Source organism: Mus musculus, chromosome 1, assembly GCF_000001635.26.
Source record: "Mus musculus strain C57BL/6J chromosome 1, GRCm38.p6 C57BL/6J".
Lineage (NCBI taxonomy): Eukaryota > Metazoa > Chordata > Mammalia > Rodentia > Muridae > Mus > Mus musculus.
The window spans coordinates 37,292,517-37,414,412 of NC_000067.6; the positions used below are offsets into that span (position 1 = coordinate 37,292,517).

The 121,896-nt window shown below is 47.7% G+C and overlaps 1 protein-coding gene and 1 long non-coding RNA gene across 24 annotated transcripts; one reads left to right on the forward strand and one right to left on the reverse strand.

Annotated features, from left to right (window-relative positions):
- The first annotated feature begins 7,310 nt into the window (after nucleotides 1–7,310).
- Nucleotides 7,311–118,224, forward strand: Inpp4a (inositol polyphosphate-4-phosphatase, type I). 20 transcript variants are annotated; one of them, NM_030266.4, is made up of 26 exons: nucleotides 7,322–7,602; nucleotides 64,827–64,888; nucleotides 65,299–65,508; nucleotides 65,992–66,036; nucleotides 71,594–71,712; nucleotides 73,647–73,763; nucleotides 74,023–74,102; nucleotides 74,354–74,465; nucleotides 75,241–75,331; nucleotides 75,761–75,908; nucleotides 76,842–76,972; nucleotides 79,186–79,290; nucleotides 79,795–79,903; nucleotides 81,756–81,773; nucleotides 85,062–85,245; nucleotides 86,325–86,543; nucleotides 87,406–87,544; nucleotides 90,823–90,855; nucleotides 95,182–95,354; nucleotides 96,271–96,394; nucleotides 97,134–97,260; nucleotides 97,533–97,673; nucleotides 100,427–100,524; nucleotides 103,554–103,666; nucleotides 106,250–106,404; nucleotides 115,611–118,224. In NM_030266.4, exons 3-26 carry the CDS (start codon nucleotides 65,403–65,405, stop codon nucleotides 115,741–115,743), a joined length of 2,820 nt encoding a protein of 939 aa, NP_084542.2. In that variant the 5' UTR covers nucleotides 7,322–7,602; nucleotides 64,827–64,888; nucleotides 65,299–65,402; the 3' UTR covers nucleotides 115,744–118,224. The 20 variants fall into 20 exon arrangements, with proteins under 20 accessions (XP_006496072.1, NP_084542.2, NP_001277726.1 ...); NM_001290797.1 differs by having other exon boundaries at nucleotides 81,759–81,773; nucleotides 87,406–87,661; XM_006496011.2 differs by having other exon boundaries at nucleotides 7,383–7,602; nucleotides 87,406–87,661; nucleotides 115,611–118,220.
- On the reverse strand, nucleotides 21,921–41,716 carry 4930439A04Rik. 4 transcript variants are annotated; one of them, XR_003947777.1, is made up of 4 exons: nucleotides 41,548–41,716; nucleotides 41,129–41,318; nucleotides 23,436–23,549; nucleotides 21,921–22,376 (listed from the first exon to the last, which is right to left on the reverse strand). It is a non-coding gene; the product is annotated as an RIKEN cDNA 4930439A04 gene (long non-coding RNA). The 4 variants fall into 4 exon arrangements; XR_003947778.1 differs by lacking the exons at nucleotides 21,921–22,376; nucleotides 23,436–23,549 and adding exons at nucleotides 35,407–37,606; nucleotides 39,051–39,261; XR_865354.3 differs by lacking the exons at nucleotides 21,921–22,376; nucleotides 23,436–23,549 and adding an exon at nucleotides 35,407–37,606.
- Nucleotides 118,225–121,896: the final 3,672 nt, after the last annotated feature.

Here is a 121,896-nt window from a genome sequence, read left to right on the forward strand (position 1 = left end):
GCTCTGCCTCACTGTTCTTCACTAACAATTTACCTGTACTGGTTCACCTTACATAGCATTGTTGAGCTCCACTTGTGGCAATGTTGTCATTGAGAGAAACCAAAGAGTTGCTTCTGAGGTTCCTACAGCTTTTTTTCCAATTCAGTGGCCTTGATCAATTGGGGAGCTTTGCAGTTTCTTCAGAATTGAACTACAGCTGCTGGTTCGTGCCTGGTGTCTGCCTGCCGAGAGGACTCGACTTGTAGCTGCTGAGTCGTATTTGGTGTTTGCTATGAGACTGAACTGCTGATAAAGAAGATCAAGCTTGGCCCCAAAGAACTATTGCTAAACAGGTCCACTTCCCCCATATCCTTATAACTTTTCTCTTCTACTACCTCTGCTGGGTGGTGGGCAAGAGAGGTTGAATGCTTATTAAAAGTAGGTTGCAAAAAAGTTATGCCAACACTAATTTTAATGACTCCTGTGATGACTGCTTTGGTTGTCAACTTAAGTACATCTGAAATTAGCTAAAACCCCCAAAATGGTTGAGCACACCTGTGAGGGAATTTCTGCTTAGCTGAATCATTCATGGTGGGAACACACACCTTTAGCCAGATCTTGTGAGGTAGAAGACACACCAGTCTGGGCCACACCTTCTGCAGGCAGTCTATTAAAGGACATGGAAGGAAGAATCTCTCTGATTGCTTATTCTTGCCCTCACTAGCAAGCCCACTCCTTCACTGGCATCAGAGCCTGTTCTGACTGGTTTTGTGTGTCAACTTGACACAAACTGGAGTTATCACAAAGAAAGGAGCCTCAGTTGAGGAGATGCCTCCATGAAATCTAGGTATTTTCTCAATTAATGATCAATGGGGGAGGGCCCAGCCCATTGTGAGTGGTGCCATCCCTGGGCTGGTGGTCCTGGGTTCTATAAGAAAGCAAGCTGAGCAAGCCAGGGGAAGCAAGCCAATAAGGAACATCCCTCCATGGCCTCTGCATCAGCTCCTGCCTCCAGGTTATTGCCCTGAGTGAGTTCCTGTCCTTTGTTTGGTGATAAACAGCAGTGTGGAAGTGTAAGCTGAATAAACCATTTCCTCCCCAATTTGCTTCTTGGTCATGATGTCTTGTGCAGGAATAGAAACCCTGACTAAGACAAATTGGTACCAGCATAGTGGGGTATTCCTGTGACAACCTGACCATGTTTTGGGGAGGACTGTGGAAGGACTTTGGAACTTTGGGTTTGAAGAGCCATTGGGTGTTAAGAGCTCTGTGAGATGTTGTGTAGGAGCTTGGAAGATAATGTTGAGAACAGTGCAAACAATGGAGGCCTGGCTTGCGAAATTTCTGAGGGAAGATTAAAGACTCTTATCAGGGCCATTGCTGTTTTGATTGTGAAGATTCTGTGGCTTTGGTTAGCTGGGGCTGAAGAATCAGCTGTGATTAACAAGATACTAGAACTACTAAAGTAAAAACTTTGCATTACTGGGATGATTGATACTGGTTATTTGGAGCTAAGAAATTAGCAGTGATTAAGAAGAGACCAGCATCACTAAGGTGAAATCTTCTGGAAAGTGTTTCCCAAGAGCATAGAGAAGCTGTGTTCTAGAGGCAGCCACTGTTGTACCTCGTGTTGGCAGCCAGATTTGGTAACATGTAAGAGTCACCCAGATGGTACTGGTTTGGAAACATGAAAGGGTAGCAGCTGATGCTTTGCACTGTGAGAGGCCAGGAGAGGCCATTGGTGAAGGTGCAGGCTCATTGGTAGTTGAAGGCCCAGGACGGAAGGGGTCATGCAGAGAAGTTGGGGCTTAGCTCCATGAAAAGAGCCTATGAGAAACTATTTGTGGAAGTGCAGTCCAGTTGCAATGGAAGACAGCAGTGTTTTGGAGATGCCAGTACTGTGAGATAACCACCAAGAACCGCAGCAGCAGTGGAGTATAGGCAGCTGGAGCCTAGAAGACAAGATGTGTGCTACAAAGGGCAGAGCTGAAAAGTGACCCAAGCCCTTGGAGGAGCCCAGAAGTTCATGAGTGAATCACAGACATTGGACAGTTTGATTTTTGAGTTTGATTTTGCTTTTGATTGTGACTGTGCCCTGATATTTTTCCCTCTTGAAGGAAGAAAGTATTTTAGTGGAGCCCACAGTTAAGAGACTTTAAATTGTAAAAAGACTCTGAATTTTAAAAGATATTGGATATTTTAAAGGGATTAAAATTTTAATATGTAAAGACTGTGGAACTTTTAAAGTTATTTAGGTCTTGGAGATCAATAAGAAAGTAAGGATTGAGGCTTAATAGTGATGTGTTTGTGTGTCAAGTTGACAAGGGGTCAGTTGTACTGGCTGGTTTTGTGTGTCAACTTGACACAAGCTGGAGTTATTATAAAGAAAGAATCGTCTCTTGAGGAAATGCCTCCATGAGATCCAGCTATAAGGCATTTTCTTGAATAGTGATCAATGGGGGAGGGCGCAGCCCACTGTGAGTGGTACCATTCCTGGTTGGTAGTTTTGGGTTCTATAAGAAAGCAAGTTGAGCAAGCCAGGGGAAGAAAGTCAGTAAGCAGCACCCATCCATGGCCTTTGTATCAGCTCCTGCTTCCTGCCCTGTGTGAGTTCCTGTCCTGACTTTCTTTGGTGATGAACAACAATGTGGAAGTATAAGTTGAATAAACCCTTTCTTCTCCAACTTGCTTCTTGGTCATGATGTTTTGTGCAGGATTACAAAAGCTGACTAAGAGAGAGCCTACTTATTTGTGATTCTGGAAAATACTGAAGACCAGCTGAGACATCTAGTCCTGTGAACTACTGGATTCTTGGACCTTCTGTTCATAGGTAGCCATTGTTGGGTTAACTGGACCACAGCTTGCAAGTCATTATATATATACATATGTGTGTGTGTGTGTGTTTTCATTTTATAAATTCAGTTAGAGAATCCTGATTAACAACCTGTGTTGCTTATCATTCTGTCAACATAATTACAATCACCCAAGAAGAGGGAACCAAACTGAGGAAATGCCTCCATCAGATTAGGCTATAAATACATCTATAAGACATTTTTCTTTTAACTAATGATTGATGTGGGAGGGTCTGGACCTTTGGTTGGCTGTACCACCCCTGCGCAGGTAGTGAATTGAGCAAGACAGTAAGCAGTGTCTCTCTGTACCCTCTGCTTCCACTTCTTCCTCCAGGTTCCTGCCTAGAGTTCCTGCTGTGCAGCCTGTCAGTGAAGAATCAGGATTTGACCACGTAAGCCAAATAAACCAAGTTCCTTTTCATTGTGGTGTTTATCACAGCAACAGAAAGCAAACCAGGAAAAGCCCTTCCCCTGGCCTTTGAGTTCCTGTCCACTCAGGTTTGATTTCTCTCACCTTTTAACCCTTTGTAGCCATTCCACACTTATATATGTACATCAGATACATCTATTGCTGGAGAATATGTGATCAGAGAGTTAATACCAGTCATGAAGACTAGAGTATATGAACAAGTGTTTGCCTCTGCTAGGGCTAGGAAGGAAAACAGGACCATATGGCAAATTGCTGTCCACAAAAACACTACACCCTGTGAATTTGTTTTACAATGCGTTCTGACATTGTAGACAGACATAAGCACAGCCGTCCCTTTCTGCAGCCGTCCCTTTCTGACAAAGCACATGCATGACAGCTACATAGCAATATCCTCTTGTAATAAGAATAAGAACGATGACAAGCAAGCAGAACAAGAGTGAGTCTGTGTCAGTGCTGGAGCCATGTCACATCCAAACCACAAGGACATCGACAACTTCCTTAAGCTTACACCCTGCTTGCTCTAAGGCTTAAGATTGGCTGGAGGTGGAAAACTGGGAACTATTTTAACTCTTGCCTGGGCATGAGCTCTGTTATGTGAATAGGAAAATCCATTCAGAATTTCAGAACTATTTCTGATCCTTCCATTCTCTTCTGCTAATGGACATCTCATTTCTCATGTATTTTTATTATTACCATTAATTTTTTTAATGTGCATGGATATTTTGCCTGCATGTATATTTCTATGCCACATGGATTTCTGGTGACTGTGGAGGCCAGAAGAGGTCATTGGCTCCCTTGTAGTGTGAGTTACAAATGGTTGTGAGCTGCCATGTGTGTTCTTGGAATAGGTCCCTGGTGCTCTGGAAGAGCAGCTGGTGTTCCTAACTGCTGAGCCATCTCTCCAGCACCCTCCTTTAAAGTTTTTTAAACAAGTATTTTTTTTTTTAGAGTTTTACCCATGCATATGTGTTTTGATCAACCCTCCAGACACCCCCCCCCCCCCCAGTTTCCTCACTGTCCCTTCCCACCGCTCCAACTTGCCCCGCCCCCTTACGTTTTTAAGTAAGCCTCTGTTTAGCTCCAACCAGCTCAGGCAGCTGCAATGTTAAACATCTGTGGCTGGGTTGTTTGTTTGTTTGTTTGTTTGTTTTTAGATCAGGTAAATAGCTCCATCTTCTAAGATAAAGTTCTTAGACATGTTAGAGACAAGCCCTACCAGGATGTTATCAGACAACTCCAATTGATGGGGAATAGATCCCTTTGGTCCCTTCGGTGAACATGGGTGCTTCTTTTTACAGTTCTTCAGTGCTTCAGAACCCACAGTGCTTGAGTCTGCATATATTTTCTGACAAAACTACTCGTCCATATGAACATCACATTTAATGATCTAAAGAGAAAGTCCCATTTAGGATGGTTCTAGTCCTAATGCTAATGCTGCCTGGCCCTTAATTCTTGTATTGTACATAGATGGTTTGAATTGATATATATGCTCCTCATTATCCAACATAGGGCTTGTTACAAACAGCTTGCCTCATTTTCAGGGTCTGAAGTGGGCCTTGGGAATTTATATTTGTAGTGTTTTCTTTTTAATTGTGCATATGTACTGCAGGTATGCATGCACCCGTGTGAGTGTGTGTGTGCACACGTGTGTGCCACAAAGCATTCATGAGTAGGTGGTGGAACTTAAGACAATTTGCAGAAATTGGTTCTCTCTGTCCAGCACATGGGAGTTGAACTCAAGTCCTCAGGCTTGATGGTAAGTTCCATTAGTCATTACCTGCTAAGCCTACCTGGCACCCTTGTATATGTTGGAGAAAAGAATGAAGCTGTTTCGAGAGTTATTAGGATCAGAGCCTGTGCTCAGGGAACCCTGGTAGGCTAGACTCAGCCACATGTTAATAGGCCAATTCAACAAACAATAGTGAAAAACCATTTCTCCAGTGTGACGTTACCGGGGAAAAGGACAAGAAGATCCAATGATATCCTATATATAGCATGCTTCAGGCGTCCAGTTCATCTTTCCCAGGTCCTAACATGAGGATTCCAGTTAAGGATAGCAGCAGTTCTGCATAGCTGAGCAGACCCAGTCAAGTCACTCATCCTCTTCTTCTTCATTGTCTAGTCTGCAGCAGAGTGGTCTGACAAGTCTCAAGAAATGTGTGAGGTCTCTTTCTGGGAGACAGTTCCACTTCTGGTCAACACCAGATTTCTCAACCTTTTCTTTATTCCAGCATGAGAGATTTATTTGCAAGACAATTGTGATTTCTTGGAGTGCATCATCTCAGTAGTTTGACAGTTCAAAGGAGGGCCACTCTCATCTCCTAGGAATATTTCCATTCCCACTAAGATGTTTACATGGCCAACGTTTGGGGTCCAAATGTCAAGAATGTTGAAAGACTGGTACACTGTGTCAAGGCTAAGTCTGGTATATTGTCATGTGTAGTCAATGCTCATTGCCGTATTTGTTCACAAACTCGGCTCCGCCTTTCCTTGCTAATCTTCATTCTGTGGTGGAATGGGGGTGTCCATCAGCATAGTAAAAAACATGACTGGTCTTTTCATATTACTCCAAATGTGCAAGAGTCAAGGGACAAATATTGGAACTCTGGTCAGATTCGTAATTGTCTTGAATGAGTTGAAATGAGATTAATGTTTATTTTTAAACTCATAAATTTAAAGAAGGATGCTATTGATTTGAAAACCCTCTTTAGCTTGAATATAAATAACACAGCTGTGCAAGCTAGCTTTTTGTTGTTGTTGTTGTTAGGTGGACACAAGCTAGAATCATCTGAAAAGAGGGAACCTCAGTTGAGAAAATACCTGGATCAAATTGCAATGTAGGCACCCTGTGGGGCATTTTCTTAATGGTTGATGTGGAAGGGCAAGACCTAATGTGGGTGGTGCCACCCCAGGCAGGTGGTCCTGAGTTATCTAAATAGCAGGCTAAGCAGGCCATGGAGAGCACACCAACAAGTAACTTTCGCTCCTGGCTTTTGCTTCCATTCCTGCCTCTAGGTTTTTGTCTTGAGTTCCTGCCTGATCATGGACTTGTAGCCTGTAAGCCAAATAAGCCTTTTCCTCTCCAAGTCGTTTTTGGCCAGTGGTTTAACCCAGGAAGAGAGAAAGCAAATTAAGACTCTGACCATAAAATTTATTATCTCATAGGAGAATGCTTTTGAGATTGAAAGGGGGATTTCTATTAATTTTACCGTAAGAAAATCAGGTATATCAGTCACTTGAATTTTAGAAGATGAAATAAGGACAATATTTTTAATTTTTCTAAGCATGTTTGAGTTTTTTGGCTTTTGGCCTTAGGGTTAAGGTTCAATCAATATTTTCTCCCCTTCATCTGATTAATAAAAGATAAGCATTTGGTAATAAGTTACTCTTTAGAAGATAAAAGTGGGTGTGGTGGTGCATACCTGTACTCTCAGCCTTTAGGAGGCAGTGGCAGGAACATGAATAACACGAAGGGCAGCTAGTGAGTGGGTGACCAACCTGGATTACCCTGTTCAAAAAAAAAAAAAAACAACCCAAAACGAAACAGAACAAGCAAAAAAAAAACCAGACAAATGAGGTGTAAAAAAACCTGAAAAATGTTTTTGTTTGTCCATTTAAGTTTCCCCTCATCAGGTAGAAATGTTAACGTTACAATAAAGTTAAAAACGATCAGAGGCAGGGAGCCCCTGTCTCAGTGGAAATAAATAAGTAATAAAATAAAAAAAAATGTATCTCCGAAAGTCCTGATTGGTCTTCTTCCCTATAGAAAAATAGAATTTTGAGGAGGAAGTGTTAAGGTCCGTTATCTTTTGGGTAGACTAGGTCTGGAAGGAAGTTCAAAAGACTACAGTTTGTTGGTGGCCACGCCCACTGAGTGATGGATCAGCTACACCTGCACTTCCGACCTCCAGCGTTTTTCTAGAATCGCTTGTTCTCTGGGCAGAAGCCTCAGGGCATGTGAAGGTGGAAAAACTCCCACTCCTGGGTGACGTCACATAAGAGGGTGTGACCTTTTGGGAGGTGCGGCTTCCTAGGGGCGGAGCCAGGGAGGGAGGGGGCAGGGCGGCGGTCGGGGAGTGGGGCGCGCATGCGCGGTGAGGGGGCGGAACCGGGGCGGGGTTGTGCGCTGTGTTCTGAGAGAAGGCGGTGGCAGGATTCGGGCTGCGCGGGGACGGCGGGTTCGGGTCTGGGGTGGACGCCACCGGCCGGAGTGAGGCGGCCAGGAAACAAATCCCGGCCGGTCTTCAGGACCGGACAGCAACCAGCGGGGCCGAGGCCGGGGTGTGCGGCCTGGAGGACAGAGGCCAAGGCTGAGCAAGTGTCCGGGCCGGGGCGCGCCAGGTAGGTGGGCCGAGCTGGGCCGTGCCAGGTCCGGTGTGCCGGGCTTAGCGGAGTGGGCTGGGCGGCTGGGAGCTGGAGACACTGGGAACCCGGCCCGGTGGCGCCCGCGGTTGTCATGGCAGTGGTACAGCCTAGCGGTTCGCTGGCCGCGTCTTTGGAGCGCGATCCTAGACTTGCGGTCCCCTTGCCGCGGGCTTCTCGGGGAGCCGTGCGATGCTATACAACGCGCCCGCCGGCTGCATCTCTGCTGTATCCCATAGGCATCCGACGCTGAAGGCCTCGCGGTATCTCGGGTGTCAACACACCGGGTAAAAATAAACATACATGTTGGTGGGAGACACGGACTCTACGTCCTCGCAACTCTTTGAGCATTTTCTGTTCGCGCATCGGCCAGGACAGGATCTCCCTCACCTTTGCTTTATGTATTTTATATTCTTCTGGCTTTCCTAATAAGCTAATTGAGGCCTGAGAGGTTTGCAGGGATCCGTGGTCGTCTTTTGCAAAGCCAGTCATGAATGTGTAGGCCACGGAAACACTCAAAATGTCAGACACAAATATATATCTTTGTGGGCGAAGGGAAGGAGTGTTGATGGGCCTTGGTTTCTCTTGCCCCTTCTCTCCTGCCCTCTGACATTACATAATGGTGGGTTCCTCCTGCCTGGATTTGACAGCTCATGAAAATGTCTCTCTGGGTAAGAAGGAAGTAAGTATTGGCCGTTGTAAATCTTTGCCTCTTAATGTGTTTGATGTTGAGAGATTGCCTAAGAGTAGAATGTGATTTGTCACCTGCCAGTTAGGGCCTCTGGGCCAAGGGGATGGGGGTGGGGTGGTACGGAAGTTGGGGTGTTGCAGTAATATTCTGCTTCGTTCACTCCTGTTCCCCGGGTGGGTTGTGTGGACAATGGGGACATCACAGGGCTGGGACATCACACAGCTGGTTGATCTGGGTGTGAATCCTGAAGGTTTTGTCACTTGCTAACTCAGGTTCTCAAGACCCTCATCAGTAAGAGGTGTAAACAGAACCTCATTAGCTGCGTTTGTTTTGAAATCTAATTGCCAGTGTCAGGCAGTGAACAGCTATAGGTTGTCCTACTTAGCCTGGTTGTTGGGTGAAGACGGAATTTTTCTTTGGATCTGGACTAGGGCCCTTGTTTGAGGACTGCTTTGACAAAAGGTTTCTCTTCGAAAATTCAGTTCTTTCATTCGAGGAGGTCTGTGTATTGGTCTGTACCTGTGGTGGTATCAGGAGATTGAAATGCTGTTTCCTGGGTGGCACTACATGTGAACACCGTTGCCTGGAGGTGTGTTCCCTGTGTCTTGTCAACATGATGTAGAAGAGTCAAAGTCACTAGGATGGTCGTCTTTAAAGACTGGGCTTACCGGAGTGGATGTTGGGTAAATACAGAGAAACCAGAGGACTGTGTTCCTACAGTGAGAACATTTGTCATCCTTCCTTAGCTACTTGACTTGGTCTAGCTACTGTTCCTTTCAGAATCTGCTTAGGCCCCCAGGCAGACTCGGTTTAGGAGATACATTGTAATAGTTTATTCCATTGTTTTGGAAACTGGATACTTTGTAGTATTGCTGTTAAAATCAATATTGGTTGGCTAAAATCACCTTAAGGAAATGACACAGAAGCTTTGTATCAATGACCTGACCCTGGAGAAGTAGAAAGTGTGTGGTAAAGAATTATTCACTCTTTCCAGCTGCCTACCCAGGAGAATTCTCAGCCAGCCCCTGAATGCACCAAAGGAAGGGACTAGGGAGCGCTGGGGACCAGTAACTTCCATCACCACCCTATGGTTTAGCGTCTCAGAGAGACCTCAGAGTGGAGGGGAAACTTTCCATCGAGGCTATTTTTTTCTTAGTTTGGCTTTTTAGTGAAAAACTCCTCCTTAGCCTCCATTTCCAGAGAAGTTCTCAGCATCATCAACTACTTGATGGTGTCAGGAGGCTGACTCTGTAAACAGTGGAGAAAGCTGGATTATCTCCTGCTTCTTTTGCAGAACTTGATTGATGAGCAAGAGACTGGTCCTGGGGCAGAGGCTCTGAGCAGAGCATGTGTTAGGGAGACACTATTCACTCCTTGCAGGTCTGCTTCACTATGCTTGTCTCTCTGTGCTTAAAAAGGAAAAGGCTCTCACAAACCAGTCCCCAGAAACCCCTGGACTGATCCCCGCTCTCTTAACTGATAGGAACTACTTTTGGTGCCCTGGGTCCATATTCTCCAAATGTTAGCATCTCGCTGTGCCTCTGTGACCTTTCTCTAGTGGTCATGCTCTCATGGGGGGTAGGGGTGGGATGAGGCTTCGAGACAGGGTTTCTCTGTGGAGCCCTGGCTGTCCTGGAACTCACTCTGTAACCAGAATGGCCTTGAACTCAGAGCTCCGCCTGTCTCTGCCTCCCAAGTTCTGGGATTAAAGATGTATACCACAACTTCCCTGCTATTTTTTTAATAACTTAATCATAACTTGATGCTGAGTACCCTGTACCTCTAAATATTTCTAGATAAATTTTCTTCCTTTTAAATTTTATTTAAATTTATTATTTTTCAATATTTTCTCCTTGGTTCTTTGGGAATGTCACATCATGCATCCTGATTATGCTATTTCCCCATGTCTGCCCCTACCCTTGTGACCTCCTCCCCCAAGAAAATAAAAAATAAAAATAAAAAAATTTTAAACAACAACAAACCCAAGTCCGATTTGTGTTGTCTCTATACTCAATGGAGCATGGTCAAACTCCTAGTGGCCTGCCCCTTAAACAGTGTGACCCTTCCCGCACCCAGGCCAGAAACCATCAATGGTGAAAAGCTAACTTCAACATCTTTATCACACTTTTTAAGACTTCTGATGGCTTCCTGTTTAGGCTGCTGCTTTTGAGGAGTGGGGTGGGGGTGGAGTAGAGGTTGTCACAGAAGCCTCTGTCCTGTTTTTTTTTTTTTTTTCAACTATGCGTCTGCAGTCATTGATATCTCTGCAAAAGTAGCTTCCTTGCTCTTTCTAGTCAGTGGGGGCATGGAACATGGGCTTGTGAGGTGGAATTCTTAAAAATTAAACATTCTGGGGATGGGTGAGTGGGTGGGTGAGGGAGCACCTCAGAAGCAAAGGGGAAGGGGAATGGGGTGAAGGACTCAGGGAGGGGTGACCAGGAAGCGGGAGCAACATTTGGAATGTAAATAAAATAATTTAATTAAGAAAAGAGAAACCCAAAACATTCTATACATACAGTACTTAAAACCCAGGAAATGAACATGACACGGTGCAGTTATTTAATGCACAGGTCTTATTTAGATGTTAGAGATTGCTCCAATGACGTTCTTTATCTAAAAGAAACCCCCCACCTTGTTTATTGTTTGGGTGCTTTATGGGCACAGTCTCTTTTAGCGTTCCTTTGTGTTTAATTGCCATGTTTGACGCTGACATGTTTGAAGACTATTGTTTTAGATAATGCCTCTCAGTTTGGGTTCCCTGATACTTGGGTTCAGGTTGGTGCTTGTTGCAGGAGCAGCAGAGTTGCAGCCTTGTCAACTGGAAGATACTGCCTACGACCTCATTAAACATGAAGCTAGGCTTGTTAGCTTTGATACCTTGATGAGGATGATGTGGGCGTCACTGAGATGTTTCACTTTCCCCTTGGTGATTAATATGTATCTCTCAGGGATGCAGGGCAGTGTCACTCCTTATATCCAGCCTCAGCTAGAGCCTATTGGTGCCTTCTATGTGGATTATGCTAGAGTTGACAAAGATTTTCTAATTCTTGTATCCTTCTACCTGTATTAAAAAGGATACCTTTTCTTTTGGCCAATACGCACTTGTAACTTTGAGTTACATCCATGGCCATGAAATGTTGCCTCATTTATTAGACTTTAATCTGTTGCTGTCATTATTTCTTTGTTACTCAGAGGTCCTGGAGTTGGCCTTTGGAACGTGTTCCCATCATACTCTAAGGACTTCTTTTTCATCCTGGCACAAAATCTCTGAGACGCCATTTGCATTTTCCTTGCCCCAGCCTCAGAATCAGCTGTTTCCAGAACTCTATTCCTTTCATGGAGAGTGGCTATAGACTCCAGGATGCCAGCTGTAGTTGTGCTAGTGAAGGTGATGTCATCGCATTTATTTATGTTTATATTTCATGCTTATATTTGTAGTGCGGGAAGTCAACCTCGATTTCAGGTATGCCGGGGAGGCCCTCTGCCACTGAGTTCTGTAAGTTACATGGTCAGTCTTTGGGTCATTGCCTTGAGACCTTTTCAGTGGACCAGTGCTCTTGTTAGAGCTGGCCTGATGGCTCAGTAGGTAGAGTCACCTGCTTCAGAGCCTGACAATCTGAGCTCCATTCTTGGTGACTCAAAACAAGTTAAAGTGTGGTAAGTTTAAACTGCAGCTCGAATAAGCCTAAGAGTAGTCCCATTACCTCTGATTGCTAAGAGTACCATTTCCTCGGATTTGCTTTTTCAGTTTCATGCTGTGTCGTGGAGTGTTGTTTGTGTACTGATGTGATGAGCTTGTCCTTTTTGAGAGTAGGGCTTCATATTCCAAAGTAGGGGTGTGCTGTAACTCATTGTACTGTCTTGTATTGGAGGGCAGGTAGGTCCTTTCCAATTTTCTGCTGTATGTAAAAGTAGCCTGTTAACTGTGGATCAGGTTCTTTTAGCACCCACCTCTCTGTCTGTAAGCTCCTGGTAGACCAGTAGGACAAGGAGTAATTTCGAAGCAATGGTTTTGCCAAGTTACTCTCCATAGAAGCCTTGCTAACTCAGAGCCCTTCCGTTATCTGTTTTCCCTAAACTCTGCAACATTGACATCTTAATTCTGCCAGTCTAATGGCCCAAATGACCTTATTGTTTTGTTTTGTTTTGTTTTTTACTGTATCTCCCAAATGGCCAAAATCATTGAATTCCTTTATATGTTAAACATTTTTGTTTCTCTGAATTACCTGTTCATAGCCTTTGTCTGTGGTTTTTCATACTAGATTGGTCTTATGTTACCAGAGAAGGGTTCTTGGCAGCTTTAAGTATGAACTGTTAACCCCAAGGAAAAGAAACCCAGGCCTTCCTGAGCACATTCATGACAGACCTAGGCTGCCTGTCCCCAGCATCCTCTGAAAGAGAGGTCTTGTCAGGTGATGAGCTTAGATCTTGAAAGGAAGCTAAGGCAGGGCATGGCCAGACACCTGCCTGATGGTGTTGACAGAAGCCAGGTGGGGTCAGAGCCAGGTCTGTCCACCTCTGGTGCTGTTTCTATTAAACCACTGTATTTCCATCCAAGGATTGTAAGATTTGTTCTTAGAACTTCATAAGCTCTTGGCTGAATGTCCAGAGGCCTCCATTTATCTGCCCATTTATCTGCACAACTGGGCTGATGGTGTTTGTCCAAAACCCCTGACCTGCATTCAGTCTTTTACTATGGGGCTGTTCAGTGAGGGTCCCCAGTGAAGGCCTCAGAAGTAGGAAGCTAAGTCATACGTGTGGGGCTCAGTCAAAGAGGCTCATGCCCTCTCCTAATAAGAATGAGATATCTGTTTTCTGGGGTAGAGTCAAGAAGACATAAGTGTCCTCTGATCTCTTGAAGGAGGGGTGAGGACACTGGTGGAGGAAGTGTTTGCCCCTTCCAGTCCCCTTCCTGGGACCTTCCTTCCCTGCTTCACACACCTGGAGTCCTCCTGACCTGTTTCTCATAACACCCGTCTTGCTGTACCTCATTAGGTAGGGAGCCGAGGTCTCTGAGATCCCCCGTGCACTTGCAGCTCTGCACCCCTGGCCACAGCCCCGTGCAGCTGGGCTCGCTGTTGCAGAGCTGTCTGCTTGGTTAATTAACTATAGGGTATGCTCCTCTTCTGGGTTGCTTGCCTTTTAAATGATTTGTTTTCTAATTCACTGACTCAGGTTTTTAAGACTGATGAGGTAGGCATGTAAATTCTGGACATCTGAAGGAGTATGTTTAGGCAAGTGGACATCTCTGAAGATGTATCCTTGTGGGAAAGGGGGGTGCCCTGAATTAGAGGGTATCTGGCCGGGATGCTTTCAGCTGCCAAGTAAACACGGCAGTATTCCTGTGTCAGCAGCTTTGCAGTCTTGAAAGGAACCTAGATTCTTCTCTCCTGTCTTCTGCCATCATTGCTACTGTCGCTTTATGATTGCAGGACGGTTGCCTGGGTCTGTAGGACTCGGTGGTGTGATGCTTCTGTCCGTCAGGCACAGGGAAAGAAACAAACAAACCAGGCACTCAGGTGTGCATGCCAATCCTCTCTGCTCTCAGGGGCACAGGGCCTTGTGCTTTTCCTAGATTAGTAGCATGAGTGCTGTGTGCTGATTGGCTTAGACCAGATTGATCCCCAGGCCAGCAGCACCAGCAACACCTGAGAACTCATTGGAAATGCAGTGTGTCAGCCTCACCCAGGTCCTAACCCAGAAACCAGGGTTGGGACCCAGAAATCCTCTTCTGTCTGTTCCCTAGAGGGCCACACTGCAAGGCATGTGTGAAAGCTGCTTCCTTCTGTTAACCAAGCCTACCCCAGATGGACATGGGATTGGCTTTCCTAAAGGGAGAGTCACATGGGTGTCAGCCATGATGTGAACAGACAGGTGGTTAAGGACTGCAGGAGATTTGCCCTTCCTAGTCCCCACTGCTCCATGCCCCACTTACCCACCCAATTTGCTTTTTCCCCACCTCGTGCCTGCATCCTGCCATGTTCTCTGAATGTGTGTGGCCTGTATCTTCCCTGTAGACCTGGCACTAAAGTGTGGATTACATCCTAGCCCCAGGTTCTGTCTTTGGCCCAACAAGCATGGAGTCCACTGGGCGTGTCTCAGGCTGGCTCCCTCAGTTGACCATTGTTGAAGGCATTTCTGAGTGTGCTCTAAGAAGTAAGGTCTATTGAGCTCTAGTACTTCTTGTTCTCAAAAAATGAGTCGGCAGTGTGGCTGGCTAGCAGGGAATGGAGAGGGATTTGGGGAACTGGCCTGGAGACAGCCCAAGTGATGATGACTTTCAATGGTGGTCGTTAGCACTCTGGTCTCACCTAGTGTGACCGTTGCGTGTCCCTGTTTCACCAGCACAGTTCCTGCTCATTTCTGGGTGAAGTAATAGCCACCACACCGTGCTCAGAGTGTCCCAACTTGGCACACTTTCCCTGGAGTTAGGGAGCTGAGGGATGTCTAGTTTTCTTGACTTCCCAACTTAATGTCTCATCGAAGGTCATCAAAGCAATGGGAAGAGCAGACTCACATTACGCTCTAGGCCCTTTGCACTGATGCTAGAAAGAGGTGGCCAGAGAGCCTGGAAGGGGCCACAGTGTGTCTCAAAGGGTGGCCATGTTGAAATGGAGGCTGATAGCAGTTCTTGAAACTTTTTGGAAATAAAGTAGCAATATTCAAGTGTGTTTCCTACAGGAAGGGTAAGCATTTTTAAAAATAAAACATTTAGTTATTTGTTGTATTTTAAATATTGTAATAATGTGTCTCTTGCTGGGTTTGGTAAAGTTGTCAAACCTTAGAGGTGTGTGAGGGGGAAACTAGCTATGAGAAGGAGCAGACTCTGTGTGCATACATGGGCCTTTCTTGGTGATAAGGCCTGCAACTAACATGAAAGCCTGGGTGACTGACTTTGGTGTCAAGCACAGAGCCAAGAGGGTGGGGCAGCGAAAGGCAGCAGCTGGAGGGAGCTCTGCAGCTTTTAGTTTTGCTTTGTGCTGTGGTCTGTGGTTGTTGGCCACTTAGACCAGGCCCAATTGTGATGGCTCTAGGTCTTAGCCTGCCACTCAGAGAGGCAGCAGTCAGTGGACGTGAGCTTGTATGTTCAGCCAAAGTTTTCTGGAAATCTACTTAGTGTATGAGTCTGTGGGCACACATGCCATGGCACACATGTGGAGGCTCACCTTTACAGTGTTTTCTCTCCAGTGCCCCGTTTTAAAACGGGTTCCAAGGGCTAGTTATAGTGGAGGCAGAGGCAGGCAGATCTCTGTGGGAGGTGGGGAGGGGGAGAGGGAGGGGCCAGGGAGCAAACTGTGGGTGATAGGAGGAGGAAGGGGAGGAGCCCGGGCCCACCAGCTTTCAGTTCAGTGGTTGCTGAGCCAGCTGTTTTTCTGGAACTCTGTTGAAGGCTGTAAGAGTCTGACACTGAGTGCCTTGAAGTGTCCAGCATTTTCACATTTCCACATCCTGCTTTGTGTTCTACATACAAATGTCAGAGGAAATAGTCCCATCACATGGCTGGGTGATAATAACAGGGCAGAGTTTAATTAGATGAGGCTGCATGCTAAGAAATGTCAAGGTACCTTGGTTTTCGGAAATAAGGGAGGTGGGTATGTGGGCTGCTCTTGGAACAGCACCCTACCAAGACCATGCCCACAGAAATGAGCAGGCTTGTGCTTTCTGGGTTTCATCCTCAACTTACCTACCTTGATGCCTGAGCCTTACCCTCCTCCTGCCTTGCCCATGTAGGGGTGCTTCCCTTTCCCGTTGTTTTCGCCTCCCTCTGAATCCTCTGAGATGACCAAATGGGTGTGGTTACTGAGGGTTGTGTGGGTGAAGTGTTTGTTGCGTGTTCCTGATCCACTTGACAGTGGGCGCTCTCTCTCTCTCTCTCTCTCTCTCTCTCTCTCTCTCTCTCTCTCTTTCACACACACACACACACACACACACACACACACACACACACACACACACCACACCTGGCATTTGGGGAAGTGCTGCTTTCCTGCTCTGCTTCCCTGGCCTCTGGCCTCTTCTCCTTTCACTTTCTCTGGCATCACTTTCTAGAGGAGAAGTTCAGCCTTCCATAGCAGGAGTAGCAAGAGTGAGTGGTAGAAAGGGGTGATGTGCATGGGTCATGGGCTGTCCCGCTCCTGCTCCTCATCCCTGCACCCTTCCTGCAGAGGCTCTTTCTGATAGTTCACACTGCTCAGGGCTGCGCTGCAGATCAAACCAATGGACAGATAGCGACTGCTCCACCCCAGCCTGCATTCCCCTCATAATTTATGTGTGCTTGACCTCTGACCGAGGTCTGTTCCCTTCCTATTATCTGAGACACCATTATCTGAGTTCTCCACTTACCTCGCTGTGACCTGTCCCCTATTTTGGCCTAGGGTACTTCCCTTTCTAATTGACACCACAGGGTACAGAACATTCCAAACACATTCATGATGATCTGATGAGGCTAATTGTCATGTCCGTCACTGTGGTGTTAGAACATTCAAAGTCTTCTCTATTAGGTATTTTGAAATGTCAGTTAATTGTTGCAGACATGTTGTGCTACACAGCATCAGAAGCTGTCATTCTGTGCAACGGAACCCACACGTTCACCATCTACACAAATTCATCCTGGCCTCTAGTTGTCTACTTTAAAGACATTTAAAATAGGTTTATCTTATTTCACGTGTGTGAGTGTTGCCTACTTACATGACTGTGCAACATGTACATGCAGAGTCTGTGGTAGCCCAAGAGGAGGTGTATCCCTGGACTTGGAGTTACAGATGGTGTGAGTTGCCAGGTGGCTGCTGGGAATGGAACCTGAGTCCTGTGTAAACAGGCAGTGCTCTTAACCTCTGAACTGTTTCCCCAGATCCACATTGTCTGCTTCTTTGATGTCACCTTTAAGTTTCCACATACACATAAGTATGTACCATAAGAATATACACTATTCCACATACACATAAGAGTGTACAGTAAGAGTATACCATAAGAATGTACAATATTCCACATACACATTTGTGTACAATACTGACATTCCTATGCCTGACACTTCATCCAGGATCCTCTTGTGAATGACAGGATTTTCCTTTTTTTATAGTTGAATAATCCCCCCCACCCCCGTGTGTGTGTTTGTGTGTGTGTGTGTGTGTGTGTGTATGTGTGTCTTGTTCAGTCTTGAGCCCCCGGGCTCAGCTGATCATCTCTCCTCAGCCCTCTGCACACTGGAACTCAAGTCTCACTTTCTGTCTTTTTGATAACTAATTGGGGTGAGATGACACTTCATTGTGGTTTTGATTTGCATTTTCTTGATTAGTGATGTTGAACATTTTCTCACATGCTTAGTGATCATCTGTACATCCTCTTTTGAGAAATATCTGTTTATGTGAGCGTGTGTGTATGCACATGCGTGCGTATGCATGTGTATATAGCCCAGAGGTCAAAGTCAGATGCCTTCCTGGGCTCCACACCTGTTTTAACACTGGATCTTGCCAGTTTGGCTAGCCTGGCTATCCAGCAGTCCCCAGGGATCCTCCTGCTTCTGCCTCCCAGCACTGAGATTATAGGTTGGGTTGCTGTACCTGGCTTTTATGTGGATGCAGGGGATCTCAACTCAGGTCCTCATTGCTTGCATGACAGCTCCTTCACTTACTGAGCCATTGGGTCAACCCCTGGCTGCCCATCTTTGAATTGGATCATTTGTTGTTGGTTTATTGGAGCCCTCTGGACATCGATTCCTGTTTACTGGGAGCTTCCAGTGGTCTTTTTGTCAGCTGCCCATCACTTTCTTCTCTCTGCTGAAATGAGAGAGTTTGATGAAATCCCTCTGGTCATTTTTAGCTTTTGACATATAAAAAAGTTGCCCATACTTATTATGACCTGAAGAATTTTGTTGTTTCTTGTAGTAACTTTTTAGTGTTAGGCAGTGAGTAGTTTGATTCCCTCTCTGCACGTGGGCGTTCAGTCTCCCAGCTCTGATGTTGGAGACACTCAGACTCCCCAGTTATGATCTTGCTGCCTTAGTAGGAAGCCTCTTGGCTGCACATGTGTGTGTTTCGTCTCGGTTCTGTTCTGCTTGTTTATGTTTTTATGCAGGTACCATACTGTTTTGATTACTCTAACTTTAGGGTATGTTCTGGAGTCAGGGTTTGAATGCTTTTGATTTGTTCTTTTCATTAAAGATCAAGATTGTATTGTGCACTTCAGTGGTTTGTGGTTGCCTATGGGTCTCACGGTGGTTTGCAGTGTCTGTGAAGATTGTCACTGGTACTGTGGTGACCTAGCTTCTTTCCAATGAGCCATTCCTGATTCAGTGCAAAAGGAGAGTTAAAGCTCTCGGTTACAGCACAAGTGGTTAAAAGCAGGCAAAGACTTCAAATGGAAAGTTACTGGGTGGGTGCTGTCCCTTCTAGGAGAAGAGCCCTCAAGGAGCTCAGGACACACTCAGGGGTGTCGACTTTGCTGAAAACATTAGTCATGGATCTCTGTCCTGAAAGCTGCTGTGTGCACAGGTCCAGGGGCTTTTACTTGAAGTGCTAGTAGTCTAGTCAGTGTCCATCTAGCCATCACCTGAGCTGTGTTCTGAGGTCATTGTTACGGGTGCCTTGGAAGTTATGATGTTTTAAAGAACTTGTCTGGGAGGAGGAAGATCTTTGTTTTAAGCTGTATTAATGATTTAAATTAGCCAAATACTAAGCTAGGTATTAACTTTTTGGTCAAAGAGAGGAGTCAGAGGATATCCTGGCTTAAAGAGAAAGAAGGTCTCAGAACCAGCAGTGCCTGACAGGTGAAGTGACTTGGCAGGTGGGCGTATCTAGGGTGTGAAGTTAACCTCAGTTTCTCAGAGGCCTGTGTAACACTGGCCTTTGCATTGGGGATTTGCATTGGGATATTCTGATTCTGTCAGGGTGCTAGGCCACACTGTATGTTGCACAAGTCTGTCCTTACAACAGCCAGGACAGATTCAGGCCCTTTGATAACAAAGAGAGCTCTAAGCCATAAGACTTATTTCAAATAGGGTTTACTGTGATGATGGAGGTCTAGGGCCTGTTTGTACCTCTGAACCTCGATTTACTTGCACTAAATATGTGAGTCAAGCTGTGTTAGGAGTAGCAAACAAGAATTTGGTATAGAAGCTTTTTGTTCTTCCTAGTTAGGCATGCCAGAAATAGGGTTGGTAGCTTTTTAAAGCGTTGTCAGCTGTGGATTATATTAGGGTGAAACTTTTGTAAAGTAACTGTAACAAAGTGACTCTTGTGCTTACCGGTCTTAGGGACATGTTCTTACCTCTGCGGCCCTGGGGGAGATTTGAAGATGATAAAGACTTCTCTGTGAAAGCATGGACCAGTCACCAAGCAGTCAGGGTGCTGAGACTCTGTGCACTGGATACATAAGGAGAATGGGGAGGCCACTGGGGCTTGGCGTGGTTGTCTCCAACAGAAAGACTTGGTCAGAGTACCATTTATTTGTGTTTCCTGTACTGAATGTCAGGAGTAGGCAGTCAGAGCTTTGCCCTGCTGTCCTCAGGAGGAGGCGAGGGCTTGTTCGTAGTGGGTGGTTTGGGCGAGGTCAGTGGTAGAACATGTGCCATGCCTGTGTAGCATGCCTGGAGTCATGCTGCAGGGAAAGAATGTCCAACACCAGGCTAGGGAAAGAGGCCCAATATGTAATATTATTAGTAGCACCCTTCTGTACCTCTTGACAGGAACTGAAGGTCTGCCCATTCCTGGCTGCACGGAAATGGATAGCTCTGTCTCTGGGCTGCTACAAGTTTCAGACTTGTTACTAAGAAAGACACTGTCCACCATGCTCAGAAGTTACTGAGCTTTCTGAGTGATTTCAGAACTAATAATGAAAATTAGCGATCTGTAGTAACTGTTTTTCTAATCCTTTAGGCTCTCCTTTTAACTTTACTTTTACACCAGGCCAGAGTGGTCGAATAGCTCTGTAGCCTTTTCTGCCCTGGGGTTGGAGGGTGCTGCTGCCCCACAGTGAATGGGTGGCTACAGCCTCTCCAGCCTCCCAGTCTTTGGTGCTCGTGATGCGCAAGCTAATCATCCTGATTATTATAGACCATTCTTTCCCAGTAGAACTGTTACCCCTTAAAACAAGAACAAAGCATTGAAGTCCTTCCTGTCAGACTTGATGGAGCCTCCTCCACCCCATGGATGTGCTGCTCTGTGTCTCTCGGAGCTCATTTCCATGTTTGCCTGGTATCCCAGGTGGGCATCGGGCTTCAATGGGTGGGATGATCTGTGGTTTTGTTTAGAGGAAGCACGGGCTGTTGGGACAGCTAAGCATGCATCCTGTATGCAGAAAGTGAGGCCCAACCCAGGAGGGAGGTGGATCGGATGCCCATGTTTCCTCTGGCGCTTGCTCTTAGGTGAGGAGAAAACTACTGCTGCCATGCAGAGAAGCGCAGAGGCTGAGGTCCTTGAAAGTTCCTGGTGTGGCCACTAGTCAGACATAGTGCTCATCAGAGACACACTCAGTGCTCAGCTACACACTCAGTGCTGGGCAGAGACTTACTCAGTGCTCAGCAGAGACACACTCAGTGCTCAGCTACACACTCAGTGCTCAGTAGAGACACACTCAGTGCTCTGCAGAGACACACTCAGTGCTGGGCAGAGACACACTCAGTGCTCTGCAGAGATACACTCAGTGCTGCTTGGCAAAGACACACTCAGTGCTCAGTAGAGACACACCCAGTGCTCTTCAGAGACACACTCAGTGCTGCTTGGCAAAGACACACTCAGGGCTCAGCAGAGACACACTTAGTGCTGGGCAGAGACACACTCAGTGCTCAGTAGAGACACACCCAGTGCTCTTCAGAGACACACTCAGTGCTGCTTGGCAAAGACACACTCAGGGCTCAGCAGAGACACACTCAGTGCTGGGCAGAGACACACTCAATGCTCAGTAGAGACACACTCAGTGCTCTGCAGAGACACACTCAGTGCTGCTTGGCAAAGACACACTCAGGGCTCAGCAGAGACACACTTAGTGCTGGGCAGAGACACACTCAGTGCTCAGTAGAGACACACTCAGTGCTCTTCAGAGACACACTCAGTGCTGCTTGGCAAAGACACACTCAGGGCTCAGCAGAGACACACTCAGTGCTGGGCAGAGACATGCTCAGTGTTTGGCACACACTCAGTGCTCTGCAGAGACACACTCAGTGCTTCTTTGCAAAGACACACTCAGTGCTGGGCAGAGACACCCTCAGTGCTGCTTGGCAGAGACACACTCAGTGCTTGGCGGAGACATGCTCAGTCCTGCTTGGCAAAGACGCACTCAGTGCTGCTTGGCAGAGACACACTCAGTGCTCGGCAGAGACACACTCAGTGCTTGGCAGAGACACACTCAGTGCTCGGCAGAGACACACTCAGTGCTCGGCAGAGACTCACTCAGCAGGCCTTTGGAAAGCATCTCAGTTTAAGATGGCAGCCAGCACAGGCCTTGATATCAGAGCTGTTGATTTGTAGTGACTCTGCTATGCTTGCCATAGGTATGATTTGATCATCCATGGGGTCCTAGGTCAAAATCATAGCGTGCTTAGGCAGAGTATTGGCCTTTGGGAGCCATGCTCCCTTGGGGGCAGGCTGGACGTTACAGATCTAGATTATACCAGGCAAGGAGTCCAGCTGACAGGATTAACCTAGTCAGGCACTTGCCCTGAGGTCAGGAGTTCCAGCCACAGGCAGTCAGCACGCTGGATGTCTGGCCCAGCCTTCGTCTACTCTTTCTCACCCCAGTGGAGAGGGTGTGTGGCACAGTTCCTCCTAATGGGGTTTAGTGACCTACTATTAGGTGGAGGGGGTAGAGGAGCTGGGGGGATGTGGTAGCTAAATGAGAAGCAGCCTAAAGTGAAGTACTCTTGCCTGAACAGCCAGCAGATAATGTGGTGAGTGGCTAACTCCGGCGTCCGGCTTGGGAATCCTTTGACCTGCTCCTTCTACTGTGTGATTCTTGCACAGTAACCCCTTCAGGGCTGGCAGGGCCACCGAGGGCAGGTGTCCCACACTGGTATTCACAGGCATGAAGATTACCAGCGGTCTGGAGACGCTTCATGAGCATTGTGGATCTAGGATAGAAAAAGACTTCAGTGACCTTCAGGGCAAAGATAATAAACAAACAGCTCAGTGCTTGTGTTATTACAGTGTCTTGCAGTGCCTGCCATACGTGTATAGTCAATGTTTGTTGAGTATTGAATGAACAAGGCCACTGTCACTGAATTAAGCAGCAAGAAAAGCCTTGCCCTCTTAGAAGACAGTCTCTTCCCAGAGGTTTATCTAGACGGCTCCTTCTCAAGGAGAGGAAGTTGGGACCAAAACTTGTGGCCCAGCTCTTGTCTTAGTGAGTTCTCAGGCTAAAACCAAACTGTCAGCGTCACAGAAGCCTGTTCTCAGCAGTGGCCTTTTATGTCCTTGTCACATGAGCCCTGTCACCCAGCTGCCTAAGGCCTCAGGGCTTTCCTGAACCTTTGGGTCAGAAGGTGATCTGTGATAACCATACTTTTAGTTTTGAATGAGTGAGTTTATTAATTTATAGCAGGCCAGTATAAAATAATAAATAGCAAGTGTGTTTGTGTGTGTGTGTGGGGTGCACACGTGTGCACATAAGTATATGTATGTGCAGTGGATTGATAATAGCAAAACATCATCTGACCAAGAGCTCCAAATCCTAGCAGAAATTGACTGGGGAAGCCTACTTGAGCAGTCAGCTAGAGAGTTCTGGATAGTGCTAAGTGTCTCCTCTGGTGAGACTACCAAGTCGAAGAACAAACAACAACAATAGAGATGACATCACCTCAGGTGTTCACAAGGGCTGTAGAGAAGTGGGGGACTCTGTCCCACAGGGCTTAAGGCTTACTAACTGGTATACAAAGTTTGAGGCTTTACTAATCACACATTAGCTCTGTGGCTCATGCTTTTGATCCCAGCACTCTGGAGGCAGATCTCTGTAAACTTGTGTATATATCCTGGTCTACATAGCAAATTAGGCCAGCCAGGGCTACATAGTAATACTGTCAAAAGAAAGAAAGCAAACTATTTCATATTCATTCTTGTGGTTTGAGGAGATCCTTGCTCAAATTGTATCTGTGCTCTCCCAAGATTGGGTTCTTTGTCCCTCCCAGGGTTACCTCTGAAACTGAAGGCACACTGGTCCTGAGTGGCTGTGTCTCGTGATGCAGTGTGGCAGCTGAAGCACACTACAAGGCATCCAGGGCTGTACAAAGTTGAAGGTGAATCTGTATCTGTGAAGTGATAGAAGGGAACCCTGCTCTAAGCAAGTACAGACCTCCCCCCTCCAAGCCGCACGTGAAACATTGCTGACCATGAGGAAGAAGAGAACCCCTGGTATATGGGTTCTAGGATAGTGTTAACACTTAGGGCTTGCTCTGAAGAGGGATGGGTAGGCACATTGCTGGGCTTGCTGGCCAGCCTGTCCAACCTTTACTGAGCTCCTGCTTCAAACACAAAGTGCATGGCCTCTGAGGACTGATAACCAAGATTGACATGTGGCCTCCGTACTACAGGCAGGTGCATCTTCATGCATGTGTGCACCCATACACACACCCCTTCCATTTATTTGTCTGTACACTCATGTGTGCTCACACACACATACATGTACACACGCATATGCACATAGGCACGTTATAATATATAGCACTACATATGGCCAAGTCTGTCCCTCGCCTCATCCCATCTGCAGCCACAAGATCCCTTCCCTGCAGACACAAGTGCCATGTGATCTGTGAAACTCTGTATGAGACATGCTTATGTATACACTGACCACTTTTTCACACCATAGTATCACACTTCATACTTGTGTGCACTCTCCTCTCCTCATTACTGTATATCATTGAAGCATAAGGAGGTTTGCAGTCTTCTCTTTGGGTGTGCTAGGCTCTTTCCAGCCTGTACTTGCCATCAATATGTTAGCAGTTAGAGGCTGGCTTGAACCCTCTGTCTCTCCTCTAGGGCCAGAGCTCTGTAGGACTGAGTATCACTCTGGCTGCAAGGAGAGTATGGGCTTGGATTAGCACCTCTGTGTTTATTTAATCTGTGAAATGATCTGTGACTTTTTGTGTATTACAGAGGACAGCTAATAGTTGTTACTTATCAATACTAGTTACACATTTTCAAAACAGTGTCTTTTAGTTGCTACAAAGACCTTTAAAAATAACCCTGTGTCCTGAATGAACTTTGTTAGTGATGTCTTTGGCTCTGGCTTTAGGAACAGTGGCTCTGAGGGGCTTTGTTCTGCCTGTCCCCAGTGGAGCCATGTCAAGTATGTAAAGAAGGACCTCTTTTGACAGCCAGGAGCAGAATGGCCCGGCTTCCTGCAGCAGTGTTGTCTGGCTGGGCTGGTATTGACTGTGCACTCCTGGTGGCTCTGTGGGCTTCAGCAAGTATAAACTGTGTCTGAGGGCAAGGGTATCATAAGTCCACAGCAGAGCAGCATGAGGCTGCTTCAGTTCCTGCTTCAGTTCCTTCAGTTCCTGCCCTCTGAGAGCACGGCAGTTCATGACAAATGGATATGGAAAGTAGTCAGAGCAGTGTCACGGGAGCAGAGGTTTCTGTGAGGACCTTCAGGATTGAGCTGGAGGCAGTCTTGGACACACACCTACCTGCCTGTTACTCATTTGTTTAGCTGGTAGTTCTTGGGGCACATGGGAAACCACTCTTGCAATCCTTGACATACACCAGAGAACAGAACAGATAACCATCTGCAGAGAGCTTGTAGGCACCTATGAGAGTACTTCTGAGCCCCCTGTATGAGGCTTAGGGGAGACTGGAGCCATGTGGGCAAGTAGAAGCTTGACACACTTTAGAAATTAGCCCTTTGGGGTCTGCCCTGTGTAGTGCTGGTTGTGGGGACATGAAGAATATTAAGGCGTCCCTTGCTCCCAGCCACGCCTTACTCTGTGTACCCACTGTCAGCTTCCTGCCCTTGGAGTATCAGCTTTGAGTGCAAGGTCTGCACCGAGGAAACCCAGCCTTGACCCGCCAGACAAAGGGTGCAGAGATGCCAGGTGAGATGGTGGCTTTCAAGAAGGGAACAACTTTTTCTCTTGAGGTTTGAGGCTCCACCCTGGGCTTGATGTGGTAGGGCTTTTGTGGCTCTGTGAGAGACATGACCCTCAAACATTAGTCACATTGCAGCCTGAGGAAGAAGGTTGAAGCTGGGTGGCAGGATCCCTGGGACAGTCTTAATGCCTCGATCAGAGCAGGCAGCAGAAAGGCTGTCAGGATCACAAGACCTCCTCATCCTTGAAAACCCAGAGGAAGCTGAGGCTGCAGTCTGCAGGGTGGGGCGACTTGAAAACAGTGTAGGAAGTGGAATTCTTGCATGCAGTGGGTTTCAACATGTGGACTCACTCCTCAAGAGGGAAGGGGAGAGTTGGAGTGCCCAGAGCAAAGGCTAAAGAAGTCAGCAGAGGGCTGCGGAGGAGAGGGAGCTCTTCACATGAAAAGTTACTGCGGGGCGATCTGAGGGTCAAGTGCTAGTCAGTGCTATCATCTGCTTGTCAGCCTGCCACTCGCTTCTCTTACCTGGAGGGTGGGTGCGGCTGAAGGAGATGCGGCATAGCATCCCGAGATGGAGGGTCTGCTCCATGAGATCATAGCACAGTTCATCTATGAACTGTTAGAATTAATCGTAGCAGGCATGAAGACACATGACTGTGGTAAAACCATGTCCTATGGAATGAGTTGAGTCCTTAGGCAGCCTTGGGACACTCCCTTTAAAGACAGGATCAGGCTAGACAAGCCACATGAAGGAGCTTTTGTTTGTAGAGCACAGAGCTTGCTACCCAGCACAAGGCTTTGTTGGAGAGAAACTTACTTAGTCTACAGAGTGTGGCAGGGCACTCTTTACTAGGTGGGATTTCTTGAGTTTCTACCATGTGCCAAGGAGTGTATGGATTGCTTCATAGCCACTTCCTGTTGGGTTCCCTGTATTCATTTCCTGGGGTGGTCTCCACCGCAAATGTGACTTAAAACACCAGTAATGTTCTTTCTCACTTTCCTGGATGGAGACCAGAAATTCAGAATCCACCTCAGTAGGCAGCTAAGATGTCAGCATAACCATGTTCCCTCTTTAAGCTCTAGGGGATGGTGTCTGAGTTCACGTACACATGCACGTGCGTGCGCGTGCACACACACACACACACACATACACATGCGCATGCACGTGCGTACTTGAGTGTACACACACACAGCTAGAGGGTCTGTACATTAGCAATGGGGTGGTTCACTTTTTCTGTAAAGAGCCAAATAATCTTTCAGGCTTTGTGGACCACCTGGGTTGTCACAGTTCTTCCACTGTGGTGTGTGAACAGTGAGCACTAAAACTTTATTTTACAACCAGGATTTGACCCTGAACCTGTAGTTTGTCTGACTCCTTTGCCAAATTATTATTTGCTTTTTTTAAACATTTATTTTGTGCAGGAGTGGGTATGTTCTTGCTGTGTACGTGTGTGTGTACGTGTGTGTGTGTATACGTGCGTGTGTGTGTGTGTGCGTGCGTGTGTGTGTGTGCGTGTGTATGTGTGTGTGCATACGTGTGTGTGTGCACGCGTACGTGCGTGCGTGTGTGTGTGTGTGTGTGTGTGCGCGCGCGTGCGTGCGTGTGTGTGTGTGTGTGTGTGTGTGTGTGCGTACGTGTGTGTGTGCGCGCGCGTACGTGCGTGCGTGTGCGTGTGTGTGTGTGCGTGTGTGCTCCTGCCATAGCATACAAGTAGAGGTCAGATGATGACTTGTGGGGATCAGATCTCTTCTAGCATGTGGGGTCCAGGCTTGGTGGCAAGCACCTTTACCCACTGTGCCATCTTGATGGTCCTAAACCCTGATTTCCTTCTTTCTTCTCAACCTCCTGACATTTCTGACCTGTCCTCTATCCCCACAGAACAGTCTCTGTTCCACTTCCAACGTGATGCTCCTCTTCCAGCCTCATGCGGTTGGCCCTCGCTGGTTCTCAGCCTCCTTTCTCTCCTGTCAGAGGCTCGCATGGCTTGCTCCCAGCTTCTTTAGGTCTTTGCTGAGATATCACCTTCTAGCTGTAACCAATCCTGAAACCCAGTATAAATGGTTTAAAGATCACCAACTATGCTTTAATCCTAGCACTTGGAATTTAGAGGCAGTTGGATCTCTGTGAGTTAAAGACTAGTCTACAGAGTGAGTTCCAGGCCAGACATGGCTGCATAGTAAGACCTTGTCTCAAAAAAATGGCAGGGGCTGGAGAAATAGCTCAGCAGTTAAGAACATTTGTTTCTCTTGAGAGGGACTTGGGTTCAGTTCCCAGCACCCACAGTGTGGCTCACAATCACCTGTAACTTCAGTTCCAAATGATCCTGTTCCGTTTTCAGGTCCCTGTGGGCACCATGAATGTAAGTGCACGTTCATACCTGTAGTGCACTTACATACACTCATATACCTAAAATAAAGTGAAAGATACCTAATAGCAAGCAAGGTTTTAAAAAGACAGTGGTAGCACATGCCTTTAATCCCAGTACTCAGGAGGCAGAGCCAGGTGGAATGCTGAGCTAGAGGCCAGCCTGGTCTACAGAGGAGTTCCAAGACAGCCAGGGCTATACAGAGAAACCCTGTCTCAAAAAAAACCCAAACCAAACCAAACCAAACCAAACAATAAACAAACGTTTTTAAAAAAAGGTCTCCCCACCCCAGCTGCCCGGCAGTCTTGGTTGAGGTGCTCAGCTGCCATGGCAGGGATGCAGAACAGGAGTTGCACAAGGCCTGGTGTCCATGCATCTGTTTTCAGGTCCCTCTTAACAGGCCAGTGACCCTGTTTGCCACCAACAGCCTGTGAGCAGAAGGAGGATCCGGTGCAGCTGCTCCGAGGGAGTGGTGCAGCCTAGCCTGGCACTGAAGTGCAGCAGGTGAGGTGACCCTGCAGAGCCTGCTTCTTGGTGACAAAGGTGATTTTGTTTTTCATTAGTAGCTTCAAGGCCTTCTTGTCCTCCTTTTTTGGGAGACAGGGCCTCTACATTGCCCCAGTTGTCTCGGAGCTCACTCTCTAGACCAGGTTGACTTCGGTTCATGTTTGCTGACACAGTGTCCAGGTATCTCTGGGATAGGCTGGGGAGTCCCCTTTCCCTGGCAAACGACTAGTTCTTATTCAGCTGTGGGGGTGAGCTGTGTGAGCCTTTTAAGTTCTAGCTTCTTGAGTGTTAGCATCCTCTCTCCAGGATAGAAATTTTCAGTTGTAAATAAATTGCTACCCAGTGTGTGGTTTTGGTCCTCAAGAAACTGGGTTCTGGCCTAGGTAGAGGGAGCTGGGTCTGGTGGCTACTGAAGGACAGATACAGAAACAACTCTATCCTCCACATTCCTTACTGGATGTTCCTCTAATTCTGAGCCTAAGGAGGCAGAGGGCACAGGCTGTATCTCAGAGTGACCTCTCCTTCTCTTCCCCTCTAGTAGGAGATAGGGCCATGTGTACTTGGGCCCTACCCAGGAAGGCGTAGTGAGTCCTTTTCTTTTCTCTTTGTGGCCTGACACCAAAGGGGCAGACCCGAGGAGGGTGTGGTGGGCAGAGTGTGACACTCCCTTGGTGCTTCTTCTGGCCAGTGTGGTTCAGGGCTGTGCTCTAAGAATTATGTGTCCACTCCCAAGCTTCTATTTGCTATAGCCTTGCTGACCTGTAGTTTCCAAAATAAGAACAGTTTGGACCAAGTTTTCCATTCAAAGTTACACTAAAATAAACTTTTACTGCAGATGTTAGAGGCACTGTGTATTTGTATTTGTGTGTGTATGTGTGTGTGTGTGTGTGTCTGTCTGTCTGTCTGACTATGGTTCCACTTTAAATGACCATCATGAATGACATCTTTACCCAAATTCTTTGAGAAATATTGCTTAATTATGTCCCTTCATTCCATGTCAGGAAAGAGAAGGGCTGAAAATGTATATGTTTAAAAAAAAACTTTTATTTAAATTTGGCAAGATCAATCATATGAAAATACAGAATTAAAATATGTAGCAGGTGGGAGTGTGGTTTGTTTTAAGTTACACCTATGGTTTTTATGGTACCTGCTCATGTAGGGCATTCCTGACATGGTGAAATTGAAAACCCTGGTGGATGGATGCAAGTCGGTATTAAACAGAGGTTCTGGCCTCTCACTGGCTGCTGTTTAAGGCAAACTGGTCAGGAGCTGGGCACAGAATCTGGATGTTTGTTTGCTAAGTGGTCTGAGCTGATTTGAAATGCGAATCTAGTGGTTGGCGAGCCTCAGCCCCTTTCTTTAATATCCCTTACGTGCTGAGGACCTTCAGGATATTGTTGGCCTCCCAGGTGGATTTGCCTTAACCCCCCTCAACTCCAGCGCTGTTCATGAAGCCCTGACATGACTAATGTCACAGACAGCGCCATGAGGTACAGGACTAGCCCCGGGCTTCTATTCTATGCCAGGCTGGCTGCCAGGGCATCCAGGCCAGGGTGTAAGCTGACTTAAGAAGAAACGGGCATGGATGACCTTTAAAGGCTCTGGAGAGGCCCTGTAGCTATGGAATTGCTGTTGGGACTGTGTCAAAGGACTGCCTGCCCTCGTCCCTTGTTTAGTGCCCTATAAGGAAGGTGAGAGACCAACAGGGTCCCTTTTCCAGCTCTCTTGTGTTTCCATTTTTGTGGTCCTGTTTCTGTAACTCCTGGAGACCATGGAAGTATGAGCATGAGCCCTCAGGCACAGAGGAGGAGGGTTCAAGACACACAGCTGGCCTTCCTCCCAGCATGCCCTAGCAGTCCCCATGAGGTCATGGTTGCGTCAGTAGAGTGAGCATCCCATGTAGACCTGACCCTATGGGCAGAAATCTCCACTTTCCCTAGGTCTAGCCCTGGCTTAGCATTCCAATATAACTGCTAGGAGAGAGAGAGATACAGAACTTCTTGTAGGTGTGCACTGCCTGAGGCAAAACCAATCCACCATGGAGTATCCTCTCCTGTGTGGAGCTTTTCCTCTGGAAACAATGGTGGCTTCTTGAGGGAGATGCCAGGCACCTCCTGCAGCCTGTTTGGCTTCATGATGGTTTGTGGTGGGTGTTTGAATGATGGGTGTTCAGATGGACCATCTGTGGAAAGAGGGAAGTGCTGAGAAGCACACAGAGCTACTCCCATTTCAGAAGAGGGAACCGAGGCCTAGAAGGGTGAGGGCCTTGCCCAAGTCTCCAGAGTTAGCCAGGGTCACAGCTGGTTCTTAGGTGCAGGGTTTCCTCTTGTTGAGGGTCCCCTGTCTGTTAGCCACCGCAGTGTGGAAATGTGTCAGAGATGGGTGCAGTTGCAGGTGCTTGCAGACATGGCTCTGGAATCTGCAGTATCTCGGCAGCAGCTCCCAGCCCTCCAGGTGCTGAGGGCCACTGATGGGGCTTTTAAAATTTTTTATATTTTAACTAAATTAATCTATTTTAAAGCAGAATTCTGACATGAAAGTGTGTCCTCTAGGTTGTTAGACTCAGAAGCCTAGTGTCTGTTTTTTACTGGGCTGTTTCATGGAAACACCCAGGAGACCTGCTTTGTACCTGTACCCTGGGTGAGTTGGGTTCCAGCTTGTACTCCGTGACCCTTCTTCACTCCAAGTCCATCAGCAGGCTCAGTGCCAGGCCTTCCAGGTCAGCTTGCTAAGTGACAAACATGGCCCAAATGCGCATTTTGCTTCTGTCTGTTTGTGTACATGGGTATTCTTGGAGCTCCTAAGCCATTTCAGCCAGGCTGACATCACCTGGATGTCTCGAGGCCTGGCCTCTCTGCTGCCAATAGCACCAGTCTAAGTACGGTGCAGGAAAATTGGTTTTCGTTGTTTATAGTTAAGCTCTTTAGAACCACTCTTGGTTATAGTTTACTTTCTGTTGCTGTGATAAACACAGTTGCCAACAGCAATCTGGTGAGGACTGTGGCTTTTATCTTAGAGGCCACAGTGTGTCTTCAGGAAAGCCATGCCAGGAGCTTGGAGAACAAACTATGGAGGGGTGTGGCTTCTTGTTTGGCATCCAGGTTCATCTTCAGCTACCTTTAAGTAGTCCAGGCCTACTTACCTAGGCACGGTACCTACAGTAACTGTGCCCTCCTTCATCAGTTAACAACCAAGAAAATGTCCCCCAGACACACCCACAGGCTAAATCTCCTGGAGACAGGTGGTTAGTTGAAGTTTCCTCAAGTTGACAACATTGTAAAATGATTGAAGAAATTCTAATGATGTTTGAGACTGAGTCAAGAGCCTTGAGCATACTAGGCATGCGCTCTACCATTTAACTTTCTCTCCCCCTCCTGTTTTGACTTTTTGTTTTATTATCCGGTTTTAAAGATTTATTTTAAGTATATGGATGTTTTCCTGCGTGTACATCTACATACCAAATGCATGCCTGATAGCAGTGGAGGCCAGAAGAATGTGGGTTTCTTAAAACTGGAGTTACTGATGGTGGAGGGTCGCTGTGTGGGCGCTGGGAGCCAAACCCTGGTTCCCCAGAAGAACAGCCAGTGTTCTCAGCACTGAATCATCTCTTCAGCCTCTGTGTTCTGTTTTGAGACAGTGTCACTAAGTGGCCTAGGTTGGCCTTGAAGTTACCTTTCTTCTGCTTCAGTCTTCTGAGTAGCTGGGGTCACATTAAGTCATTTTGCTTATGCATCAAATCTTTCCTGGGCATTGGTGATATAAAATGTAATAATTTTTAAAAAGTTTGTCCCAGGGTCCTTTTGTAGTTCAGGTTTGTGTTCAGTCCTGAGGGCCAGTGGTGATAATGTCACCTTAGGGAGATGAGGATTTACATAGAGCATTAGAGGTCTGTCCTTATGGCTGAACAGAGCACTCTGTTGCAAAGACCACAGGGCGTTCCTTCCTTCCTGGAGGGAAGTGTTTAAATTGGCTGCGGAGCATTCGACAGAATAGTCTAAGAGCCAGCCAAGCATCCCCAGCAGCAGTGGGTGGAGACAGCCTCTGACCCCTTAGAGGGCCTTCAGGGAGTGATCTAAGGTGTGGTACTGGGAGGGATGGGCTACAAGATCGTCCTGGGCACACAGCTTACCCTGTGGGGATGACCTCAGCGGGGTGTTAACCCTAGCTTTATGAGTTGAGAGCCCTTTAAACACCTTGTGCTACACCTCAAGTGCCTAAGGGACCCTGCTCAGGATGTCAGAGGAGGTTAGCAGAGGGACTGTAAGCTGCGAGTAGACAGAATTGTGGGCCAGGCAAAAGTTAATTATGGGTGAAGTCTAGCATCATGTTGCACTTTTACAAGTGAGTGTTTCTTTTCTACTTTAGGCATCAACAGATGAAAAATGGTCCTAGTGGACCTTGTAGGTGGGGTATGTGGGGCAGGGTGGGCAGGGTGGACAGGGTGAAGCCCCTTGATTCTCACCTGGGCCATGGAGGAGAGGCTTGCACTCTTACAAAAGGGGAGGGCAGGCAGCCATGGGCCTGCCCCTAATTCTAAATAACTGTGGGTAGTTATAATGATTTAGTTTTAATCCCTCCCCAGTGTTGTGTCTTCCCATTTCTTTAGTGAGGAAGTCCACAGATGTTTAATTCTCCTATGGATAACTCAGATGGGCTGGCTGCCTCTAAATCAACTCTGTATGGATTTTTTTTTCCTAACAAGTCTTTGTAGCAAGAGTTTGCCTTTATTTTTCTCCTGAGTAAAATGAATCAGACTGGAAAAAAAGATAAATCTTAAATATTTAATATTTAAAGTGAATTTAGTGTGTAAGGTAATGAAGAACATACACACCAACAAAACCAAAAACAAAACAAATAAAAAAAAACAAAAAAGCCACAAATGAAAAAAGTGAGCAGCAGTTGGGGTGCCTCTGCCGCCTGCCTGGGCACCAGCTTCTGAGCCTGGAGCCCCATGGTGGAAAGAGAGAACTGACTGCCTCAAGTTGTGCTTTGATTCCTACACATGCAGCATGGTATGTGTGCGCACACACACACACACACACACACACACACACGCATGCACAAGCACACCAAGTAAAAACACAAATGATTGTGAAAACTAAACTTTAAAAGATCCCAAGGAAGCATACTGTAGAAACTTTGGGAGGTGAGATTCAGTAGTCCTAGAATTGTGAGTTTGCTATTTTGGACCAGGTAGTATCAGGATGAAGGCGCAGCATATATGTTAAACCAATACCTGCCTCTTCCAGGGAAGCTGAAGCACAGCCACATATTTGAGTTGTCATCAGGAGGCCAGGTTTTTCTCAGGGCTGAGCCTGGAAGCTCCTTGGAGCAGGCAGTCCTCATTCTAGGTCTGGGAAGAGCCCACCTCTCCTGTCTCCTCCTCTGCATGAGGTAGAGTCAGGAAAGCTGCTGGTTACAAGCACTGTGACTGGATGGTAAGGGCCCCACTGATTGGAAATGGAGTGGACTTCTTAGACACTTTCTCTTGATGGGTCCACATCTTACCACCTGGGAATGCTCAAGACTGCTGTGTCTCCCAGAAATTCTCCGTCCCTAACCTGCTTCCTTCCAGGCCTCTGAAGACAGTAGTACTTAGATTGGGCTTGTTTCCTGATGTAGAGTTTTACTAACATGGCTCTGCATTCCATGCTAGACACTTTAGGCAGGCCTGAGTTTTGCTCTCCTTTGGGTCTCTACCCTGTCATAGTCCCAGGCATTGGTAGGCACCCTGTGCATAAAGAATAATGTAGCTGAAGTGGCCAGCTAGCTCTTTTCTCTCCTTTGATTCTTCTTTCCTGGCAGTAGCTTCTGCCAGGCACAGCCCATGTCCAGTCCACTGGGTCTCCAGAACAGTAAAGCTTCAATCAGTTTGCCTGGTGGGTGGCTGCTGTCCTTGTATGTTTGTGTCTGATTTCCAGCTGTCTTAGGGTTTCTGTTACTGTGAAGACACCATGACCACGGCAACTCTTACAAAGGAAAACATTTATTTGGGGCTGGCTTACAGTTTCAGAGGTTCAGGCTATTATCATCATGATGGGAAGCATGGCAGCAGGCAGACTTTGTGACATAGTGCTGGAGAGGTAGCTGAGTTCTACATCTGGATCAGCAGGCTACAGGAAGAGAATGCCGTGCTGTGTGGCTTGAGCTTCTGAGACCTCAAGCCTATCCTGTAGTGAGACACCTCCTCCAACAAAGCCACACCTCCTTCAACAAAGCCACACCTCCTAATGCCGATCCCTAGGGCCAAGCATTCAAACATATGAGTCTATGGGGGTCATTCCTATTCAATCCACCACACCAGACAATTTCTTTTTCTTTTTTTTTTTTTTTTTCCATGAGATTGGTCTGGGGTTGTTTCTTTTTTTTTTTTTTTTTTCCATTTTTTATTAGGTATTTAGCTCATTTACATTTACCAGACAATTTCTACTTCTGCTGCTCTGGCTAGAGAAGGACAAGCATGTGGGTGGGGACCACATTACCCCTTGGACCTTTACAGGTCCAGAAAGGAAATGGCCAGCAGTCCATGCTTGCATGCTGACCAAGGTGCTGTGTGGAAAGCCACCTGCTGGGCATCACACCTTCACAAGGGAGCTGTGACCCAGAGTAGTGCCTGGGCCACACAGGTGGGCTGCAAGTTCAGTACTCTTTGAAGATGGCACCCAAGGCAAACAGTTGACAAGAGCATCTGTAGGACCTTTCTTCTTCCCTGTCAAGTTGCTGTGAATTCACTGGTTTTCATTTCACACATACATAGAATTGATACCGAGGTGTGAACCCAAGGTGTCACATGCTAGGCAAGTGGCCTGCTGCTGCTGCATCGCTACTGTCCCACAGTGGCCCCAGTCTTCTGCTCTGTGGCTTCTTTCTCACTGTGATGGCCTCTTACAGAACACTCATCAAACCTATCATGCATTGTCAGCCCTCCCCCCGCCCCCCACATCCCCCGTGAATGGTTGGAGTGTAAGTGTGTGGAGGCCATTCTGTCACACAGACCTCTGCTGCTTTCCCTGCCTGTGGCTGCTAAAGAAATACTACCCCAGCGTAGAGAATGTTATAGGTTAAAAATCTTTGAATAAGGTGATCATGCAGCCTGGTTGCATCGTGAGTGTTACAACCTTGAATTCCTGTGAAAACTGTGGGTGCTTTATCTTTGTGCTCACTAATCTTAGCTATGTAGGTTATGTGTTAAAGCACTGACTTTTTTTTTTTTTTTTTTTTTTTGGAGACAGGGTTTCTCTGTATAGCCCTGACTGTCTTGGAGCTTACTTTTGTAGACCAGGCTGGCCTCGAACTCAGAAATCCACCTGCCTCTGCCTTCCAAGTGCTGGGATTAAAGGCGTGCACCACCACTGCCCAGCCAAAGCACTTTCTTTAACTAAGGTGTGATCTTATTTTCCAGATGTTGAGTGATGAACTGGGGTAGCTATGATAAAAAAAACAAAACAAAACAAAAAAACCTTCTCTATTGCCCTTGCTCAGCCTTGTGGGCTGGGCTTGTTCTCCAAAAAGCTCCGAGTGTTGGGTTAGCTGTGTCTAATGCACCTCTCACGCTTGGGACCGACCGACTCTCACTTAGGAATGCTGACTAGTTTCTGGTGGTCAGAACCCAGTTGTAGAATCCTTTACTTTATTGACTCTCATGGTTTCATATTTGTAAATATTATGCTTTTTATGCTTCATGTTGAGGCTGGAGAGATGGCTCAGCAGTTAAGAGCACTGGCTGCTCTTCTAGAGGACCCAGATTTGGTTCCTAGCACTCACATGGCAGCTCACAACCATTTGTAACTCTAATCCTGGGGGATCCTCTTCTAACCTCTGGGCAGGAGGCATGCAAGCAGCACACAGATATACGTACATGCTGGCAGCACATCTATGCACACAAAAATAACAAAAGCCTTCTTCCTTTGACTGGTCAATCCAGGGGTCAGTTGTGATAGCATCCTTCTTCCAATGATCTGCTGCCAAACGATAGAAATCCAGTAAGGACACTCTGTCCAAGCCCTGAGATGCGGTACAGAGATGTGCTACCAACCACCTAAGCCCAAGGTGTTCATAAATATTGCTCATATTGAAAAAGTTATTGTCACTTCTAGGTTCTCCTCTTTGATGATTACTAAAATAAAGGGCAGGGCTTCCAGATGAGAAGAGAAGGCCGAACAGAAGCAGGACTGTGTGAGAGTTCTGAAACCCAGGCCTTCAGTGGGGAACTTGAACTTCACGCAATAGGGAATGAGCTGCTTGCTGGGTGCTTCTCAGTCCTGATTCCTCCCAACAAGAAGGCTGCTGACTAACTTTCCTCGCCTCCCTCCTGGGTGTCTTCATGGACTGTCATAATGACATCAACTGCCTAAGATTCTTTCCTGGAAAGTCAATCCTAAATCAGGTGAATGCGTGAGCATTGTGAACATTCATAAAACACAACATATGAGTTATGTGTGTCCCAGTGATAGCTTGCGAAGTTCTGTAAGGGCTCTGGGGTTCTCTCATGGAAAAATATTCCCTGTGCAGGCTGCCATGCATCTGCTCTTCACCCTCCTTTCTCTTTTAAAAGGTGTGTGTGTGTGTGTGTGTGTGTGTGTGTGTGTATGTGCATGCATGCAGTACCCAGAGAGGCCAGAAGAGGGCCTGGAGCTGGAGTCCTGGGCAGTGTGAGTCACTCTGCATGAGTGCTGAGATCCATAGGTGGGGTCCTCGAGGAGGAGTGCTACACTCTCAAAACTGCTGAGCCCCTCAGCCCCCTCCCTTCTCTCTCTCGCTGTCACTTGCTTTCTCTGCTCTCAGAGATATTCTGGAAGATATTTCTGCCTCTCTCATCAGCCTGTGTATGGCCAACCATTCCTGGAATGCTTGGAACCAGGAATTTTTCACATTTTGGAGTCTATCATCTTTGAAATGCTTGCATAGGTAAACCAGACTGGTTGAGCTGACTTTAGAGATTGCAGCGTTTCCAATGTCAGATATCCAGGTTGGGGTTGCTCAGTCTGTGTTCTTGTCTTCCCAGGCAGGATTCAACTCACAAAGGTGCAAAAGCCACTGACTTCCCAATGGGGCTATACAGAGCGCCTTGTGTTGCCCAGAAGGCCTGTTGTCTGAGGTGGAGAGCGGTTCAGACCAAAGGCTCTCCATGTCTGGATGTCTGGGGCAAGCTGCACCAGAAGGTGGCTAGGATTCCTAGAAGGCAGGGCAGAAAAGGTTCACGACACCGGCTCTTCTCAGACGTCTGACCACTCTGCTTCTCTAGCCTCCTTCTGAAGGGGACTTGCCCTGCCATGGCTTGCCCTATTGACAGAGCATTGCAGCGCTGACATCAGGCAGTGGCAGGAGGCCAGCAGGAGCAAGTCTGAAAGCAAATGCTGGTCCACATATGTCCTTTGGTGGGCTCCTAGGCCAAGGATGGTAATATGCTAGAATGGGGAGGATCAGACATGGGTTAGCATCCTCACCCTAAGAAAGGGAAAGGGTTAGTTGATTTAGAGCTGGGATTATTATAAAATAAATTAAGGAGACACCAGGTGGTTGAGAGCACTTGCTTTTTTTCTAAGGAGCTAAGTTAAGTTCCTAGCACCCATGCCATGTGGCTCACAACTGCCTCTGACTCTAGTTCTAGGGGATTCAACACCCTCCCCTGTCTAACCTGCAGGCAACTGTGCTTGCTCTCTCTCTCTCTCTCTCTCTCCCTCTCCCCCTCTCCCTCTCTCTCTCTCTCTCTCTCTCTCTCTCACACACACACACACACACAATTAACAAAAAAGAAATTTAATTTAAAATAGTTTTAGATTATAGAAGGGTCACAAGGCAGCACAGATTTCTGTCACTCTGCCTTAACCTCTTAATTGCTATGCTACATTTATCAAAAACCAAATGGATATTAACTGAAGCAAATATTTTATTTTGCTTTAGCTTTCTTTAACTTTTCACATGAGTCTTTTCCACTCCAAGTGCAGTCCTGGTCATTTCACCCCTTCTCACGCACCTCTCAGTTATAACCGTTTCTCAGAGCAGCCTTGTTGTAATGACATGTTCAGGAATGCACAATGCCCTTCAAATCTCACATGACTAGACCAAGACTGAGTTCAGGGAGGAAGACCTCATCTCATTCCATCAAGAGCACAGGTCAGGCTGGTGAGATAGCTCAGCAGTTAAAAACACTGGCCAATTTTCCAGAGGAAGCACCTGCATGACAGCTCAGAGTCATCTGTGTCTCCAGCTCCAGGCATCTGATGCTCTCTGGCCTCTGTGGGCACCAGGCACTCACTTGGGGCACAAACACGCAGGCAAAACACCCATACATGTTAAATTAGCAAAACAGATCATATCTGGTACAGCTTGGTCACCTGGCCAAGGGCAGCACTTATCAGGGGTCTCCGCTGTAATCTGCTCCCAACACAGTGACCTAGAGGGAAGTCACTGCACCCGTGGAGAGGCGGGTGTGGGTGTCTGAGGGGAGAACATTTGCACAGGCTATTTGGAGCTTACACACTGTGTCTCTTTCAACCTGTTACCTGCCTACTTGGTCCTTTGTTTCAGAGTAGGTGCATGGCTGGTCTATCCTTGGGTCTAATCCAGAACTAGGTTGTCTCACTGGTCCTCTTGTCCCACCTTTGGCCACTGAGGGTTTGTTCAGGTTGCCCCAAGTGGCCCTTTGACATACCACCATCATTGCAAACTCATGGAGATCCACCTGCCTCTGCCTCCTGAGTGTTGGGATTAAAGGTGTGCAGTGCCACCGCCATCCAGCTCTTTTCTTTTTTAGGGTCTTTCTTGCTTTTCGACACTGTGAGGGCCGGGGCTTGTCTGGTATATTTTGCCTCAGCTCCGGCACCAGTCATTTCTCCTAAGCATCCTTACCACTTGGACTGCAGTGTAGAGGGCCCCATGCAAGTCTCTTCCCGGATTCTCTACTGGACACTGTCTCTGTAGCACTGATATCCTTCCTTCTCCAGGGGTCCAGCTGGGACCACATTGCTTGGCTCTTGAAGGACTGACTTCTACCCATTGCTCTCTCTGCCCTGTAGTAGCTCTGGGTTGTGTACAGAACATTCTAACTGAAGAGAAGTGCCTGGAGGAAAAAGTTTCAGAAGCCTGAGCACTGCAGACCAGAAGCAGGCTGGCACTCCTTAGATGGAGCGGTTATCTGAGGGTGGAGTTCATAAAGAGGTCTAAGAGATGGCATTGGTGCCTTGCAGGCTTGTGGGGTGGGGACAGGAGAGCTGGACATGCTAGACACGCCTGAATGGATTCTTGCCTTTGAGTGCGTGCAGCCCTTGGTGGGAAGGGCATGCTGTACACACTGGTGGCCAGCCTCAGTAACAGGCCAGTTTGGATTTAGCAGGTTGCTTTATCATGTATGGATGCTGATATAAACAGCAGAAGGGTAAAGGCAGACCTCTGTCAGGGATGAGTGTGGTTGGAGGACAGAGTGCACTGTCCATCCTCCCAGGAATCCTGTTTGAGGGGACAGATGCAGAGAGTTTGTGTGCCTTTAGTAGTCCAGGGAGGGGCTAGGTGGCTTGGACAGGCAGGTCTGGGCTTCCACAGAGTCCTTAGGACGACTGTAAGGACCTCAGATGTGTGACAGGGACCTCAGGAGGAGCATCAGGAAGGGTGCAGAGCAGAAGTACATTAAGGACCAGGCCTGACCTGTACAGTCTCTACAGTCTGTTTGAAAGGAAGATGCCTCAAAGTGGTTAGTGTACACACGGGGCCTTCAGGTACTACATGGGAGCTTTCTTTAACACCGTCTGTAGACACTGTTGCTGATAGTGGTTTAGAATCTCCCTGCAGATTCAGGGCCTCTGGACTAGATAGAGGCCTGGGGGGAATTTGTCCCAGGCTAGTTTTGGCAAAGCAAATCCTTGCCTCCCTCTTTTTCCTTATTTGTTCACTGCTGGGTATTTTTTTAAAATGTATTATTCTTTGAGAATTTCATACAATATATTTTGAACATATTCACATACCCCAGCTCCTTCTGTAATCACCCTCTACCCTTTCATCCCTTCCTACATAACTTTGAAATATTATTATTAATTTTTTTAACGAATTTCTTCTGTAAGTTCAGTGTTGCCCAGCCAGGCTCTGGAGTGGGGCTGCCCTGGAAAGTGGTTGTCACCTTATGAGGGCCATTAACAAAACTGACTCTTTTTTCCCAGAAGCTCTCGACACCAGTAGCTCCTCAGCTAGGGATGGGATCCAGTGCCCACTTTCTACCATCCGTGCCAGGACTTTGTCTGGGGAGAGCTTGGCAGGCCTTGTGCACACTGTCACAATAACTAGCTGTGCATTCATTTGTGCAGTTGCCCAGCTGTGTATGGGAAACACTGTCTCCCTGATGTCATCTGTTTCTGGCCCCTCTTCCATGAAAACGGAAGCCTTGAACTTTGGGGGAAGGGTGTGGCAAGTATGTCTAATTTAGGGCTGAGCACACTATAGTCTCTTATTCTCTATGTTAATTGCCGTCTACTGCAAGGAGGAACTTCTTTAATGATGGTTGAGAGATGATCTGTTCAATGGGATTTGTTTTAATGGTATGCCTGTAAGCAAAATATAGTATTTGGTTCTCCCTAGGGCCTATGACCTATTTAGCCCTGGGTTCTTGGCCCCTTTAACGATTCAGGTCTTAGTTCCATCTCATGGAGCAGTCTTAGAAAGTAACTTGTTCCAGCCATGGCATTTGTGCCAAAGCTGCACCAGTGAGTAGGGGTAACTCATTACTAGGTGGGAGTTTAGGTGGTGGATCTTAAAGAATTAAGTTTTGTCCTTGCATGACATGGTGTTTCATGTATAATTATATATCCAGCTTTATACAGCCACGAAATTCTGACCATCCTCCTCTCTTTGGTATGTAATTAATGTCTTTGTACATCGCCATGGTTGTTGGGGAATGAGGTAGAGGACAGTCTACAAAGCTGCAGGGTGATGGCACTTACCCAGAATTCCTTGTAACCTCTTCAGATGTAGTGGAGACCAAGGTGTGAGCCTTGGTGAGAAGGATCTGGTCCTAGAAGGTCCTGTAAGGACTGTCAGGTTGTTGGGAAGTGGGAGCTCATACAGGAAGGGAGGTCTCCTCACTTTTTGCCTTGTTCTGGAAAGCTGTGGTACCATCCGCTGAGCTGGAAACTAGAGATGGAGAAAGAAGGCTGGACACAGGAGCAGTGTACACACCCCCAGGAAGCGGCAATATCTACATAAGGGGCTGGGTTTCTGTACTGATTTTCTTTTTCTGACCTTGCTGTTTATCACAAGGGACAAAGAGCACACGACTCTGGTAAAGGCAGCTAGATGAAGCTGGTTAGGGTAGAATCCTGACCCCAAGCCCTGCCTGTGGTTATGCAGAGGTGAAACTTACAGTTAATCCAAGAAGTGTGACAGGTATCTCTGGTCTGTCAGCTCTGACATTTTGTTATCCTTGGGCTGCCTTCTTCCTGCTCTTGTCCTGTGTGAAATTAGGACTCAACACCTCCTTGCCCTAGAATCCCCACTCACTTGTTAGCACCCAGAATCTAGAATCTAGAACAGCTGCTGCCTTTGTCAGTGGGCACAGGAGGGAACAGGGCCTGATTCTGCCTACATCATAGTCAGAACTTGGTGTATCCTTTGTGTGTCAGGAGATGTTTTGGTTTATTTTCTGAAATTACTATTTTACAATGTGTGGACTCTTTCTGCTTACAAAACAAAAGCATGTTCCAAGGGAGATAGGCGTTCTAATGATAGCTTCCTAGATTAAAATATCACACTGGGATATGAAATGAGGTTATATTTCTCTCTTTTATGGGAATAAATGAAGAAAACTCAAACTGGGTCAGACAGGTTGATGGTAGGAATAGTAGGTCCTGTCAGGAGCCAGCTGCAGTCGAGACCCAGTTAATGAAAACCGAGCTGTAGTTCCAAAAGGAAAATGGGGCTGGGGCAGGGGCATGAGCTTTGTGCCCTTTGGAGAATTTCGTATTATGGAATGTAATGTAGTCAGGTGGCACACACATTTGATTTGGGGAAAGGTTTCTATCTCGGCATCTGCTGACCACTGACATGGTAGTATGGTGACAGCCATGTCAGAAGAGCCTCATGAGCACCCAACTGGGACCTCGCACAGGGTGGGCTGGGGGCAGACATAAGCCCCTCTGTCCTGGTCTGTCCTATCCCTGTTCTCTTTAGAGCTTTCACACTTACTTCTCTGGGAGGCTTAGATTCTCTGCCCCACAGCCAGGAAGCACTGGCACATTTCAGTGGACAAGAGTGGGGGGGCATTGAAGACAGAAAAGAACAGAAAGCCAGGTGCATTTAATACGACCCTGGCATATATAACTCAAGAGATGGGCCCTCTGCGTGGTTGTGTTCCCGAGCCACAGGCATCCTCCCTGCGGGCAAATAGGCAGCAAGCAGTGCCCAGGTGGGGGGACTTGGGGACACACTAGTCATGGGTAGGGTGGAGTCTGTGCTCTTATTGTCAACTGTTGGGAGTCTTTTCAGAGTAGTTCTTAAGATAAAAGGATCTAATGTATTGTTTTCTAGTATGGTATGCTGGTTGGTTTTTATTGTTAGCTTGACAAACTAGAGCCTTTCACCAACCCCCAAAAAATGAAGAAAAAGAGAGAAAGAAAAGAAACCCCAGTTAAAGAATTTCCTCCTCCTGATTGACCTATCTGTAAGGAATTATCTTCATGATTGCTGGTGGGGCAGTGAGGGGGTAGTGGTGGGGGGCTTACTGTAGGCAGCACCATGCCTAGGCAAATGGGCTGGGCTGTACAAAAAAAGCAAACAGAGCAAGCTAGTAAGCAGCTTTCAAAACATCACGGTTTCTGCTTCGGTTACTGCCTTGAATTCCTGTCCCAACTTCCCTCAAAGCTAGACTGTGACCTGGAAGCATATGCCAGATTGACCCTTTCCTCTCCACCTTTGGTCATGATGCTTATCATGACAACAGGAAAAGCAAGCTAGGAAGTGTGGTTTGCTTTTAATAGTGTGTGTGTGTGTGTGTGTGTGTGTGTGTGTGTGTGTGTGTGTGTATGTGTACACCTGAGTGTGTCTATAATGGGTGTGTGTATGAGGAGCAAGCAAAGGTCAGAAAAGGCATGGATCCTTTGGAACTGGAATTACAGATGTTTGTGAGCCACCATGTGGATGCTGGAAACTGAGTCTGGGTCCTCTGGAGGATCAGTAAATGCTCATAACTGCTGAGTGGTCGCTCCAAACCTCCACCTTATTTTTTGAGAGAATATCTCTTATTGAAACTAGTGCTTGAAGACTCAGACTGGCTGGAAATGCAGGGCCTCCAGGGATCCTCCTGTGTCTGCGTCTCCAACACTGGGGTTACAGGTGTGTGCCAAAGTCTTCATGCTTACCCAGCTAGTGTCTACTAACCAGTCCAGCTGCTCTGCCCTCAGAGTGCTAGCCACACTGGATCAGACTGTGTAGAAGCAGCGGTCAGATGTTCCCCTGGGTAACAGCCTCATGCCTGGGGGAGTTGGCTTTACTGAGCTGTTGTTTCTTGGAGGCCCAGGATAACAGATGGTTGTCACTTATTTCTGTTTTACTCATCACTCTGTTCTGTCAGCTGACTAGGAGGACATCTGAAAAGGGTTCCAAGGGCAGGACACTGGAGACTCTGGACCTTCCTAAAGATGGCTTGGTTCTGTCTGATCACAGTCAGGTCCCAGGGGAAGCACAGGCCAAAGCTGACCCTGGAGTGTGGTGTTCGTGGGACCTGTACAAGGAACAAAGACCTTGTCTGAGCTTGGACCTTCCAGCATTAGTCATTCACATGTAGAGGCAGTCATATGGAACATAGAACCTACCAGGGCCTCTGTGTAGAGTCACAGCAGCTATATATGCTGAGTATTGACTTTGGAAGTTACTGATCATTCCTGTCTCATAGATGAAGAGTTTGGGGATGGAGGAGCATCAGGGTCCAGCCTAGCTCTGCATTTCCTGCATGTCAGGGCAAGTATGCGTGGGAGCCAGTTCCCTATGTCTGTCTGTCCTGGTGTTGTGGACAGTGGCATCACCGAGAGTTTCAGCCTCAGGGGTCCCTCCAACTGCCTGTGATAGATGTGGTTAGTTGATAGCCCCACTTTCCCAGCTCTCTGTGATGTGAGTACCAGGTTCTGCCCTGGGGACGGTGTAATATTAGCTTTTAAGAAAATACTGGCTACTCTCTCACAAATGTAATTAGCACCTTTCTGACCTCCTCAGAGAGCGGCCCCTGTTGAAAAGAGCCCTCTGTTGGAGCTTCCTGAGAGCTTTTACTTATGAAGGGTGTGTGTGGTTGTCTGCCCTTCCAGCTGCCTGAGGACCTGTGAGTACACACTTCACACAAGGACAGTTTTTTTCTCATACTTTACAAGTTACTTGTAAAGTAGAACTTGTGTCTGAGTGGCTTTATTTAAAAAATCAAAACCATGACTTTCTAAGTGCATGGCTTAGCTCCTGCTAGGGGAGACAGGCTAAGAGCATGTGAAGAAGTCCTGTTGTTTAAGGGGACCATGGCATGTTAGGCTGTCGTGCCCTTTAGTTGTCCCGACCATTCTGCCCTGCTTCAAAATTATTTTAAGAAAGCTCTCAGTTAAAATGTCTGGCAAGTGTCCTAAAAGATACACAGCAAAAGAGGAGACACATATTTGTGAAAATCTCTTGTGTCAGTAAGCACAGTGGCCGTGGCTTCAGCGCGGGAGCGCTGGCTCATTCTTTCCTCCTGCTGAACCTCCAGGTGGCAGAGACTCAACTCCAGGGAGCTTGTCTAGAGCCCACTTGTAGGTTGGAGGCCCTGCCCCAGGCTGAGATCCTGGCCATCTGTCTGTCACCTGTTAACATAGTGGTTTGAGAACAGAGATTCCATTCGAGGAAGTGAAGCCTGGAGTGAGTCAAGGAGAGCACCTCACTCAGCATCCTGTATATCATGGAGGAGTCGTTCTGAACGAAGGAGCCACGTTCCCTGTCTCTCCCTCGTGAGAAGTGACTTGACAGTTTTGTTGAGTAAGCACAACGGGATGTGAAGACTGAAAACACCAGCACTCTGCACAAAGCCATTGACCTGGCTAAGCCTCACCAGTGTGTGCATGGTTGAGATCTAGAGTGAGTGTATGCTAGCTCAGATAAAGCTGTTGTCACCCAGAGGGGCTGTTTTGTATACTCAAGACTATTCTCCCAAGGAACAGCATTAGAGCTGACTGTGGTGTGGAGAGACAGAGAGTGCAGAATTCACTGAACTGGCCCCACAACATCACTGAAGAACAAACAAAGAAAAGGATGCCCTAGAGGAGACAGTTCCAGGACCCACAGGTGCTACAAGACAAAGCTGTAGGACAGTCAAAGCAGTTGGCCACAGTTGCTGCCCAAGGGAGGAGAGGGCCCAGTTGTTGGACTTAAAGACTTCACACCATTAAAGAAGTAATGCTTAAAGAAAGTTGTGGTGGCAGCGCCTTTCCAAATAGAAATGTCATTAAGAAGACAATTAGTTAAACAAACTAAGAAACAAAGCAGAATAACTAAATGGACACTCAAGAATTCTAAAATGAAAATCCACCAGAGGCTTGTAATTGTAGGTATTAATTGGCAGAAGGAAACCATCCACTGATGGTATAAACTGACAACATGACTGCTCCACGGTGTGGCGAAGGAAAAGAGTTTTTATTGCAGATACGAGGGAGAGGCATCTGGAAGAGTCCAGGGTAGAGAGAGAAGGTAGTAGGCTGAACATGGCCTGCAGATTGGACCTGGTCATGAGGGAAGCAGGCATGGGGAGGCTGGGGTGGGGAGGGAGACAGAGGGAACAGAGCTAAAATAGCGGGTTTATAAGGAGAATGAGTAGGGTGGGAAGCCTGTGAGCTGGGTGCCTGTAGAGCCGGAGGGGCGGGGCAAAAGTGTGTTGGAGGTCCTTGTGGTGCTGAGGGGCCTGGGGGCCATTGTGAGCTTTGGTATGCTAATGGACACCACAGATAGCCAGTTTCCTCTTGGAAAAATAGAGTTTCCTTTGGACCTGACTTAAAGGTGAATTATGAGAGTATCTGATCCAGATACTGAGAAAGTAAATGGAGCCTCAGACATGTCAGGAGGGGAGATAGTCAAAGGCGTCAGCTAGAGAACATGCTAGAAACCCCCAAATTCATCCATACATCCAAGAAATACACTTAACTCCAAGTTGGTCAGACTCAAAAGATCCGTGCCAAGGCTGATGGTAAGGGGTCTGACTGAGTAGCAGAGAGCTCAGGAGAGTTAACAGCTGACTTCTTAGAAAGCGTGCTGGGGGGAAGCAGAGAGTCAACCCAGTGTCTTACACAGCCAAGCTTATCCTCAGAGATGAAGGTCGACTGACAGTTAAAAGAACAAAACGCCCAAACCAACAACTACCCAGGATTGCTAGAACACTGCCCTGTTGGAAGTACCAAAGGCTTAAAGGAAATGACAACAGTAATTTCAGGTTGGCGGAGAACAGAGAAAGCAAAGTGCCTGTAAAGGTAATTATGCAGTTGCAAAGCCTTTACAGTGCAAAGCTCTTTCCTTCTTTCTAATGATCTTCCGAAGAAGCAACTTTACAGAGAATATGTACATAATTATGCTGTTGGGCCTACAGCATTTAGACGTGCCGCGTATCCGCATATCTGGCAGTAAGAGCGTGGGAAGACAGATGGAGCTAGTGATGTTAGAGTGTGGAGGTAATGCCACGTGGCAGCTCACATCCTTGGGGAGAGACTGGAGAGACCCACATGGTACAGAACACACTGCTGCTCTACACGAGCTTCTCTTGGAGTCAGCCAATGAAAGGAATTCATATTGGCTTAGCACACCTGTCTTAGTTAGGGTTTCTATTCCTGCACAAACATCATGACCAAGAAGCAAGTTGGGAAGGAAAGGGTTTATTCAGCTTACACTTCCATACTGCTGTTCATCACCAAAGGAAGTCAGGACTGGAACTCAAGCAGGTCAGGGAGCAGGAGCTGATGCAGAGGTCATGGAGGGATGTTCTTTACTGACTTGCTTCCCCTGGCTTGCTCAACCTGCTCTCTTATAGAACCAAGACTACCAGCCCAGAGATGGCACCACCCACAAGGGGACCGCCCCACTTGATCACTAGTTAAGAAAATGCCTTACAGTTGGATCTCATGGAGGCATTTCCTCAACTGAAGCTCCTTTCTCTGTGATAACTCCAGCTGTGTCAAGTTGACACAAAACTAGCCAGTACAACACCGGAAGACCAAGTTCTCAGCACAGAGAAACAAAGGGCAGGGAATAAGAGACAAAGACATCACAGATGAGGGAGAAGGGAAAGGGAACAAGGGAGTGGCAGGACAGAGATATTTGTCCCTGGGGAGGGGGTTGTGGACACAAAGGACTACCTCTGAATAGAGAGGAGACAGATGTGGCACATAGGAAAATGGCAGTTTATAATGGTAAAAGGGGAAACTCCATGTTAGAATGAGGTGTTTCATTTTCATTGTGCATGTTAATTAGAGCAGCCAAAGCATACTTTTAATTGCTGGACTTTAGTACTTTGATAGCTGGACCTTGGTAGTCAGCTTCAGGAGGAAGAAACAGCCAAATAATGGAATAGTCCTTGGTGGCTGTCTTTAGGAATGTAATCTAATGATTTTTTTTTTTTTTTTTTTTTTTTTAGCAAGGCAGAGGGACTTGGGGGAAATGGCCAGAGCCATGTTTGCCATGCTTGAGCCTGCGCTGGCTACAGTCCCTTTAATCAAGACATAAAAATGCAAGTTAGTGTAGTTATGAGCACTTGTGATGGCATGTAATGATGAGCACGTGCTGCTGCGTGTAATGAGCATGTGTTACGGCATTTGTAACATGTTTGCATGTACTAGGAAACAACAGATGAACAGGGAAGGTAGATCCAGGACTAGCAGGAGTCTTGTTTCTGTATCTCACAGGAACCTGTGCATTGAAGAACAGAGGTGACACTGGAAGTGACTCTTAGTGCAGAGGAACCAGAGAGGCAGGGCACCGTTCTTGACACCCTTATGGTGTTTGGTTGGCTCTTAAAGATTTGCTTAGCCGGGCGTGGTGGCACACGCCTTTAATCCCAGTACTTGGGAGGTGAGGCAGGTGGATTTCTGAGTTGGAGGCCAGCCTGGTCTACAGAATGAGTTCCAGAACAGCCAGGGCTATACAGAGAAACCCTGTCTCAACCCCCCCCCCCCAAAAAAAAAAAAGATTTGCTTAAATTTTATATGTATGGGTGTTTCGCCTCTGTATACGTGCACCATGTATGAGCCTGGTGCCCTTAGAGGCCAGAAGATAGTGTTGGATCCCCTAGGACTAGAGTTGAAAACAGTTGCAAGCCACCATAAGCATGCTGGGAATTGAACTCGGGTTCTTTAAAAGAGATTCCAGCTCCTAACACCAGAGTCCTTTCCCCAGCCCCGCTGTTTAAACTAAGGTTTTACATTAAGGGCTGGAAGGTTACTGTGTTTAGAGAATTCTGCTAGGAAAGAAATTTTGTCAGCTTGTGGCTGGACCTCTGCCACCTCTGGCTTATTATGGGTGTGTTTTCCAACGTGTGTTTTATTGTTTTATTCAGAACATCTAGTATACCTGGCCTGGGGGGCTGTGAAGACAAAGAGCTGCAGTGTGGGAGAGGCTCATTTGCTGTCTGAGGTGGATGTTTGGTCCTCTTTGCTCTGTGACCTGGAGCTGGTATTGTGACCTTTCCTTCTGGGCACTGGGATTCAAGTGTCCTGAACTGGAGATTGACTGCAGCTTTTCCCCTCCACATCCCTCTGTAGCTTAGCGTGAGGGGAGAGAAGGACTGAGCCTCCTTGTGAGGCTCCTGCACCCTCTGCACTTCCGGAATCCATGGCTGCTCACTGGCAGCACACACTGCCTGGACTTGCACAAGAGAATGGTACAAGGTACAGCCCTGAAGGCTGGGGATGGATAGATCCTCCCCGTATTTACATGCTGAAGTCCTAACCACCACGAGACAGCACTTAGTGGTAGAGTCCATAAAGAATTAATTAATATTCTATGATATTTTAATCCCATAGGATTTGTATTCTCATAAGAAGAGACACACGTAGAGAAATGTGCAGAGAAAAGTCAGAAACCTGCTAGCCACTGAGAGCGGAGTTGGCATGGCACCTTCATCTTGGCCTGAAGAACAGAAATGTCTGTTGAGGCCCCTGGTCTGAGACCCTTCATTATGGCAGCCTGGGTCTACTAATTCTTGTCTAATGTGGAGCTGAATTACTGGAACTGTGCTTTGGGGAACTGGGAAAGCAGTCCCCTTCGGATTGATGAAGGAGCATGCATGAAAGGTGATGACCAGTCCAAAGGCTATTTAGGAGAGTGTCTGCTCCTCTCTCTCCTCATGTGTGTTTGCTAACCAGCCCCATGTGACAGGAGCCATCTGTTGATCTGCTTTGGGTCTGGCTGGTGTGCACAGTAACACGTGGCCACAAGATTACATGTCAGCAGCTATCCTAGAGATGCCTGGTTTGCTGTGGATTCTCCTCAGTTTCACCCCCAGTGGGGTGGTGGAGCATCACAGGCTATTTTTAGAAGAGCCTTACACTTGCCCTGTGCAATCCTCTCCTTGGGTTCAGGCCCTGTGCCTCCCGTGCGACCTTGTAGAATATCCACAAAGTGCTGTATTTGTTTGAAAATTTAGGACTTTTCTGAACATTGCTCAAAGTAATAATCTGATGAATTCAAAACTCCAGGATTTATAGCTTAAAAGGCAAATGGTTGGAGGCTTTCTTATGACTTACTAATTAATCCCTGCCCTGCCCATGTAGGGTGCAGAGGCTATAACCCCACAGACTTAATGTCAGAAACTCTTTTTTTTTTTAAAGTTAATAAGCCTTATTTTAAAGCAGTTTTGGGTCATACGAGAGTTGATTGGAGAGTAAAGCTCCCTTGACCCACTCCACGCATAGCTGTCTGGTCGTGCTGCTCGAGGAGGAGGCTGCGGCGGAGCAGTGTGCTTCTCCGATCTGCTGATGGCCTTCTGTGTTCAGAGGGGGCAGGTGTCAGGCTTTCTTATGCTTCTGTAGCCTGGCACCCAGCCTGGCAGACCTGTGGGCTCAGTGCAGTCACAGATGATGCGGCCAGAATTTTAGGGCAATACTCCTGGTACTCAGGTATCCCAGTCAACTAGGGTCAGCCACCTGTCCCAGTGTGACAGGTAAGTAGTGGTAAGGGCAGAAAGTCAGTTCAGGGAGAAACAGAGAGGTTTAATGACTCCAAGTGTGTCTACAGGAGATGGGTGAAGGCTTTGTCTTCTGTAGACAGGAGAGGGTCGGGATTTGTGTAGCTGACAGAGTATATAACTGTGGTCGGGTTACAGTCAGATCAGTCCATGATCCTAGTCCAGTTCTGTGAGGAGTTCTGGAGCAGTTGTTGACATTGGGGGACTAGCTGTCATTGTCAGTTGACTGGACTTCGAATCACATCCTTCTCAGTGTGTCTGAGGGTGTTAATGGGAGTGTTAACTGAAGGGAGAAGCCGTTTGAATCCTTGTTTGACTCTTTTTCAGGCCTAGGATCATTCAGTGTAGATTCACTTGTGCTGTGAAGCTCTCAGAAATTCTCACAGTACTTTAAGTTTTTTCTTAGATTTAATTATCTTTCCTACAGATATACATGTACACATACACACATATGTGTGTATATGTGTATATACATATTTATACATATATGTGTACACACACACACACACACACACACAGAGACGCTTGGGGACCATATTGGTCAGAAGAGATAACACATATGCTGGAACTGGAGCTACAGATGGCTGTGAGCTACCATATAGGTGCTGGGTACTGAACTTGGGTCCTTTACAAAAATAAGTGCTTTTAATTCCGCTATCTCTGCAGCCCCACACTTGCTTTCTTATCTGAGATTCTACAGACTCTGAAGAAGGGGATATCTTTTCCACTGTGTGACTGTGAACATGGCTCCAAGGTTAAGCTTTCCATAGTCAGACGCTTGGGATGTACTTAAGTAGTTAGTTATAATAGTTAGTTATAATAGTTCGATGGTTGTGCTAAGGACTTAGTTGCAATAGTTCATGTAGTAGGTTTAAGATTAAAAAATAAAGAAAAGTGCTGAACAGTGGTGGTGCATGCCTTTGATTTCAGCAGAGGCAGGTGGATCTCTGAGTTTGAGGCTAGCCTGGTCTACACAGGGTTTCCAGCACAGCCAGGGATACACAGAGAAACCCTGATTGAAAAAAAAAAAAAACAAATAAACAAACATAAAAAGAAATAAAGGAAGAGCCAGGCAAGGTGGTGCAAACGTTTAATTACAGCACTGAGGAGGCAGAGACAGGGGCATGCCTATGAGTTCAAGACCATCCAGGATCACACAGATCAAAAACAAACAAATAAAATACAAATTGACAGCCCTGAAAACATACATAAAAATAACATTTTACAAACTGAACAGGGTTTGTTTATATATTTAGAGGGGCGTGTGTAACAACAATTACAGAAAAAGATAGAGTTGAAAGAGAACAAGTTGAGGGATACACCGGAGAGTTTGTGAGGAAGGAGAAAGGATGTAATTATAATCTCAAAATTAAGACCCACAGTTCAAGGTCAGGCTTGGCTCAGGATGCAGCAGCATCCACAGCACCTGTGTGAGATGGTAGCAGGGACATCAGCGTCCTTCCTGCCTTAGCCTTGCTGGTTGCACAGAGTGACTGGGACAAGTCTCCTCTATTTTGTGAACATGGATGTCCTCATAGCAACAGGAAGCAGTGACTTCCCCGCTGTGGGCAGGCTTTGCTGTGGACACAGGACAAAACCCAGGAAATGTGGTTGCTTTCATTTGGCCACCTCCATCGATGCAGCGTACATACCCAGGTAAGGAGGTGATATTTAGGGATGAGGAAGCCATGTCTGGTAGGGTAGCCTAAATTGCCTAGAGTTTGTGATGAGACCAGATAGCTAAATAAAACCCTCAACCATACCAAGAGCTGAGAAGTCCTGACATTGTGTTCTGTGTGTCGACCATGTGACCATTATTTTTCTTGCCTCATGTTTGTGGTTTAGCCATGCCCTACACAGTTGCTGTGCAGCAATGTCAAGAGTGTTTGACGACACTTTTAGGATCTTTTGTTCAGTGCAGGGTGTCTGTCTTCAGACTTCACTTTCTATACCCTCACACTGTGCTCTAGAATAATGTGTCTCACACCTGCTCACTTGGGTGTGTGTTTGCCTGTAGGACCCTAGTCCTCTTGAACCCCAGGCTTGGGGCAGAGGTAGTCAATACTTGTGCTCTTCTATAGCCTGAATTCTCCAGGTGAGAGAATATTTCACCCGATGGAGGCCCAGTCCTCCTCTCCACTGCCAGTGTCCTACCAAGGAGTCAGGGCTCAGATGGGCTGGTAAGGGGAGGCTCAAAGGACCTGGAGGATATACCTGCTGCATGCTGATTTCCTCAGTTTCTTTTTTCTACAGGTTTCTTCCAGCTGGACATGAAAGTAGTTGTTAAAAGTGAATCTTGGGGGCTGGAGAGATGGCTCAGTGGCTAAGAGCTCTTGCTGCTCTCACAGAGGACCCAGGTTCAGTTCCCAGAACCCATATCAGGTTGCTCACATCTGCCTATAATTCCAGTTTTAGGAGATCTGACACTTCTGGCTTCTGTAGGCAGGCAGGCAGGCAGGCAGGCAGGCAGGCAGACAGGCAGACAGACACACACACACACACACACACACACACACACACACACACACACACACGTGAATCTTGATGGTACATTTTCCCCAATCCCTTTACCACCCAGCTGCTATCCATTTTTAAAATGTAGAAGCAGACATAGATTTTAAACAGCGTTCACGGTCACTGCTGGTGGTGACAGCTAATCTCCATTACTTTGTGGGAGCTTTTAGTTTCTTTGCTGTTGCCATTTCAGAGCTCAGCTGCAGATTGTGGAGAAAGGGGTGATGGTAAAGGTCCTCATGACACCTTTCCTCTTACTGGCCAGTTTGCAAGCAGTGCACAACCGCCATGCGGATCTTTCTGGAACAAGCTGTAGCAAAAGGAAGACAGTGGCAGCCACGGTGTTGAGTGGCTCCACAGCTGTACCACTTAGGAGGAGGTCAGAGACCCAGCAGGTGGTGAAGGATGCCTCCCCTACCTCCTCCAGAAAGACATGGCACACTGCCTTTAAAGCCTCCGATGTCTTTAGTTCCTGTTGCTGTTGGGTTTTATTTATACAGGAACTAAAGACATTGGAGTGCATCTCTAAGGGCTTGTGAGCATGGGCTGTTACCTCTAGTTGTGCTGATGCCAAACCTGTCTGTGGGGTCCCTGGAGACCCCTGGGATGCCCTGCCTGTGTTGCTTGGTGGGCACCATCTTGACCCATCCATACCTGTCCTGAACAGGGCAGTTTCCTACAAGGTGTGTCCCAAGCAAGCAAAGGTTTGTGCTCAAAAGCCTGTCCAGTGAGAGAGCTTCAAGAGTGCCAGTACTTTGCAGATTTGTTTAAAGAATTAAGATCCTAAGAGGTTCCTCATTGCCTCTGAGTTGACCCTTTCTGGCTTCCCAGCCCTGCCTTCTCTGTCCCTTAGAATGCTGTACATTCCTGTTGCTTCAATTACTGCTTCCCCTAAATATGCACATGGTTAAAGTCACTATGCCCACCCCTCACCTGCAGACCAGTTTCACCAGGTTCAGGCCTCCTCGTTTCCCTCATAGTGCAGGGTCCACTGTAAAATGACTTAACACTTTCTTACATCATTGACTCAGTTGTGTGTGCTCCAGAAGGGCCTGGTGTGGTAACAGCTGTTAAGCAAGTGAAGGTGAAGCTGTGACCCCAGCTGTGGGTGCAGAGCATTAATCTAGGCCGCTGAGCCAGGTGGACAGGGGAGAGCAGAGAGACTACCATAGAGCCAGCCCATCAGAATCACTGTCTGTCCCCTGCCTCTGGGGCCCTCTTTTGTTGGAATGATCTTTGATAGTGCAAGAAGAATTGTCACCTGTAGGGAGGATGTGGAGCATGAGAGTGACAAGGGCCAGCTGGTGCCTTACCTCCCTCGTTGAGATTGGTCAGCAGCAGCATTGGAAGGGCAGCTCTAGAAGTTTCCTCAAAGAAGTACATCGACCTGAGTCATGGCTCAAAAGCTGTTTAAAATTTTCTTTCCTCTGTGGGTTTCCATCATTTCTGCTGCTGTCAGCTTGCAGTAGCAACTATAGCCTGGCCACCTTGGGACAGACACTCAGAAGGGCCCAATGCTAGTTACCTTCTTGTTGTGATAAAGTACCCAACAACAGCTTAAAGGAAGGGCCGTTTGTTTGAAGTGGATGGCAGCAGGAACATGTGGTTGGTCCTCACCTCACCCCATCTGGGAGGAGCAGGAAACAGAGAAAGAAGCATGTTGATGATCACCTGCCTCTCCCCTTCCTTCATTTAGTCTAGGACCCTAGGCCATGATATGGTACCACCTACATTGACAGCAAGTCTTCTTGCCTCAGTTAAATCTCTCTGGAAATACCCACAAAGCCGTGCTCCAGAGTTGTGTCACCTTGGTGATTCCCAATCCAGTCACATTGTAGATGAAGACTGTGCCATTTCACCAAACACAAAATGGTATTAACAACTGATTAGCTGAAACTATAGACCAACTCTCCAGGGATGTCCTATATGACAATCCAGACCACTATCTCCAAGTCCTCAACACTCCAACCCCCTCACCCTCCCTTTAATGAGAACGTGGAATGAAGTCTGTCACTGTCTGCCAAGTGTTCTCTCCAGCAGTGGATTGCTCAAACAGTGTTGCATTGTTAGAGCTGAAGCAAGGCGACGGCATACACTTTACTCTGCTCTGTGTACGTAACCGTGTGTAAGCTGTGCGGCCCTTTTTATGTCTCCATGCTACGTAGGAGGCCAGAACTTCTCTCCTCAATTTCTCTCTGTTGGAGAGGAGTCTAGAACTTGGATGGTTTCCCATTTGGAAGGCCTTGGGCAGACCATCCCTGGTCTCCTGGCTTGCTGCCTTGTTTCAAAAATAGCTTTGTCTTCCTGGCACTTCATTGATCTGTGGCTGTTGCTTCGAATTTAGAGCCCTTTATGGAATTCTCTTGATACTTAGGAAATGTCATATTTTGTCATGAAACCAGCTTTGACAGTTGTGAATTAGAAAGTAAGTTTTTCTAGTAATTATAAAAATAGAACCTGAGGCTGGCAAGATGGTCATGGAAAGGTGCTTGCTGCCAAGCTTGACAGCCTGAGTTCAGCCACTCCTTTCCATATGGTGGAAGGAAGGAACCAACTCCCCAGGTTCTCAAAGTTGTCCTTTGACTGCCACACGTGCCAATATATACATGTGCACAGACAAATTCATAAATAAAATGTAATAACATTTTTAAAGATTTTTGGATGGAGAGATAGCTCAGTGGCTAAGAGCACCATCTGACCATTCAGAAAATAAAGGTTTGGTTCCCAGCATGCGTATGGTGGCTAACAACCATCTATAACTTCAGGTCCAGGGGTTTGGTACCCTTTTCTGGCTTCTGGACACTGTATGCATATGGTATATATACCATAACCCTAACCATCAGATGATACACCCATACATATAAAAATTTTTTTTCAAAAAAATTTCAAGATTTTCAAAATGAACAAGTCCTCCCCATACCTGTCTTACTCGGTGTTCATATTGCTGTGACAAAACAACATTGTCCAAAACTAGCTTGTAAAGAAAGGGCTTACTTCATCTCATACTTCCAGGTAATATATTGTTCATCACTGAGGGAAGGACACAATCCTGAAGGCAGGAGCTGATACAGAACCATAGAGGAATGCTGACTATGGCTTGCTCGGCCTATATTCTTAAAGCACCCAGGACCAACATCCCAGGGGTGTCCCCTCTCAAGGTGAGCTGGGCTCTCCAACATCAGTCATCAGTTGAGAAAATGTACCACAGACTTGCCCACAGGCCAATCTGACAGGGCATTTCCTCAGTTGAGGTTCTTTCTTCGCAGATGACTCTGGCGTCTGTGCTGGAGTCAGCTGAGTCAGGAGCTCAGTGCTCAGCTTTCCATATGAGAGGCAGCACTGATTAGGAAGGCTGGAGCTTTCCTCTAGCCTACCTATCACTCCGTGATCATCACCCTTGTTAGGAATGGAGTCCAGAGGCAGAATGGTACCTAGGTTCCATTCCCAGCACATTAAGGGGAAAAAAAGCAAGACAGTTGCCATTCTTCACTGTCTTCTGTGCAGCACAGTTATGGGCATGGGTCGTGGGCCAGGGAAGGCATTTGCAGACTGTCTGATGATTGTCTGAGCTTGCACCTCCTCTCTGATGAAGATCCACCAGAGCTCCCTACGGAAGCTGTACGTCTCCATGGAGACTGGAAGAGAGCAGCCAGAAGGGACCACAGGCCCGGCACATCTTGGTCCAGCTGTGTAACCTTTCCTCTTGTCCTTTACATGCCTTGCCAAGGAGCACTCAGGGGCAGGGAGCACTCATTACGCCCTGAGCAGGTGGAGGGAGAAATGATGGCTACTCTTCACACCAGAAAGGAGTCAGCAGGCAACATCTTGAGCTTGCTACTTCCAGTGGCTACAGCATAGAGCTCCTTTAAAGAAGAGTAGGGGTAGGAGGTGACCAACAGTTTTAGGGCTGCATTTTAATTATAGCAACTCAGATTGTTTTGCTTTGCTATCCTGATTTTTAGTCAAACACTAACAACAAACACAAACAGTAGGCTGATGTACAAGCTGTTTGGGATTCTCTGACTGACAATCCAGCATCTTGCTGTCTGGAAAACCCAACTTGGAGTCTTGGAGTTATCTGGCTTTATTTCTTTAAAGTCACGCAGTAAGGAGATTCCTATTTAGCTACTAAAAGTCATAATGAATTCAGGTGAGTCTCTCTAACCACCTTCCAACCCTGGCAAAAACTTGCCTAAGCCTAAGCTCATGGTTAGTATGGGAATTCCAGCGGCTACCATTTGTTCCCAGCCCCCCCCTAGCCAGGCTCCCTCTGAGGCTGGGGAATTTCCCATCCCCTAAGAGAGCTGGGAGAATCCATACAGCCAGCATCTGGGGGATGGGTAGCACTGGAGAGCTAAAGGTTGGGGATTGCCATGTGTACTGTCATGTGGGTAGCTCATCTGCAGAGGGAGCTGAGAAAGTCATCTGTACTGCTGGCATTAGCGCACACATGCTCCTGCTCCAGTGTTCTGTCAGCCTACTAGCTATGACAGATGTGCCCTCTGCTGAAGTTCGTCCATGTTGGGCCTCCTTCCTGCAGTGCGGCGTTCTGGCTTTAGCTAGTAGTTTTCTCTTATCATTAGGAATACAGTCTTACTATGGACAGTCCTCATGGAAACTTCAAACCATGGGAAGTACCAAACCTTAGATATCTTGGTTTCTCCTAGACACATATATTCATGATAAAATTTGACTTTCATAATTCAGGCAAAGAAAGAAACAATAACCAATAACAAGACATAATTGCAGCTTGTAATAGACAATGACTATTACGTAGGATAAGATTTACATGACCACAAATGCTGTGGTACCATGCAGTGGGTCTCACCATTGACATGGCTACTGAGTGCTGACCGGAAGGTAACATAGATATTGGGGTGGCAGAGAGATGAGACAAGGACATGAACTGTCAGGGCAAGGCAAGGGGCATTGTTGGCTCGGGGTGTGCTAATGCCCTTAGGGGGTGCCCCCTCTTGTACTGCTGCTCTAGGAGGCAGCTGTGGATTTGCCGCACCCTAGGGGAAGGAGACGAGAAGCAGAGCTTGGGATAGAGGATACCCTGGTGTCTAGAGGTCCAGCTCTAGACAGGTAGAGGTAGAATCTGTTACCAAGACAGGCTCCTTGCTTTGAGTTTTGTTGAAAGAAAAAGGAAGGGAGCATCCTACCTAGCCACAGAGGGATCAGGCTAGCTTCATGCTCTAAAGTCTTCTAGCTGTGTCTCCTGGAACCCGAGTGAGAAAATGCTACCTTTCTCATTGGCTGGTTGGCCCCTCACTCAGATGTCCTGAGTCACAGAGAAGCCACTGTCCTCTTCTCTTTGCCTCTTAGCTATCTGGAAGCTGCATGTCTCAACTGGTGTGTGAGAGTTCATAAAGATTAATATTGGCTGGTTCCCATTTTTGTATGCATAGCTGGAAAATTGTGTGGCATTAAAGTTTTACCAGCTAAAGTACCAGGAAGCTTTCAGTTAATGTGTGAGTGTCAAGTGGCTGAGCTAACAAGAGTGAGAGAATGAGACTCTTCAGTCATTGGCATTAGGATCGAGAACAGCACTCACAATGGTGGACATTGTCATGGCACATTAGGTTCTACACAGTGTGTCCATTATCTTCCCAGTGCTCGGAAAGACATGTGGTGATAACTGACAACTGGAGCTGAGTGGGTGGGAATGAATGTGTGAGAACTGTGCTGATTGGCTCCAGGAAGCAGCCTCCACAGTCCTTGTGCTGGCACCCAGAGAATGGGCTGCTCTGTCTGGAAAGGAGCAGACTAGCCCTCAGACAGGGAAGGGGTTTAGATGTTTGCCCAACACCAGCCTGGCTGTGAGCTTGTTTGTTTTGTGTTTTTATCTGGTGTGACATAGCTTCCCGTGAAGCCTCTCTGTTAACCTGTGTGCTCCCAGGGCATGTTCATAAGGGACCCTCGCCTTCTCAGTGCAGCGACTGCTAGTTTGTGGAAAAGAAATAGCATGAGGCACAGAAGCAAGAAAGGGTAGGTGTTTGAAAAAGTGGGCGAGTGTGAAGTTTAAGGACTTTCCACTGCCCCACAGTTGGCCCTGGCATTCCTCCAGCATTACAGTGTCTGTCAACATTAGCACACCTCCCAGGCACCCAGACTAGGTGTCTGGCCCTGTGCTGCTCAGCATGTGCTGGTGGTATTCTATTCAGTGGCGTAGCTCAGAGCCTTCACATGCTAGCAAGTGCTTAACCTCAAGTGATATCCTTAGCCCTTTGTTTTTCTTTTGAAACAGGGTCTTGCTAAGTTGTCTAAACTGGCCACAAACTCACTCTCTAGACCCAGCTGGACCCAAACTCTCCATCCCCCTGCTTCAGGCTGAACAGTAGCTGGGATTTCAGGCTACTCTGAAATCATGCCACCGTGTTAGCTCAGCATAAATGACTTAAAGCACTTTCCCCAGGGCATCTTATTTTCAAGCTGCTTCCTATGGAAAGTCTCCTGCGGGGTCACGGTTTACCTGGGAAGTGTTCTTGACTGAGCTGTTCCTGAAGGCCTTCCTATGGAGGCCTGCTGTCATCCCAAGAGTTGTAGCCATAGAGAGGGCTGTGCTGGGTAAATGGCTTGTAAAGGAGGTTATGGGGTGGGGGTAGGGGTGGGGTACCTGGCATTCACTGTTGACAGACAGTGCAGTGAGAACTCCAAGTCCTGGGGCGTGAGCAGCTGAGCAGGATGAGGCTGTGATGGACTGGATGAGCATGTGAGAGGAGGAAGCTAACAGGTTTCTTGGATGCCCAGAGGGAGAAGAGGGAGAGGTGCCATTGACTGAGGTGGGAAAGAGGGAGGGCTGGAGTGCAGAGAGCTGAAGCAGCCAAGACCATCCTACGCTGTGAGATAGCATTTCAAGTACCTTCTCAAGTACCCAAGACTAGGCAATTCATAAATATCATTTCTTATGTTCTGAATTCTACAATTGGAGTGACAGCACTTGGTATCTGGTGAGGGCCTTCTTATGCCCTCACACTGTGGAATACAGAAGTGTGAAAGGTTAGGTACATTTAGCCCACCTGTAGGGCACCAGTCCTATCTGTGAGGACGGAGCCTGTCTTCTAAGGGTCCATCTGGTAATACCATCCATTGACCACTGAGTTTCACTGCAGTCCATAAAGCAACTGGTCTCATATGCATCTGGGTTCAGGCACCATCTTATCTCAGTTACCATAGTCATTACATTTGCAAGTCATGCTACTTAAATTATATATTTATAGTTATTAGCAGAAAACAGGAAATGGGAAGCAGGAGGTAAATAATTGAATGACTCCATGAGAATGTGTGTGTATGTGTGTGTGTGTGTGTGTGTGCGCGCACGCGCGCATACACGCGCATGTGCGCATACACGCGCATGTGTGTGCATTGGTGTGTATATGTGTGTGTATGCGTGTGCATGTGTGTGAGTTTGGGTGAAGTTGTTTGTGCCATGGGTGACAAGGGATGTACATTGATTGTCAGCATTTTGTTCTACTTATGCTTGATTTCTAAAGCGATTTCCCCCTCACCCCCACCCTCACCCCCACACCCCCGACCCCTGTTTTCCACACACTAACCATGCTGAACTGCTTTGTAGCATGGCTACACTGAGTTAGAGCTTTATACTTTGTTCCATAGAAATCAGTTCTCTGAGCAAAACGGTGCTGATTGCATGAGAGCCGTGATTCCTACTGAGTGTCCGTCATCACAGTACAGTTGTTGGCTGTGGTCATCACCTCGTAGAAGGTGAGGGTCGGGACCCACCTGAGATTCCAGCCGCTCCTCCTAGACATCTGGATGCAGTTCTGCTTTAATTCCATAGAGCGGGGGGGGGGGGGGGGAGGGGGAGGTAGAGGCTCCTGGAGGTTGAGAGTGGCTCCCTCCATTTGTTGGCTACAAGACAGCCATCATCCAAGCTGGGTTAGGGCTTTCTAGTGGAGCAGTTTCAGGGTCACCTATGCTCCTTCCAGCAGCCTCCCTCCAGGCTCTGTAAGCCTGGTGAGCTCATTGGCCCACAGGGTGAGCTTTGACTGGGGCCTCATAAGAAAGCAGGCAGATGTTCTTTACAACTCTCCCAAGGGAAGGACTTTCCCAGCACCCTGCTACTACCTTTCTGATGCTGGACTCTTATCCAGACTGTTTTTACTTGCAAGGTAGCGTTTGGGAGTTGAGAATTGGCAGGAAGACATTTTGTTCAAGAGTCAGCATCCAGGCTGCAGGATACTTGTCTCCTTTGGCTATTACTCATAGTAACCTTGGTTGCCCGTTAGTGGTGATGTCACAGTGATCTATGATTTTTAGCTATCCTGGATTTGGGATTTAAGGGAAAATTCCTCTTTTTCCATCCTTTGTCATAGGCTGTCCCTCAGGGACTGCTGGCTCCCTCTGACTCATGTCTTTCATGGCACTGCCTTTCAAGTGCCTTGTGTGTGGAGAGAGCAACGTGGAGAAGGCTCCGGGCCCTTTGTAGACAGGTTCAGCATAGGGCTGGGCTGGTCAGGGCAGAAGAGCCCCACTTGTATTTGGGCCTTTTTTCTTCAGATAATTTTCACTTCCATGTGACTTTTGAGAGGATGCACCCCTCTATATAGTATTCCCTATCCCCATTTTTATGAGCCTAATTTTAGAAAAATGCCAGTTTTAAGATGAACTAGAATAGCTCTTGCATGTGGCTCACCCTCCTCCTGCAGTTCCAGCCTCCAGCCTCCAAGAGGTGGCAGAGCCTCCTCAGCTTCAGCAAGGACAAGGGAAGGCGGGCCTTTCCCTTGATGTTCTCTAGAAGTTCCTGAGATGCCTTGCCGTCTCTAGGTTCCATTCACCCTCTGTGAGGATCCTCATGCCCCCTTCGCTTTCTGCCCTCCATTGTCAGTGCCCCACCCCTCCGTGGGTTCAAGGCACCGGTGGTGTAGGACCTTCCTTTGCTGACCTTTGCTCTCCTGTCATAGGGAGACAGGATCCTCTGTGGAGTGGGGAAGGAGGCAGTCTCATTGGCTGCTGTTTTCTTTTTCCAGCTTCTTAAGCCTCTCCCCACATTCTTGCTCCCCCTTGACTAAAGTGAAGTTTTTCTTCTTCCTAATGAACTCCAATCTTCAAATAGAACTGGGAGCAAAATTGGGGACACTGGGAATTTAGGAATCCTTGGTGAATTATTTTAAATTAGTGAGGGAAACCAAGTTTAGCTTAACAAATTGCTTTGCGTTCTGGGACTTGGTGATTTAAATTATAGATTATAATTAAATGCCCCCAAATAGAATGAGAAGTAACTGCTAAAATCTTTTGACCTAAAAGTTCCTCTAACCTATGAACTAGTACAAAATTAGTGTGTAAATACCCCTTTTTGCAAATTTTAATCTTTGGAGAACTCCTAATATATATGACAGAAACCACCCTCCTCAGAGACAGGTGAGCAGGTGGAGTGGACAGGAGGAAAGAGAGGGTGGGTTGTCAGCCATGCTGGGGTAGGATGTCAGGGTGTAGATAGGGCTGTTTGTTAGTGGTACATCTTACTGTCCTAAGGGCTCACTTGAATCTTCACCATTATGCTTAGAGAAAGGTAACGAGGCAGGGCGTAGAATGCTGAGATTACACTTGAAGACAACAGCTCCTTCCACATACTGTCATAGCCAGTGTTTAATGCAGCCTTTGGAACATGTGAAGACGGCAGTGTGGAAGACAGAGAACTGTTCCCTGAAACCACTTCAGCCCTGGAGGCCATCTTGCTAACAGCTTTCACTGGCTCTCTGTCTTGTTTCTTTTAAGTTGTTGTGACTAAAGATCAGGTGGTGCAAAGCTGATAAAGGGTTTGCTGTGCTGTCCTTGGAACCGTCACTAAAGGCGTCAAGTATACTTCTTACTGAGGCGCAAAACTACCTGTGTATGGCACAATGGCTTGTCACTCACAGGCTCACTTAGGGAACCTGCACCCCAGCCAGGAACAGAATGTTCTCAGCCCAGGAGCCACTCACACCTTTGTAGTGGACACCCAGCCCTACATGGTATCTTTTTGACTTCACAACACTGATTCTGAGCCTGTGCCTGCACTTCACACCATTGGACTGCCCCAGTTGGCCTCTGTGTGGTTGGCTTTCCCAGTGATTAATCTGTTTTGCTCTGTACATTTTACAGATGATAAACTACTCTTAATGTCACTGCTCTAAAAAGTCTCCATGGTGTATACATATATAAATGTGCCTTTCTGTATCCTGTGTTGTGCCCCAAATTGTATCCCATGTTCCAGCTGGCTCACTGGCTAGTCACATGTGCTGTTTGGATAGTGACTTCAGCTGTCCAGAGTAGCTACACCATTCCTTCTCCAGTCCAGCAGAGCTGTTCCAGTTGTCCTGCACCCTTGCCAGCTCTCGGAGCTCTCTCTTTATCACTGAGGCTGTTTAAGTGGTGGTTTTAGGCCTCATAGCTTCAGTTCATATTGTGCATGACTTTTGGGTATTTTAGAATGATTTTCGTGTCTCATGATGTTCCAGAACGTACTGTAACTGGACACTTAGATCAATTCTAGTCTTCATTATTTACAATAAGCATTTTTGTTGCATGAGTCTTTTCCATGTTTGGAATGCTCGGCAAGAATATTTTTGTTTATAAAATGTAATATAAATTGTATTCTGAAATTGTTGTATCACTCTGGAATGTTATCCATAGTATAGAGGGCCCAGGTCTTCCAGTAGCATATAATTTGGAAGGACAGATGGGTAGGTGGAACAGGTAGAGTTAGTGTTACTTTGCTTGAGTTTGATGGGTTTATAAAATACCATAAATATACTCCTGTTTCATGACTTCCTTCCCTTGATGCTTGCATCACCCATGAGTTTGGTCCACTGCTACTGCACCCATCTATCACTGTGGGATTTCAGGAGTTGTCCTAGTTTTGTGTCTGTCACCATAACACACACACTGAAAAGAAGCACCTTAGAGAAGAAAGGGTTTTGTTGGCTTCCAGTATAAAAGTCATCACAATGTAGGTTGGAGTGGGGATGGTCAAAGCAGGAGCTCAGGCAGTCTGCTGACTGCATCACACCAACAGGCAAGAGCAGAGAGAAACGTGTGCGTCCATGCTCAGTGACTGCTTTCTCAGGCAGCTGTCTTCATATGTAAGCAGCTCAGGGCCAGCCAGTGGGAGGTGGGAGAGATGGCACTACCCACAGTGGGCTGGGTCAGTTAGCCGGCAGGACCATCTGCCACAGACTTGTCCATAGACCAACATGAGCTAGACAAAGACCAGCCATTGAGGTAGTCTTGGTGCTTTCTAAGTTTCAGCATTTAACTTGCAAATTCTTTGGATTACAGTAGTGAGTGACTTCTCCCTTTTAGCAATTTCCAAAGTGGCTCTCCAACCAGTCCATAGCCCTGGTGGCTGAGGCTCATAGGTCAGAGATCTTTGGTTTACCCCAGTAGGAAGGTTAGGAGCACAGCCTGTAGAAGGACATGAGTCAGGGTCTGAGTGCATTGCCTTACTGTGCTCTCCTGCTCATTCTCACCAGGTTTGTGAGCTGGGCCCTGAGACCTGCCTTAATGGCTCATGATTCCCTGGCCTGAGTCTAAGTTCCATTTTGCAGGGAGGAACCTGCTCACCATGTAGTGATGGCAAGTGGGAGCCCAGTGGAGCATATGGAGCCCTCTCCCCTAATGGTTTTTGGCTCTCAGTGTGCTTCTGTGAGACAGTGCAGCTAGCCTTTTAGACAGCAGAGAGCAGAGCCTCAGAGCTGCACTGCAGCCCCTCCTGGGGTCTGTTCCGTGTGAGTGGCAAGCCAGGACCCAGCTCTCCTCATTTCCTCCAAACCACATTCCCTCTTGTATCTTGCGGGCAGGCCCGTGCTCCCTGAAAGATAACCCTTGGTGTGGACGGGAATGTGCATTTTCCTCTCTCGTTCCTTTGAGCTTCTGAGAAGCTAGAGGGAAGTCCCTGCTCTGGGGAACTTGATATTTTGTGAGCTCATCAAGTTGTGCTTTTCTGTTTCTAGATGATGGATCTGGATGTCCTTCTGTGACGCAATGCCACGTGGTCCAAAAGCAAGCATGTATGGTAAGTCACTTGTCAGACTGACTTGAGCAGTAGCCTGGCTCTTCACATAGTCTCTGTCCTTCCAGCAGAGGTTATGCTGTGGGACTTGATAGAAGATTGAAGATTCTGTGAGACTTGCCAGTAGAAGAGTGCTAGAGAGCAGTAAGAAACTCATAAACACATTACTCTACAGCTACATTTAGGCAGTCTGTAATGCAGCCTGTTTTGGTAGAAGAGCATCCTCGGGTACACCATGCAGAGGGCAGGGAGGAGGAAGACAGGAGGAGGTGTCAGACATCCTAGCTCAATTCCACCCCGTCACAAGACACTGCTCTCAACATCTTGCCAGGGTCAGGTCCTGCTCTCTTCCCATAGGCACAGTCTCTCCATCATCACCTTGACTCTCATCAGTGTTTGCTCCCTTGTCTCAGGGCTACTGCCATCGTAGGAGTCCAGGGCCTGGAGACGGCTCTGCTTTGAGGAATCAGGTGAGGTGTGACCCAGGAACAAGAAGCATACCCTCACCAATGACATCATGACAGCAAGAGAGCACAGCCCTCGCCATGGTGCCAGGGCCCGTGCGATGCAGCGGGCTTCCACCATTGACGTGGCAGCCGACATGGTTGGCCTCTCTTTGGCAGGTGAGCCTCCCACGCCTACACTAGACATCTGGTCATGAACATGACACATGCAGGCTCTGTGCTGAAGCTATGTTGGAAGGGCCAGGGGAGGGCAACCAAGCCTTTAAAAGAGGGTGTCCGGGTGTGGACTCTTGGTTGAAGTAGGACTCGCAATAGCTAATGCTCCTGAAACTGGGAACTGGTCTGGTGAAACTGAAGAGCATGTGTTTTCTAGCTCCAGTGGGCACCCTGGGCTGCCTTCCATAGGCAGAATGAAAAGAGGTCTGAGGCTTTTTTGGTTTTGTTTTGTTTTGTTTTGTTTTTGTTTTTGTTTTTCAGAATCTCTAAACTGTTTCAAAGTTTATAAACCATCTACTATAATATTTTTGGGTGGCCTATAGGAACTAGGATTTCTTGTTTCTATTTTTGTACAAAACAAATACAACCTAAATTCTGTGGAAGATTTATTTTGGGTGACTTTTCCTGTCATTTCTCTTCTACCAGGAAATATCCAAGATCCAGATGAGCCCATTTTAGAATTCAGCTTAGGTAAGTACTTCTCTCTTGATTGTTACTGCTAGTCTGTCTCTAAGAGCCTGCCGTCACCTCCACTGCTGCTTCTGAGGAGATGCAGTGTCTCAGAGGCTGCTTCTCATAACCGACTACTCCAGGGTGACTGAGCTGCCCGTGATGGAGATTGGAGCTGTGTTCAGGGGGACTGTTGTGAATAAAGTTGCAGTCCACACGTGGGTACCAATCTTTTTATGGAGGCAAATGTCCATGCCAAGAATGGAGCGTTTGGAAGGCTGTGTGGTGCTGCAGATGAGCAGGCTAGCTCCGTGCAGGCAGCGTGTGGCTGGCTATGATCTCACATCTGCTAGAGTTACTTGTCTCTTTGGAGGGAGGGCCAGTGTCACTGGGTGGGGGCCATACACCTGGCAGAAGGAGGATGAGGGCAGAGGAGGGAAAAAGCCAGAGTTAGGGCTCAGGTTCCCTTTACGTCTACGGATGGTGGGGGAAGTGTTGCCATCTCAGCCAGCACTGGGCGTGCTATATTGATATAGGAACTTATAAAACGCATTGGGCTGTAAAATGGGCATGCGCTGTAAGACATTTATATCTCAAAGTGACTTAGCATAAGACCAAAGAAGTGGAAGACCGGCCGGCAGCCCACATGGCACACCTACAGCAGGAGGCAGGGGAACCTGGATGGAGCAGGTGTTGCAGGAGTGGAAGACATTACCAAAGAAATTGTGACTCACAACTCTAAGAAGGAAGGGTGCACCTGAGTGTGTCCCCAACAGCACTGCTGGCAAGAAGCAGCTGAAGAACAGAGGACAGTCTTGAAGTTTAAAGCCTTACATGAGATTGACAATTCAATAAGGCCTGGAAAATATCCAAGAAATTGACTTGGCAAGCAACATAGGAAACGGGAGAGAGGTGCCTTCAGGTCCAGGATGCCTTCATTTAAAAGAGAAAATGGAAAAATGAGCACAGAGAGGAAGTTTAAAAATAATACAAGAAATCCTGTAGCCCTGAAGAATGTGAGTTTAGTTTAAAATACCTCTCAGGCATCATGTTTTCCACCACATCTGGAAAGCACCTGGCTGCCATGTTTCTCAAGTACCCCACCTCTCCTTCAGAACTCTGATTAAACCTGGCTTGGTGACCTTGATGACCTCCGAGTCGCACGGAAGCTACTGTCCTCTCTTTCTGTCTTTCCCTTTCCCTATTTCTCTCTCTCTTTCCTCCTTCCCTCCTTTCCATTCTTCAGACTAAATAATGTTAGCTGACATCTCCCAAGTGTGCCAACTCCTTCTCTTCTGCCCAGAGCTGAGCTCCTCTCGATTTTTTCAGTTCCGTTATTGTACTTTTGAATATTATTCTCCACATGGCTAGGTTTATGATTTCAGTTCCTTCACTGATAATTTCTATTTAACAAGACATTTTCCTCATACTTTACCTAGTTTCTTAGTAGGTCAAACATCAGTGTCCCTCAGGGACAGGCACTGTTGACTTTTTTAGGTTTTAAATTCATCTATGTGTGACCAGGATTTGTCCTGTGTGTTTTATTTTTGTGTGTGTGTGTTTCATAAATTGTGGTTAAAGATGAGACATTTTGAACAATGTGATGTAGTGACTTTGGAAATCACATTCTCTCTTTTTCTGAGGTTTTCTGTTGCTACCACTCTTATTACTGCTGTTGCCAATGGCTCAGGAACAGCCTCTGCCATGTGGGGCTCTCGGGCACCTGCTGGCTGCTTGATAATCAAGTTAAATTGGAGATCCATATATCCTCTCTCTCTCTCTCTCTCTCTCTCTCTCTCTCTCTCTCTCTCTCTCTGTGTGTGTGTGTGTGTGTGTGTGTGTATGTGTGTGTGTGCATCGGTCCATGCCTATGGAGGCCAGAAAATGGTTCCAGATCCCTTGGAGATGGAGATGCTGACCTTAGAGAGCAGTCAGACATGGGTACTCGGATCTGAATTCTAGCAGCCATGTTAGAGCAGTGAACACTTTAATTGTTGAGCCGTCTCTCCAACCCCATCTGGATGATTCTAAGATCTTCATTTTATTCCCCATGTTCTGCAGTTCCATCATGATAATACTTGCTAAAGGTCCTTTTCAATCAGAGCTGAGATAAACTCCAAAGAGAGCCATACCTAGAGCCATCCTATCAAAACTGTTGAAAGTTGAGGACAAAATGTAAAAAGCAGCAACAAACTGTGAGCTTTACATTTAGACCTAGTTTTAAAATGCCAGAGGATGGGAGAGGGATGAAGAGGAGGAACGGAGGCAGGAGGAAGAGGAAGAGGAGGAGGAGGAAGAAGAGGAGGAAGAAGAGGAGGAGGAAGAGGAAGAAAAGAGAAGAAGATGGAAGGAGGAGGGAGTTCGAAAGCAGTAGGGTAACACTGAAAATCCTTTAAAAGGCAGCTAAACTAGAATTACATAGTCAGCAAAAACATCTTTGAAAGATGAGGACATAATGTTCAACACAAACTAGGTCACAAGTGTTTTCAACATTGTTTGTAGTAACCAGGAAGTAGAGGCAATCAAATGCCCACCAATTGATGGGCAGTGCCTCAACTCATTCAGAAGTTACTCATTAATATAAAGGAGCAAAGTACTGATGCTCGTTTAAAAAAAAAAACCCAAAAAACCATCTTCAATAAATGGTGCTGGTCTAACTGGCAGGCTGTATGTAGAAAATTAAAATAGATCCATATTTATCACCTTGCATAAAGCATAAGTCCAAGTGGATCAAGGACCTCAACATAAAACCAGATACACTGAATCGAATAGAAGAGAAAGTGGGAAAGAGCCTTGAACTTATTGGCACAGGGGGAAATTTTCTAAACAGAACTCAAATTGCTCAGGCTCTAAGATCAACAATTAATAAATGGGGCCTCATGAAACTGAAAAGCTTCTGTAAGGCAAAAGACACAGTCAGTAGGACAAATTGGCAACTCACAGTTTGAGAAAAGAAAAAGAAAAACTTCAACTCCACATCTGATAAAGGGCTAATATCCAAAATATATAAATAACTCAAGAAGCTAACCTCATAAAAACCAAATAACCCAATTTAAAAATGAGGTACAGAGCTAAGCAGAGAATTTTCAACTAAGGAACTTCGAATGGCCAAGAAGCACTTAAAGAAATGTTAAACACCCTTAGTCATTAGGGAAATGCAAATCAAACAACCCTGAGATTCCACCTTACACTTGTCAGAATGGCTAAAATAAAAAAACTCAGCCTACAGCAGATGCTGGCGAAGATGTGGAGAAGAAGGATACTCGTCCATTGTTGTTGGGATTACAAGCTGGTACAACCACTCTGGAAATCAATTTAGCGGTTCCTCAAAAATTTGGAATTAGTTCAATAGTGCTTTCTTACAATACTGCAGCCAACGCAGGCAGGACTAATGCATGAGGCAAACAAGAAGCTGACAGAAAAGCTTAATAGACAAGGAACACTTGAAAGAAAGGCAGGGCAGTAATGACAGGACCAGGGCCTCGCAAAGCTCCAACATATGGAAGCCAGCACACACAGAGGGCTAGGGTAAGAACCAAATGAGCCTTATAGGTTTGGGATATAGAATAAATGAACCTAAAAGTCTATGAATGCATCCACTGTGTGATCAGAACCAAAAAGGTTTTTTAAAAAGCCAATTTGACACAATTGAGGCAAAATTGGTGATTCTAGGCAAAGACCAAAATGAAACTTGCAAAATGAAGCTGGAGAGATGAAGCAATAGAAAACAGATGGTATTAAAAAACATAGCAGAGGCTAGGCACGGTGGATACACCTTTAATCCTAGCACTTGGGAAGGAGAGGCAGGCCAGTTTCTGTGAGTTCAAGGCCTTCTTAGTCTCTGAAGTGAGTTCCAGCCAGCCAGGGCTACCAAGTAAGATCCTGTTTCAGAAACAAACTAATGATCCCACAAAACCTACAGTAAGAATGTTTAGTCTATTTGTATTAAAAACAAAACAAAGACGGGGCTAGCATTGTACTGGAGCATTTCTCCCAATGTAATAAACCAGAACTCAACATGTCTAGGTACATCATAGTAGAGCTATTGAAAGCCAATCTTGGAGAAATTGTAGGAGCTACACACACACACACACACACACACACACACACACACACACACACACACACACACAGAGAGAGAGAACAATAATTAGACTGTCAGTTTTATAGCAGTAAAAAATAGAACCCCTGAGACAATATATTTAGAGGTCTTAGAGGAAATAACTACCTAGAGAAAATACCCTTCAATCATTCAGGTGCACTGAGATATTTTTAAGCCGTACAAACTGAAGGGATGCGTCAGCCTCTACCTAGCCTTGCAGTCTCAACAGTGCTACGGGGTGCTCCTCGGGAGCAGGCAGACAGTCACACTAGAAAGGATTGAGACTTTGCGGCCAGGGGACTGTGCGACAGCTGCGTGAACAGTGGCTCTAACATGGTATGTTCACGCATGTGTGAGAGCGAGGAACAGCTGGCAGAACAGGATGAATGCAGCCATTGTATGATCAGAACCAAACAAGGTGGTTGGGCTTTGGGCAAGGTGTCCGTGACTTTTCTATGATTGTGGAAAACACCATGTCCAAGGCAGCTTAAAGGAGAAGTGGGGTAAGAGTCTGCGATGGTGGGGAGGCACAGCGGCAAGCAACAGCAGTCTCAGCTGGAGCATAAGCTGAGGGCTCGCACCTTGGACCTCAAGCACACAGCAGAAAGAGCAGCTAGCAGTAGAGAGAGGCCTCAAGCATCCAAGCCCACCCCTAGTGATGTACTTCCTCCAGTGAGGCCACACTTCCTAAACCTCCTGACAGTGTCCTCAGCCTGGAAACAGAGGTTCAGATGCCTGAGACTATGGAGGGGGTACTTCAGGGGACAGTGATCATGAGGAATTGATTGACTTTAATTAACGTTACTTGGGACACACCAAGGCATTGGTCTTCCCTAACCTGCAGTGTGTTGTGCTTCCTCCTTAATTTCTGTCTTTCTAATTCTTTCAGGGATTCCCCCATTTCTTTCTGTCCATCTCACTGTCTTTCTTTCATCCTGCTCCCTGCATAGAGCTTACCTCCTGTGACTGTGAGGATGCAGTTTGGAGTTAGAGTTGACCCCATATGCTTGATGATGACAGAAATACAGATAGTATAGTAGCTGCCACCTTAACTGTCTCGAGTGTACCCGATGGCATTAGATACGTTTGCACAGCTGCACAGCTGTTGCTACCATCTAACTTCAGAACTCTTGTTATCTTAAAAAACTGGAGATTTAGTAATGTTTAGTGCCCTTCTTTTATTTTATGTGTATCTATAAGTGCCTACATATATCATATTATATTGTATTGTGTTATATTATATTTATTGTATGTAACTATGCTGTCACTCTGAATCAGAAGGCTACCCTAGCACTGGTGGTGGGAGAGGGAAAAGAACGAGAAGACAGGTTTTTAAAATCCCCTGTCTTACTGACAGTGTGATCATGGTGTCTCTGGGAGTATTATTTTAAGCTTTCCTTTGGGTTTATGTAGAGCAATGAGCTAAGTAGAACTCTCTCCAAAAGGGTTCCTTTTTACCCCGTCTTGATTTTGTAGCTTGCAGTGAGCTGCACACTCCATCGCTAGATCGAAAACCAAATAGTTTTGTGGCTGTGAGTGTCACCACCCCTCCGCAGGCGTTCTGGACGAAGCACGCACAGACGGAGATCATCGAGGTGGGTGCTGCTGGTCCCTCTCTGTCAGGGAGCCCTCCTGCTCATGGTTGTCAGTGGCCCCAGCAGAAGGGCCACTCAGTTCTTGGGTAGCTGTGGCTTTGGTTCCATTTCAGCTCATTTATCCATTTTGTCACAGTTCTGGGATGGCCCTTCATTTGCCACATCCTGCCTGCTTTGATGGACTGTTGATTAAGGAGGGACCTATAGGCTGATTGACTTTTAAGAGATAAGACATAGCTCTCCCTTGTCACTCCCGTTGCTGCTATGATTAGAGAATTCTGTTCATTCCCCAGTGCTTGGAAGGTGTTTACTGTTAGGCTGGGGCATGCCTGTATTCTTTATTAACTTTTATTTTTGCATTTTTTATGTTCTGTATTGTGTGCTTTTAAAAAATAATTTACATAGCTTTACTTAGTGAAGTTTACAATATCTTTTTAGATAGTTGAGCACATTATATGAGTTATGGTACAGGTCATAGGAGTTTCTGACATGGCATTTCACAGGGTTTTATTTGTAATATGAATAATTACCAAATCAAGCTTCATTTTAATTTTTATATTTCTATGCTTTATACATGAACTCATTAATACATAATTTTAATTCAACTTTTCCATTTTAGAAACTAGCCCCCTCTAAGTGAGGTTGCCTATGGTAGAAGCACTTGTTGAGCACAGGCCTCAGGCCAAGCAGTGTTGATTATTGGTACAAAACCTACAAGGACACAGCCCTTGCCCTCTAGCTTCCCAAGGATAAGGGGGCTGAAATACCCCTGATCATTTCATGCACCGGAAAGAAAGCCTGGGGACCATTAGGGTAGCAGGGTGGGGACACAGGAGCTATATCCCTTTAAGCAGGCTTCCTAGCCAGGACTTGACCTCAGGTCCAGGCAGAGGCCTGGTTCCGCATGTCTTGCAGGTAATGCTTGTGCTTCTAGTCTAGGACTGAACGTAGTATGTGGTGCCAGGTGATAGCAGAACATCATGGGATTTAAGAAATCACTAGATCTGCTTAGTGTGTGCAAGAAACTGATTTTGTAGGCTGAGCAAGGTGCTTGCGATACAGCACAGTAGCTAGCTTTGCAGGACTTCTGCAAGGAGGTCTTCTGCCTCTGACAGGTGTCTGGGGGAAGGATGCAGGATGACTTTAGTGGATGGAAGGAAGGAGTGAGTGGGGAGAACAGGTATGTGGGGAGAGAGGCTGGAGGTAGACTTTGTAGAAGGGTTTGTGGTCTCCTGGTCATTGCCTGCTCAACAAACAAGGGGGCACCAAAGCTGAATCCTAGACCTTTAGCCTGCTTTAACAGATTCCCAGGCATGAGAAAGGATGATGGGGGAAGGCTCATAGACCCCCTAGGAGGGGCTGCCCAGCAAGTACTGAGAGACTAGACCTAGAGCTGCTGAGAAGAGTATGTAGAGCTCTGAGGCAGAGCTGCCAGAAAATAGGTACCTTTGATCTAGAAACTAGACCCAGTCCTAAAAGAGGACAGCTCTCAAAAGGTCAGTTTTAATTATTCCAAACACAGGAGTCTAGAGATAATTACTGAACCCGTCCATTTCCTCTTTCCTCTGCCTTTGCATGAACCTGAAAGGAACACCCCTAAAGAACAGTCTAAAATATAGCACACCGAAACTGCACTGCAAGAACACCAATGGATGTTGACCGCAAACTCATTTCAGGTTCAGAAAGGTCCTCCTCTAGGAGCAAATCCTCTGCACAGCCTCTGCAGGAGCCTGCTTGTCCTGTCAGATTGGCGATGATCTTGCCAGGATAGATTTTCCTCTTTGGAGAGCAGAGTTCTTTGGTTCTTGTCTGGTGCTGCCATTAGTGTTTGTGTTGAACAGACAGTAAAAACGTTAATTTCCTCATTCTGAAAATGTTAGGACAGTTAAAAACAAGTCCTTAAAATAAAATCCAACTCTTGTTTTCTGTTCTAGGGAACCAACAACCCTATCTTTCTAAGCAGCATTGCCTTCTTTCAAGACTCCCTTATCAATCAGATGACCCAGATCAAGCTGTCTGTGTATGATGTCAAAGACAGATCTCAGGGAACAGTTAAGTATCGTGCAGTCGGGCAACAGTCTCTCTTCATTTAGAGTTGTGTTACAGTCCAAGCAGGATGGAGTTCACCACTGCCTTATGAATTAACCTGTGTGGAGACACACTTGTCTCTGGGAATTCTCTTCTGACCTTTGTCATGGGTTCACGAGGTGAGGGTGGGTCGGTTATAGGAACCACCGACTTCCCTGGATTGTGGTACGTGGGTCAGAGGGACGCCAAGCGTCCTTCTACTGATCTCCCTCTCTCCCCCAGATGTACTTACTGGGCTCTGGAACATTCGTGGTCAAAGATCTGCTCCAGGACAGGCATCACAGATTGCATCTGACACTGAGGTTGGTGTTGCCTTCATTCCTTGGAAAGGGTCTAAAGGTTTGCCCCTCCGTCCTCCCAGCAACTGTCTAGGGGAGGCAGTGGTGCCTGCCGAGGGGAGGTAAGATGGACCGCTTAGTGTGCCAGAAGGCCTGTCAGGATGCTTCCTTCCTTGCTGCTCCCAGGACCCTGGTGACTCAGGATGGCTGAGCTTTGCCTTAAGAAAAGCAGCTGAGCCAATGCAGTGCTTGTCAAGGCGCGATGCTTGTTGCAGGTCTGCAGAGAGTGACCGTGTCGGCAACATAACTGTGATCGGCTGGCAGATGGAGGAGAAGTCCGACCAGCAGCCCCCTGTGACCCGGTCTCTGGACACTGTCAATGGAAGGGTGAGTGGGAGCCTTTCTCATCTCCGTCAGAGGCATAGGAGCATTGATTATCTTCATACACATCTGTCTCAGTGAAGGGCAGGGCCTGCTGCTTGACGTTGCCTTCCATGGGACTCTCCGGGCTTTCTTGGGTATGACGCCAAGAGGAACGGAAGGGCTCCTGCTCTGCTGACCTGGAACTGGTCTCTGCTCCCTGAGCCACACCAGCCACTTCCATAGCACAGGGTTGAGAGCAGAGCATCTTTGCTAATGTATGTGGTGCAGAGCGGGAAGGTGTGGGCGAAGAGGTAATGAAGACCTATGCCTTCCATCACACCCTGCCAGTGACTGACTTTCCCAGTCACCTTCACACTCCCTCCCAGTCAGGACTGTCCCTGCCTATCTCCTGTCTCCTCATGTCCCACACAGTCTCTCACCCAGACAGTTACCAAACGAGAATTCCAACTTAAGAGCCAGTGCTGTTGAAGAAGCATTATAAAATGAGACCTCAGTTGCCAAAGTGTGCTCAGAGCACTTGCACTGAGGATGTTCTTGATGGCTGCTGCTCTTCTGTTTCATTTTGTGTACCACAACCCTGACACCCAAGGTGCAGTGACTCAGAAGACAGACAGACACTCAATGAAAAAAAGGCAGTATGAGGAAGGACATAAGTGTGTGTGCTAGTCAGCTGTGCACTGTGGACCAGCCCAGCGAGTGTGTGTGATACACAGGCTTATGTCTGCGGCCTTGATGGAGTCTCCACACCGTTCTTGTCCTTTTCTGTAATTTTTATCAGATGGTTCTGCCCGTTGATGAAAGCTTGACTGAGGCCTTGGGAATCCGATCCAAATATGCTTCTTTGCGAAAAGACAGCTTACTGAAAGCAGGTAAGCAGCTTCCTTTCATGTGACTGGCCACCCTTTACTCCCACCCACTTTGATTGGCACACTCATGCCCCAATTGGCACCTATCTGCTGTTCTTCATCAATATGGCATTTTCGGCAGTATGCAGAGCCAGAAATCCCTTGAGGAAGGGGCTCCATTTCACTCTTATTAGATATTGACTTTAGTGACTGACCATGTTCCTTGCTGTTCAGAGTTACTACCATCGTCTGACAGCAAGGAGTGTCAGGCACTGCTTGGAGGGGCTTGCTTTATGTGGGTTTGGGGTTTTGAGTTTTGTTGTTGCTGTTTGCTTGCTTATTAGTTCTCTTGGGAAAACAGGGCCATAGAGTCACTGAGGGCCCAAGGAGGAGCGGTGCAGTGGGTCTGCAGCCGTTTCACCCACAGCCTATCTTCTTGCATTCCCACCTCAGTGTTTGGTGGTGCCATCTGCCGCATGTACCGCTTCCCAACTACTGATGGTAACCACCTACGGATCCTGGAGCAGATGGCAGAGAGCGTCCTCTCCCTGCACGTGCCTCGGCAGTTTGTGAAGCTACTGCTGGAAGAAGATGCAGCCAGGTGAGGCCAAGTGGATGGACACTTACCACTCATGAGCACGTGCCTACGACAGGCTGAGTGCAGACCCAGGCTCTTCCCTTGCTGGCCCCATGGCCCCAGCCATCTGAAGCCTGTTTGCTCCTCTGACTTACAGTTTGGCGGGCAAGAATTTACGGGGCTGAGCTTGAAGCCCCAGAGGCTTGGCTAACATCAGCCTATCTTCCCTTCTTTCTCTCTCTTTTCCTTCTCATCCCTCCTGTTTGGAACCATAGAGATGAGAGCTCAGAGGATGGCCCTACAGAGTCCTCCCCTCCCACAGAGCCAATCTTTTATCCCGAGGTATATTTCTCAGTTCCAAAGAAGGCTGAGACTATTTCCTCTCTGTCTCAGACTGTGACCTCCACAGCTTTTTCTAAATCAGCATTAGTGATTAACATCATGTGTGTTACTGCTTCAAAGAGCTTCTTCATTGGGCAGGTGCTTTAGAGCCAGCTAAGGTGTTGGCAGCAACTGTACAGGCAGGGCTGACACCCAGTGTAGGCAGCAAGCATGCTCAGATGGGAGATGGGGCTCTCCAAGAAGTGTGAGACTGTCGCTGTGTTCTTGACATGGAAAGGAGGTTGTTGGGAAGAGGGTGGGGAGGTGAGTGGTTTCTCACATCTCCCGTCCTTCTCTTCTGGAGTAATGCATCGTTCCGCAGAGAACCAGACCAGTGCTGGAATGAGTGTTCAAGGTCACCAGGCAGAGCTCCTCCTCAGCTGCTTCTCTCCTCCCCACATTCGCTGCTGGCCTTGAGCATTTACCTTGGCTCCTGTAGTTTCTCTGCGTGCTTCCTGCGTGCACAGTGATCTCTCCCATCATCCTGTGAGGATGGCAGTGGCACTGCTGGCCTGGTCCTAACTGCAGGGAGGTGAGCCAGCCCTGTGGCCTGATGTGTGTGTGTTTTGCTTGCAGGGTATGTGAGTTGGAAGAGTTGGGGGAGCTGTCCCCTTGCTGGGAGAGCCTCCGGCGCCAGATTGTCACCCAGTATCAGACTATCATCCTCACCTACCAGGAGAATCTGACTGACCTCCATCAGTACAAAGGTGGGTGTGGCCCTGTCTTCCCAGGTTCCTGCATCTCCCACACTCTTAACCAGGCACTGAAGGCTTGGGATGCTCAGACTTTCTGATTATCTTGAGTGGGATTTTAAAAATAGATTCTCATGTAGGTGTGAATTCTTTCAACTCTGGGGTTTTCAGATCTTAATTGAAATGATAAATCAGTGAATTCTGGTGTTATCTCCTAAAACAATCCCTGTGAAATGAGGTCGAAGTGAAGCGGTTTCAGGTTACCTTGGCCGCGTGGGTTCTTCTCCTCACACCACTGAAAACCAACAGATATGGACTGTTTGCCTGAAGCAAAGCAGTTTCCTAGTTTTAATATTCAATGCCATTTTAAAGGAAGGTGTAAGTTGTCAGAGTGCAGTTTGCTATTTTAAACTCAAGAGAAAGTGAGGTTTAGACACCTCAACTTTCTTTTTTCTTTCTTCTTTTTCCTTTTTCCCAGGCTGGAGTCTGTGAGGGGTGGGGGTGTAAAGCCCAGGGCTTAGTGCATGCTAGGAGAATGCCCTTCTTGAAGATGATATTTGGTTTTCAAACTATGCAATTTCTTTTTAACCCATTTTCTTTCTATTCCAAATGGGATAGGTTTTTTTTGTTTGTTTGTTTAATTGTTTTAGTCTTTGAAAGTACTCTTTTTTTTCTCTTTCTTTTTCTCCCCCCCCCCCCCCCCCCAGACAGGGTTTCTCTGTATAGCCCTGGCTGTCCTGAAACTCACTCTGTAGACCAGGCTGGCCTCAAACTCAGAAATCCTCCTGCCTCTGCCTCCCAAGTGCTGGGATTAAAGGTGTGCGCCACCACTGCCCGGCTTCTTTTTTTTGACCTTTCTTTCTTTCTTTTTTTTTTTTTTTTCTTATAGCTTATTTATTTTGGAAAGATTTATTTTTGAGATTATAATATAAATATATTTCTTCCTTTCCTCCTTCCCTTTCATTTTGTTTTTTGTTTGTTTTTCTTTTTTGCTTTATTTATGTATATGAATGCCTTGTCCTTCTGCCTGTCTGCAAAGCAGAAGAGGGCATCAGATTCCATTATAGCTGGTTCTGAGTCACCACTTAGATGCTAGGAATTGAATTTAGGACCTCTGGCAGATCAACTAGTGTTTGTAACCACTGAGCCATGTCTCCAGCCCCACTCCTTTTTTTCAGAGTAGTCTTTACCTTTGGTTTCTTTCCTTCTATATACTGATTTGTCAGTTTGAGGGAAATCTGTGATTTTCACAGACAATATAGGAACTTGTTCATAAACTTAGCAAGATACTGGTATGTGGGACTGGTTCAAGCTTGAGCAAGTCCAAGCGCAGCATTGCCTGAGGGGTTGAAGCACCTGCCCATGCTGGAGATGCTCCCGAGAAAGTGTGGAACCCATGCAAGCCAGAGTTTTCTAGGCTAGAGCTTTCCAAATGTCAGAAGCATCCAGCTATTCTGAGACTCTCAGCTAAACACAGGCCTTGGCTATATTTCTTACAGTGACCAAGACAGGCACAGTGCAAGTCCGAAAGTCACAGTGTGGCTTCCAGACTCCGGTAGGCAGGACACAGTTGCTGTCTGCCACCTCATTTAGCTCTGGATTCTGATTCTAGAGATGAGGCTGTGGCTGCTGATCACATCCTCTGACCTCTCTAGGCCCAAGCATGTGTGAGGGAACTTACTGAAATGGATTGGAAAGTGCAGTCAGTGAGTGCCATGGAGGCCGACTCAAGGTGAGATGCAGGCCTTCTCTTCATTTCAGAGTGAGAGGAGCTGTTCCAGGAAGGCCAGTTTCGAGGCTCTGGGATGATAGCAGTCTATAGAGCTGGCAGGCAGTCTCTGACGTGGTCCACCACTTTCTGTGCTGGTGGCCGTCTGTAGAGCTGGCAGGCAATGTCTGAGGTGGTCCACTGGCTTTTTGTGGTGGTGGCACCACCCCATCTACAGTCATATCTGTGTAGCATGTCTTTCTGAGCTGAGTTACAGGAGGAGTGGCCTCACCACCACTCTAGCCTTCTACAAGCTGATGATCTCTGGCTCTGCTCAGCAGAGAGCATTCAGAGTCAGTCCCCTGCTGCGAACTGTCCTCCAGCCTACTGTCCTAAGTGACACTCAGTCTACCAGACCTTTGTTGAGACAGGCCTGCTTCCGTGTAGCTGCACCTCTGGGTGCTTGCTTAGGTGCGCATGGTGCATACTGATGGGGCTGCTCTCTTGTTTTATTTCTTAGGTCCTTCCTTTAAAGCAAGCAGTTTGAAAGCAGATAAAAAGTTAGAATTTGTTCCCACAAACCTGCACATACAACGGATGCGAGTTCAAGATGATGGAGGCTCAGGTACTTGCTTTTCTCACCCCATTGCTGGGTTGTGATCTGCTTCTTTCTTCCTGTATACTTGGTCTTTGAGTTGCCCTATATCTGGCCCATTTTTCCTGTATGCTGAGCAGCAAGAGTGTGTCTGTCTGTCTGTCCGTCCCTCCCTCCCTTCTCCAATACCCAAGGACCTTTGAAATTTTTCAGTTACAAAGTCCAACCCCCTTTCTTAGATATCTCAGCTTCCTTTTGTTTTTCTGGCAGAAAGTTGCCGGTCATTGACTCTTTCCTGAGAAGGGAGGAAGTGGGCATTTAGCATCCCAGGTAGCGGCTCTACCTTTCGGCTTTCTTACTGAATAGTTAGTGCTGGATTCAGCAAGCCCTCTTTCAGCCTCTGGATGTAGGATTAGGAAGCCAGAGGCTGTTTACATGTGGGCTATAGGTCCCACAATGCTATCCATGCTGCCATAGCTGGCTTGTCTGTAGGCCTGACCCCAGAGTAACGGAGGAAAGCTTTCTGTTGCTCAGATCAGAACTACGATGTCGTCACTATTGGAGCCCCAGCAGCACACTGCCAAGGTTTTAAGTCAGGAGGTCTTCGAAAAAAGCTGCACAAGTTTGAAGAGGCCAAGAAACAGTAAGTGAAGGAGGGTATCTGTGGTCCTCGTATTGCTGTGTCCGACATTTGTGAGTTAAAACGAGAATCAAACGGAACTGCAAAAGCATCCAGCCATCTGATCTGCTTCTGCGTGGCTGGAGGAGCTGCCTCAGGGACCCTGTGCTGCTCTGTGTGTGTGTGGCTGAGGGGAGGGAGTGGTGAGGCGCCTGGCCACTAGTCTAGTCTTTCCAGGGAGCTGCTTCAGGCGGCCACCCGCGTGCAGTGCCTGAGAGCTCAGCTCCTCTGAAGTCTCTGGGCAGTTGGAGCACCAGGCTTGGAAAGCCTCTGACAAACTGTACTTTCAAGGATCATTTCTGTAGTTCCTAAAGCCCCCAGCACTCTGTGTCCTTTCCTAAAGGACAGCAGTGGCAAGTGTTCCCACTACTAAAAGGATCTAGAGGGTTGTCAATTCTGTCCTGAGCAAGAAACTGCCAGAGAGGCAGGGTGAGGAAAGGCTTCCCAGTTGAAGCATTCCTTGGGTATCTATCATCCAGAATGTCACCTGGCAAAATGTAAATGTGATCAGAGGGTATGAGTGTAAAAATGAGCAGGGTGACAGTCTTGTGAGGTCCTTGGGCTGAGTGTGCAGTGGGAAGCACTGGCAAGGAGACTGTGCTCAGAGTCTGACTGAGCCTCTATGGAGCACGCATGTGTGTCAGGTAAGGGAGAGAGAACAGAGCAGGTCACTGACCCCAGAAGGGGCAAGGCGGCAGGTGGGTGAGCACAGAGGCTGTCAAGTGCGAGGGGTTAAGACCAAGTGTTACCAGGAGGCCTCAGCAAGATGTGCCTTTGATCTGAGAGTGGAATGCTTTTTGAGATAGGAAGCAAAGGTCCAGAGACTCCCAGAGACTCCTACATGGTGACAGGTAGAAGCAGGTGGAGGAGGGTCCTAGCATGAGTGGGTGTTGATTGATTATTGTCCGGTTCTGCTGCTGTGGCCAGAGTGAGGGTACTGCACCACTGGGTCAGGATGCTGGACAGTTAGACCAGGGGCCCATGAGGAGCCTGTGGAGTCAGGAAGGCAGGTCAGAGTGCCACTGATGTCAGCGGTGCCAGAGACGGAGCAGGAAGCAGAAAAGGACATCTCAGAGTGCTTGCCCTTCCAGTGTGTGTCACCTAGCCTGGATATGGGGAGGAGAAGCAGGGAAAAGCTGGGCACAGTAAAGCCATTTCAGCATGTTAGTGAGTCTATCAGGCAGCCCTGACTCCTTCCTACAGAGCAGACAGCCCCGTGCTCAGGCTTTCCTTACTGTTCACGTCCACAGCATCCTAGGGAGCAGGAAGAAGAGTAAATTTTCCATCATAGTTAGTGTGTGTGGGAAGAGTGAGTGTGTGAGGTGACATGGCTTCCTGACAGAGAAAGTCCATTCGTTCTAGGTGACCAGTCAGGAGGCCACCTGGTTGTCCCTTGTGTGTGAAAGGTGGCAGCTTTGATACTAGATAACTTTACATTTTGGCTTGAGAGCTGGTTTCCCAATGCCTCTGTGGTCTTTCAGGTATTCTCATGGATATTATTAACATAGCAGTGGTGTCACAAGCCCACCTTTGCAGCAGTTTGTGCTCTCTGAGCTTTCCTTCACATGCAGACACATGTTCTGGGCCCCAGTGGGATGTCCCTGGGGCTTGAGCACAGGCCGCAGACTCACTCCAGGGAATAAGTATTTTAGACTCATAAGTTTGCTTATTCCTGTAGTCATGGCCTCAACAAATTACATCCAAGTATTTAGAGAGAGAAAAAAAAATGCCAGTCAGCCTTTAAATTGTGCTTTGCCTGTGGTATTTGCTAACAATCGCTAATGCTTCATTTGGTTTTTTTTTTTTTTTTCTTTAGCAGTTTTGAGGAGTGTTGGTGAGTTTTCTGTCTGTGGAGAGAGTGTACGTTGATTCTTGCTCTTGTGTAGAGAAAGCCTGTGCTGTCCTTCATCTGGGGTGGCTCCATCCCATTTGCCTCGTGGCTCCCAGTCAGCAGAGCTCTTCCTTCCAGCTGCAATGTTCTTTGATAATGAATAGCCATTCTGCCATCTGCAGCCTCCTTTATGGCCTGACAGCATTTTCTTCCTGCACTCAGTGGACACAGGGCCCAGTTTGCCTCCTCGAAGGATGCAGAAGAGCTCACTGAGAGCCCTGGGTGCCAGGGCATCACATCAGCCCCTTGGTACATTCAGTGCACACACCTTTACACAGTGAGCTGTCTTACCCATCCAAGGCCATTTGGGAACCTTTTTTTGTTTTCAATACCTGGTAGGCAAAGCTTTATCCCCACATGCTACCTCAGCCATTTTAACATTTTTTTTCTTTTGAGACAGGGCTCGCTAAGTATCCCCAAGTTGGCCTTGAACTTATCCTACAGCCAAGGCTTTTCTCTGTAATCCTCCTGCCTCGGTCCTTAGTAGCCAGGAATACAGACTGTGTATTCATCAGGCCCAGTTCACTCAGGCCCAGCACGAGCCTTTGAGTTTTCACTTTCCCTCTGTGATGGAGCCAGTTTACATTTTGTAATACTTTTGTACTGTGCTGATTTTAATGATGGTGATGTTAAGGTCAGTTTTTCCCATTGGGCAGCAGAGCAAGAGCTGAGTGGCCTTTTCCTCCAGAGAGTTACATGGGAGCCAGAAGCCACCATGTCTGTCTAGGATCTCCTCATTAGTCCCAGACTGGGAAACCAGCAACTCATCAGGAGAGGCCCCATGGCCCTGTGGCAAATGCTGCTAGGGCTGGGCCTAGACCCTCACTGACATACTAGGGCTCTGCTGGAAACACAATGTCAGGAAGCCTGAGTCCTCACAAACACACCCAAGAAGAAGCTTCGCCAGCTTTCCCTTGTGGGGTCCCTTCCCTGAAGTCCCGAGGGAGGGAAGACAGCATCTGGGAAGGACGCTACTCACACTTCATCCTCCACAGCCCCTCAGAATATTATCCCTGTTCCCTCCTTGGGCTTTCTGAACGGAGGCTCACTCCTTCCCATAGCAGGAGGAGTCAGATGCCTAAGGTCTGAGGGATGAGCAGCAAGTGGAGCATGGAGAGCCAAGGGCTCTTGGTAAATGTCAACCCAGGTGCTTCATGTGCACTGTATCTGGAAAGTTCATCAGGTTCCATGTTAACTGAAGACTCTAAATCTTCCATGCCTCGGGAAGGGTTTGGTTACTCCTATGATTCCACTCTCTTCTCCAGGGAACCAAGCTCCCAAGACAGCCGGGAACCTTCTAGCCTGGGAGAAGGGGGCAAACAAATCTCAAAGATTTGATCCAACCCTAGGGGTGGTGGACCTGGTTCCGTGGGACTCTCCACTAGCAGCCTTACTCTCTGTATCCAGAGCAAGTGCACATTAGGCACTGCACTCTGATACTCATGTGGCTAGGTGCTTAGCCCGTGGCCTCCACTGTGTGTATGGATGGGTCAGCAGACCCTGGATGGGAGTCTAACATGAAGCCTAAGCATCACACATAGGCCATTGCCTCCTGAGCTGTTGCAGGAAGAGCTGGGAGTAGAACACAGAGTCCCCTCCCACAGAGGCCTGTGTACCGCAAGGCAGCATAACCTCTGCACCCCTTTGTGCGGCTCCTGATTTTGGAGTTAAGTACGTGCATGTATGCATTCCTGATGTTCCCAAGAGCAGTTCTTTGAACTTGCCAACTTGTACTGCCAATTTCAATGTACTTCCATGTGCCAATCCTGTGGCTGTTGTCGTAACAGAGTGTGCACAGCCATGGACATATGCAACAGTAGATCTACACACAGCACATAGTCCATGTAGACTCTCAAGGCTGAGGACCAGAAAGAATAGATTCTATTTTTTAAATTCTTCTTCAAAATGTATTTCCAAGACCTGATTGTCCCAAGCGACAGCTATTCATTTGGGAGAGAGATTGCAGATTGGAAAGTAGCTTCTGCGGGCGGTGCTGTGGAATGATGCTTGTGCTGCCCAGGCTCAGTCGCCATCTGCTGCATGGGCTTCTGCAGACCCATCGTGTCCGCTGTGGTGTGTGGGCTTGTGGCGGTGGTGGTTCTCTCTGGGGCAGTTTGGTTTGTGGTGTTTGCATGTTTGCCCTGTAGTCCAGAAAGACAAAGGGGAGTGGTGTTTTCTTCCTGACTTGCTTCTGGGCCTCCCTGGAGAGGTCTCGGGTGACTCTCATCTCCAGCAAGTGAGGTAGGGTGTGATGAGAGTCACCCTCTGCTCTCCACGGTGCCCCTTCTCCCTGGCACTCAAGGCCAGCCCTTCGTTTCAGAAGGGAGAGCATTCCCTCCCTTGTCCTCACATCCCAGAATCACCACTCCTGCATTGGTGACTTTTATGTCTCATTTTCTCAAGCATTCTCAGATGGTCTCAAAAACAACTTTATAATGCTTGATTGATTGGGACCTGAGCTAAGAGACATAAGCTTATCTGCCACCTCAGATGGCCACACATGCTGGCCCGCCTGTGAAGCCAGGGCATATGGAGTTGGCCCCTCACAGGCTCCTGATTACCTGGGCAGCAGCTGGCCTGGCCCTTTGACATCTGGTTCCCAGACACATCTACAGTGCTGCACAGTGGTGAGGAGGTGGGCGGGAGGAGGGGCTGTAGTTTGAGAGGCATTGAGTTGTTGGGCCTGCCTCTGGCTGGCTCAGCCTCAGCTTTCTCTAATGCAGTGTTGTCAGCATAAGGAAGGCCTGAAACAGGAGAGAGAAAGGAACCTGTTGTTGGGAACTTGCTCAAGTTAATACATGGGAGGACTATGTGAGGCTGCTTACAGGAAGTCTGAAGGCCCTGTTGACCAAATGGAGAAGTTTACACATATATGTCCGTTAGACTATGGTAGTTGTAAGCAGACCCCAGATCTGAAGGACTGATTATAAGTTACTGAAGTTCCTAGGTAAGATCCCAGCATTGGGTAATTATTATAGTGATATTCCAAGGTATTTATACACATACATGTACATTTATATAGTAAATTAAAGACACGTACAGGTACAAGTACACATAAAAGTCTTAGTCTTATATACATTTTACACTTCTCTTTAGATAAAAAAGGATCTTCTAAGATTGACCTTTGCCCATCAGTGATTAAACTTACCAAGAAAACCCCTCTATTTTAGGGAGAGTTGTGGGTGGCTTGGATGACTTGGAGAGCCCCTTAGGACCTGTTGTTCCTTTTAGTACATCTTCTAGTGGCCAGTCCATCATCTACATACCACAGGACATCACCCGAGCCAAGGAGATCATTGCCCAGATCAACACCCTAAAAACCCAGGTCAGCTACTACGCGGAACGGCTCTCAAGGGCTGCGAAGGACAGGTCAGCTACTGGCCTTGAGAGGACTCTCGCCATCTTGGCAGACAAGGTAGGAGGGGCTGCCCAGTTGCGTGTGGGTTGGAGAGGTCTCTTACATTTCTAGAAGCTACTAGACCACCCAGGGTAACCCGGAAGTGCCCAGAGCCAAATGGAGAGCCATTGTGGTGACCTTGAAAACTTTTCTTTTAAATCCATAAAGTTGTAGGGAAGTCTGTGACTTGCTTGTAGTTGGAGCCCCGATTGTAGCTTTAGGCCAATGGGTTGATGCGTCTTCCAGCAAGTAAATTTGCATTCACTTTCCTGGGACTCACACAGACTACAGCTTCTGTAGTGACATCTTAGTCAGCACCTATAGAGCAATTATTCAGTCATAAGAAATGAGCAGTATAACCTTATTGGCTTATATATAATTAATTTTAAAAGTTCTGTTTAACCACAACTCAATCCTGACTTAAAAATTACATAAACATGTCTGCATACTGAGAGAGTGGCTGAGCCGCCTTTGACGCTTGGTACTCTTTCCCTTCAGACACATTCCCACTGCACCTCCCCACCCACACCTGTCTTGCTGCTGGGTGCTGTTGTTCCTGCTCAGAATGTGTTATATTCTTCACATGGGTCCCCACAGACCAGGGCCACTGGGAAAGGAAGTGATAGTTCCTAGCAGTAAAGCTAGGAACAGCCGAGCTCCCGCTGCAGTCTCCAAGGCGAGAGAGAGTGGTGATGCCAGGAGCCCAGTTGAACCAAAGTAATGTGTGATCCCTGGGAACCACCCCCAGGGGCTAGGCACAGTGCACCCTGTTGCCAAGGCTGGAAATGAGCCCTTTTCTCCAGTGATGTAGGGTCAAAGTCAAGCAGAGCCAGAAAATGACACATAGGATTCTTTAGCCCCTTCTAATCTTCCTTGACCCCTTCTGGGATAAACAGGTCTCAAGCAGCCCCCATGTGCTCTAGTCTTGCAGGAAAGTTCTTGCTGAGATTGTCCCATGTTGCCTTTGTATTTAGATACCCTTGAGAATGCTTCTTAGCAGGCTGCATGGAACAGGATGGGTGGGAGGAACTTAGCCTTTGCCTCCCCCCTTCTGCAAGAGAGCACACTGAGCAGCCCTGGTTTGTGTGAACCTGCAGACTCGGCAGTTGGTGACTGTCTGTGACTGTAAGCTGCTGGCCAACTCCATCCATGGGCTGAATGCAGCTCGGCCCGACTACATCGCTTCCAAGGCCTCCCCTACCTCGACTGAGGAGGAGCAGGTGATGCTTCGGAATGACCAGGACACCCTGATGGCCAGGTGGGCGGGGAGAAGCAGCCGGTCTTCCCTGCAGGTGGACTGGCATGAGGAGGAGTGGGTGAGTCTGCTGCCCCTGCCTGGGGTCCTGCTGCTGAACTATAGACCTTCCCTCCCAGAGTGCCAGCTCCTTTGTTAGCAAGCTCCAGGTCTGCTTCTCAGGTGGCTTTGGGCTACTTGATATTGAGGTTGACTGTTTTCAGACCATAGTGTGTGTAAACTGTACGTGATCTTGCTGGGAGCCAGGCCTCTCCCCTTACTCAGCCCCTGCTCGTCCTTCACCTGTTAGGACTCTTTGTTGTTTGAACGCAGAGGCTCAGGTACCCAGGCTGCCTCTGCCCCTGACATTATGTCACTGCATGGTTCCAGTGTGGGCCTAGAGCTGGATCCTTGTCTCTCTAGGAAAGGTCACATCCTACAACCTGTTGTCGTTAGTTGGGGTTACACCTCAGAGGCGTCCTGGGAAGCACTGAATTATTAATTGGCAGCAGAGTGCTCCACCAGCCCTGGCAGCCTGTGCTCTGTGTGGGTTTCTGCAGCTCCTCCCAGCCTGCCCTCTCTTCCTTCAGGCCCCACCCCCTACCCAGCTGTTTCCATTACTGTCCATCAGAAGGAAACGGCAGCCTTTGTGATGGTTGTAGGTAGCCCGCAGTGGAGGAGGCAGGGCTGACCTCTTAGTGCTCTGTGGACTGTCAGGTGAGGCCTATCTGGAAGGCCATCTGTCTTCCAGAGTGGACAGAGGATGTCTGCCAGGCTTTCAGTCAGTGACCACAAGGCTGCAAGTTGCCTTCAAAAAGCATTTCTGACTTGAATGGCCACTTGGGCGTCATTGGGCTGGGACTCGGGGAGAGATGGAGGCAGGCTTGTTCTGTTGTTAGTCTTCTGTTGCACAATCTGACCCAGACAGTCTTGTTGGTTTGAAGGAGAAAGTGTGGCTGAATGTGGACAAGAGCCTGGAGTGCATCATTCAGCGGGTGGACAAGCTGCTGCAGAAGGAGCGTCTGCATGGGGAGGGCTGCGAGGATGCTTTCCCCTGTTCGAGCACCTGCTCCAGCAAGAAAGGTAACCGGGACAGCCAAGCCTACTGGATCCGACCGGAGGACCCCTTGTGTGACGCCCCCTCCTCGACATGCCCCTCCTCCATGCCCACTGCCGCATGCCATCCTCATTCAAGCACACGTGCGTATGCATCCACGCTTCCCACGCAGCCTCAGCCCGTGCCGCCTCACCTCCGTGTGTCTGTGTCTCTGACTCCATGTGTGCCTCCCCAGTGCAGACTTTAGGGAGGGCTGGCAGGCAGCGCGGGGCTGGGGGTTCCACACACATGTAGCACATAGGCAGGGTAGGGGCTCCTGTCTTCCCATGCAGCCAGAGCCAACTGAATCTGCATCACCACCATGCGCAGATGGTGCCCCCCTCCTGGGCTACAGTGCCACTGTGGGAGGTCTTCTCAGGTTTGTAAGCTGACCTGAGAAGCTGATGGTGGCTGATGCAGATGCCTCTGTGATGTTACTTTGGTTGTGTTGGGATGGGTAGACTGACTTTTGAAAAGCAAGCTTTGTAGGAACTCTGCTGGGTGAGGGTATTTGCAGCCCCTCAGGCTCTCATTGGCTGGCATACTCTTACCAGCAGGAGCATGGCGCCTAGTGTCTTGTAACTCAGTTACATGGTACATAAGCTAGATTGACCAGTTTGACAGTGGAGAGTGGAGAGTACAGAGCAATGCCACGCAGCAGCACACTTCACAAAGTGAAGGGCGTGGTGAACATGGGCCTCAGAACAGCCCAGATGCTGAGGACTGGTGTGCCTAAACAAATGGCTGCCTGGCCCTCCTCTATGGTGCCTCTCACCCTTTCCTATAAGAGCCGGAGAATACTTGGGTCAAGTTGTCTGAGCCCTGGCTCAGCACCCAGCTCCTGCCTCCCTCTCATCTCCATGGGGACCATCAAGCTAAGTCCAGCCAAAGTGTGCAGGCCGGGCTTTGTGTGATGAAGGAGTCTCAGTTAGACATCGACCATGGAGTTCAGTAGTGTGTCTTCGAACGCAGTCATGTGACTTCATCAGTCTCTTGATAAATCTCTGTGTGACATGTCCTTTGCCTCTCATCTGTCTGCAATGTCTACGTCACCTACTTTCCATCTCAGGGAGCAGGGGTTACAGCTGTCACCTTCCCAAGCCTGTGATAGACTCATGGAACTAGCTTGTGTTTGCTTTCTTCTTATCTTCCTGTTTAATTTTTTTTTCTCACAGTTCATTACTTACTTCTCTCTAATATGAACTTTTTGTAGGTCTAGGGATGTAGTTAGATGGTAGACCATTTGCCTACCACGAATGAGTGGTAAGGGCTACTTCAGGACTGAAGGAGAAGAAATATATATGACTTTTTTTGTAACTTAAAATATTTTCTGCAGATGAGGAAAATGGTTAGATATTTTAAAATTTAGGAGCTAGTATGTTATATGATAAGGCTGTTTGTCTTTGTAACTCACGTGTCCAGGGTGCTTGTCCCAGTTAAGGTTTCTATGATGGTGACAAAACACCATGACCAAAAGGAACCTGAGGAGGACGGGGTAATTTCAGCTCATAGCTCACAGCCCATCAGCCAAAAAAGTCATGGCAGGAACTGAAGACAAGAACCTAGAGGCAGAAAACTATAAAGAGTCCATGCCGAATACTTCTTACTGGCTAGCTCAGCCTGCATTCTTATATACCTGCCCAGGACCACCTGCTCTGGAGTGGCACCAACCACACTGGGCTGGGCCCTCCCATGTCATTCACTAATTAAGAACATGCACTACAGGCTTGCTGACAGGTTAGCCTGGTGGGAAAATTTTCTCAATTGCTGAATTGTTAACCCAAGATCTATGTACAACCCCATCCTCTTGTAACCCTAAGATTACTACTGAATTGTTAAGATGGGATCATCCCAAGCCTCACGTACCCCTGAGACCACATGCTGAAATTTGTAAGTGAATGGGGAGAAAGTTCATAGTGGTTATCAGATCTCAAAGGACTCCATGATTGAAGATTACAGTTGGGAGCCACTGATCCGAGACTGCCTGAGGAGCCTCATTTCTCCCCTGGGGCTGGAAAGCTATGTTTTACTAAACTGAGTAAACTCTCCCAGGAATGGTCCCACCCTGCTGTTTGAGATCACCACAGGCACTCACAGGCTCCCAAACTCTCCTCCTCATTCATAGACCAGAGTCCTGATAATTAAAGTGTGTAGTTTTCAAGGCGTGGGATAATTCTCATTAGCCAGACAGAGGCTTAAGAATTGCTGACTGCATTGTTTCACACCCATAGGGCCCCTGTCAACTGGTGGTCTCGGGTCTGGCCGAGTTTTTGAGTTCCAAGAGGTTTTACGTTTCCTTTCCCTCCTGTCAGCTTCATGAGTCATGCCCAAACACAGCAGAGAAAGGACCCCGACTCCCTCCCTCCTGACAGCCTCCTGAACTCTTTCTGTCCACCCTTGGGAGTCTAAAGCCACCTCATTTCAGTTTCCTACAGACAGCCTCTGAACTGAAGTTCACACACAAAATGAAATAGAAATCTACTCCTTTGATGCCTTTTCAAGCTCTCTTTTCTCAGATGGCATGTCCATTTAACTAGGAATTTTAGCATTTTAAAGGGAAATGTGAAATTAAAACTATGCACATCCCAGTAAGACTCAGCAAAAGCGAACTAGAATCAAAATGGGTACTCTTTGAAGACCTTGATAGCCTGCCTGGAGGGACAGCCTGGCTGGAACAGTTTCCTATTTGGAGCCATCTTTCAAATGGTATAGGTTTTACATTTAGTTTAGTTGCCTCTTTGAAGGTTCTTTCTGTGTATGGTTTGAATCGTTGGGCCTTACCAGTTTAGAGCTCAGCAGTAGATCCTGAGCTCTGGGTTCCTCAGTCAGTCAGGGCAGTGGGCTCCACAGTTGGCAATGCATGCTAGGTTGGTTAGTTTCTCTCATTGATGTTGTAAGCTAGCATGGGGCTCCATTTCTGCATCATCATCAGTGTGGCATCTGGCATTGTGTGTTGTCAGCGTGGCATCTGTGACATTGTGTGTGTTGGCTCAATCATCTTGAAGATCATTTTATGTTGAAGTTTTAGCAACATGGATATTGACTCTGGTGAATAACTTGTTCACTACTGAGAGGGCTCAGTTGCTCCCAGCAGCAGGAATGCCCTTGGGAAACTGGGTAAGAGGCCTGAGCCCCGGGGCCTCTTCTCCATGTGCTGAACCACCTTGCTGCAAGCTGCTAATGCAGTAGCTCTGAGACTGAGCTGCTCATGTTTGAACTGTGTGCTGCTCCTTAATCATCCCTGTTGCCCTCCATTTCTGTGCAGATTGCAGCCCCCCTCCTGAAGAGTCCAGTCCAGGTACGTGCTTTGCGTTCAAGGTTCCTGCTGCTGTCTTTTAAATGCTCAGGTAGTGCTTGTAGCTCAATTATCAGAGGTTGTTGTGTGTTCCTGTAGTTAGGAGACTATTTCAGCACTTCCTTTGTTTGAGGTGGGACTGGGGACTATGCCTGAAATGGCCACCAGGCACGCTGTGCTTTTCCTCTGCGCCCTGAAACCTATGTACTTGGTTTATTTCTGAGTGCACTGGGCTCCCTGTGGTGGGCGATCTGATTTAGAAAGCTCCGTGTTTGTAGATATTCCTTGTACACTCATTGAACTTTTGCACGAAGCTCTTGAAAGCACAATTGGATGATTCGTGTCCACTGGGAATGTGGTGGTGCAGCTTCCTATGGCAGCTTCTGAATGCGACACAGCTTTAGAACTCTTATCAGACATTGGGTTGGGTCTTAGTTGGGATTATTGTTGAAAATGAAATCTTTCTGCTACATTTCCCTGGAGAACTTAAGGCCCCTGATTCTACCTCAGGGGTTTGCGAACTTCATTCTTGAGCTAAATCCTGGCCATAGCCTGCATTATAACATTATATTTATTGTCTATCACCTGTTTTCAGTTAGTGCTGCGGAGACTTTTTGGTTCTCCTGTTCTATAAAGACTACGGTAGATGCACCAAGCCCTGATCTAGTTCCTGACAGGCTTCCTATATACAGCTTGTGGTTTTCTCACAGTGTGCATGCGCCTTTCTCCCCAAACACATTTTTACTTAAAAATCAGCTATATGATCATACCAAAGACTGCATGTTTCTGAGTAGGTATAAGATGGAAAGACAGCTGTGTTACATCTAGAGCACAGCAAGTGATGGGCACAGGATTTACAGAGAGCCATTTCTGCCCACTGGCATGGTGTGCACCAAGCCAGTGTCCAACCAGCTCATCCTTCCTCCCCGTTTGCTTCGTAGTCCTTGTTCTCCAAACATCAGTGTAGCCACCTTGAGTGGGTCTTAGATCCCGGGGTCATGGAGGAGCTTTGGGGTCACTCAGCCTTAGTGGATGCAAAGCTAACCCTGCTCTTGACTTGCCTGGTGTCTGACTCAGCCAGAGCCTTCAGATAGTGGGTTTCACAGAGCCTCAGTGATGTGGTAGTCTGGGGCCCACGGCCAGTAGTGAGCCTGTGGTGGGAGTTCAGGCTTTTTCTCCACTCTGGTTTCTGTCAGCACTCAGAAGATGCCTGGTTTGTGGAACTCTTATCCTCTTGGGAAGCACTGGCAGCTTTTCCACAATTGATGTTAGAAATGGTTCCCTGCCAGCAGTCCTGTACTGCATATTTCATCTGTATTAAACACACACAGTCCAGAGGCTGGAGACATTGATTCTTTGATAGGAGTAAAGTGCTCACTGTGCACTCAAGAGGATCTGAGTAAAAAGCCAGGAGTGGCAGAGCATGTCTCTAAGCCCAGCACTGGGGAGGAAGGTCAGAAGGTCAGGCAGTTAGTGTGCATCAGGCTCACGGAGAGAGTAAGGGGCTGGGGGTAATAGAGAGGATGATGAACATCAACTTCTGATTTCTACCTGTGCACAAATGGATGCTCACACCTACATGTGAGGACATAGATGCATATACTACACAAGCATATAGACAAACATACAGACACATACTCTGTCTCTCATTCCTTGTTCATACTAATGGGTTAATTTTTTTTTTTTAAAGCAGCCTGTAGGTGGAAAGAGCACTTGAAGCTGCTACCTAAAGTAGTGTGGGCCATGGGCTGTCAGGCAGCAGCTGTCACTAGGTAGCAGGTAGCTGAGGAGTTTGCTGCAGAAGCGGGACAGCTGCAGCACGTTGGACATTGCTTAGCTGACCTGATTCAACAATAATAAAACAATATAAAAGTACTAGTCATCACTGTCTTTCCTTTTGAGGTAACACATTGAAAACCCTTCACCAACTCCAATATCCCAGCCAGCTCTAGGTAGATACCATGTGCTACCATTGAAATCAGTTTGGCTTGGAATTGTTTTAACTTGTGTTACTACTCATATGTAAAACACGTAGTACCCCCATCTCCTGCTGCCTCCTCAGTAGAAGCAGGCTGACTACTAAAGATAACGGCTCTGAGAGTCAGGCAGGTGTACACAGATGTCCATTCTGTTTGTGTCTTGGGATGGCTCTCAGCCTCCACACCCATGTCCTCTTTGTGTGGAGAAGACAGGAAGGTTTGAGAAATGCTGGCAATGGTGGTTGGTGCCTTTACTGGACTCTGGCCATCTAGCCTTGCCTGAGACTACCTGGGAAGATGTCAGATCACCCTCGCAAGGATCAAACCACCCATTTTCCAAGACAAGTACTGAGTGCCTTTTAGCCATTTCTTCTAGACTCTTCTTTTTCTAGTTTAGCATATAATTCATTGTTATATGAATTTCGTTTTTTGTTTGTTTGTTTGTTGGTTTTTTTTGTTTTGTTTTGTTTTTTGGTTTTTTTTTTTTTTTGAGACAGGGTTTCTCTGTGTTGCCCTGGATGTTCTGGAACTCACTCTGTAGACCAGGCTGGCCTTGAACTCAGAAATCTGCCTGCCTCTGCCTCCCAAGTGCTGGGATTAAAGGCATGCGCCACCACGCCCAGCGATGAATTTCATATTTTGGAAAAGAGTAGTTAAAGTTAAAAAGTTGTGCGAGGAGTCTTGGCTTGGTTGAACAAAACAACTTGTCTACGCTGCTTATTTTTAGGTTAAAATAACCATGGTTATCCTATACTTGTGTAAAGGTGATGAATGGAAGAGCAAAGTAAAGACAGCTGCATTTGACCTGAGCACTCCAGTGCTTACTGAAGAGCAGTCTTTGGAGGACAGGGGATGGTGCTAGGTTGCTTTTATTTTTTGAGGTTGGAGATGTATGTAGCCCAGGCTAACCTTGAACTTGTTATCCTTCTGCCTCAGCTGCCTAGGTCCTCCTGGAGTTACAGGCATACATTACCATACCCAGCCATGAAGCAGACTCACTGACTTTACCTTTCCCAATAACGTGCTATACCCCCTGGTTTTCATTGCCCATTTCTGGCAGAATCTGTCCTTAGAGCTCTTTAAAGAAGCAGGACACTTGGTGCCCGAGGAGTCCAGAGGGAGAGTGTGGTCTGGGCATCTGTCTGGTTTTCTCTCTGATTTTCCCAATAAGGTCCCGTGTGGCTGAGGGGTCAGGGCCTTGCCTGCGTCTGCCACCACACAGCAGCCAGGCCTGCAACTCATATTTTCCACTTCTTAGTCCAGTGTTCTTTGTCACTGTGTCAGGTTTGCTAAAGACCTTCTGTCTTAGATTCTAATTTAAGCCTGGCCTTTTTCCCATTACAGACAAAACCCTTGTCCACATATAGTGTGCCTGCATATCCAGTTAGATCATTTCCAACCCCAGACTGTTCTGTGTGCTGAGGCCGGCTGCACAGTGTGGGCAAGTTCCTCCACGCATTCTTGGGAGTTCAAGTGCTAGCCAGATAGCAGAAAAGCGAGCAAGACTCCCCTCTCTTCCTCTCTGGCAGTGCAGGTGCTGGCCTGAGGCCTCCGCAGCATGGACTCTCTCCCTCAGGCTGTCCACTGCCTTGAGCTGTTTGGAGTTGTGCTTCCCAGTAGGGATGTGTTGATGCCTATTTTTGGACATGCCGTGTCTTCTCTCTTTGATGTCTTCCAAGAAGGGAGGAAACAAAGGCAGAACCAAAGCTGCCCCTCGCGCTGCTCTGCCCCTCTGGGGCTCTTTTTAAAGGGTTATTTAGGTTCGGGGTGAAGTTTCCATCCATCTCTGAAAGAGCTGAGCTGGAGATGGCTGATAGCAAGCAGGGCATGGCGAGTAAGAGGAGATGGGCAGAGGCGTCACCTTGATGTGGGAAGGGCTGTGACATACACCCTGTCTGTGGGCTTCCTTATGGACTGCAGGAACCACCGTGCTGTGGAAGGAGCTTGCTCCTCTTACACATGGGATGTTTCTGGCCCTACCATGACCTGCAGAAACATCTTTGTTGTTTCCCTCAGCAGCTAGTTTGGAATATTGGGAAGGGCTCCTAGGAGCTGTAGGGTAAGTGGTAAGTGCTGTATGTGGACAGTGCCAGAGCAGAACTGATTTCTTACTCAGCAGTTCAGGTAGAGGGACAGACAGATGGACAGAGCAGCATTGGCTCTGGGCAGAACTCAGTTCTGCTTTTCCAGGCCGTGTGGTGGGGAAAGCAGGGTCAGGAGGCATAGAGGGGCTTGTGGGTATGAGAAGAAGGATGGGGCAGTGGTTAGGGGCAGGTGGTATGCTGCTTTGCAGGGCCTGCTTCTTGAAGCTTCTCTTCTGAATGCTAACAAGCCTCTCGCTCATGTGCAGGTGAGTGGAGCGAGGCCCTTTACCCTCTGCTGACCACCCTCACAGACTGTGTGGCCATGATGAGCGACAAGGCCAAGGCAGCCATGGTCTTCCTGCTCATGCAGGACAGTGCCCCCACCATTGCCTCGTACCTCAGCCTGCAGTATCGCCGTGACGTCGTCTTCTGCCAAACCGTAAGGCCCCAGAGGACACAGAGCGGTCATATGCACCTTCTACCTCAGAAAAAAAAAGGGCTCAGGGATCTCTGCCCCTCCCCCTCCGGTTGTGAACCGAGCAGGTGGCCATGTTTCGAGACAGGGTTTCTCTGTACAGCCCTGTATAGCCCTGGATGTCCTGGAACTCACTCTGTAGACCAGTCTGGCCTCAAACTCAGAAATCCGCCTGCCTTCTGCCCACCACAAGTTTACTTAGAGAGGCACAGGAAGGAGCCTGCCTCATTGATGAGTATTTGTTTCAGTTGAAGTGCCAGCTCTGACAGGATTGCCCAGCACCAGGCAGGCCAATGGCAAATGCTTCTTTGTCACCTTTTTCTTCTTCTGTACAAGGAATGTCATTGAGGGCCACATCGACTGGCCAGTGCATTTGAAAGAGCAGGCATTCAAGTTCTGTGGCTTGTCACAGGGCTTCATTTAAGATTTCAGTTACCACTCAGGGCAAGATTTCGATTGTTCTCTGAGTCAAAAGATGTCATCAATAAACTAATGATGAGAGCAGCTGGGTGGGGCTGGTGCTATGGAGTTCCCCTGCTGATGCTTGGAAGCCTGTTTATCCCACAGAAAACCTCCCTAGGGAGGGTTGGTGTGGTCTGATGGGCCCTTTCCCTGTGGGGGATTGATTCTAAGCTTCCGAAAAGTTTCAGTTCAGGCATGAGCCCAGTCCAAGCCCACCTTCGTCAGGTGCCACAAACCCGTAGCCTTGGATTACTGTAGTCTTAGAGCCAGGGCATCCCTGGATCCCCAGCCTCCAGTCCTCCCCGAGGGATAAGACATATTGCTGATGCCCCTTAGTAGTGGGAACAAAGGGACTAAAGGGACTAGAGCATGGAAAGGAAGACCAGGTCTTCACACCGTTGCCCTGTTTCGTCCACAGCTGACAGCCCTCATCTGTGGCTTTATCATCAAGCTGAGGAACTGCCTGCACGACGGTGGCTTCCTGCGGCAGCTCTACACCATCGGCCTTCTGGCCCAGTTTGAGAGCCTGCTGAGCACCTACGGTGAGACCCCAGCTTGGAGGTGACCCCTAGTCCAGAGCCACAAAGTGGTTCCATCTGAGCCTCTACTGGCCCTTACTTCCAGAGGTTAAATAAGTTCAAACATTAGTAGGAAGTGTAACAGAGCCCAGTAACTGTGCTGGGCCTGCAGAGTTCTCACATCCCAGGGTGTGCAGTGGTGATGTTATAGTCCTTGAACGTCTTTCTGATGAGCATGGATGAGGACTTGGGCTGCTTCTGAATTGTTCCCACTAAAATTTTTGGTGCAGTGACACCTGTATACTGCAGACATTTATAATTACATGAGCATATTTCTGTAGCTGAGAAGGAGAGTTGCTGGGTCAAGGGGAAGAGGACCTCCAGACTTGTTTTTTGTTTGTTTGTTTTTCTTAAATGTATTTCTTCCAAGAAGGTGAAAATGGACCATTTAGAAAAAGTACTTGTTCATCTTGGGATTATGGGTTCTTGAAGAGGCACCCACCCAGCTGTGGAAGGAGGTGGTCATAGCAATGTTAGTGTACTGTTTGTGTTCCCATCCTGGGAGAGCTAGCGTGGGCCTTTGAGGTTCTGTGCATAGGAAGCTTGAGAAGGGCAGTGCCCGTTTCTGCAGCCACATCGGCAGTGTTGCTATGCAGAGTCTGTCTCAGAGAACATCTTCCCATCGATGCCCTCGGGCCCCTGTTCACAGATGTCCTGAGGACAGTGGCAGGCCTTGATATCACCCCTCTCTGATTCATTTCAGGAGAGGAGTTGGCCATGTTGGAGGACATGAGCCTTGGAATCATGGACCTGAGGAATGTGACCTTTAAAGTCACTCAGGCCACTTCGAATGCATCAAATGACATGCTGCCGGTCATCACAGGAAACCGGTAAGATCATCTAACACTCTGCCAGCAGCCAGGCATCACTGTGTCTGTCTTGTGGGACACACACCTCTCTGTTCTTTGCTTTTACTCCTTTAGAGCATTGCATATAGCCTTCCCAGACCCATACCAATCCCATAATTTCTCTTTAAAGGTCTGAGTGGGCATTGAACCACACCTGCCAGGGCATCACCCAGGGCTCTGAAGTATGCTTTGGGTCTGCCCTCTACTCTCAGCGTCCTGACCTCACCCCACTTTGCATTTCCTCTCTTCACTAGGGATGGCTTTAACGTGCGGATCCCTCTGCCAGGCCCACTGTTTGACTCCCTCCCCAGAGAGATCCAGAGTGGCATGCTGCTGCGGGTGCAGCCTGTCCTCTTCAACGTGGGCATCAATGAGCAACAGACACTGGCTGAGAGGTGTGTGCCGGCGCCTGCACAGCTGGGGTTCAGTGTCCATGGAGCTGGGGGTGTGAGCCCACCTCAACTTGAGAAGTACACTTGTTACTGGGAGACAGTGTACTACTTGTAGTGGAGCAGGGCAGGATCAGAGTGGCATGTTAGGTAGGTCATACTTCTGGCCATGGGTAGAAAGACTGTGAGGGAAATGTGAGGATTTTGTGGAAGAGACTGGGCCCCAGGGCAGTGCTGTGGAGCTGGAGAGCTGAAGCAGAGTGTGGTGTGTTCTGAGAAGGGCCGGCTGAGGGGGGCAGGTATTGTGGAACATAAGTAGACTGTGGTCTCGGCTTCTAGATTGGACATGTAGGTAGGTCAGTGCCTTCACCGAACTCAGGACAATGCAGAAGGTCAAGTTCAGAGGAGACGGTGACTGGGCCCGGCTGAGGCACCAGTCCAGGAGACAGAGCCTCCCTGAGGCAGTAGCTAGAAGAATCTACTTTGTGGAGAGTGGCTTATGTGGGAGCTGCATCTGGAGGTGTCCCAGGAGGAAGACTGGCATTCCCTGCATTCTGGAAAGGACAGAGACAAGTCCCGGCGCTGTGAGCCGAGAAGCGGGTAGAGTCGAAGGATGGGCAGAACCGGCTTGGCTTGGTTGCTTGTTCCAGCAGCACAATAGCAAATTTGCTTTGCTTCTGATGAGGGAAGACTTCACAGAATGGGAACCTCCCTTAATCCCAGGAGCAGGTGCCTACTACACAGAGAGCCATGTGGGCAGCAGGGTGAATATCTGTCTTGAGCACGAGGGAATACGGCCTTTGAGGAGAATGCTGGTAGTTTATAGAGCAGTGTGGCAGCAGGCTGGGCTGAGGGCCTGGGTCTCAGACTGCACAATGGCAGGGCCTTCCCCCCTCTTTTTGTTTTTTACTATTTAGCACCTTCTATGCATGTAGCATCCACTGCTTACCTCAGGAATTTGGTGTGGTCATTCTTGCAACAGGTAGTGGGCATAGGCTAGACCTATATGATGAGGAAAGAGGGAAGGCCCCAGGCCAGCCCAGAGGACACTTAGTGTTCACACGGCAGAGTGACTTTAGACCCCAGCAGACTGTCCTTGGTTCCTTGACCAAGCCAGCTCAGTCAGTCAGCAGGGTCTCAAGGAAGGGAATGAGGATTAAAGAAGATAACAGACAACATTATGGTATGACCCCAGCACGTGCGCAGGTGGGCTTACTTTTTTCTAGTCTGCTTTTATATCATTCTAGGCACATACAATGTCCGTTCTATGGCACAAACAAAGCATAAACAAGGGTCCTGAGGTCACTGCTCCTAGGGACTTATCAAGATGATAAAGATACAAAGAACACATTCCTCAGCTGTATTTTTCTTGGGCTTACTTCTTTGTCCTAGCCCAATGTCAGATATTCTTGCCAGTTTCCTAGAAGCAGCTCTAGAAGCTCTCCACAGCCCCCGCTCTCCATGGCCCCTGCTCTCCACAGCCCCCGCTCTCCATGGCCCCTGCTCTCCACAGCCCCCGCTCTCCATGGCCCCTGCTCTCCACAGCCCCCGCTCTCCATGGCCCCTGCTCTCCACAGCCCCCGCTCTCCATGGCCCCTGCTCTCCACAGCCCCCGCTCTCCATGGCCCCTGCTCTCCACAGCCCCCGCTCTCCATGGCCCCTGCTCTCCATAGCCCCTGTTCTCCACAGCCCCCGCTCTCCACAGCCCCCGCTCTTCATAGCACCCACTCTCCACAGCCCCTGCTCTCCACGGCCCCTGCTCTCCACAGCCCCCACTCTCCACAGCCCAGCTACCCCTACTGCCGTCCTCTTTCCTAGGTGCCTTTGAGGGAGGAAGACATATTTACTCTAAGATGAGAGCCTGTGACACACATGTGGTCTTTCAGCCTCTAAACCTGGTGCCTTAGGCCATTTTATTGTTGCTGTGACAAAATACCTTTAATAGGATAAAAAACCATAAGAAGTGAAGGTTGGCTCGTGCTTCTCTTGTTCTCTCTCTAGCCCTCTTGCTCCCTTTCTCCCCTTCCCTTCTCCCCTCTCTCCACGTGACCATGGGTGTCCTCTGCCTCTTTACTCTTCACTTCTCTCTCTCTCTCTCTCTCTCCCTCTCTCTCTCTTTCTCTCTCTCTCTCTCTCTTTCTTTCTCTCTCTCTCTGCCTTTTTACAGTAAAGCTCTAAAACCATAAAAGAAAAAAAAAAGGAGTGAGGGTTGGTTTTGGCTTGTGATTGCAGAAGTTGCTGTCTTCATTGCTTCTCGGCCTGTTGATGGCAAGGCAGAAAATCATGGCATAGAAATCACAGTGGGGCAGAGCAGCGTACCCTATGATGTGCAGGAGACAGAGCAGAAGGGCCAGAAGACAAGGCTGACCCTTCAGAGATGTGCCCCATTATCTCCTTCCTCCAACTAGGCCCCAGCTCCTCAGAGAGATTTAGCTGGGAACTCATCAGTGAATCCATCAGGATCCGGTCACCTCTCACTAGTGCTCACAGCCCAAGCCTTCCATGTGAACTTGCATGAGACAGACTTCTTCTGAACTCTGTTCCAGTGTAGCCTTAGGCAGGCCTGTAGTGAGATTCAGTGGTCTCTGCTTGAGAAATTCCTCCCTAGTGCTCTAGAGATGGCTTCAGGAAGGAGAGAGAGGCTTGGGGTTTAGGTGTGCAGGTTATCTACTCGGGAGAGTAAATCCTCAAGATTCCCTTCAGCTTTCAACTTACTGACAATGACATGGCCTTCCACTGATGCCCTGATTCTCCCCAAGGTTTGGAGATACGTCCTTACAAGAAGTTATCAATGTGGAGAGCTTGGTGCGGTTAAATTCCTACTTTGAGCAGTTTAAGGAGGTTTTGCCGGAGGACTGTGAGTATCCCTTCCCTCGGAATGTCACACTGCCCATGCAGCCTTCATTTTGGATGCCTGAGCTCCAGCTGTTTTCTGACCTGAGCACTGCCCAGCTCATCCCGCTGCAGTATTGTGCACAAATCCTACAGGGATGTATTAGAGGGTTCCTTCTCTCCCTCATATGTGTCTGGGACCCCATTCTTCTGGCTCGAGCACCACCCAGGAAAGCTTCTGTGGTGTCCTACCTCTGCTCCCCTTCTACAGTTGGTCTCTCCCTCTAGACACGATGTAGTGTTTCCTGCTACTGTGCTCTGCCTCTCCCTAGCACATGCTGTGGCAGACTGTGTGCACCTGCTGGGAGCACCGGGGGAGCGGGGCTTGGAGACAGTCCAAGGGTTCTGTACGAGCTCTCCATGTATTTTTGTCCCTGGTGTATACAGTGAGATGCTGAAAAGATACTTCCTCCTGAATATTCATGGGCATGATGACCCTGCCTCAGTCTCCCAGAGGCAGTGGAATTCCACATTGTGCTGACACACAGTTCTCTGTCCTCAATGAGGACATAGTCTGAGAGGGTTCTGGCAGCCACAGCACTGGAGGAGAACCCCAAAGTGGCTCAGCAGAGCTTTTAGCTGCTCAGGTCTTTTGAATTCATCCCAGTGAACTTCCCAAGCCTCTGCCTCTTGGGGTTCCATATAGAGCATAGACCTGTCCCTGACTGGAGAGTTTTCTCTTATGTGGGGGTAGGCTCCAAAGAGGAACAGTATATGGACTGGGGAGATAAGCAGCCTGTCCTGCGTTCTCCTAAAGGTGAGATGGACCTAGACTTGAGAGCCAATGATTCAACAGTGCAGAGAACACTTGCAAGTCACTGATGGGGAGTACAAAGGCAAATACCCTGCACTGTCCCTGTTCACTGTGAATCATGAGACATCAGTATTACTGTGTGTGTCCAGGGAATGGAAGGGTTGCCTGGCTGTGGACCCTGTGTGTGTATGGTTAAGAAGGACCCAGGAGAGGGCACTGGCATCTATTTGTCAGTGCTTATTTGGGAAAAGGCTGCCTCTGCTTGGCCCCTTGGGTATGCTGGTTAAAGACTGGAAGAGTGGGAGCCCCCGGAAGACTGAGCCTCACCTGCTGATGACAGCGCATGATCCGGGGCAGAGGCATACTGCAAGGTTCTCACTGAGCACCAGGTCCCCTGAAGCCAACACTTTGAGAACTAGTATATTGACACTTTTGTAGTGTTCTAGTTAGGGCTTCTGTTGCTATGATACAACACATGACCAAAAACAACTTGGGGAGAGAAAGGGTTGATTCAGCTTACACTCCACATCACAGTCTATCATCAAAAGAAGTCAGGGTAGGAACTCAAGGCAGGAACCTGGAGGTAAGAAGTAATGGAGAGGCTATGGAGGAGTGTAGCTTACTGGCTTGTCCCCCATGACTTTCTCAGCCTGCTTTCTTATAGAGAATTCAGGACTACCAGCCAGGGTGACATCACACAATAGGGTGGGCCTCCCATGTCAGCATCAGTTATCAACAAGAAAATCTACTGCAGACTTGCTCTTCTAAAACAACTCTAGCTGGTTTGATATGAAACTTTCCAGCACACATAATGTTTCATGAGCGTCTCTGGCCTCTAGTCCCTGCCCAGACTAAACTGCAGGTCAAAAGCAAGGTGTCCTCCAATTCTTCCTCAATGCTCATAAGTCCCTGTGCCAAGGGATGAGAACATTGAGGTATGGAGGCTGTGACTCCTGGGGAGCCACACCAGTCTTAGTAGCATCTTATTTTTACTGCTATAAGGGGGCAGACAGGCTGTGGACTTGCAGTGAACTGGACCATCAGCCAAAGAACCAAGATGAACTGCGATGGCGGGTAGGATGGGAGTAATGAACGTTACCAAGGGTAGTGCTGTGGCCAGCATTTTGGAAGGTGGGCAGTTTATGGTATTGCCAGTACCCCTACCTCACCCCCAAGAGGCACAAAAGCAGATAGATTAAGGGTAAAGTCCAGGAAATGAGAAGGCCTATAGACACAGAGGCCAGGAAGCCAAGGAGAGGCAGGCCATGTGCTCGTGAGCCCCAGGAAAGAGTCAGTGAACTGTGGTTCCCAGAACCTGACTGCACCCATGTCCACAAGCCCCATCAGTGGGCAGGTAGTCACTAAAATGAGCACTGCATGTTAGGCCAGGGAGAGACTGCAGCTGATGGGAAGTTGGGAGACCATTTTGTCTCCTCTGGATGGTGAGTGCCCTGACCAAGATGAAGCTCCCCTTTCCACAGCCTCATCAGACTCTGCAGGCCTCACAGGCTGGAGGCTTCTTACTTGTGTGCTTCTGCTTCATGTTCTTCCAAGTGAGGACGCTTAGTAATTCTCACAGGAGCCTGTGTCACCAAAGGAAGGCTGCCCTTGCTTGGAGACTCATGTGTTTCCTCAGACATGGCATTGAGACCCTTCTCTTTAATGTGTGTGAAAAATCCCACAACCTTCAGAAGTGCTTGCCTTGTCTTTGACTTTTGTCTCAGGTTTCTTAAGTGAAGCAAGATGACCTAAGGAGGTCTTGCAAGGGCCTGGCAACTTCTGCAGTTGAAAGGATTGATGGGGTTAGACATCCCTAGGCCGTTCAGAAATTTTTCCTTCAAGTATGGGTTGAGGTCTGTCTTAGGCTGCACCTGCACAATCTCCCAAGGTTTCCATCTGCTTGCTAGTCGAGACCCATTGCTCCAAGCATTCTGCATCCCATGTCTGGAGACCAGACAGCTTGCCCTCACTTCTTACTCACTGCCCCTGAAGGGCCAAGAGGCTTGAGGAATTGCAGTCTTTTGGCATTCTTCCTCCAGCCTCTTGGGAAAACCAACAAAAGATAAAGTCTCTACCCTCTGACAGTGGCACTGACAGCAGGGAAGGAAATTCAGGGCTCAGATGGCCATGTCTAAATCTGCAAACACTCCCCTCTATCCCCCTGCTACCTGCTGTGAAGCAGGAATACTTCCTCAGCACCAGTATCTTTGAGTGGGCCCCTCTTCCCTCTTCTCATCCAGGTCTACCTCGATCTCGGAGTCAGACCTGCCTTCCAGAGCTGCTGCGGTTCCTGGGACAGAATGTCCATGCACGCAAGAATAAGAATGTGGACATCCTCTGGCAAGCTGCTGAGGTACTCGTCATAGTGCAGAAGAGTTATGGCGTGCCTTCCAAGAGTCACTGTAGTGAAGGCATCAGGGAGGGCATCACAGATTCCTCCCACAAGGGCACAAGGAAAGGGCATCACTGTGTAGGTTCAGCAGTGTGGGAGGACACTGGACATCATTGCCCAGGTTCCTCCAACACCTGGTGGTAGACACAAGGGAAGGCCACTGCATAGAAAGGCCACTGCATAGAAAGGCCACTGCATAGAAGGTCACTGCATAGGAAACATCACTGCATAGGAAAGGCCACTGCATAGGAAAGGCCACTGCATAGGAAAGGCCACTGCATAGGAAAGGCCACTGCATAGGAAAGGCCACTGCATAGGAAACATCACTGCATAGGAAAGGCCACTGCATAGGTTCAGTGGTGCTAGAAGACCCTGAGCACCATTGCCCAGGAGTTCACTCTGAAAGGGCTACCTAGATTCCCACAAAAGACACGGACTTTGTCCCTGGGGTACTTATTTACCAGCCAGGCTGCTGTGTTGTCTCTTAAGAAGCCTGTACAGCCATTTGAGCCCAGCTGTGATTTTGGTCCCTGGGCTTGAGAGGTTCTGAGAGGGAGAGGCTGCCCCTCATAGCTCCTTGGAGAATTCCTACTCTGTATTGCTGTTCCTCATTGCCCAAGCACCTGAGCTGCTAGTATTTTCTCAGAACTTTAGTCAGGGAAGGCTGCACTAAGAGCCAGGGTAGCTGAGCAATTTCCTAGTCAGTCCTCATGTGCCCCCATGCCTTGGCAGTATGTCCTGGCCAGTTCTGGGATTCAGGAATAGGCGGCTCCCTCTGACATTCAGCCCTGCCTGGGTCTGAAGGAGCAGAGCAGATGCTGGTTTGACTCTCCGCACTCACACTGGAGGGAGACGCCACTGTCTGACTTCCCTGCCTGGCCTGGTACTCATTAGAGCAGTCCCAGCTGCTGTCAGGCCCTGAGCTAGGGTCACTGTGGTGCTGTCACACCCTGTTTTAGGTGTCTTTGTGTCTTTGTGGTGGGCTTTCTCTTTGATGAGTTTTACGTTTGAGTTGCTAATGGCTGTAGCTGCTGAGCTGCTTGTGGGATGAAGCTTTAGAGAGCAGACCTTCTCCTCTGCCTATTGTCTCTTCATCTTCTACAACAGGCCAGCTGCAAGACCTTATCCCGTGGGAGATGTAGGGTAGGTCTGCTGTGGATCTTGTTTGTCTGGCTAGCCGCTCTTTGAGCTTGTATTAGATTGGAGCTTGCTTTGAAACACTGAGTGGCAAAAGTCTTAGCAAGATCCACAGACTGCATTTCCCTGTTTCACTTAGTTTGGGGTCTGGTTTGGCATTGTCAGGCTGGGCCTATCAAATGGGATGGAAACACAGAAGGAGAACCTGCCTTCTCTTGGATCTTGCAGCAGAGCAGGGCGTGCCCCTCAATGTTAGTCTGAGGGAACTGCTATGAAGTGGTAGCCCCTTTCGTAGGTGCCCTCGTGTGCTTCTGAGAGCCAGCCTTTCTATTCAGCACAGTCTAAAGGGTGACAGACATGCTGAGCAATGGACTAGTGCCTTCCCTCGCTGATCCATTCTTAGAATAGCATAGTGACTGATGGCTCTGCAGATGCACACACCCATTCGTGCCACTGTTTAGAGACTGGTCACAGACAGTCGCCAGTTAGATGTGGGGGCAGCTGACCTTTCCTGTCAAGTCAGAAAGCAGGCCTTCCAGTCCTGTCGTTTCTGTTTTTAGTAGAGCTCCAGTTATAGAAGCATAGATTCAGGGGTGCAGAGTTCCCAGGAGCCTTTGTATATTCCAATTCATATCCCATCCCATATGATCACCTGTGGGTGACAATGGGTATGGGGCAGCAAAGCCATGCCACTTAGATGCTGTCCCTCGAAGCTGTTCTCTTCTGAGTCTTCTTTTCCTTTTTGTATATGAACAGTCCCTGCTAGTCAGCTGAAAAACCCTGTCAGGTCAGCTTATCATTTCATAGGTGGGGAGACCTAGCCAGAGCTTCACACCCAGCTGTAGACCTGGGCTGGGAACCTGGCTCTGCAGATCCCTTCTTGTGGCAGGGACTGCTGTGTCTAAGAGACAGGAATCTAGGAGTGTATCTAGAAATGAAAAGACATGCCCCAGTGTTCTTGTGGTGGGAGAGGAGTTATACTATTGTGTCCAGGGACAAGGGGACTCTGGGTGGCAGTAGCTTTCCCTGGCTGGATTATGCTGTCCTTGTGCCGAGAAGGTCTAGCATGGCTTAGAAGGGATAGCTGGTCAGGGTCAGTGTGAAGCAGTGATGCCCAAAGGTCTCTAGAAGGAACTTCTCTTGGGAAAACACACAAGGGCCAGGTTCTAAGGGACGGCGGTGGGGTGGGGTGGGGGGAGGGCAGATGAAGCTCAGGTGGAGTTAACTTAGGTTCTGATACCATCTCAGCAGGACACAAAGCTGGAGAGCCAGGCAGTCAGGCTAGGAATAGGCTTGGAATTATTTTATTGTTGGTGTTCCTGCCAGACCTGTGGTGAGCTCTGTCCCTTTGAAGGTGCTGTCTTTCTGCTGGTTTTCCCTCTCCTAAGAGCCTTTTTCCTGCTGCAGGTCTGTCGCCGCCTTAACGGGGTCCGATTCACCAGCTGCAAGAGTGCCAAGGACCGCACAGCCATGTCGGTGACCCTGGAGCAGTGTCTGATCCTGCAGCACGAGCACGGCATGGCCCCGCAGGTCTTCACACAAGCCCTGGAGTGCATGCGCAGGTGAGTGAGGCTGCTGCCAGGCTGCATCTGCCCAGCCACTTGCTCTCCCTTTGCTGTGTAAACTGCAGATGAGCCCATGCCTCTGCTCCACATGGGGCCCAGACTTCCAGCACACTTGAGTTTGACCATTACTCACACTAATGGTCTTGTTAAACTCAGGCAGTATTCTCTTAGAAGGCTGGGGGGTGGGGGGGGGGCAAGCCAGCACTCTGAACAGAACTGAATTGGCCCAGTAGAGTGATGGGCTGGCTTGGGTCAGACCGTTCAACAGTGATGGGAGCCACCTGGCTGTGGGTGGGGTTTAGAGCCCACGCTTTCTCAGCAGGCAGCTGCTTTTACATCGTATGTTTGTATGCACTGTATACTTCCAAACTCCAGGGAAGGAACTGTGTCTGCAGGTTGCACTGGTTTGCTCTGCTGCCTCTCTAGTAGTGGACAGAGACTGCTCTCATGAGCAAAATGTCCAGTGAGTGTTTTATGGTGATAGCTGTCTGTGTGCCCTGGCCACCTCCCCCTAATAATGTCCTGATTCTGAGGCAGCAGATGTGTTTGCAGAATGAAACCCAGAATTCAAATTGTCCTCTGTTGATGGATGCCTTGTTTCAAGCACTGCTGGGAGCTCCCTGCCCTGCATACCAAAAGAAAGGATAAGAAACCGGTCCGGTCCTCCCGTCTCCTTTGATGTAGCCACCAATGCTGTTACAGTCTGTTTCCAACAGTCACTCTCCTGAGCGTTCTGCACCATCTGTCCTCTCACCGAGTCCTCGATGTGCTCAATCCTCTTATCCTTTCTGTATGTTTCTGCATTTGACCTTCTCACAACGCACAAAGGGACGCCTGAGCTCATGGCTCTTGATAGGAGCAAAAGTGGCGACATTCCATTCCTGTCTGTCTCCAAGTTCATTTAAACCTCCCTGTTAAAGCTGCTCGCTCCATGCCTCTGTGCCTGGTGATGGAAGAGCAACAGTCTGTGTCCAGACTATCCATAACCTTTAGCCTCAGCGCCCAATGTGATCCCGGTTCTGAGGGTGGCAGCTGCTCTGTGCCCCATTAATTGTGCAGTGTGGAGAAAACCTGCTCTAGTGAGCCACAGATGTCGGCTACTGAGGCCAACAGACAGGGGGCCCTGAGGTGATACAGCAAAGGCCAGGACCAGTGTCCTTCAAACGCATACCCCTAGGAGCCACTATCTCAATGGTACCTCCAACTGTATCCCAGTAGTAATGCAATAACTTACAGCCCAGTCATAGGGCTAATCTATTGATAAAAGCAAAGGCATCATGCTCCTGTCTCCTCTCGGTGGGGTGCACTAGCTGGGGCCCACAACATCCACACAGGAGTGAGCTCTAGTCTCTTTAGAGGCTACAGCATCCTGTCCCAGATTTACCTGTGCCTCATTCTGGGCATGTTTGAAAGTTTTGAGACCTTTTTTTTTTTTTTTTTTTTTTCTGCTTTTTGTTCCCAGTTCTTACCATTAATTGGCTAAAAGAAGCCAGTAACACCCTTGCCACAACTTAAAAAGGAAAAGGAATTGCTATGACAGCTGTCCACAGGGCAAGGACAAAATATAGATAAAATATAGGGAAGCTCTTTGTTAGATTATAACATGGATGGCCTCTGGCCTGCTCTCATTGCCCTTTAGACTCTACTTACGGTGTTCGAAGGCTCGTTTAGGTCGCTTCCCCAGACTTTTCCAAATCCCTCCTGAGTCTGATGATCCAAGACTCACAATACCACACTTCAGTGCATATTTGTGTGTGGCTCAGTTTTCTACTGCGATGACAGAATACCTGAGAATGGAGTAGAAGAGAAGAGGGTTCCGCTCGCAGTCTGCGAGGTTTGGCTGGTTTGTTTCTTGTCTGTGGTGAGGCAGATTCCCAGCAGAAGGGCATGGCCGAGAACAGATGCTCACACAGACCAGGACCCAGGGAGCGATGCAGGCCTGGGGCTAGACCCACCTTTTAATAGCACGACTTTGCCCTCGCTCGAGTAAATAACCTTCCATCCACACTCTGGCAAGAAACTCTTAACTAAACCCAGTGGGCCACATATTTAGGAAGGGACCCTTGAGGAGAAGGGTTCCTATATGAAGAGGGAGGGGCTTGGGGTGAGAATGACTAAAATTCATGATATAAATGTATGAACCTGTCAAAACAAATCTAAGGGCTGTTGAGATGACTCAGTAGATAAAGGGGCTTGTCACCAAGCATGATGGGGACCTAGGCTTGACCACTGGGCCCCATGTGGTGGAGAGACAGAACCAACTCTTCCAAGTCACACAGCCCCTCCCACCCCCGTGGCACATGCATATAAATGCAATTTAAAAGCGTTTAAAGACACATATTCTCCTGACCTGCATCCTCTACCCAGTCCTGTCTTCCACGGTTACCATCTCGCAGTCTGTTAGTTTCCTGATGAAGGCAGAGCCCTTGCCAGCCACTTCTCAGAAGTGAGCATCTTTGATCACTTTGAGCACTGCTTGCATTGGGGCCCAAGCCTTCAAGACATGACCCTTTGGTAGAGGAGACCTTCAGAGCTAGACTGGGACATCACATCGGGCACAGTGGTCTTTAGTTACGTCTTTGTAGATCTCTAGGGATTTGAACCCAGGCTAGTGAGCTGCACCTGCTCAGTGTCCTGGAACATCATGCTTGTCGTCACTGTTGCTCAAAGGCTGGTAGGTTAGGGCTGTTTTGCTCTACTATTTATAAAATAAGGACCCCAAGGTTGTGAGGAAGGAATGACCGTCCTAGGAAATCAACATATTTCATGCTCTCTCTTCTTTCCTTATTCAACCCACTCCTTGTCTATAACCACAGAATTTTCTGGAATCTAAAATCTCTACAGTGGGCACACTTAAGTTTAATGCTTATTTTCAGCAGCTACAAGGCAAAGCCTCTGCCTGTCCTGCTGATCTCAGCACAGGAACAGTGCTTGACACTGCCCCCTGCTGACCAAGACGTGCCTTTGTTTTGGATTACCCACATGGTGAGAGGAGGTCTGTTAGTCACCTGCAAGCACTGTGGCCACAGTGGTGACCGGCCCTGCAGCACATAGAGCCCTAAAGATAGCAGTGCATCCCTGCAGTGGCCTGAGTAGAGGGGAAATTTTGCTTCTCTTGCTGTCTCACTTGTGCCTTATCAGATACGGTAGTAAACGTGAGGCAGGAGCATAGCTGACACTGCAGAAACTCATGCTCCAGCACGCACGCACGCACGCACGCACGCACGCCCCACAGCATAGTAGTAGTAACAGTAATAATTGATCTGTAGTGGCTGCCACATGTGCAACAAGAATTCTGTACCAGGGCCCATTTCAAGCCCCCAGTGAATAGGAACGTGACGTTGGGTCTAACTTCAGCTACTTAGTTCCTGTAAGTCATGTGGGCTAAGCCCAGCACCCACCTGGCTGAGTCCGAGGATAATGGCACAGACAGACGTGGCCCTCTGTCCCATGTGAGGAACTGAAATTCACAAACAGTAGGCCCTCCTGGGCAGCCGCAGTGGCCTGGCAAGCAGCCCCGGCAGACACCGTGATCATCAGTAAGTGCTTGCGGCTTGCAGTGTTCCCTAGCTGTCATAGCTGCAGAAGGTGTCTTGAGCCCCTGCCTACTCGTGTGCACACTGTTCTCTCAGCGTGTCGGCCATGCCCTGGGGTCTGAGTCAGTGTGGATGTTTGTGCGGGAGGGATGTTGCTCCTCAGTCATGTGGTTCCAGATACCATCCAACCTCAAAACCGCTTTCCCTTTTTTGGTACTGGGACTTGAGCCCAAGACCTAGTGCCACTTAGCATAGTTCACCATTGAGCTACAGTCAGCCCCCAGGACATTGTTTCTTTAGCACTAAAAGAAGGAAAGATTGCAAATTTCCACTGTAAATCTGGTCAACTCCATTTGAAGGATCATCTTCTAGAACAGTCCATTTCAAAGTGGGGGACAGGGTTGTGTCACCCCTCTGACACTCTGAGAATTGAGGCAGGTGTGGGAGGACCTGGCCCTGGATTCACACCCAGGTAAATTACTTTTCTTTGTGTGGCTCAAAAGGCAGCTTTGTCCCCACGCCACCCAGGCGTCTGTGAGAAGGTCAAACCCCATGGTTCTTCATGTTCAGCTTGCTACTCAGAAATGCTCATCTGCAGCATGTGGGGCATGGCGGGTGGGCAGCAGGCGGGCGGCATGGAGCTGCGCTTGGCCAGCTGAGAGAGGGTGAACATGGACAACCATCCTTCAGCCTGCGTGTGTTTACTTTGGTGGATGCAGGATTCTTTTCTTATCTTCACTTCTCTTCTCCCCTTCTCTTCCTGTGACTGTGCTGGTTCTGTTTGGTCTTCTGTCCACACTTCTCTGCATCTCCTTTTTCTTTCTGTTGTGGCTCATTCCATTTTTTTTTTTTAATCTTATCTTTTGGTTCTCCTTTCTCCCCATACTTTTGGGGTAAACCCCATCGCATGTGTCTTTTTCTTTCTTTCTTGTTCTTTCTTTCCTTTTCCCCTTTTCTTTTCCTTTCTCCCAACTTTTTCCTTTTCACAGCATTGGAACACGGGAGGTAGTCACCCAGAAGAACTTGAGCGGCCTGGTGCCCATCCGAGACTTAAGGCTAGACCCCAGCCTTCTCTGTTCCATTCCTTTATTAGCTCTAAGCCCCAATCTACTGATTGTGTGGCTCTTTCTGAGCATAGCGTACCTGGTGACCAAATTGCGTTGCAAATAGATATCATTATGAAAAATTAGTCATGAGGCAGACAAAAGTGCCCGAATATATCCAGCCACCGTGTACCAAACTGGACAGAAGGAAGGTGTCAAAGCAAGGTCTGCCGAGAAATATCTCATGCCTTACAGTTTGATGTTCTGTTCTTCTGAATTGTATATACCTGCCAAATTCTTCCATCAAGAGGACTCGTTCATTTCAATTGTGTAGCGTCTTCAGTGCTTGTAACATGTTCTTCTGGTGCCTGTGACTGCAATATTTAGCTGGCCTGGGATTCCTTGTACCAAATATCTTCTGATGTATAACTATTTATTACCTGTACATCTTGTGTGCCCTGTTTCAAGAGAAAGGGATGCTGTCTGAAAAGAATTTGTATATTTGATACTATTCCTTAAGTGTATCGATAACCTTCCTTGCCTTTTAACGAAAAAGAGATGCTTATCAACCAGTTGATCTAGATGCCCCCATGTAATAGGACTGTACTTCCTACTTACCTTTCACAGCGTAGTCCTGGGAGTGCAATAGCAAACAGTCTGCAGAGTAACACTTGTTCACCTTCATTTCTTTCCCCTGGGTGACGATGCAGCTGTGGATGCAGGCATACATGCCACCGAGTCCAACACATTACCTGTTGCATGTGACTTCAGGGTTGTTCCTAATCCAAGCACTAGTGAGGGGTATAAACTTTTTCTTGAAATAACATTTTTTAATTTAAAAACTGTATGTTTAATTCCAGATAAAGTCTAGATATCTTTTTTTTCTTTTACTATTAAGTAAGGTTAATAGTGAACAAAAATAAAAATGTCCTAAAACAACACTGTGGGTTAAGTGTTGGCAGTTGGGAGACTTGGGGCTGTGAGGAAGAGGAGTCACTCTGGTTTTGCCGCTGCTGCCCTTCTTTTGAACATGGTACTGCTCCTAAAACAGGGTGACTAGTAACCCTGACATTTATGTGTGTCAGAGAGGACTTGTTCTCTATAAAAGTAGCCCACTAGCCTTGTGTGAGACAGTGAATGGCTTCTCCTTTGTCTAGTTCATATTAGGCCATGTTTCCGATTTTGACCTCCAGTTGGATGAAGGGAGTTTCTTTTCTTGAGTCTTGTGAAAAACCTGGAGTGCCTTAGAGAAGCCAGAGTTTCTAGTACTTGATATTCTCATGTTCCCAAACCCACCCACCATAAATCTAGCCCTTGCATTCTCTCCCCAAGATCCCCTGATCATACTTGGAGGATTTCCCCTGGGCTGGATTCCTCTAAAAGAGTAAGTAAAGTCTAAGAGCCGCAGAAGCAGTTAGTAGTGAAAACCAGATGCCAGACTGAACCTATAAATTGGGCTGGGTAAGCCTGTCCTTTGCAGATCCGAGCACTGCAGGATCCCAGGGCAGGTCTCACCTCTGTGTCTCCACATAAGCAGGTCTCCATGTCACTCCTAGTATAAGCATAGTGACAGCTCTGTTGCATCTTTCAGTTTAGTGTCTCACCCATTGCCAGCTGACATTAGTCACCAGACAGACAGTCAATGATTCTTTGATAGATGCCCTTCCACCTCAAAGCATGTGCTTCAAGCCTCTAAGACCATTTTGTTTGCTTCATTTGCATAGGGGAGAAAGAGTCCATAGCTTCCTTCCATCTGCATTCCACGGCCTCCTGGTTGCTACCCTCCTGATACTATGGAGATGACTCAGGAAGGCATCATTTCCAGGGTTGTGCTGTGGCCAAGCAGAGAGAGACCATAGACAGTGAGGGCGGCCTGCAGAGGAACTACAGAGACAGCACCCTCTGTCCCCTAGAGACCAGGATGTCCATAGCTCTTTGCAGGGACTCTTTCTCTGGACCATTGTATAGTAAAGAGAAGCAATGGCTGGTTAAAGAAATCCCCCCTGGGCAGGGGGGCTCCTGTCAGGACTCCATGGTCTACTCTGTTGTGCCAGCCACCCTTCTGTCCTACTTGGCCTTGGCTGAGGGGATAAATGGGTCAGAAAGGCAAGAAGTGGGGTTCCTTGTTCCTCCTCCAGGGCTGAGCAGAATGCAGCACAGCACCCCAAAAGGCAGGCTTTGAGAATAAACCCCAGCACTGGGAAATTTGCATTTCCTTTTTTCCCTAACATACTAGGAAGACCGGGGGACCAATCTGCAGTGTGTTCTTCTTTCATGCTGTATTTTAATGTTATTAAGGCTTTTTGCTCATGAAATCAAGCCAAATATCTATTCAGAATCATGTCTACTTCAGCAAGAAATGAGGAGAAAGAGGATGAAGAGAAGCTCCGAGCTAGGTCACTGTTGGTGCTGAGTGATGGATAGCCTCTGGGCTGCTTCTGAGTAGCCCTGGGCGGTGGTTGGAGGCAGCCAGTGAGTGTTGCCCTCGCTGCAGCCAGCAGCCTTGGGCATAGAGAACCAGATGCAGGAGTTCTTGTCAGTGTGCCCGAAGGAAGTAGCTGTGTGAGTTCTCTGAGCTGGGCTGACTGACCCTGCTCTCGTTGTGTCATTCTGGCAGAGACACTGAATAAGAGACATCCTTCCACACAGGCAACCCACCCCCCATGTCTGCTGTGGAAGCTCCCAGAAAAGTAAAAACAGAGGTGTTTAGGGTTGTCCTTTATAGTTTTCATTCCAAAGTTGATGTTCATAAAATGAGGTAATGGTTGAGATAACAAAAAATAATCAATAGTTATACAGTAACTAAATCTTTATTGCTAAAATCTTCCAGAAACCTTGTCATGTATCATTGCCCCTAAAGACACTGTAGCAGTGTTGTCAGTGAGGTGTTCTGCCTCAGGCCACCATGCTGGACCCTGAAGACCTTGCCCCAAGCCTTCTAGTCAGGTCATGGGTACCCACAGATCATGCTGGCAGTGGTAGCATGCAGAACAGGCATGCCAGCCTGGACATAAAACATAGGTTAAAGGTATAGTCTAAATTGTAAGTCTGTGTATTCATGTACAATGTATGCAGCCAGCTAAATGCAGTATTAGCTCCTTCATATGTGAATACAGAGACTGTCAAAGTTTGTTACTGTTGGGCATTTATTCAGTAGGCGGGTGGGTTTGAGGACCCTTCTGTATAAATGTAGAAGCCATATGTGAGAAGGGAACCTCCAAAGACCACAGCAAATCCACTGTGCACAGGAGCCTACAGCTCTGCTATAAACACGTTTCTAGTCTATCTGATTCCTGAATGTTCAGCAGATGCTGTCTTTGACTCTGGGTGGCCCAGGCTTTGCTCGGCTGACACATGTGTGGCTGGAGCAGTCAGTAGTAGAGGCGGATGCTTCTCTAAACTGCCTGTGCTCATTCTCTTTTGAATAAACATTACTGCCTCATCAAAAAGTACCTGACATGTTCTTAATAAGGGGACTGTCATTTTCACTTTGAAAGGCTTGAGCTGCTATTTTTTTTTAAATGTATGCTGTGTGGTCTTCATAGAATTTGAAATACTTTTTTCAAACCACTGCTCTTGGTAACTGCAAATTTTACATCTCAGAAGGAAATTTTTACTGAACTTGCTAACTGTGTGACTTCTTTGCTACTCTGTGGACATTATAAAAATAGTAAGTCTTACTGCGTGTAGAGAGGCATTCATATTCAGCTTCACTTTTGGCTGTTAGTGTTGTGTCCGCCCCAGAGCTTTGCCCAGAGACCTCCCTTGAGGTTTCTCTGTGGCCTCCCTGGCTCCTCATCCTCTCGGGCACGGTTTGTTTTGCCCCTGGGTTGCTAGGACATCCCTCTATCATGCGCAGCTGGGATGGATGTTGGTGGTGAGTTCTCTTCCGGGCAGAGCAGCTGTGGGCTCACATGGTGCTCAGAGGTTCTAGTATAAGCAGCAGCCACAGTGGAAGCAGCCCACGTGGAGAGTGGTGGCGAGTGACCCCCAAGAGAATAGTCAAGCCTTCACAGAACATCAGCCTGATGGCCACGAGGGCCTGTTCTGCAGACAGCACATGGGCCCATGTGGGTGCTCTGCACCTGAACTGATGCCCCTAGTTGGAGACAGATTGATCAGAGCAGCCTCCTCAGCCAGAAGGTTTTTGGTATCTGTTGAATTCTGCAAGGAAATCAGCATGTGGAGTTTGTAATGGTCACAGCTTTGCTAGCATACACAAGGTACAGTGTTTCAGAAGCCATGCTAGGAGTAAAATATGCCCATTCATTCAATTTACTGTCTAACAATCTTTGAGCCACAGGTTATTCTAGAACCCAGATAACCAAACCCAAGATGCACGCAAAATCATGTATTTTTAAAGAATTGTGTCTGCTTAGATACAACATGGCTCTGGAACTCCCAGCCCACAGCCGCATCCAGCATGTGTCCGTCTCTGTGCTTCTTAGCTGCTTTGTTCGGAACCACCATCTTTCGTGTGTGCTTATTGTAAATCAGTCCAGCAGCCATTGTAATTTATCCTTTTTTAATGCTATGGAAATAATCAGTTCATTTCATCTTAGTTTTAAGTCTTTTCTTTTTTCCTTTTTTACTGCTGTCATTTCTTGTGCTTGTTTTTCCCCAGTGAGGGTTGTCGGCGAGAAAACACAATGAAGAATGTTGGAAGTCGCAAATATGCATTTAACTCCCTGCAGCTGAAGGCCTTCCCCAAGCATTACAGGCCTCCAGAAGGGACTTACGGAAAAGTTGAGACATGAACACACGGTTTCCTCTAATTAGCTGTTACGTAATCAATGTGGGTCCCTGTAGTGTCACATAAGATTCTTCAAGAAGACCTGAAGGATTGGCTTTTATTTTTGTGTTTTTAAAGACACGTCACTGAAGAGTGTATGGAGCATGATTTTGTGCTGGAATCTGTAGGGTCACATGTGGGTCAATAGCGTGGATAGTAATGGCTGCTCTCAACACCAGCTTTCAGCTGTCACTGTACCGTTAATGTCATAGTTCCTAGATGCCAGCTAGGTCTGCTAAAACTCCAGCAGACTTTTCAAATATCCACTTAGCCCTGCTCACCCCGTTTATTTTTCTATTCAGTAACTCACAGGTGAGCATTGACTTAAACTCTGCTTTAAAAAGGACTGAATATAAAACAGGAAGTACCTACCCCCTTACACTTCAGGTCCTTGGTAGAACAGTAGATGTTAACTCAGCTTGGGGGAAAAGAACCTCCAAGCTATGAGAGAGGCTGGTTCTAGTGGCCCTCAAAGGCCGCCAGGTTCTGTGAAACCCAAAGTAGAAAGAAAGCTTGGTTGGTCATATCAGGAGCTCACACACCTGGGGCCACACTGTTCCTGCCCCTTACAAGTCATAGATGAGTGTTTGCTTGAGATGTAAAGCCAGCTGTGAGGTCCCTGGACGCTGCTTCCCACCCCACCTCCACCCCTGTATGCTCCATGTATATTTAGCTCTACCCCACAGGGTGTATCTCCCTTTGTTCTCTGGCAATCAGGACCTTCAATGTGGCTTGTCATGGGTCTGGGAGACAACTCTCCAGATGGAGATTTAGAGCCGGAGAGACAGTCGAAACTTAGATATTTTCAGAATAAATGTGCTTCTGGGAACTTTCTAATAATCTTCCAGAGGCTGTATATTATGTTTGAATGTCTAGAGAAAGGGTCTTAGTTTCTGGTTTGCAATGATGGTTAAGTCTCCCTTCTGTTTCACAGCTATTGAGAAACAGTTAAACCTGTCCCCTACCTTGAGAGTCTAAGAGGAGATTATGGGACAGGAAATGAGGGATTTCATACACTTTAGTCTGTTCATCTTTTACAAGGTGATGATGAGTCTTATCTGCACGTGGCAGATTCTTTTCCTTAGAGATTTATGTTTTATAGGTTCTGTTCATCGTAATTCTGTTTATATGTTATTTAAAAGGCTGTAAAAAAGAAGTGTATCTGGACTGTATTCATGACACTGATACTAATGGTCTGTGACCACCATGGGATTCTTAGAGAAGTCTAGCTAGTTTTTTCTTGTTTTGTTTTTTTGTTTTTTTTGTTTTTGTTTTGTTTTGGTTTTTTGTTTTTTGTTTTTTTTTTTTTTTTTTTTTTTTTTTTTGGCTCCTTTTAGAAACAGGTAACAGCTTGGATCTGGGACATTTGAGGCTTAAGCAGGACCAGTCTTGGCAAGAGTCAGGGAGGGTGCAGGCATCCCTCTCCATAAGTGCAGACAGCCTCCTGTCTCCCCTGCCTGCTGGGAGGAAGATGTGCTCTGCTAAGGGGTGGTGTGGCTCACTGCCCCACCCTCTAGGCAGGGCTGTGGAAGGTGAGAGCCAGGAAGCTCTCTTCCCCTAACCCTCCTCCCAGGCCTGCTCTGCTGGTATCAGATTGGCCTGAAGCCCCAGGCCTGATCAAAGATGGCTGAGTCTCAGTGTGGCTGGTTGAGCCTTTTAACTCTTGGTTGGTTCATTTACTCTTAGTCTTTTGTTTTTTGTTTGTTTGGTTTTGCTCATTTTGACATCACTGCCTTTTAGAAATATTTCTTCAGGTTTTAGAATTAAATGTTTCCCACGTTCTCCAGCTTTCCTTTCTGTCCAAAGGGCATTTGACCTGTCCACACTTACAAAGGGAACGGGCGGGGCTGACGCATCCGTAGGCTTCTGGATGGGAACTCTTTTCGCCGTTTCTGTTTTATAATATGAATCACTGTAAAACTCTAAGACTTGGCTAATCACAGAAAAGATTGTGGCTTCAGTGTTTTCTCTGAAGGCTTTGTGACTGGTTTCCAGAGCCTCACACATGCCTGGAAGGGTCATCTCGCACAGCGTGGGCTCAGCAAGCTCCTGGGCTGCGCACAGGGGCCAAGCTGTTCCCTGCAGGAGGAAAAGAGTTTTCCAGACGGCCCGTCCTGCTTCTATCCCCATTTAAAGGAACGTGCAGTCTCCGGTCAGCTGGGAATGCCGTGCGGATCCTGTCAGAGCTCCTGCAGCTCAGCTGCCTTTACTGTCCTTTAAAGATGTAAAGATGTTGTACAGAACTGTTTCCTCTCCCGACACTTGGATTTGCCCAGCTTAGTGCATTTAAATACTTTTATTTATTTATTTGTTTGGGACAGTATTAATATATATGAACATATAGTCACTGTTTTATATATTCTTAGCTTATTCAAAGCCATGTATGCTGTAAATGTGCTTGTCTTTAGAATGATAAATAATAAAACTGACAAGAACATTAAACTGAGTCTCACTTGATTCAGTCTCCTACACTGCAAGGATGTCCTCCAGCCAGCGCCAGACTGGTAGTCATGCCTGGGCTTGGGGGCCAGGGCTCAGAAGCCTGCAAGTGGGGGTCAGGAGAGATTACAGTCTTTTTAAACATGTTTTTAGCAAGTTTGAATTAAGGTGTATGGTTAAGAATGGGGACATCATCAACTGGGGGACAGAGGTGGGAGTACAGGAGTCAGCTCCCAGTGGCTGGCTCATTCTAAACTTGCTCTTAAGGATCCCAAGAGGGAGAAATAGCTTCTTATAGGTGCCTGAAGCTATCTTTATACATTTTTAATGCTATTTATTTATTGTGGTATATGATAATATTTATGCATTTTAATACTATTTATCTATTTGTATGCGGGTGTGGGATATGTAGTGTGTGAGTGTGCATGTATGTGTATGTATGGAGTATGTGAGGTGGTTTATGTATATGAGTGTATGCATATGTGTGTGTGTGTGTGTGTGTGTGTGTGTGTGTGTGTGTGTATGAGTGTGTGTGTTTCTGGTGTCCCCATACACTCATGTCAGAGTTAGAGGTCAGCTCCTAAGAGTCAGTTCTCTTCTCCTCCCACGGGGAGTCTTGGTGAGCTCAGATGGTCAGGTGTGTCAGCAACTGGCGTTCCCATCGAGCCACCTGTCAGTTGTCACTTAAATACACCCTCTCCTTAAAGGCCCGTGTGACCCGGTATGTTAAGATCAGGAAGGAAGATAGTCAAGTATGCTACGTTTTCTAAGGGGAAATGGAAAGCTTGGGAGTTCATTCCCACGGGCGCTGAGCAGATGAGAGATAGATACGGAAGCTTCTGTTTATGGACACTACACTGCCCGGGGCATCCTTGGATGCAAATGGACCTGACCAGGACGGCCACCCATGGGGGTCAGCAGCAGCACAGTCAGCCCTGGTCAGTCATGCTGTCCTTTCAGGGCCTAATGGCTGACTCTGGGTAGGAGAGCACACTTATGCACGCTCTGGATTGCAAGGGCCCCTCTTCTTCCATGGCCTAGGAAGGCTTTTCTAACAGTAACCATATTGCTGTCACCACTCAAGTGAGGATACTGGTCCCTGAGGAGTAGCATAAGAATACTGATGTCCTCATTCCCCAAACCTCACCTGTGCACGCATACTCTGAATCTCATATGGGCCTAACAGCAGTCTTTGTGATAATTACCTGGAGCCTAGAAGACCGGTGTCTGTCGCCAGTCTGTGACTCCTCTGTATTACTTTAGACAATAAATAAATAAATAAATAAATAAATAAATAAATAAAAGTGCTGAAGAGCTGAGCTGGAGAGCACTTAGCTCCTTTTTTTTTTTTTTTTTTTTTTTTTTTGGTTTTTCGAGACAGGGTTTCTCTGTGTAGCCCTGGCTGTCCTGGAACTCACTCTGTAGACCAGGCTGGCCTCGAACTCAGAAATCTGCCTGCCTCTGCCTCACGAGTGCTGGGATTAAAGGCGTGCGCCATCACCGCCTGGCCTGCTGCTGATTTTTATGATGTTTCTTAGGCCCCCCTCTAACTTTCTTCTTCCTTAGGATGACCATCCTATAGAATAAGACTACATGCTAATGTCTCCTACATTTCTAGGTTGTCCCAGACTTGAGTCTAGATTCCTCTGGACATCCAGCTAGACCCTGGTGTTCTACGTACATACCTCATACACAGCATGCTGACAGGCTTCTGGGCATACTTCCTTTCGCTAGTCTGAAGAATGACCCTGATTTCTATCCTGGCTTATCCACCCTACCCCTGCTCCCCCCCCCCACCGCCCCCTCCCCCGTGATCGGGTTCACTCTCTGAGCCTTTGACTCCCTCCACCAACAGTAAACCAAGGGAAACCATGTGTGGGACTGTGATAGGCAGCCTATTTTGGTGGAATGGGGCCTGTTCTGGTGATCTGGTAGAAAACTCTACAAGGGGCAGAAAGGCGAGCCGAGTTCCCAGAATGAGGTGCCTGAAACCACAGAGCCCCCAACTCCATAATTCTGTGACTATCAGCCTTGCAGACAATGTCCCAAGCCTCTGGTATTCTGGCTAGACTCCACCCCCACAGTTACCTGGCAACAGCAAGATAGCTCAGCCTACTATAAGAGGAGCTGCTTGGCCCCTCCTCACTCTCTTTAAGCCCTCACCTTTCTTCCTCTCTAGCCCTCCTTCTCTCCCTCCCTTCCTCCCTCTCTCCATGTGGCCATGGGCAGCCTCTCTCTCTCTACCTTCTCTCCTTTCTCCCTGCCTTTCTACAATAAAGCTCTAAAACCATAGACTGTCTCTGATTATCAAGGCCCACTGTGCTTGAACGATGGGATAGGCTTTCCTCTAACGAGCTGCCTCTAACCTCCCGCAAGAAGGCCATCCTGTGCTCCAGCCATGGACCTGACCAAGGACTCTCGCCTGCGTGGGAACCATCCAGTGCCCCCTCTCCCACTACCCTCTCCTCCCTTCAGCCCTGGGGCTAATGAGCCGTGTGTGTGTGTGTGTGTGTGTGTGTGTGTGTGTTGAGGGGGCCATTTTGTTCTCAGCTCCTCTGCCATATCCAGCTTGGGATGGCCTGGAACTTGATACCTGGGGCTGCCCCTTGTCCACCACCTGCTGAGTGGGGTCAGTGGCTTCACACAGCCAGACACCCACCCAGGGCCATTTAGAAAACGTCCACCCGCCCAGAGCACTGGAGCTATGGCGGGACTCGGGTTTTCTCCCACTCCTTCTTTCCCCAACACCCTCGGCCCTGCAACCATGCACTGCCAGCACCCCCACACGCACACAGTAAAGTAGGCTACTCTTTGGTCCATATTTTGGCTAACTAAATAAATAGTATCTTTCTTTTCACTACCTGTATAAACCCAACATTAAACCAAGAATGTCTATTGAAAGGATCCCTATTAGTCAATTCAATCTGATTTAGCTTTCTTCTTAAAAAAAAACAAAAACAAACAAAAAACCCTGTAATTTTGTTTTGTTGTTTTGTTTTTTCTTTCTTTCTTTCTTTCTTTTTTTTTTTTTTTTTTTTTTTTTTGGCTTTTCGAGACAGGGTTTCTCTGTGTAGCCCTGGCTGTCCTGGAACTCACTTTGTAGACCAGGCTGGCCTCGAACTCAGAAATCTGCCTGCCTCTGCCTCTCGAGTGATGGGATCAAAGGCGTGCGCCACCACACCCAAAAACTGTAATTTTTTAAAAAATGATTTATGTGAATACACACTAGCTGCCCTCAGACACACCAGAAGAGGGCATCAGATTCCATTTCAGATGGTTGTGAGCCACCATGTGGTTGCTGGGATTTGAACTCAGGACCTCTGGAAGAGCAGTCAGTACTCTTAATGGCTGAGCCATCTCTCCAGGCCCTTAGTTTTTGTTCTGCTTCTATCCCATGCCTTTAAATTACATCCCTGTACATATTTGCCCAGACTCTGCTTTTTGAATTAGGAAAGTTAAGTTCTTCCGTATAGTCACCTCGGGGTCACACTGTGTACCTCACCAGACTGTAGGTCTCCAGGTACAAATAAATGTGTGGTGGGATGGCCACAATGTCTCTCAGCGGCTTCTTCAGGGAAAGTCATTACTGTTTCTACAGGTGATGTAGATTATATCCTCGGGCAGAGGTCTGGGTGCTGCTGTAGCATCGGAAAGACAGTCCTGTCAAACCATCACACTT

Bases quoted from the DNA above. Each gene is read 5' to 3' on its own strand.
- Inpp4a (XM_006496006.2), top strand. From the start codon at position 65,403: ATGACAGCAAGAGAGCACAGCCCTCGCCATGGTGCCAGGGCCCGTGCG. The intron at 73,764-74,022 runs GTTAAGTATCGT...TCTCTCCCCCAG, and splicing joins AAGACAGATCTCAGGGAACA to ATGTACTTACTGGGCTCTGG. The intron at 74,103-74,353 runs GTTGGTGTTGCC...TGCTTGTTGCAG, and splicing joins AGATTGCATCTGACACTGAG to GTCTGCAGAGAGTGACCGTG.